This window comes from Peromyscus maniculatus, chromosome 8, assembly GCF_049852395.1.
Source record: "Peromyscus maniculatus bairdii isolate BWxNUB_F1_BW_parent chromosome 8, HU_Pman_BW_mat_3.1, whole genome shotgun sequence".
Lineage (NCBI taxonomy): Eukaryota > Metazoa > Chordata > Mammalia > Rodentia > Cricetidae > Peromyscus > Peromyscus maniculatus.
Genome location: NC_134859.1, coordinates 54,632,121 through 54,769,161, shown reverse-complemented (window position 1 = coordinate 54,769,161; position 137,041 = coordinate 54,632,121). Strand labels below are relative to the sequence as shown.

The 137,041-nt window shown below is 50.6% G+C and overlaps 9 protein-coding genes and 1 long non-coding RNA gene across 30 annotated transcripts; 3 read left to right on the top strand and 7 right to left on the bottom strand.

The window, feature by feature from the left end:
- Positions 1-34,264: 34,264 nt before the first annotated feature.
- Positions 34,265-37,938, bottom strand: LOC102907704 (asialoglycoprotein receptor 1). Its single transcript, XM_006973399.4, has 9 exons — positions 37,798-37,938; positions 37,282-37,370; positions 36,141-36,257; positions 35,935-36,030; positions 35,781-35,852; positions 35,224-35,310; positions 34,973-35,124; positions 34,789-34,895; positions 34,265-34,682 (listed from the first exon to the last, which is right to left on the bottom strand). Exons 2-9 carry the CDS (start codon positions 37,349-37,351, stop codon positions 34,526-34,528), a joined length of 858 nt encoding a protein of 285 aa, XP_006973461.1. The 5' UTR covers positions 37,352-37,370; positions 37,798-37,938; the 3' UTR covers positions 34,265-34,525.
- An 8,911-nt stretch (positions 37,939-46,849) lies between these two features.
- Dlg4 (discs large MAGUK scaffold protein 4) lies at positions 46,850-72,465 on the bottom strand. Of its 12 annotated transcripts, none has more exons than XM_015992283.3 (20): positions 72,308-72,465; positions 63,888-64,052; positions 60,503-60,556; positions 60,298-60,357; positions 59,967-60,091; positions 59,534-59,703; positions 59,283-59,419; positions 59,027-59,171; positions 52,821-53,116; positions 52,533-52,635; positions 52,271-52,385; positions 50,805-50,981; positions 50,522-50,558; positions 50,398-50,425; positions 50,216-50,263; positions 50,034-50,135; positions 49,603-49,775; positions 48,585-48,694; positions 47,996-48,087; positions 46,850-47,803 (listed from the first exon to the last, which is right to left on the bottom strand). In XM_015992283.3, exons 1-20 carry the CDS (start codon positions 72,335-72,337, stop codon positions 47,697-47,699), a joined length of 2,274 nt encoding a protein of 757 aa, XP_015847769.1. In that variant the 5' UTR covers positions 72,338-72,465; the 3' UTR covers positions 46,850-47,696. The 12 variants fall into 12 exon arrangements, 10 of the variants coding, with proteins under 10 accessions (XP_015847769.1, XP_042138227.1, XP_015847772.1 ...); XM_042282293.2 differs by having other exon boundaries at positions 60,298-60,348; XM_015992286.3 differs by having other exon boundaries at positions 63,987-64,052; positions 72,308-72,464.
- Positions 72,466-75,909: 3,444 nt separating this feature from the next.
- On the top strand, positions 75,910-81,307 carry Acadvl (acyl-CoA dehydrogenase very long chain). The gene is made up of 20 exons (XM_006973401.2): positions 75,910-76,259; positions 76,327-76,402; positions 76,662-76,724; positions 76,808-76,880; positions 76,962-77,026; positions 77,114-77,248; positions 77,844-77,988; positions 78,115-78,244; positions 78,336-78,461; positions 78,762-78,960; positions 79,165-79,269; positions 79,693-79,779; positions 79,863-79,925; positions 80,014-80,115; positions 80,189-80,286; positions 80,370-80,442; positions 80,517-80,589; positions 80,714-80,786; positions 80,883-80,958; positions 81,030-81,307. Exons 1-20 carry the CDS (start codon positions 76,198-76,200, stop codon positions 81,168-81,170), a joined length of 1,965 nt encoding a protein of 654 aa, XP_006973463.1. The 5' UTR covers positions 75,910-76,197; the 3' UTR covers positions 81,171-81,307.
- Positions 81,308-81,470: 163 nt separating this feature from the next.
- On the bottom strand, positions 81,471-91,287 carry Dvl2 (dishevelled segment polarity protein 2). Of its 3 annotated transcripts, none has more exons than XM_015992289.3 (15): positions 90,744-91,287; positions 86,516-86,585; positions 86,144-86,289; positions 85,909-86,006; positions 85,649-85,784; positions 85,449-85,539; positions 85,278-85,347; positions 85,056-85,195; positions 84,897-84,973; positions 84,169-84,236; positions 83,709-83,837; positions 83,505-83,636; positions 83,202-83,381; positions 82,588-82,806; positions 81,471-82,450 (listed from the first exon to the last, which is right to left on the bottom strand). In XM_015992289.3, the coding sequence occupies exons 1-15, from the start codon at positions 90,935-90,937 to the stop codon at positions 82,002-82,004; spliced, it is 2,199 nt and encodes a 732-aa protein (XP_015847775.1). In that variant the 5' UTR covers positions 90,938-91,287; the 3' UTR covers positions 81,471-82,001. The 3 variants fall into 3 exon arrangements, with proteins under 3 accessions (XP_015847775.1, XP_006973464.1, XP_042138230.1); XM_006973402.4 differs by having other exon boundaries at positions 85,897-86,006; positions 90,744-91,254; XM_042282296.1 differs by having other exon boundaries at positions 83,505-83,837; positions 85,897-86,006; positions 90,744-91,188.
- Positions 91,288-91,327: 40 nt separating this feature from the next.
- On the top strand, positions 91,328-92,541 carry LOC143266895 (uncharacterized). The gene is made up of 2 exons (XR_013041711.1): positions 91,328-91,463; positions 91,880-92,541. It is a non-coding gene; the product is annotated as an uncharacterized LOC143266895 (long non-coding RNA).
- Phf23 (PHD finger protein 23) lies at positions 91,750-95,923 on the bottom strand. Of its 3 annotated transcripts, none has more exons than XM_006973403.4 (5): positions 95,676-95,923; positions 94,053-94,084; positions 93,834-93,926; positions 92,613-93,444; positions 91,750-92,504 (listed from the first exon to the last, which is right to left on the bottom strand). In XM_006973403.4, the coding sequence occupies exons 1-5, from the start codon at positions 95,707-95,709 to the stop codon at positions 92,290-92,292; spliced, it is 1,206 nt and encodes a 401-aa protein (XP_006973465.1). In that variant the 5' UTR covers positions 95,710-95,923; the 3' UTR covers positions 91,750-92,289. The 3 variants fall into 3 exon arrangements, with proteins under 3 accessions (XP_006973465.1, XP_006973466.1, XP_042138231.1); XM_006973404.4 differs by having other exon boundaries at positions 92,613-93,243; positions 95,676-95,880; XM_042282297.2 differs by lacking the exon at positions 95,676-95,923 and adding an exon at positions 94,561-94,693 and having other exon boundaries at positions 92,613-93,243.
- Positions 95,924-96,786: 863 nt separating this feature from the next.
- Gabarap (GABA type A receptor-associated protein) lies at positions 96,787-100,702 on the bottom strand. Its single transcript, XM_006973405.4, has 4 exons — positions 99,461-100,702; positions 98,863-98,941; positions 98,605-98,723; positions 96,787-97,279 (listed from the first exon to the last, which is right to left on the bottom strand). The coding sequence occupies exons 1-4, from the start codon at positions 99,548-99,550 to the stop codon at positions 97,214-97,216; spliced, it is 354 nt and encodes a 117-aa protein (XP_006973467.1). The 5' UTR covers positions 99,551-100,702; the 3' UTR covers positions 96,787-97,213.
- Positions 100,688-110,472, bottom strand: Ctdnep1 (CTD nuclear envelope phosphatase 1). The gene is made up of 8 exons (XM_006973406.4): positions 110,235-110,472; positions 107,487-107,553; positions 107,274-107,392; positions 107,011-107,082; positions 102,796-102,912; positions 102,591-102,702; positions 101,914-101,998; positions 100,688-101,318 (listed from the first exon to the last, which is right to left on the bottom strand). Exons 1-8 carry the CDS (start codon positions 110,334-110,336, stop codon positions 101,258-101,260), a joined length of 735 nt encoding a protein of 244 aa, XP_006973468.1. The 5' UTR covers positions 110,337-110,472; the 3' UTR covers positions 100,688-101,257.
- Positions 110,473-111,257: 785 nt separating this feature from the next.
- On the top strand, positions 111,258-125,378 carry Elp5 (elongator acetyltransferase complex subunit 5). Of its 5 annotated transcripts, none has more exons than XM_076542732.1 (9): positions 111,277-111,656; positions 111,788-111,848; positions 111,938-112,018; positions 113,495-113,615; positions 116,106-116,326; positions 120,692-120,873; positions 123,909-124,004; positions 124,312-124,412; positions 124,982-125,378. In XM_076542732.1, the coding sequence occupies exons 4-9, from the start codon at positions 113,611-113,613 to the stop codon at positions 125,094-125,096; spliced, it is 720 nt and encodes a 239-aa protein (XP_076398847.1). In that variant the 5' UTR covers positions 111,277-111,656; positions 111,788-111,848; positions 111,938-112,018; positions 113,495-113,610; the 3' UTR covers positions 125,097-125,378. The 5 variants fall into 5 exon arrangements, 4 of the variants coding, with proteins under 4 accessions (XP_076398845.1, XP_076398847.1, XP_076398846.1 ...); XR_013041709.1 differs by lacking the exon at positions 113,495-113,615 and adding an exon at positions 122,004-122,116 and having other exon boundaries at positions 111,514-111,656; XM_076542730.1 differs by lacking the exon at positions 113,495-113,615 and having other exon boundaries at positions 111,258-111,656.
- Positions 125,379-125,757: 379 nt separating this feature from the next.
- Cldn7 (claudin 7) lies at positions 125,758-130,999 on the bottom strand. Of its 2 annotated transcripts, none has more exons than XM_076542734.1 (5): positions 130,867-130,999; positions 127,323-127,599; positions 126,375-126,539; positions 126,189-126,273; positions 125,758-126,098 (listed from the first exon to the last, which is right to left on the bottom strand). In XM_076542734.1, exons 2-5 carry the CDS (start codon positions 127,540-127,542, stop codon positions 125,936-125,938), a joined length of 633 nt encoding a protein of 210 aa, XP_076398849.1. In that variant the 5' UTR covers positions 127,543-127,599; positions 130,867-130,999; the 3' UTR covers positions 125,758-125,935. The 2 variants fall into 2 exon arrangements, with proteins under 2 accessions (XP_076398849.1, XP_006973470.1); XM_006973408.4 differs by lacking the exon at positions 130,867-130,999 and adding an exon at positions 128,615-128,704.
- Between the last annotated feature and the right edge of the window lie 6,042 nt (positions 131,000-137,041).

The window sequence follows — 137,041 nt, the reverse complement described above, 5'->3', positions numbered from 1 at the left end:
CAAGGCAGGAGAAATTGTGTCCAGAGCGGAGAGAGTTCCAGTCACAGGTCTGTCCACAGCCATGCTGTTACCAGAATCTAAAGTTCGTAGTTTGTCATTTTAGCTAAAACCCAGGAGGCAGAAATTAGTGGGAGGCGACAGATTCGTCAAGGCAGCAACAGGAAACCCCTGTGCTGGGTTCTCCAGAGCACCGGTCCCTTCTTGGGGCGGGGGAGGTGGCCGAGGTGGTGGCCGAGTTGGAGCTCCAGAATCACAGAAGAAAGAAAAAGGTGCTGGGCATGGTGGTGCTCACTTGTCATCCCATGTGGAAAGACACGACAGGCAGGTCCCTGGGCTCACTAGGTCAGTCACCTGGCCTAGTTGCCAAGTGCCAGGCCAGTGAGAGACCCAGAAGAAATGTGGACGACACCTGAAGAGTAAAACCTGACCAAGAGCACACCTCAAAAAAAGGTTTCCTGTGGCATCCACATGCACTTCATGTGCGCACACACACACACACACACACACACACACACACTCATACACTCTCTCACACATGCACACACTCTCACACACACACTTACACACACTCATACACATATGCACACACGCTATCACATACACACACACTCACATACACATGCACACACGCTCTCACACATACACACTCTCTCTCTCACAGACACACACATACACACACACACACACACACACACACACACACACACGCACACACATTCACACACACACACACCTCCTTCTCTTCTTCCAAAGTAGATCCAGACCCAGGTCCTCAACCTTCTGAGACCAGCAGCTGCATTTGTTTTCAGACAAACATTTCATTGTGCCAGGATTTGGTGACACACACCTGTAATCTCAACCACCAATAAACACAAGCAGGGGAATCAAGCGTTCATTTCAGGCCAGGCTGGGCTACATAGCAAGAACATGACTGAAAAGGAAAGGAAAGGAAAGGAAAGGAAAGGAAAGGAAAGGAAAGGAAAGGAAAGGAAAGGAAAGGAAAGGAAAGGAAAGGAAAGGAAAGGAAAGGAAAGGAAAGGAAAACATGGTTTTTCTGCAAATCAGTGCAGAGGAGCTGAGGTGAGGAGGAGGCATGGCAGAAGTCTCTCATGAATTTAGACTACCATGTGAAAGGAACGGGTCATTAAAATACTAGAGAAAGGAGGGCAGGTCAGAGAGCTCAGTGGGTAAAGTACTTGCTCTGTAAGCATGATGCCAGAGTTCAAATCCCCACACCCAGGTAAAAAGACAGGCACAGGAGCCTGTGCCTGCAACCCCAGCAATGGCAAGTGGACACAGGTAGATGCCAAGAGCATTATGGGCAGCCTAGCCAAACCGCAGGCTCCCAGCTCTAAGGTGGAAAACAAGAGAGAAGATGCCTGGTGTCCTGCTCTAGCCTCTTACATAGCCAGGTAGTCTCTCTCTCTCTCTCTCTCTCTCTCTCTCTCTCTGTGTGTGTGTGTGTGTGTGTGTGTGTGTGTGTGTGTGTGTGTGTGTGTGTGTACAGAGATTCCCCCTGCTCTACTACAGTCCCATTGTCCATCTTGGTTCCATTTCCATACTCCACAGGCCTCCTGGTCTCATCTGTCTGGCCATTTCAAGCTAAGTGAGGGCAAAGAGGAGGACTAGGAATGAAAGGTCTTGACATGATGAGACACAGCCTTTCTGTGCCCCTCTGAGGAGAGGGTCATCAGAGGCATGTGGCATGTGGTTATTGATTTTAAAGACCTGTTTGCATAGTTTCATGAACACTGTATAATACTATTTACCCTAGGTAAGTTTCTATTGTTATCATCATCAATTATCATCATCATCATCATCATCATCAGTCATCATCATTGTCAGCAATCATCATCATCATTATCATCATCATCACCATCATCAATCATCACCATAATCAATTATTGTCATCATCATTGTCATTGTCATCAATCATCATCATTGTTATCATCATCATAATCAATTATCATCATCATCATTGTCATCATCACCATCATCAATCATCACCATCATCATCAATCATCACCATAATAAATCATCATCATTGTCATTAATCATCATCATTGTCATCATCATCATAATCAATTATCATCATCATCATTGTCATCATCACCATCATCATCATCATCATCATCATCATCATCATCATCAGGGTGCTGGTACAGAATCTAAAACTCCTCTGAGGGTGGCTCTAATCACAGTGTATAACTGAGAAGACACAGATAACACCTCAGAGGATGACTAGATGATTCTGGAACACTTGGTTTTTTGCTTCTCATCAGGAGTGTGCCTCCAACAACCTGTGAGTGAGGACAGATTGAATAGGGAGCACATTAGCCTATTACCACAGCCGTGTGCTGAATGCGGTTTGCCAAGTCCTCGCCAACAAAATGTGAGCTACTGGGGCTAGAGAGATGACCCAGCAGTTAGAGCACTTGCTGCTCTTCTAGAGGACCTCAGTTTAGTTCCCAGAGCCCACACTGGGCAGTTGGCAGCTACCTGTGATTCCAGTTCCAGGAGATCCAACACCCTCTCTTGGCCTCTGTGGGCACTTTTACATATATGGTGTACATACATACATACACACAGGCACATACACACACCTTAAATAACAACAAAAAAATCTTTTTAAAAATATGTGAGCTATTATATTTAGGCCGTTACTCTATCAGGCATGGGACACTGAGCAGAGCAAAGACACAGAAGGAAACACTAATCTCACAACTGCTTCTCTCTGTAGCCTGGTGTGACATTTGAATGAGAATGGCCCATAGACTCACATATTTAAGTGCTTGGTTCCCAGTTGGCAGAACTGTTTTGGAAGGATTAAGAGGTGTGGTCTTATTGGAGGAGGTGTGTCCCTAGGGTCAGGCTTTGAGGTTTCAAAAGCCTATGTCAATCCTAATCAGTTCTCTCTCTCTCTCTCTCTCTCTCTCTCTCTCTCTCTCTCTCTCTCTCTCTCTCTCTCTCTGCCTCTGGCTCCTTCCCTTCCTTCCTCACTCCCTCTCTGCCTCAAAGTTGTTGTCTGCCTACAGCTGTGTTCCCCACCGCGTTGGTCATGGACTCACCCTCTGAAACTGTAAGTCCCCAATAAACTCTTTCTTCCATAAGTTGCCTTGGTCATGGTGTCCTATCACAGCAGCAGAAAAGTAAGACACTTGTCTTTGGAAGAGATGGTCAAGATCCTCCATCAGTGTGCAAATCCAGGAGGATCTGCTGAGAAGTTGTAAGTGTCCTCCTCAGGCAGGGCTGCCTCTCCTCTGAATGCGTGAATCCTTCACGTAACGATTCACTGTACCACTCAGCGAAGCAAAAGTAAAACAGCACAACATTCACTGTACCACTCAGCGAAGCAAAAGTAAAACAGCGCAACATACGGGCCTTTCCAACTTTCAGCCCGCTGTTTGTCAGGCCATTGAGTTTTCCAGGTTTTTATCAGCACCGTGTCTCCAGGATGAGAGAGGTAGAGTGGCTTGTCCACCAGACATGCAAACCCTGTGAGAGCAAATTGGAGAAAATAGCTGGTGTGGCTCAGCTTTGATTGTATTCGACTGTAACAGGGGAGGCACCGTGTTAGCTGAGCGTGTTACCCTGATGAAATGCCAGACCAAAGCAACTGAAGGCTCACAGTGTGAGGATGCAGTCCATCACAATGGGAATGTCTTCACAGTGGGAGGGTGCAGTCCATCACAGTGGGGATGTTTTCACAGTGTGAGGGTGCAGTCCATCACAATGGGGACATCTTCACAGTGTGAGGGTGCAGCCCATCACAATGGGGACATCTTCACAGTGTGAGGGTGCAGTCCATCACAGTGGGGATGTCTTCACAGTGGGGGGGTGCAGTCCATCACAATGGGGATATCTTCACAGTGGGAGGGTGCAGTCCATCATAATGGGGATGTCTTCACAGTGGGAGGGTGCAGTCCATCACAATGGGGACATCTTCACAGTGAGAGGGTGCAGTCCATCACAATGGGGACGTCTTCACAGTGGGGGGGGTGCAGTCCATCACAATGGGGACGTCTTCACAGTGTGAGGGTGCAGTCCATCACAATGAGAACATCTTCACAGTGTGAGGGTGCAGTCCATCACAATGGGGACATCTTCACAGTGTGAGGGTGCAGTCCATCACAATGAGGACATCTTCACAGTGTGAGGGTGCAGTCCATCACAATGGGGACATCTTCACAGTGTGAGGGTGCAGTCCATCACAATGGGGACATCTTCACAGTGTGAGGGTGCAGTCCATCACAATGAGGACATCTTCACAGTGTGAGGGTGCAGTTCATCACAATGGGGACATCTTCACAGTGTGAGGGTGCAGTCCATCACAATGGGGACATCTTCACAGTGTGAGGGTGCAGTCCATCACAATGAGGACATCTTCACAGTGTGAGGGTGCAGTTCATCACAATGGGGACATCTTCACAGTGTGAGGGTGCAGTCCATCACAATGGGGACGTCTTCACAGTGTGAGGGTGCAGTCCATCACAATGAGGACATCTTCACAGTGTGAGGGTGCAGTCCATCACAATGGGGACATCTTCACAGTGTGAGGGTGCAGTCCATCACAATGAGGACATCTTCACAGTGTGAGGGTGCAGTCCATCACAATGGGGACATCTTCACAGTGTGAGGGTGCAGTCCATCACAATGGGGACATCTTCACAGTGTGAGGGTGCAGTCCATCACAATGAGGACATCTTCACAGTGTGAGGGTGCAGTTCATCACAATGGGGACATCTTCACAGTGTGAGGGTGCAGTCCATCACAATGGGGACATCTTCACAGTGTGAGGGTGCAGTCCATCACAATGGGGACATCTTCACAGTGTGAGGGTGCAGTCCATCACAATGAGGACATCTTCACAGTGTGAGGGTGCAGTCCATCATAATGGGGACATCTTCATAGTGGGAGGGTGCAGTCCATCACAATGGGGACATCTTCACAGTGTGAGGGTGCAGTCCATCACAATGGGGACGTCGGCAGTAAGAGCACGAAGCAACTGCTCCACAGCCAGGAAACAGAACAGTGAGTGTGCTTGTCATCATGCTTCCTACTTTTTACACCACAGCCCCTGAAATGCTTCTGCCACATTCCACGTGGGTCTTCCCACCTCCATTAACTTAATCTAGACAAATCCCTCACTGATGGGCCCAGAGATTTGTTTCCAGGGTGATTGTGACTCCCATCAAATTGGCAGTCAAGATTACGAAGAGTCTCCCAAACATCATTACTATTAATTTTTTTTAGACCAGGCTGGCCTCAGTCTCATAGATATCTGCCTGCCTCTGCTTCCCAAGTGCTAGGATTAAAAGTGTGCGCACCAGCTCCCAGACATTTCAAAGCAAATTAAAAGTACTGCATGTTACCACTGGAATGGAGAGTGGAGTAATAGGTAACATTGTATCTCACTTTAAACAACCCTTGACAAAGTTTATCCAGAGACTTTATGTTATTTTGTTTCTCCCTAATTGAAGATTGAACCTAGGGCAGGTTTCTCAACCTGTGGGTCATGACCCTTTTGGGAGGGAATGACCCTTTCACAGAAATCATAAAATCACTAAAGACCACAGAATATCAGGAAACACAGACATTTACATTATAATTCACAACAGTAGCAAAATTACAGTTATGAAGTAGCAACAAAATAATGTTATGGTTGGGGGGGTCACCACCACTCGAGGAACTGTATTAAAGGGTCAGAGGATTAGGAAGGTTGAGAATCAGTGTACTAGGTCCTTGTACATACTAGTTAACACTCATGCACTGATCTATAGCCCCTGACCACCACAGCCTCGGTGGACAGGGTGAGGATTTTGTATGCACATGTCCATAAACACGCAAACACACAGAAGCCAGAGGAAGCCAAAGGAGGATGGTCCTGTGTCGGCCAGGTAGGCTGTATGTCCGTCCATAAAGTCTCGTGACCTCTCAAGGTAGGGCCACCACCTGGGGATATTTCACTTTCAAACCAGAAGCATATGGTTTCAAACCAGAGTAACAACCAGCTGCTTGTTAATTGGCACATTCCAGGGAGCAGAGAGCCGTCGGGCCAGAAGTCAGGCTGAGCTCTAACTTACCCTAAGACCCATCCCCACCTAAGACTCACTTCCTCCCACTAGACCCCGACTCCTGAACGTTCCAACTGCCTTCCAGAGCAGCCGTGCCAGCTGGGGACCAAGTGTTCATACCCTCGAGCCCGTGGGGACATTTCCCGTTCAGACCTCCACAGGCATCAAAGCCCCCAGCAGGCTGCTTCTCCCAGCCCCTTATTTGGCATGTTTGGCCACTCTGATTTCCTTTAGCCCCATGGAAGTCGATCCCCCCACTTCCTGGCAGTGTATAATAACCAGCTGTTTAGCCGGTAAAGCAATGGCCTCCAGCAGGGCCAGGGTTTCCATTGCCCTTGCAGGCCTGATGGGTTTATTTCCTGAAGTTAGTGACCTTCTTTCTTTCCAAACAGCTCCATGTGCAGCATTAGGAAAAGACACCGCGTTCAGGCACTGTCGTAAAGACATATCTGGAGCTGTATCAGTGTTTTCCTGTTTGCCTTATGGCCATAAGCCCTTAGAGAGTGCAATCATTTCAGCGGTTTGTGCAGGGTTGCTAGGCACGCGGGTTTGGGCACCTATTGCTTGCTTCGGCACTACCCCGACATGTCCGTCTCAGCAGCACCTTTCTTGAATGTGGCTGCTCCATCAGTGATCAGCTCCCAGCCCTGTCCTGTCTGTAGCAGATCTGGTGAATCCAGTTGGCTAGGACAGACAGCAGCAAGAATTTCTAAACAGTGGCATTCCCAATCAGAGGCAGGGTCCGCTGCTGGGAGCAGGATGTCTGACTTTAGGATTAAGGCAGTCTGCAAAACGATGCTTGGATTGTCCAGCAGAATGGTCTGTTGCTGTCCATCAGTCTCACCGCCATCCAACCAGCATCAGAATAAACTATTTACAAGTAAACACTCTCGTAAGATAGTACAAGTGGCTGCAACTGCTGGAAGTCAGGGTAGCCCTTCTCCAGACGCCGTCGGTGGTGTTAAGAGATAAGCTGTGGGGCTGGAGAGATGGCTCAGAGGTTAAGAGTACTGACTGCTCTTCCAGAGGTCCTGAGTTCAATTCCCAGCACCCACATGGTGGCTCACAACCATCTATAATGAGATCTGGCACCTTCTATGTACATAATAAATAAATAAATAAATAAATAAATAAATAAATAAATCTTAAAAAAAAAAAAAAAAAAAAAGATAAGCTGTGGGTTGTGAGCACTCGACGGCCATATCATGGGGACCTCCAGACCTATGCCTTGCTTTTCAAGGACCATTGGAAGGGCTTTCAAAAGCAATGTAACTCCAAGGCTGGTGTTAACAATGTCCAGTGTTCATTGGTCCTAACCTCTGGGGGGGAGAGTGGTGTCAATCACACTCAAGATGGTTCCTTCACCTCAGTTAACCAAGTTTAGAAAGTCTCTCACGGATATGCCTCAAGGTTTGTCTCAGAATCTAGATTCTGCCTAGCTGATAGTCAATATTAACCATCGGATCTTGTTCAAAAACAGTCTACCTCTAAGCTTAAGAGACTACATAAAAATGCTTTGATATACTTTTTTGTTGGCTTTTTAAAAGATTTAGCTGATGTTGAATTAGATGTATGTGTGTGGGTGCATTCCAGGTGCTCTTAGAAGCCAGAAGAGGGAATTGGTGCCCCTGGAGCTGGAGTTATAATTGTGAGCTACCTGACGTGTGGGTGCTCGGAACAAAACCCAGGTCCTCCGGAAGAGCAGTACACGCTCTTAACCACTCAACTATCTCTGCAGCCCCAGCGAACTTGTTTTTATATGAAGAAATTATCTTCTAAGGCTGGGAATATAGCTCCATGGTAAGGCACTTGCCTGAGTGTGTGAGGCCCTAGGTTAGTTCAATTTCCCAACACTGCAAAAGAAATACATAAACAAAACACTCAGAATTCTTCTTTTTTATTATTATTATTTGGTATGTATGGGAGTTCTGCCTTCATGTATGTCTGTGTACCACAATGCATGCCCACACCTAAGGAAGCCAAAAGAGGGTCTTGGATCCCCCTGGAAATGAAGCTATAGTTGTGAGCCACCATGGGGGTGCTGAGAAATTGAACCCAGGTCCTCTGGAAGAGCAGTCAGTACTCTTAACCACTGAGCCATCTCTGCAGCCATGGTTTATAATTGTGTTTTAAATATGTTTTTGATTGAAATAGAATTGTACCACTTTCCCTCCTCCCTTCCCCCTCCCTCTCGCCCTCCCTCTCGCCCTCCCGTGTGCCTCCCCCACTTTCCGGTTGATCGCCTCCTTTTCTTTATTATCGGTATAGACCTATGTGTGAAGGCACAAATACATAAATACAACCTGCTGAGCCCATTTGTCTTGGTCATGTACATATGGTGTCAAGGTTGACCCCTCTGAACTGGACAAACAATAAAAGGCTCATTCAAAGACGGGCTAATTCTCCTTCTCCCAACAGTCGTTCACTTCCTGTAGTTTGTCTAGGGGTGGGGCCCCGGGAAAATGTCCCCTTCCGTGTTAACTTGCCCATTGATTTCGTTGCTCTTGTTTATGCAGCCGCTTCTAGGAGAGACTGCCTCCCAGCAGGCCTCCCAGCATTCTGGCCCTTAAAATCTTTTGCCCCCTTTTTCACAATGGTCCTTGAAGCTGTGATGGAGATGTGCCCACTGTCCACTGGGGCTGGGCTTCCCACGATCTCTTGATCTATGCACTGTGATGGTCTCGATTTGCTATAAAGAGAAACTTCTTACTTTTTTGTTTGTTTGTTTTCGTTTTTTCAAGACAAGTTTTCTCTGTGTAGACCTGGCTGTCCTGGAATGCACTATGCAGACCAGGCTGGCCTTGAACTCTCAGAGATCGGCCTGCCTCTGCCTCCCAAATGATGGGATTTAAGGCATGCGCCACCACACCCAGCTGAAGAGAAGCTTCTTTGCTGAGGAGAGCTACAAGATAAGATGTAGGATGAAGCAAGAAGTTAAGCTGGTCCTAGCAAAGTGACCTCACCAGCCCTGGGACGCTGGCTAGGTTTCCAGTACAAGGCATGATTTCCCTCTGTTGAGTGGGTGTTAAGTCCAATTAGACAGCTGTTGGCCGCCACTGACATTGAAATGCCATTTATAGCATCTTTATGAGTGTCTTATCATGCTCGGAATTGTCATGGTTCATAGGTTTTGCAGCTGAGTGGGAAGGACCATTTAACCACTTCCCTCTCTTGGCAGGTTGCACAGTATTTTCTGGAACCATGGAAGCTAGACCACAGGAAAGAGACTTTCAGGTCAGATCCAGCTCCCATCATCTGAGTCACATGTCCTAAGCATGTGGTGTCTTCAGCAATAGGACCCCCGCCCTCAACCCCTGGGAGGCACTGATTTGTCATATTAATTGGGAAGTTTTTCCCAGGAAATGAAGTGTAGTCCTTGAACTTGAGTCAGCAAGACACCTCAACTAGATCCTGGAGGCGACCCGACTCCCACACCTGCACGTCCCCTTCATTGTCCTTGCTGAATCGTCCTCCCGCGTTTCTGGGTTTTTATCCATGTTGCTGACTTTCTCATCCGCTTGGCTGACTGTTTTGTCTCTGCTGCTGACTTTCCTCCCTGAGCCTGGATTCAATCCACCTGCTCGCAGCTTCTCGTGGGTCACTGACCATTTCCATAAGAAAACTTCTGAAATCCTCACAGAGCATCTTATCTGTTCAGTGTCTGTGGGTTCAGAAGTTGAGGAGTCATGGTCTTTGGAGGAGCCATGCATGCTGCCTGGTGTTTTTCATGTTTCATGCACTTCTGTGTTTTGAGGTCTATGTCTATTGCTTTGGGTATCTCAGCTGCATTAGGGAGGATCTTGGGCACCCAGCTCTCTGAAGGCTCAGCCCCTAGTCCATTCAATAAAAAAGGAAAGAAACTGCTGTAGCAGCAGCAAATTAGAAAAGAATTAATATCAACCACAGCTCTCTAATACGTCACAATGGTCTTAGGGCAGAAAATGGCCAATGTGCTTCCAAACTGAAAATCACTCAGGTCGACAAAGTAAGTTCCAGGATGACCCTTTCTCAACAGAGGGGGTGAGAGGAGGGAGGAAGGGAAGGAGGGAGGGAAGAAAAAGAAAATCACTCGGATAGGCGTGGGAACAGTAAGTGAATGAGATCAAGGAAAGAGACAGAAAAGTGGGTGAAAAGGGGGAGATGCAAGATTAAACAAATACAAGAAGAAGGAAAGTGGAGAGCAGAGAAGACCGTTATAGAGGAAAAGGGACAAGAGCAAAAGATTAGGAAAAAGAAATAGCAAAAAGTTCAAAAACAAAAAATGAGACAAATGTAACAAGGGGAATAAAAATATGAAAACACAAGGATAGTTTTCAATAAGGTAGGGGCTGGAGAGATGGCTCAGTGGTTAAGAGCACTGGCTGCTCCTCCAGAGGTGCAGGGTTCCACTCCCAACACCCATGTGATGGCTCACAACCATCTGTAATTCCAGTTCTGGGATCCGATGCCCTTCTCTGTGAGCACTGGGCATGCATGTGGTACATGGACATTTATGCAGGCACAACACCTACACATAAGATAAAATTAATTAATTTAATAAAATAATAAAAGTAAAGTCAAAATGCTACTTAAAGGGACAGAGGGAAACCCAGGACCGGAAGGTGGGGAAGAAACCAAGAAAAGAAAAATATTGGCCCCAAATGAGAAAAAAACATGTATAATAACACTAAAAAACTGCATGAAGAGGAATAACAAACAAAACACTCAAACTGAAAATACAGTAAAAAGTCGTGCTAGACGTGTGTGTAGGGGCAAAGAGAACACGCTGGGAAGTTGGGAGGAGATGGGATTGATGAAGTGTAACAGCAATTTCTGAGTCATCAGAAGCCGAAGAGTGCATGGGTGGGGTCATCTGACTTGTGAACGCTTGTCTTTCTGATGGTTTGTGCTGCTGTTGAGTCTACTGGATAGTGTCTGGTGTCTCCTAGGCCTCTGCTCACAGTAGTGGTGTCCTCTGTGTATCGGGTTGTATATGGGGGTCTCTGCTGGCCACACTTGGCTTCACAGTCTGTGAGCTGGGCAAATTCTCTCACCCTCACAAGATTCCCCACACCCTACCCCCGAAATGTTTCATTCGGGGACGCGATCTCCCACGTATGTTCAGTGTGAGAAGCCGCCAGGGCACTGAGATCGGTATAGCCAGAGGACTTGGCCCGCTTTCAAGCCCTCCTGAGTTCAGTTCACTCTGCTGGGGCAGGGGAGGGTGGGGACCTCAGAGTTCTTGGGCTCTACATCAGTGAAGGACCGATCGGTGGCTCCTAAATTCACTCTACCTGCTGCCCCAGCCTGAGATCTGCCAAACTCCGGTATAACCTGATGATGACTGTCCCCCCCCGACCCCCCGAGGGCAGTGCCATCTTTCTGTATGTGCTTCCCTGCCCGAGCCGGCCCCTGACTCCTGGACTCTTCGGCTTGCTGGTGGCCAGTCATATCCTGCTCTCCACAGCTGCCGCTCTGGGCCTTCCCTTACACAGGGGCTATGGCAAGCCAAACAGAAAATCCTGGACCTGTGACTGTCTCCCGAGTTCAGGCTTCCAAGGCAGCTCAGTTTTTAACAGCAGATTCCCTCTCAAAATAGCAACTAGCCACAGCTCTCCAAGTAAGTCATAGAGATGACAAACTTCAAATTTGTCCACTCCAGGGACTTGTCTGCAAGAGGGGTCACTGTCTTCCACAACCTGCATCGGACATGCAAGAGATCTGTGGAATTAACTGCCTGGCTTTCAACACACACACACACACACACACACACACACACACACACACACACACCTCTGCCAGGGCACTAACTGCACACCTGAGGCTGTGTTCGCTTATTTCTTTGGTAGCCATCTTTTCTCTGCTCTTCTCCAGCATCAGTTCACACCCCCTGTGGATTTCCAAGGCGTCTCCTATTTTTATGTCTTTGAGATAAAGTCTGCAATTTCTTATTGTTTTGTCCGTCAGGCTCACGCAGAGGCAGCCTCCCGTCTGTCGTCTGTCTGGGAAGCTTTTGTTATTGTTTCGTTGAGTAGTTCGGTTCTCCCACAACCCAGGCCGCCCTAGAGTTTATATAACGGGATGACTTTGAACTCCTGGTCCTTCTGCTTCCACCTAGTAAGTTCTGAGACTGCAGGCATGAACCATTACTCCCGGCCAGATGATAAGTTGTGGTGTGTGTGTTGCTGTGTGTGTGCGCGCGCGTGTGCGTGTGCGTGTGCGTGTGCGTGTGCGTGTGTGTGTGTGTGTGTGTGTGTGTTCCCTCTAGTTTGCCAACATTCAGGATAGCAGCGCCACCGTGTGGTATGGCTTCAGGCTCCACTTTCAGGAGCCCTGAAGCAACATTTTTCAATACTTCTTAATGCCCCTTTCCTAAACACTCAAGTGAAATATTAAACAGCTTTTTTATTATTATTCCATAATTCCACTCCTGTGGTAAGCTGTCCACTTTCCCCCACTCCTTTCCTTACTTACCTAGACCTTAACCGGTCACTCAGAGCTAATAACTGCTTGCAATGACCTAAAGGTCAAAGAGGCTTGGTCTCAGGAAATAACAGTTTTCTCGACCAGTCACAGATCTGCCGAGCTGGTGTTCCGGAGCCAGGACGACTGTGTCCCAGGTTCAGTAGCCAAGGACCTTCTCGGGTTTTATTTATACTGTTACCCCTCTCTAACAGATCTCCGCGTCCTTTCTCGCTGTAAGTGGGAGTTGGCGGGGTTGGAGGGAACAAGAGCACCTACCCAGAACGTGACTCCACCCTCTCCGGGGTGGGGTCTCCCCACCCAGAACAAAAGCCCACTCCCCAGGCGCCGCGGCCAAGCACCGAGCGGGTGGTGGAGGTCACCTGCAATGGTTCTCCCCAGTGGCCACCCCACGAGTATCTCCAGACAGCTCGCTTAACCAGCTAACTTCCTCTGTGGATCCTCCAAACCTAAGTCTGCTGAGAGCATCTCTTCACTATTAGGAGTTTAAGCCTCTTCCACGTTTTTGACACTGAGCGGAACTGGCTTTGCGGTGCGCTGATTGGCGTAAGAGGGGACAGGGAACCTCCAGCTGAGACCACGCGCTCCTATTCTTTACGGGGAGGTGGGGTCTCGTCGCTGGGGATGGAGAGATTCCCGCACCGAAATCATTCAGCGCTTCCATCCCGCTCCTTGCCTGTCCGCAAAGCCCAGTAAAGTGATTCATCTGCATCTGCAGCCGCCTGGCTGCGGGGGTCTGGGAGGCTGTGGAACCCGCTGACCCCCAGTGTCAGCCCTGACATCACAGGACTCCGGCGGCGCTTTTCAGTCCCCCATCCGCCTCCGCCTCGGGGGGGGGGGGGGGGGTCTCCTCCACCGAGGCTGCCTATGACCCCCTCCTGGCAACAGCTCTTGTTCTTGACTTTTAAAGATAAAACATGGTGCTGGGTTACAGGAAGTTAAGTTTGTTTTCTTATGGCGCCAAACGGACGTTTAATAACTTCCCTAAGTGATCTGGCAAAAGATCCTTGTTCTGGTAGAAGTTGGTCGGGCCAGTGTACAGAGATGATGACTGGAAACACTTGTCTAAATAAGCAAATAACTTCAACAAAGAAAGAAAAATCCCAGCGTTGGGGCGGTAGGGGGACTGGAGAGATTGTTCAGCAGCTAAGAGTGATACCTGTTCTTCCAGAGGACCTGGGTTCAATTCTCAGCATCCACATGGCAGCTCACAGCTGTCTGTAACTCCAGTCCTGCGGCTTCTAACACCCTCTCACAGACATACAGGCAAAACAGCAATGAACACAAAATGAATTTTTTTTTTTTTTAATCCCAGCCTGGTAGCAGTGACACACGCCTTTAATCCCAGCATTTGGGAGGCAGAGGCAGGTGGCTCTCCAGGAATTCAAGGCCAGTCAGGGGTACAGAACACCCAGGACTACACAGAGAAACTGTGTTTTGAGAAACAAACAAACAAAACACAAAAGGAAAAAGATCTAAAAAAAAAAAATAAATAAAAAAAAAAAAACCTAATTCCTCTTCCTTCTCTTCCTTTAGTTGTGTTTGTTTGTTTGTGAAAGCCAGTGTGGCCTCAGGCTGGTCCAGAATGCCTCAGGCCTTCCTCAGCCCCCAGTGCTGGAAAGACAGGCATGTGCCACAGTGACCAGCCCCGTCTTTTGGAGATGTAATGTCATGAGGATGTACCCAGGGCTAGAGCGGAGACTCAGCAGTTAGGAATACTTGGGACTGTTCTGGAAGAGCAGACTTCAGTTCCGAGGCCCCCTGTGCGGGTGGGGGATTACAGAGTTTCCAACCACCTGTGAGTCCAGCCCTAGGGAATCCTCTTCTGGCTTGGAAGGCTCTTCACTCCTGTACACACACACACACACACACACACACACACACACACACACACACACACATACACACACACTTTTTTAAAGAACTCCCTAAAGTTAAGTGGTCCAAGGGAAATATGTCATGACTGAAACAGTAACACTCATCTTAGTCATAAGATGAATGGTTTCAATGACAAGCATTTATTGCTCACAGTTCTGGAAGATGAAGAGTTCAAAATTAAAGTGCTCAGAGACCCAGTATCTGATGAGGGAGCCCTTTCTGGTTTGCAAACTTAATCTTCTTGCTGGCAGCCACAACCCATCAAATCATGGCCAGAAAGAGTGTATGTATATGTTCTTACAGTTTTTCAAAGGGCCTAATGTAGGCGGACTTTTCTTTCCCGGTCACTAGTCCCAAGTAACCACACACAGGCTTATATTAATGTAGCTGGAGAGTTTTCTCTCTGGGTCCCACCAAGCCCTGGCAGTCTGACAGCCCACTTATAAAATAAACACACAGACATTTATATTATTTAAACTGTTTGGCCTAATGGCTCAGGCTTCTAGCTATCTAGTTCTTTTTTTTTTTTTTTTTTTTTTGGTTTTTTGAGACAGGGTTTCTCTGTGTAGCTTTGCGCCTTTCCTGGAACTCACTTTGGAGACCAGGCTGGCCTCGAACTCACAGAGATCCGCCTGCCTCAGCCTCCCGAGTGCTGGGATTAAAGGCGTGCGCCACCACTGCCCAGCTGCTATCTAGTTCTTACATCTTAAATTAATCCATTTCTATAAATCTATACCTTGACACGTGGCTCGTGGCTTACCAGCATCTTTATATGCTGCCTGCTTGTCATGGCAGCGGCTGGCAGTATCACCCCCCCCACACACACCTTCCTGTTCTCTCAATTCTCCTCTCTGTTAGTCCCACCTATACTTCCTGCCTGGCCACTGGCCAATCAGTGCTTTATTTATTGACCAATCAGAGCAACACATTTGACATACAGACCATCCCACAGCATATTAATTACAAATGCTCAGCCAATAGCTCAGGCTTATTACTAGCTAACTCTTACATTTGAATTAACACATATTTCTTATCTATGCTTTGCAGTGTGGCTTGGTACCTTTTCTCAGTACAACATGCCCATCTTGCTTCTCTCTGAGTCCGCCAGAGACTCTCCAGCTCCGCCCTTCTTCCTCCCAGCATTCTCAGTTTGGCTCTCCCACCTAACTTTATCCTGTTCAGCTATTGGCCAATCAGCGTCTTTATTAAACCAATCACTGTGACATATATTCACACAGTGTAAAGGAATATTTCACACTCTAATCCCATCATGAGAGCCATACCCCCATGACCTCATCTTAATCTTATTATCTCCCAAAGACACCACCACTGATGCCATGATATTGAAGGGAGAGCATCAACATAGACTTTTGGGTGGCATCTTCAGTCTGTAGGATTCTGGGTAGTGCTAAAATCTGCCCTGGTTCATGAACAGGCCAGATTGAATGTGCTCCCTGCCCAAGTAGAGACTTGAAAATGCACTGGGGAACCATAGATGAACAGGGACATGAGTTCTGTCTCAGGAGCCCAAGGGCATTCATGGCATGACATGACTGTCCAAAGGCACTAATGAGGGACTACAGGACACTCTAAGCAAACCATCATTGATCAAAATATCTAAAATTCACAATGTATACATGTATCTCGATATTGTGAGAGCCAAAGTTACATTTTTAGTTTTAATTACTATGCCTTAAAGATCTATGAAACAAAAATGTCTCTGATCTGCAAGCTACTTGCCTAAGGACAGACAGTTCCTGAAATGCTGGAGGTTATTGTTTATGGGAGATAAAAAGTCACATGTTGTCACTCTCCTAAACAAGTTTGTTGACCCATCTGTACCAGATGTGCTTGATCACATGTGGGCAAGAGGTACCTAGGCAGGAAATATATCGGGATATATGCTTGCCCCTGATTGGACCTGATGGGAAATGCAATGGATTATGGGTTTTCCTTCTTAAGCCCCTGTAAACTGTGATTCTGGGCCATTTCCCAGGAACCTGGGTATGGTCTTGGCCAGAGCCCATCCATCCACCTGGCCAGTATTTAATTAAAGCTTGCTTCAAATTTGGCTTTAAACTGTGGTCTTATTATCAGTTGGTGGGATAAACAATATCACATAGTATCCCACAAACCTGTGCATCTTTTATGTTAATTTAAAAAGAGAAATAAATCTTTTAAGTGTTGAAGTTCCCACAGTCCAGGCATGTGGTGGTTGGTGGAAACAGAGCTGAACAGGGAATGAAGGGTAGATATCCATTCTTTTTCTCAGTAAGCCTGAGAAACTTCAGAAACAGCAAAACAGCATGCCAGGGCAGCTACAGGCCAAACAGGGCCTGTTTGCTCTAGCAAATAGAGCCACTGTCAGCCTCATTAGATGGTCCAGATCCTGGACATCTGGAGGCAGCTCTGGCCTTTTTAAACTGTAAATCTCCACGGTTCTTCCAAGCTCTGGGGCCATGAACTTCCTACTAATCTGAGTTAATAATCACTAAAACAATAACTTTGGATATATATATATATATAAAAAAACAAAACCATACACTCAATTATACTCCAAGCTGGTGAGGCCAATCATGTGGGCAACAGAAAAACAATGTCTCACTTCTCCTCCCAGATGCTATCATCAGAGCACAGGGAAAGAAACACTTCCAATGTGGTCGCTGCTGTAGTACGGATGAATAACCTTGTTCAAGTCAATCTCTTTAAGATTCAGTTTGTTCATCCATAAAATCAGAGTCATCTAGTCTACTCAATAAGGTCATGGTAAGAATTAAAGCAGTGTATGTCAAACATTGAGTACATAACAGACCTTCAGTAAATGAGTTTCCTCTTTTCTTTTCTTTTCTTTTCTTTGAGACAGGGTTTCTCTGTGTAGTTTTGGTGCCTGTCTTGGACTCACTCTGTAGACCAGGTTGGCCTCGAACTCATAGAGACCCTCCTGGCTCTGCCTCCTGAGTGCTGGGATTAAAGGTGTGCACCACCACTATCCGGCCTCCTATTTATTTATTTATTTATTTATTTATTTATTTATTTATTATTTTTTATTTTTTTATTTTTTTTTATTTATTTATTTTTTTGGTGAGCTAGAGATGAGTGGATCAGCAGTCTTTTTCCAAGGGACAGTTGTGAGCTGCCTTGTAGGTTTGTGGGTGCTGGGAATTGAACACAGGTCTACAACAGACATCACCATGTTGTACTTCAGAGTCTCAGTAAAACCCAAGCTAGGCACAAGGTGTCTTCAGTGAGACTCGTCCGTTTGATCCCTGGGTCTCCCCATACTTGCACACCCTTGGAATGGAATCATGCTTCCCTCCAGTCTAGGCCAAGAGACTGCAGGGTGGCAGTGCCAGAGTAGATTCCCTCTAGATCATGTCCTTTTCTTCCCTGGCCTTGAACCTACCACCCTGGACACCATGCCTCATCACTTCTGCCCAGTCTTGCCTGTGTGATGGCCAGCTGTCTTGGCAACCAACCCAGATGCTTCACTGTTCTGGCTCCATCGTCGGGGCTTCTCACCAACACCACAGTATCTGTGAGAGGTGGGGTCTCTGATTCCTCTGCCAAGGACCCTGTGTATACCCATTGTTTCTGGTTTATCCTTGGGTCCTCTCGGGAGCCCTAATCTCTACTATCCTGGTACTCTTCGCCACTGCTAAAATGCCTAGTCGTCTTGAGCCAGGCATGGTGGTGCATGCCTTAATCCCAGCACTTGGGAGACAGAGGCAGGTGGATCGCTGTGAGTTTGAAGCCAGCCTGGTCTACATATCAAGTTCCAGACCAGCCACAACTACATAGTGAGACTGTCTCAAAAACATAAGAACCAAACAAACAAACAAAAAAAAACTGTCCAGTCTTTTGAAATGTCTTGGTTAAGTCTGGAGTGAAGGCTTGGTGGCTAGGAGTGCTTGATCTTGCCGACGACCCAGGTTCAGTTCCCAGTACCCCACAACCACCTGAAACTCCAGTTCCTGGGGATCTGATGTCCTCTTCTGACCTCCAAGGGCACCGGGCATGCTTATGGTGCATACACATACATTCAGACAAAAATAAAACACACATAAAATAAAATAATCTAAAAAAAAATTAATGTCTTGGTTTTCTTTAGACTTTGCCTGTAAACATACATCTAAATTAATCTGAGGCCAGACTTTATAGGTGGTGGCAGCTACCTATAACTCTAGCTCTTGGTAGGTAGAGGCAGGAGGATCACATGTTCAACTACAGACTGAACCACATAGCTGAAAGGAGCATCATCAACACAAGACCCCCCAAGACCAAGTTCTCAGCACACAGGAGATTTATTTGCCCCAGAGGGACAGAGGGTGGGGAGAAAGGACAAAGACTGGAGACAGAGGAAGAGGGAGAAGGGGAAGGGGTATTTGTCCTGGAGGGACAAAGGGCTGTCTCTGGCTAGAGAGGAGACAGATGTGGCCCACAGGCAAATGGCAATTTATAAAGGGAAAAAGGGAAACCCCATGTGAGGATGAGTTGGTTTGTTTTGATTGGGCATGTTAATTAGGGTAGCCAAAAGGGGGCTTTTGATTGTGGACTTCATTCAGTACTCTGACAGTTGGACCTTGGTGGTCAGCCTCAGGAGGAGGAAGTGACCAAATAAGGGAATAGATCTTGGTGGCTGGCTTTAGGAATATAATCTATGGTTTAGCAGAGGGAATGGGGGAAGGGCAAGGCCTGCCAGGGCCATGTTTGCCATGCTCAGGCCTGCTTGAGCCCTTCAATAGCCTTAATTGTTGGAATTCCTGGCCACTCCCCAAGCTACATGACTGCGCATGCGCTGGCAAGATGCTTAGTCATCCCGGGGCCTTACGTCCTACGTAATCCATGCGCTGCGTGTTCACGTAATCTATGCCCATGTGCGGCGTAGCTACGTAAGCCCATGTGTGCATGTGGAGGCGGGGCATAAAAAGCGGGTGGTAGACCCTCCCCCCTCCCTCCTTGCAGGACCATTTCCATAGGCCTAAGCACTCCCGTCTGTTCCTTCTCTTAATAAACTCTTAGAGCGGGTTTCATTGTGCCTCATGGCTTTTCTCACACGGTAAACAGCGCTGCTTAATGAATGACATTGTGCCTCATAATAACTAACATTAGCTACAAATGAAAACGCAGGTCCAAAAAATAAACAAGAGCAAAATCACAATCTACCTTGGGAACCACGGCACATTTGAGGATTTGGTTTGAAGTTTAGTTCATTGGTGACAGGCTCTAGAGCAGTCGAGGCTAGCCCGGAACAGACAGCTGAGAATGACGCTCAACTCCTCATCTTCAGCATCTCTACTTCCGTGTGTGTGTGTGTGTGTGTGTGTGCGCGCGCGTGCGCGTGCGCGTGCGCGCGCGTTCGCAGAGGTGTGTGTCGAGGCCAAAGGCCAATGTCGGGTGTCTTCCTCTGCGGGTCTCCACCTTATTTCCTGGGGCAGGCTCTCTCACCTAACCCGGAACTCAGCAGCTCAGCAAGACTAGACTCCGGGGATCACGCGTCTCTGCCTCCCAGAGCTGGCGTAACAAGCGTGTGCAGCTACTCCTGGCTTTCTACGGGCCTGCCAGGGATGCAGACTCGGGTCCTCAGGCTCGCCTGGCAGGAGCTTTACCAACTGCTTAGGCCCTGTGTTTTGTTTTTAAGAAACTTTATATTTGAGAACAGTTTTTAGGTTTAAATCAAAATTGAGAAGATATGCGTTCCTGTATCTCCCCCACTCCACCAAGCACATAGCTTCCCCGGTGACTTGTCTCTAATGTCTCTCTAAGTGATCCTCTACTATAGAATTTATGAGGATTTGTTGTTCTTTTAATTAACTTTTTAAGTTAACACACAAAATAGTGTGTTTCACAATGACGTCTTCCTACATACGTTGTATTTGGTTCTTATCTGTTCCCTGGTCGTCTTGTCCCGGCCCACACTCCACCTGATTTGCTGTCTCCCCCATCCCAGAACTTACATTTATATCATCATCATTTGCTTTTTGTAAAGTTTTAAAAAAAATTCACAGGCTAGAGAGATGGCTCAGTGATTAAGAGCACTACTATTATTACAGAGGACCAGAGTTCAATTCCTATCACCCACATCAGGCAGCACACAATTGCCTGTAACTCCAACTCCAGGGGATATATACCTTTCTGACCTCTTATGTGCACATGCACTGGCGTGCACACGCACACACGCACGCACGCGCGCGCACATACACACACACACACACACACAGTAATAATTAAATTTAACATAAACACATATATTCACTATTTTAGTGAGTGTTTTGCCTGCATGTATGTCTGTGCACCACATCATGCCTGGTCCCTCCGAGTTCTGAAGAGTCTGAACTGGAGTCAGAGCTGTATACAGATGGTTGTGAGCTGCCATGTAGGTGCTGGCAATTGAACCTGGGTCTCTGCAAGAGCAACAAGTGCTCTTAACTGCTGAGCCCACCACAATTTGTTTTTATATATTTCTCATACTTCTCAAACCCAGAAAGTGCTGTTAATGGAGAGGTCATTTGTTCCTAAAACAAATTTATTTTTATTTCACCAGTGAGAGTATAACGCTATGTTTTTTTCAGGTCATTAAATGTTTGCAATAAAAATACAATTAACCAGTGTACCTGAGGGATTTGTTTGCTTAAGGATTTAGTGCCTCCCTTGAACAACATACTTTATTGTTCAATGGGGAAACGACCTTTAGCTGAAGGACACGGAGATTTTATTATGTTTCTAACTAGTATCCAAGAAAAACTAATCCGGTTGTTAGATCAAAGTGTTCTGTAAATTGAGTTTTAAAGAATTTTCTTTGGCTTCCAGGTGTGTGTGAGCTGTTTTCTTTCACAAGAGCAGGAAGTGTAAGCCTGCCATGAAGACAACTGGGGACAGAATAGTTGCCCTTGGCAATGAAGTCTTCCACCCTGGGCATGGCGGATGGATCTCGAAGACCAAGGACCTACAAAATCCAATCAAAGTAAAGCTGCCTGCTCCTCTGCCCTAGAAACAAAACACTGAACGCTTGTTTGAGAGGAAGGCTTTGCTTGCTCTCTAAATGATGGAATGCAGACTCCATGGTGACTGGAGGGATGGAATCCATCCAGCACAGAGCAACCTAAAAACTGCAGAGAATCGTTAGTGGGAGTGGAACTAAGTCACTTTAGGAATTTTTTTTTTTCTGAGACATAGTCTCACTGTGTAGTCCTGGCTGGCCTAGAACTGGCAATGTAGACCAGGCTAGACTCACAGGGATTCTCCTGCCTCAGCCTCCCTAATGCTAGAGTCAAAGACTCATGGCACCATACCTGACTTAAAATCATATACTTTTAAAAACAACCTTTCAAAAGTTCCTTCAAAATGGTCAGGCAGTCGGTTCGTTGCCGCCCCTCGCTCTGCATGGGAGTTGAAATGGAGAGAAAGGACCTTCTTTGTTGTGCTAGCCTTCTTGGCCAACTCTACAGTCTTGCAAAAGAGGAATCTAATTAATCTGATGGGAATTCTGAAATAAGAATCTTTTAGATGATAGGCGTGTCCCTGTAAGACTCTGGTCATAGGAGGCCAGATGCCACTTCCCTGCCGCTTCAGTTAGAGTCCTGGCGAGTACCTGGCTCCTCTGAGCTCCTTTACTATGTGGGCTAGCCCAGACTAAATCATGAGGTGTAGAGCTTCTCACCAACACTCCCAAAACTTCGAAAAGTCAAAGATCCCTTTCTCTTGCGGAATATCCTCTCTAGGCTCTCTTCTCTGGACTGTCATCCTGTCATCCTGTCCTGATGGCGTCCAGCATGAGGTTCCCAAGAGCCAGTCAAAGCACCAGGGACAGCCCCTGTTCCCATTGACAGGAGTCCCACATACAGACCAAGCTACACAAGTGTCACATGTGTGCAGAGGACCTAGGTCAGTCCCATGCAGGCTCCCTGCTTGTTGGTTCAGACTCTGTGAGTTCCCATGAACCAGGCTAGTAGTTTCTGTGGGGTTTTCTACTATGTTCCTGACCCCCCTGTTTCCTACAATCCCTCCTCCCTCTCAGCAGTCTTCCCCAAGCTCAGCTCAATATTTGGCCATGGGTCTCTGAGTCTGCCTCCATCAGTCATTGGATGAAGGCTCTCTGACTCAGGGTAGTCACCAATCCTATCACAGGGGATGGCCAGTCAGGCTGTACATCCATTGCTGCCAGGAGTCTTAGCTCGGGCCATCCTTGTAGGCTCCTGGAAGTTTCCCTTGCATCCAGCTTCTACCCAGCTCCACAAAGCCCAGTCATCTCTCTCAACACTATCCCCTCCCCCCACCCACCCACCCAACTAGATCCCTCACGTTCCCATTTGTAGCTGGAGAGCTTCTCTCCAGGTTCCCCAAGCCCCGCAGTCCCACAATCCACTTATAAAATAATCACTCAGACGCTTATATCACTTATAAACTGTATGGCCGTGGCAGGCTTCTTGCTAACTGTTCTTTTATCTTAAATTAACCCATTTTTATAAATCTATACCTTGCCACGTGGCTGGTGGCTTACCAGCGTCTTTACATGCTGCTTGTCCTGGCGGTGGCTGCAGTGTCTCCTCCTCAGCCTTCCTCTTCCCAGAATTCTCCTCTCTCCTTGTCCCACCTACTTCCTGCCTGGCCACCTACTTCCTGCCTGGTCACTGGCCATCAGTGTTTTATTTATATAGAATGATATCCACAACACCCATGCCCACCGACCCCCAGTCCAACCAGGAGATTTCTATTTCCCCTTGCCAGGGAGATCCATGAGTCCGGCCTTGGGCCTCCTTGTGACCTAGTCCCTCTGGGTCTGTGGATTGTAGCATGGTAATCCACTTAAGATAACAGCCACTTAAGAGTACTGTTGCAGAATATTTGTCCACTGTGAAGATGTGTCTTTGCCAAGGTGCCTTCTGATTGGTTTAAAAAGGAGCTGAATGGTCAACGGCTAGAGAGAGAGGAAGAGGAGGAATCTAAGCGAGGGGATTTAGCCAGCAGACTTGGTGTAAGTCGGATTGCAGTACTGAGGAAAGGTGAAAGCCATGTGGCAGAATGTAGACTAATAAAAACAGTTTAAGTTATAAGAGCTAGTTGGGGAAAAGCCTGAGCTAAGACCAAGCTTTCATAATTAATAAATAAGTCTCTGTGCTGTATTTGGGGCCTGGTGCTCCCAAGATAGTCCAACAAGAAAGCTTACTACAGAGTACATGCCATGTCTGTTTTTCTGGGTCTGGGTTACCTCACTCAGGATGATTTTTTTCCAGTTCCAACCATTTGCCTGCAAATTTTCTGATGTCATTGTTTTTAACAGCTGAGTAATACTCCTTTGTGTAAATGTACCACATTTTCTTTATCCATTCTCCAGTTGACAAGCATCTAGGTTGTTTCCAGGTTCTGGCTGTTACCAATAAAGCTGCTCTGAACTGCCTTCTTACTTCCTGTGGCTCGTCACTCTGAAGGCTGTGGAGGTCGCAGAGACACCACCCTCCCCACAAACGCATATATTGTCACTTTTTACATTCATTAACCAATCCCCCACTCCCAAACACAGGTAGTTATTCTCTCACTGACTCTTATAATGCTGGTATTTGTCCTCTTGGCCTTTGAATAAGGAGGTAACATTCTGCACCTCAGGAAGGCCCGTCCTGATGTCTCCAGTCACAAACACCCAGAGTGGGCAGGAAGAGCTATGTAGCCCACGGTAGCCCACGGTGCCCTTCCTCTCCTGAGAGTTACGGAGCTGACATCACACACACGTCCAGCTGAACCTCTCTCAGCATCTGTAGTAAATCCTCCCACTGTGGAGCTCAGCCTAGATCTCCTGTTGTCTTGCTGGGCCACATTCAGACACTCTGGCATAACCCACAGCGAGTGTCTCTGACTGTGACACTTCCCTTGGTCTGACCAAAGCCAAGTGTCTGTGTGCATGTTCTCAGCAGGTTGCCCTTGACAACACTTCTGGCCCCTTGACCGATGCCCGTTTTGAGTCATTCGATAAGACAGACAGGCCTGATGAAGAGCAGCCAGTCACCCATCTGGCGCAGGTTAATGACACTGAATTTCCTGGAGGACCCGACATCCGAGTTCATTCCTTAGTCACCACAACTCTTTGCCTGCCTGTCATGTTTCTGTCAGCACAAGCTCCCAGAAGTCCCATTGACTGTCATAGAGCTTTTTTATTCGTGTGTGTGTGTGTGTGTGTGTGTGTGTGTGTGTGTGTGTGTGTGTGCAGGTGCATGTAGAGGCCAGATGTGTCAGGTGCCCTCTGGAGCTGGAGTTACAGGCAATTGTGAACCTCTTGGCATGGTTGCTGGGGACTGAACTCCAGTCCCGTGGCCCTCTCCTCAGCTGCGTCCCATCCCCTGGCTTCTGTTTTGATTTCCCGCCCTGGGTTTATCCGACCCACGAGCCATCTCTCCAGCCCTACCGTCCTACTGTATGTAGTGTGCTCCCCAGCAGACAACTAATTTTACAGTAAAACAAGGACAGCATTTGGGCTCAAACGCATGGAATTCACCGATCTCGTGTGTGCCTTTCACCCCGAAGCCGCTTGGCAGTCACTGTTGGAACAGCCAGTCAGCTGTGCCTGGTGGGAGACAGCCCCCGCGAGAGGCCGCTGCTGCCCTATGGATGCTCTACACACTGTTGCCTACAGAGCCAGAATTTTCAGGCCCAGAAATCAAAGGATTCCCCCCTATTAAATTCAATAAACTCACCTGTGTTTGGCTTCCGTTCTAGTCCCTTTAGAAGCCATAAATCCAATGGTGGAAATGCTTATGCCAGGAAACCTAACTGGTCCAACCCAGAGGCAAGCTCACTCAAATGCCTGTGTCCGGCCAGAGAAACCGCAAGGGAGCTTGTGATTCCTGGACCTTGCCGATCTGAACAAAGGCCACGTTCAAACAGGGACCTGGACCTTCGGCCCAAATGTCTAACGTGGTCAGTCGTTGTGGGTTGGAGGTGTCTCCAGAGAGCACCTGTTTTGTGTTTCAAGAGGCGAGAAAGTTAGCTACAGCGTCCACGCAGAGGTCTGTTTCTTTGGAATCTCTTGGTGGGTGGTGGGGGTTATTCGGTGGTTATTTGATTGATTGGTTGTAGCTTTCCTTCTTCTGTTGACAAACCGTCCCGATCACAGCAAAGCTGATGGGAAGTGGGCACAAGAAGGTATGAAGAAAGTTAAAAAGGTTCTCGAAGAGATCAAAGCAAACCGAGGGGTAGTATCACTTCTGAGGAGAGTGGGAGCATGTTTCAGTGGCTGGTGATTTTTTTTTTCCAAGACAGAATTTCTCTGTGTAACAGCCCTGTCTGTCCTGGATCTCACTCTGTAGACCAGGCTGGCCTTGAACTCACAGAGATCCGCCTGCCTCTGCTTCCTCGGGGCTGGGATTATAGGTGTGCACCACCACTGCCCGGCTTGTGTTTGCTCTTTGTCTCCATCTCTCTTCAGCACTTGGGCTGGGCTGCGATGGAGTAGGGGCAGGAGTTAGGGTCCAGTTGGGTTTTCCCCAAACAGCAGCGTCTGTCCTCCATCCCAGGCACTGCCAATCTCTTCTCCCCAGCCTTCCCTCACCCAGGGACAAATGTAAGGACATCTTTGTCACGTTAACTAACGAGGCCCTGGTACGCTCTCAGCGACATGAGGAACCAGGAGAGCTTCTGCCTCCCCGTGACTCCTCAGGATCTCAAGAACTTCTGAGAACATTGTAGAGGGCTCATTATGGATGATGGTTGGACCCTCAAAGTTGGTCCCAAACCTCCGATTTGAAAAAGAAATCACAGCCCCTCAGTGCCTTGTTATTCCGGGCTGGGAGGAAAAGACAAAGCGCCTTCAGGTATGAAATATTTTGGTATCTGGGAGTCGGCTCTCTTTTCAGTTGGTGCTACATTACAGAGAGAGAGCTATTTCTACCTGTTATTATGTTCCTGTCAAAAATGGCAGCATAAGCACTATAATTGAAAATTCTGAATATAGAATGACATGTGCTCGGGAATGGGTATACAGAAGGTATTATATTCAGCAGGAAGAGCTGTAGGGAACTAACTGACATGGACACACCACTGAAGGGTCGGGATGAGCTAACCACTCAGGGGCACTACATCAGTGCCCGCGGGATGTCCACCGTGCAGGATACCCAGTCAGTGTCTGTTCTGAAGGGTGTCTCTACTGTAAAACCAATGAATTTGGGTGAGGACAGAAAGAGACCTCAGGTCCTCCAGGAAAGGGCCAGAGTGCCTCTGTACCTGTGGTTTTTTTTCAGTCTAGTTAGTAAGAATTATAACCTTCAAACTAGAATGCCTGAAAAGTATCATGCCAGGGCTTGGAGTTGAGAAAGATAATTTATTACAATTAAGTTACTGGTCAAGTGTGGTGAATGCCTGTAATCTCAGCTCTGGGGAGGTTGAGGCAGGAGGATTGTAAATTCAAAGCCTGCCTGGGCTACATAATGAAATCTTGTGATGGGGGTGGTAAATTATTACCATTATCAAGGTAAAAAATAAAAGCGACGAGGGGACCTGGAGAGATGGGTCAGGGTTTCAGCGGCTGTGCTTACAGAGGACTAAGATTTGATTCCCAGCACTCACATGGTGGCCCACAACTGTCTGTAACTCCAGTACAAGTGAATTTGATGCCCTCTTCTGGTCTCTGCAGGCACTGCTTACATGTAGTGCACAGACATACATGCAGGCAAAACACCCATATAAAAATGCATAATAAATAAATAAATCTAAAGACAGATTCAGAAAAAAACTCTATATGGTTCATGGTGTGTTTAAAAATGTATGTAGGCTTGGGAGAAAAAAGAGAAGGTATAGACAGTCATAAAAAATAAATATATAGTTTTAATGCCGGGTGGTAGTGGTGCACGTCTTTAATGCCAGCACTGGAGAGGCAGAGCCAGGTGGATCTCTGTGAGTTCAAGGCCAGCCTGGTCTACAGAGTGAGTTCCACAATAAGCTCCAAAGCTACACAGAGAAACCCTGTCTCAAAAAAAATCATATATATATATATATATATATATATATATAGTTTTAAAATAATAAAGTAAAATCCTTAAAAAGGGACTAAAGTAATATAAAAAATTATAAGCCACATAAAGATGGAAAATACACAAAAAGTCTGGATACTGCATGTTATTGTGTTGTCTTTAATTTTTTTACTGATAATGAACAAATGAGAACTACTGAGAGATATTTGATTATGAAAGCTGTTAGATTAAACCAATCTATACATTTTAAAAATATCTTGACTTCAGAATTTAAGTCAAAAGACATGTCACTTGGGGAAAGAGGTTCTGCTTTTATTTCCACAGGAAATAAGAGGTTCTGGATTCATTCTGGGTTAAGAAAAATCAGGTGTGATCCAGGAAGACCCCCTGAAAAATCTCCAATGGAAATGGATGGCCCAGATGATCCAACGTTTCAGAGTGCCTCTGTTGCAGTTTCCTCTGAGTTCTGCATCCAGAACAACTTCAAGCCTGCTGACTGAGATGATCTAGCCTCACAGAATACTCCAGTAAGGACTTGACCATAATCCTAAATTTTCTCGGCATCCCCCAAAGATTGCCAACTCCCCCAATCAACAGGAAATAGTCTAGAGAACTATACCCACATTCCCAAAACTAAATTATGAATGTTTGTCATCACTTAGGGTGATTGGTTACAAGTTGTTATGGATAATAGTCAAGAAAAAAGCTGAACAAATAAGATTAGATTCAGGGATCTCATTCCAAAAAGAGGGGATATAGAAATGATAGAATAAAAAGGTAGATTGTCGAATCTACTTTTTTTTTAAAGATTTATTTATTTATTTATTATGTATACAGCATATATGACTGCAGGCCAGAAGAGGGCACCAGATCTCATTACAGGTGGTTGTGAGCCACCATGTGGTTGCTGGGAATTGAACTCAGGACCTCTGGAAGAGCAGTCAGTGCTCTTAACCTCTGAGCCATCTCTCCAGCCCGTCGAATCTACTTTTAACCAAAGAAGCAACTACTAGTTTTAAATATTCTACATTGATATGGTTTTTTTTTGTGTATTGATACAAATTTAAGGTTACTTTGGTTACAACATGCTGTACATGTTTCTACTCTTGTTCAAGGTATTGTACCTATACAGCTCATTTAACAATGTAATGTAAATTTCTAGTCCTTGAAAGTTATTATTATAAACTATTTAGAACAATAAAGGTTAGTAATTAGTCACCTATTACAATCAACCTTGTAGTCATGTTAGGTATGTTTTCAAGGTCAAGCAGAGATATATTTTAGATAGGCAGGTTGTCTTCAAACACTTCAGATATCTATAGAATATGGCATTTAATTTGTTTTAATATCATAAGGTTCTTTTTTTATGACAGTGAGACACGTCTGCTCCTGGCAGCACCAATCTACTTCAGAGAAGATGTTGGGCATAAAAGAAACTACATATGGAGTTTGTTTTCTTTATGGCAAAAGCTAGCCACTAGGCAAGAAAGTGCCCTTACCTTGACTGATGACAGTATGCTGTTCAAATTGGACAAACAGGACAGAAAAGAAAGTGAGTGAAAAACTTTGCCAAGGCAAGGTGGGACAGTCCTTCAAAAATCCTGCTTCACAGATGAGTCTGACAGATATTCTAGGCCTGTAGACTGAAGATGGATGCCCCAGCATTGCAGAGGAATCTTGGGTGACTGTCCAGGCAGCCAGCTGTTTCTATCATTTCTTACTTTTGGAAGTTGTTTGCTCTACATTTCCTGTTTACTGAGTCTCTGATGAAGTAGAAGACTAGATAATTGTAGTTATAGTTTTCCTTTTTAACGAATTCAGAAAAGACACTCACAAAAGAGGTGTTTACTTTAGTATATAAGGTTGAGAGACATAAAAAGATAGTTTTGGGTTGGTAATGCAAATTAAGATAGAAAGTAAATTAGGTACAACACTTTGGACTCACCAAAATAAGATAGATAAATAAGTATTTTCTCTAATTTTGCCAAATGCAAATGGATTAGATAGTGTTACTATAATTCTTATTTAATAACTGTTTTGTTATATATAATCTTACTATGTTAAAGCTAAAACTTTCCTTTTTAATTAGACAAAAAGAGAAAAATGCTGTGGAAAAATCCTCTTGTACACTATAAAGATTTGTCATGCAAATTGGTTTAATAAAACACTGATTGGCCAGTAGCCAGGCAGGAAGTATAGGTGGGGTGAGCAAACTAAGAATGCTGGGAAGAGGAAGGGCAGAGTCAAGAATTGCCAGTCAGACACAGAGAAAGCAAGATGAGAATGTCATACTGAGAAAAGGTACCAAGCTATGTGGCTAAACAGAGATAAGAATTATGGGTTAATTTAAGTGTAAGAGCTAGTTAGTAATAAGCCCGAGCTACCAGCTAAGCATTTATAAGTAATATTAAACCTTGGAGTCAATTGCAGCTGCTGGGTATATGGGAGTTGCTGGTGGGACAGAAACTTCCACCTACATAAATCCTTAAAGAAAAAATGATGAGATCAGTGTATTGGATCAAATGTCTCATAGCAGTTTGCCCTGTCTCTGGGTCTCTGATGTGAAGCTCTTGGTTATCCACTGGATTTGTCTGGGGCCCTAGGTGTGATCAATACTTAACTCTTATTTGTTCTCCCTCACCTCCAACCCCTACACATTGCAGCACCTACATATTTCTTGCCCTTCTTCCCACAGTTGCCGTGGCAACCAAGACAAGACCCTTGGCTCCGGTTTATTACTACACTATCAGGTGACCCAACCAGACCCTTCTTAGTCATTTGTGAGGATGGAGCAAGAGAGAGAGAGAGAGAGAGAGAGAGAGAGAGAGAGAGAGAGAGAGAGAGGGAAACAGGAGAGATGATAGCTAACTATAGAGCTATATAGAGTTAGGGGTGGTATGAGGATGTCACATGAAGAGCAAAGAAGCTAAGCCTCCACAGACAGGAGGAGGCAGACGACCTGCAAGGGCAGAGTGAATACATGGAGAGCCAGCCGGAAACCAGCAGAGCACCAGGCCCTGTTTGGACAGAAGGCCAGCCTGCACCCTTGCCCGGAGGACCCACAGTGATCCACCATCTTCTCCCTTCTTCGCTCAGGCTGCTCGTCCCTGGATTCTTTTCGTCCCTGGCTCCAGCTCTGAAGCGTGTCCGGCATCCTTGACTCATCTCCTGTTCCTGTACCCATGCCAAGTGCATTTTAATTGCACCACTTGACAATAGATTTTAAGTTCTGGGATGATAAGTTTCCTTAGCTGTTCTTTTTTAAACTTTCCTGCCATCTACTTCAAACCTGTTTATTCTTCCAGATAAATTTAGACTTATTTTGTCAATTTTTTTATAAAAAGACAAAAGCACGGCTCATGGATTTTGATTGGAATTATCTTGACTTCATCAACTAAACAGGGAAGAGTGACCTCCCCAAGAATCAGCTGCTATATCCAAGTACATTTATGATCTCTGAAAAGCTTTGGTGGATTTGGGGATATTTTGCACATTTCTTGAGGTCACTCTTCCCTGTCTTATGTTTGAGTTGCTGTTAAGCATGTCTGTCCTTCTTACCAGGGTTTTAGTATGTGGACCATAGCAGACGTCTCTGGTGCCTCCCCTTCCTACTGGAGTTTTGGTATGTGGACCATAAGTCTCTGGTGCCTCCCCTCACGTCCACTTGACCCACTGATTTCTGGACACTCCCAGGTAAGTTGAGCAGCTTGTTGTACTGACGATTTCCCACTGAAAGCTTGAATTACACATTCTGCTCCAGAACTTTCTCTGGGGCCATTTGGAGCCAGCTCAGCCAGCGTAAGTACGATGCAAAGCTACCTGGAGTTAATGGCTGTGGAGAGCAGGGACTGATGGGTAAACCCTCCAGTCATTCCCCTCTTAGGTCAGCAGTGCTGTATGCTCAGGAGGCGCTCAAGGATCGCCTCCAGTGCCCAACACTGGCTGCAACTGGATAATGCCCTCCCATTTCGCTCTCCTCCTTCCCAGCTCACAGGCTTCTCCAGCTCCTAAGAAACCACTCCCTCAACTCCTTCCCTCGGGCTCCACTCTCCGGATTCTGACTCTTCATGTTTCCCTCTTGCCCTGCCTGCATCCAGTGGCCATGCCGAGGTGGCTCAGCCTGACTTAGAGAAGGAAGCTCTATGGTGCTCCAGGTAAGGCAGAGTCCTAGACCAAGGGACCACAGACAGATACAACAGACAAAATATGGCTCTTTTGTACCCCAGAGAACCAGAGGTGGGGGATCAAAACCAGGATGAACATGATTTCCTCTCCTTGACGCTCCTGCCCGCGTGCTGGCAACCCGTGCACACTCACACGTTCCCTGCTGTGTAACCCGCAGCTATCGATGCCGCGGCCCGCGTACTTCGTCCTCCCGTGTCTTACCATTTTAAACGCACCCAGGGCCTGCGGCACACACGCCCAGCTCTATAGCCCGCCCCCTCCGTTTGCCCCACCCCAAATCTAAGCCAATGTCAATTTCACACCCCAAACCACAGTTGGTTTCAGGTAATGAAGAGAATGAAGACGGGTGTCTGGGAAGAGTTAGCGCGATCAGTGGAGGTTTTCTGGTGAGGCTGCTTTGGGCAGCAGAGTGAGTATCAGGGTCGTTAGTGTCAGCTACAGAAATGCACCTAACTCAAGGGGGATTGACCTGATTTTTCACCATTTCTACAAATGGTGGAAACAGCACGCATGTGGCAGATCTGTACTGTGGATTTTTGAATTGAAATATTTTCCTGGACAAGCAATATGCTGTATGATCCCTGTTCTAGTTGGCTTCTCTATTGCTGTGATAAAATACTGACGAAAAGCAACTTGAAGAACGAAGGGTTTGTTTGGCTTACGGTCCTCCTTTGTAATGCCAGACAGCGACAGAGTCAGCGCACACAGTCAGCCACACTATCAGGAGAGACAACCCGTGTTCCACGTATCGCTTGTGTATAGTAAATTCTGATGATCAGGAGATTGGGTGCATTATAAATGCATGTGCCAGCCGAGGGATGCCAGCTCAGTGAGGTGCATGCCACCGACGCATTAGGAGCTGAGTTTGATCCCAGCACCCATGAAAAAAATAATAATAACCCAAGCATAGCATTGCTTGATAATAATCCCAGCAGTGGGAAGGCAGAGACTGGGGGATCTCTGGGACTTGGCTGGCCAGCCAGTCTAGATAGATCTGTGAGCTCCAGGTTCAGGAGAGACCCTACCTCAAAAATAATAAGGTAGAGAGTGGTTGAGAAGGACACTCAACATCAGCCTATGGTCTCCACGCATAACAACATATGTGCACACAAGCAAAATGCTCTTACGGTTCGCAATGAGTTTATCAGATGAGGTCATCCCATGATAAATCATGAAGCCTCTGCATATTTCCATCATGGAATTTCCCACTTGCTGATGTTTAGGGGTTCTCTTTTCTTTTCTGTTTTTATGGTTGTGTAGATGGACTTATACTGTATGGTTATTTTTCAGTTTGCATGTTACACATACATTCTTAAAAATTATTTCTTAAAATTTATTTTGCCGGGCAGTGGTGGAGCACGCCTTTAATCCCAGCACTCGGGAGGCAGAGGCAGGTGGATCTCTGTGAGCTGAAGACCAGCCTGGGCTACAGAACAAGTTCTAGGATAGCCAGGGCTACACAGAGAAACCCTGTCTCAAAAAAACAAAACAAAAAATATTTGTTTTATTTTTAACATGTGAAAGTGTGTATATCTGTGTGAGTGTATGTAATGTGGGGGGGGGGGTGCCTTCAGAGACCAGAGGTGTCAGATCCCCTGGAGCTGGTGTTACAGGCTGTTATGGTTGCCCGGAATCCAATTTGGGACCTCCAGAAGAGCAATATACTTTCTTAACTGATTAGCCTTCTCTATAACCCTTTTAAATATCTTAAACATGATTCACATACAGCAACTATTACTTCAAATTTGTGTCATATACTCAAGACAATTTCCTTATCGAAAGGTCTGACTGGGCAACGTCTCTAGCACAGGCCCTCACGCAGCTACATCAGAGAGGCAGGGGGAGGGGGTGGTAGCCTTCTGGCTGCTTGTGAACATGGGAAAGAATTCCCTCAAACAGAAGTGACAGATGTTTACTACAGTCTCTTTTCACACTTCTCTGTTGAGCTTTTCTCTTGTGATTTTGTAGTTCTTTATAGTCTGGATATTAATTACTCGTTATAAGTGTTGCAACTATTTCATCCAAGTCTGTTGCCTGTTTCTAATTTTAGTTGTCAGATTTGCCAATCTTTTCTGTAGAGGAAAAATATTACTTTTCTACAATGCATTTGTAAAAAGAACACATATCTATTACTTCATTTACATAGACATGTATATGTACACTTATGTATATATACATATATGTGTATATACATACATATATGTGTGTATATATATATATATCATTTCTTATATTTTGGTGCTATTTATGGGCAAACATTTTGCCCAGTTTTGTTAATAATCCCGTGTCTATGAGGTGTCTGTACTGATCTGCCCTCACTCCGTCCTTGGTTGTTGAATATGCTAATACTAATGCTCTGTCCTCCTGTGTTTGTGACCCTGAGTTGTGTATTCACCACACTTGTTCAATCTACGATGTTGTGATGAACACAACAGGTCAGTGTATTTCATTCCAGGTCTCTGGCACACAATGCTGGGGGGTCTGTGGCTCTCTACGGGTCCTGCCAGAATCATTCTATTTCCCAACTGAGACTCAAGGACAGAAAAACTTCCTCAAGTTGCCATACCTGGACATAGCAAAGCCACGCTGCTAACCAGGCAGCGGTCCAAAGCCACCCTGTTTCTCCAGCACCACTGCTGGCCCGAGGCCTTCCCAAAGCTAGCCACCCCACTCCTGGTTCCTAATCCCAGTGACCAGACAGCTCAGAGACAGTTAAGTTTACTTCTCTTCTTTTTACTCTAAAAAAAAAAAAGTGGACAGTAGTAAGCTGCATGGTGCACAAAGCGTCCTAGCGTTCCAATAACCCCACCTCATCAGGCATCATGTCATGTTCCTCAAACACCGTTCTTTACCCTGCCCTTAAAATCCTAGACGAAAATTCCCGAGGAGATGGAGACCCCTCGGTAGGATCTCCCAATTCCAAACCTCAGCAGCTCGAGGCACTAAAGAAATAAATTAAGGGGAGGGAGGCTCCTAAGGGGTCTTGTCCAGCTCTGTCTCGCAGACCCAGCGGTAGGGTCTCCTGCAGACATCATCATTCCAGGGGCCATCAACGGTGATGTGGGCACAGTCCTCGCCTCCTCCAAGCCCATGCCCAAACCAGTTATCTGGCTGCTCTGGTTTCCAGTTCCTACAGACAAAAGACTCTCGGTCACATTCCCGGAAGATCTCTAGCCGTGGGAACACCGGCTGGGAAAGCTGGGTGCCCCCCCCCCCCCCGCAAGGCATACACTCACTTGAAGCTTGCCTCGTAGTTGGTCCCATCCACCCATCTCCAGGGCCCGTTATGGTCAGTCAGGCCAATCCAAGTGTTTGTAGGTCCCATGTGGCGCTGGACAAATCCCTGAGGAAAGAAACAGAGCTGGTGACCTCTTCCTTCCGCCGTCCAGCGTCCCAGAAGAACGCACCGCAGGGTCTCACCTGCTCGTCCCAGGAGGTCACCACCACCAGGTGGGCATTCTCCAGCTGGCAGTACTTGTCAGCCTCAATCCAGGACCTCGAAGAGCTGGAGAACCAGTAGCAGCTGCCCTCAAACTCCACCCAGTTGATGGGGCAACAGGTCCTTTCCGAGCCTGAGGTGGGGGGGTGAAGGGCTGAGATGCTACCGAGGGTGGGGGTGTCAAGAAAGTGGGGCTGGTGGCCCCGCCCCTCGCCGCCGCCCCGCCCCTCACCGTTGCCCTGAAGGGCAGCCATCTGACAGCTCAGACTTCGCAGGTCAGACACCAACTGCTTCACGTGCAGCAGCAAGCTGGAGTGATCTGGGGTGGCAGAGGACAGAAGGGACAGAGGGAAAGGGACATTGGGGAGCAACCGGTCATCACAGACCCTCTGGCCAAGACTTTGACCTGGGCTGAGAAACCGACCCCTCCCCCACGCCCGACCCCTCCCCTTACCCTCAGTTCTCCCCCCCCTCCCTCCTCCCCCTCCTCATCCTGACCTCGCCCTCCCTCTCTCTCACCCCTCACCTCTCCCCCCTCCTCATCCTGACCTCACCCCTCCTCTCCCCCACTCCTCACCTCTCCCCCCTCCTCATCCTGACCTCCCCCTCCCTCTCTCTCACCCCTCATCTCTCCCCCTTCCTCATCCTGACCTCCCCCTCCCTCTCTCTCACCCCTCACCTCTTTCCCTCCTCATCCTGACCTCCCCCTCCCTCTCTCTCACCCCTCACCTCTCCCCCCCCTCATCCTGACCTCCCCCTCCCTCTCCCCCACCCCTCACCCCCACGCACCTTCACTCAGATCCTTCTGCTGTTTCTCCAGCTGTGACTCCAGCAGCTTCATCTTTCTTCCCACACTACCCCCTAGAGAAGACACTCGTTCAGTGTCCGGACAGTAGTACCACCCCTCGGCCCCGCCCCAGGCCCCAGACCTGGGCCCCCTCACCCTGGGTGCTCAGGGCCTTGACCTGGTCCTCAGTGCTCACAGTGAAGTTGCTGAGATTCTGCCTTAGAGACAGCAGATCGCCCCGCAGTTGGGAGTCTAGGCGAGAGAGGATGTGGGTGTGAAAAAATAAGTTGTCTGCGTCCACGCACCACCGCGTCCATCGCTCCCTCACACACACCCGAAGCTGCCCAGCCCTGGCCACCCACTTTGGGATGCGATCACACAGACAACCACCAGCAACAGGAGGCTGAGGCCCACGGACACCAGGAGGAGGCGGGATTCAGAGCAGAGGCGACGCCAGAGCGACGGGGTGGGAGGCGGCCCTGCAAGAGAAGGAGTCAGGAGTTCACGACCCGGGCCGACCCCGTGTCGATCCCGGGGTCCTAGGAAGAGCGCAGGCTGAGCTCTCCAATAAACTAAGAGAAACCATATACATTAAGAAATGTGGGCCGTGGGCAACCCTGTGGGGCCGGAAGCAGCCTAAGATGGGGAAGAAAGGGGGTCATCTCAGAAGTGCAAAACTTTGACCTGCCCTAGCATTGCGGGGCCCTGAACCTCTGCTGCCACCTCGTGGCATGATACTGTCATTACAGACACTACACAGTCTGCGCCTCGGCACCTGGGGCGTCCCGGCTCCACCCAAGTGCGGGGAAAGGTGGGTTTCTTCCTCTCCACGTGAACCCTGTGCATCTTTGGCTGCAGGGAGAGAAGGCGGATCTCTCTCGGTTGGCGAGAAAATAACACTCAGTCCTGTCAGTTGGAGTGTGGCGCCCTCTCCCTTTCTTCCTCCCCAGTACTCCTTCCTCCTCGCACACTGGCCACCCCGGACACCCCAAGAGCTCTGACCTTGTTCTGCCTACCCAACAGTCCATGTTCAGAGGACAAAGTGAGGAGCTGATGGGTTTGTTTTAGATGCAGGATGTTTCCTCTTCCATCAGAGCAGAGACTCTCAACGCTCTCTCCCAGGGTCCTCAACCTACCCCTGGGATCAAGCTGATCCTGGTCACCCCCCACCACTGCCACATACACACTGTCAAAACTGAAGAGAACAAGGGACCTAACTTCAGAAGAGACTGACAACAAATTCATTCCCCAGCCTTCCGCAGGCCCAGAGTCTCGGATCCACCCTCTGTCTGGGGTTTTGAGAAGTGAGTGATACTTTGAGGAAGCTGGGGTGACTGTCACTAAGAAGGACTCCGACACTGTGCCCCGTACCCACCTCCCCAGCAAGCGTGACTCGGCCTCTGTTGTCTGAGTGTTTGGGACAGAACTAGGAGTCACCAGGGCAAACAGGAGCTGAGTTGAGGGACAGAGCCATGGATCCTTCCAGCGAGGAGCACCCCTCACCTCTCCGGAGTTGATGATGGTCATTCTCCTCATTGTCCAGGTGCTGGAAGTCTTGATAATCCTTTGTCATGATAGCGCTGGGGCTGGGCCTAGGGGAGCCAAGTTTAGAGCCGGGGTTGGGGCGAACAGGCCCAGAAGTCCAGTCGATCCCTTCTACATCCGACTGGGTGACCTCAGAAGAACAGCACCTTCCTTCTCCCTCCCTCTGCTCCCAAGCCTGGCATCCAAAGATCTATCCCCTGGCTGGGCATGGTGGTGTATGCTCTTAATCCCAGCACTCAAGAAGCATACGCCAGTGGATCTCTGAGTTCAAGGCCAGCTTGGTCTACATAGTTAGTTCCGGGCCAGCCAAGACTACATCCTAAGAAAAATCTATGCTCTCCCATTTACACACACACACACACACACACACATTCACACACACTTGTGCACGCCCACGCGTCTGTGAACTCGCGTGTGCAGGACCCCTCCACCCACTCTCACTTGCCTGTCATTTTCTCGCCCTGCTTTACTTACTGAAGGTCCCTCAACACCACAAAGAGCCCAGGCTAAGGAGGGGGCTGAAGACTGAAGAATCAGGTGGACCGCCCTGGACAATGCGAGGGGAAGGGACAGGGTCCATCCAAGGGCCCTGCGTGTCTGGCTGGCTGTGTGTCTGAGCACGCTGAACCTGGCATCACCAATGCCAGGACTTTGGACCTTAAACAGAGGTGGAAATAGATTTGGAACTAGGGAGGTGTTTGGGCAGAAGGAGGGCATGGGTGACCTCTATGCTATTTCTCAGAGAAGGGGAGTCTACACACACACACACACACACACACACACACACACACACACACACACACGTTCACTTTATGCCCCACTTCAATACTCTTTACATTTTTGTGGAGGGAGACAGTCCTAAAAAAGCCAGGGTGCCTCTGCTGTTCCCTCTCAGGGCCCTCCCCCTTTCAGTGCTGAATTTCCCAGAATTGTCCGTATCTCCAAATATCCCTGACCAGGATCAGAGGTACCAACTGATCCCTGACTCTTGCCCAATCCTGCCCTGCGACCTTGGCATTATAGTTGCAAGCTGTAGCTTCTTAGGGGCTCAGCTCCAGGCTCCCCAGCCCTAGCCTGACCCGCTCACTCCCCTGTGGTCCTCCAAGCAGCATGGAGGGGCCATGAGGAGCAGTTCTTCTCTGGGATTGGAGCCCAGAAATCCATGATTCTGCCACAGGACTTTAACCTTTCTCGTCCCCAGAGAACAACCCATTCTGCAGGCAAGAAAGCTGAGGCCCTGAAAGGCAAGAGCTTGCCTTCCTGCCGTACTGCACCGAAGAGCGCAAACTAAAACATGAGCAGCCCTGTACGCTGCCTCCAGCACTTTACCCAGAACAGGGTTTCCAGCTGGTCCACACACTAGGTCCCCAGGTCCCCAGAGATGCTTAAACATGGCCCCTCACAGTCCTGAGGGCTTCAGAGAGGCCTGCCAGAACTCGGCCTCTAGCTTGGAAAGTGAGCAACATTAAAAATATCCACAGGCCCCATGTTAGAGAGACTGGACTCCGACTGCGGCCGTCTAGATCCTAGGAGCTATTCAGGAAGGCATCGCTTACATAAATGCAACTGCTCTGTGTGTCCTTGTTTGTCTGTGTCCTAAAAATCCTCATGTTTACATGGACTAGGCTTGCTGCCAGTGATTTTGGTGAAAATTGGGCCATTAATTTAACACTCTCTGATTTTGCCACTTATGATCTAGTTTATTCTGGCAAACAAGCAGACACGGATCCAGTCTGAATAGTAGTTACACTCACAGAGGTAGCAACCGGCAGGGAGCAACGTGGGCTGTAGAGGTGAGGGAGAGGGGTGTAGGGGTGAGGATGCACCTAGTGTCTTGGTCTCTGGATGTGGTGACACACCTTAGCATTGGCTTGTAAAACTGCAAATGCTGTAAACTTGGGATTTTTGCATCTTTCTATTTGCAGGTTGTGCTGGAAGAAGGCATTTTGAAATCTGTACCCTAGAGCCATGTCCTAAGAGAGTAGTATTGGACTAGTGTTGAGTGTGTGTGTGTGTGTGTGTGTGTGTGTGTGTGTGCGCGCGCACGCGTGTGTAGCTTTTCATCCCTTTCCAATAGATTTCTATTTAGATAAATACATTTTATAATGTATGTATAATAGACCTGTACATTGGATATGTGTATTAGTTGCATATTATAAAATAATTACCCCTCAACTTAGCAACTTTAACAATAAACACAGGTAGTCTCACTGCAAAGACCAAAGTGCAGCTTAGCCCATTGGTCCTGGCTCAGGATCTCTCCTGAGGATATACTGAGACCTCAGTCAGTGGTCGTGTTCTCTGGAAGACTGGGCTATCAGGACCTCTCCTGAGGATAGACCGAGACCTCGTCAATGGTCATGCTCTCTGGAAGACTGGGCTAGGGCTGGGAAGTCAACTGACAGCGTGACTCACTCAGATGACAGGCAAATTCTGCTAACTGCTGCTTACAGCCCCGGGCTCCTCACCCGTGGGCCTCTCCACAAGGCTACTTGAACGTCCTCCTGACGTAACTGCTGGCCTAGCCTCACAGCAACAGCCCACCATTTCCACACAGTCCTACCAATCTCTTGGGGGCAGCTCTCCTCATTGTGGAAAAGAACTAACAGTGTAAGTCCCAGGGGCCGAGAATTCCTGGGACCGTCTTGAAGGAGTGAACACATACCAGGAGGACACATGCTCAGAGATGCCCTACTGATATCACTGTATGATCAAGACATTTAAAGATGGTGTGGCTACACTACAGGGCCATGAAGAGTTGTAGCTCCACAGGAGACATCCCTTGGTGGTAGACAGCTTCCCTGGCATGCCCGAAGCCTTGGATTCAGTCCCCGGGACTACAGAAAAAGGAAGGGGGTAGGTTCTGGCGAGACAATGGTGAAGCCAGATATCTGAAGTACGCAACAGCCTGCCTCGGAGTAGAACTTGGGTCAGAGGGACTAAGTGGCCCAAAGGCCATGGGACCAGTCAGGAGTGTGCCTCTGAAGGGGATGTCTTGTCCTGGGACTCTTCCTCCCCATCTCCGCTCCCTGGCTGGCCATTCCGTAAGCAGCTGTCTCTACCACACCCCCACCCTGCCGTGACGTTCTGCCTCACCACAGGCCCCAAGGGATGGAGCCAGGGGAGAGTGGACTGAGCCCTCTGACACCCTAAGACAAAACAAGCCCTTCCTCCCCTAGGCTGTGTTCTCAGGGATCATCTGCCAACAGCAGCAACAGCAACAAACATGGACGGAATCCCGGAGCAGGGCAGAGCAGAGAATGCGGCAGACCAGGGAGGCCAGCTGGGAGCTGGAGGTGACCAAGAAGAGAGAGAGAGGTGAGTCTCCTTTGGGGAAAATCAGAAAGAAGGAAGTGTTTTCCAGGTCGGGAGAGGCCTGAAGAGCTCCGAAGCTGAGAAGGAACTGGCCAAGGTGAGTGTATGAATGCTAAGAATGAGCAAGAGGTACCGAGGGATGGAGCCCCCCTCCCCGTCCCCCCCCAACCCGCCTGCAAGGAGTTATGAGAGAAGCCTGAAGCCTGTTATCAGACAATTCTGGGCTCATCTGGAAGGGGGATCAATGCCCATCTCAAGGGTTTGTCCAAGTCAGAATGCTGAGTCAGCAGCTCCACGTAGGCCCACACTGAGTGCTGGGCGCTGGCTCTTCCTCGCTCCCACTAGCAGCCCAGGATGAGTTGGGTTGTGTCTTGGTTACTTTTCTTTCTGTAAAGAGACACCACGACCAAGGCAACGTATTAAAAAAAACAAAAGCATTTAATTGGGGGCTGGCTTACAGTTTCAGAGGGGTGACCACCATGACCATGACACCATGACAGGGAACTGGGCGGCAGACAGGCATGGCGCTGGGGCAGGAGCTGAGAGCTCACCTCTGGTCCACACAAACAGGAAGCAGAGAGAGCAAGACCGGCGGGCTCTTTAGACCTCAAAGCCCGCCCCTGGTGACACACCTCCCCTAACAAGGTCACACCCCTTAACTCTTCCAAAACAGTTCCACCAACTAGGGACGAAGAAGTCAAATATATGAGGGCTGAGACAGAGCCGGAGAGATTATGTGATGGGTGCGGGGGATAAAGCTGAGGGAAGAGAGGGACAGCCAGGGTGAGGAGATGGGCCCCTGCACCAAGTGTATGATTGGAACAGACACCTCCTGGGGGCCTCAGTACCCCAACACTCCAGTTGACAGGGCCCTCCTTAGGAAACAAAGAAAGCATAGTCCACCCAAGTCCAGCAAGGTCCCTCTCCATCCTGCCTTGCACCTCCCCAATTTCACTCTTTCCAACCCAGGTACACCCCAAGTTTGTAGCCTTAGAGCAATTGGGGCTCTGTGGCCCCAGTGTTTCTGTCTTTCCTTTCATGGGGTGACAATTTTTTTTTTTTGTTTGTTTGTTTTTTTGTTTTTCGAGACAGGGTTTCTCTGTGTAGCTTTGCGCCTTTCCTGGGACTCACTTGGTAGCCCAGGCTGGCCTCGAACTCACAGAGATCCGCCTGGCTTTGCCTCCCGAGTGCTGGGATTAAAGGCGTGCGCCACCACCGCCCGGCTATGGGGTGACAATTTAAGAAAAAGTTTTTGAAATATCAAATGCTATGGTTTGTATGTGATTTTCAGGTTTCTCGAATAACTGAAGGGACCCAGAACCAATCACATTCATTGTGACTACCGTGATCCGCATCCAGGGCTCAGGGCGTTTACAAGCTCTGCTCCACGTCATTCCTCTTAAGGACCCCATAGGTAGGCAGGTACTGTTGCCGCTTTACAGACAGGGAGACAGACTGAGAGGTTGAGCTGACACCAAAGTAGCCTCTCGTATCAAGGGGGCGTCTACCTCCAGGCTTTCTACCGCCCCGACTGCATGTTCTCTCCGGCACCTGGAGTCCTCTTGCCCAGACAGAATCCCGCCACTGTGATAGCATCTCTTCTGTTTGTTTTGCTTCTCAACATTTATTTATTTTTGTGTGGGTGTGTGCATGTGGAGGTCAGAGGACAACCATGTCCTCTGACCTTTCCTCCCACCATGTGGGTCCCACGGAAGGATTTGAACTCGAGTCGTCAGCCTTGACAACAAGCACCTTTTCCCACTAGCCACCTCCCCAGGCCCTCTGACAGAAAGCATGCAAAGGCCTATGAGCCAGATCCTGCTGACTTCTCTGCCCCCTGCTACAGATCCTGCTGACTTCTCTGGCCCCTGCCACACCCCAGTGCCCTCCTCCGTCCTCCAATCTTCCAAACTTAACCCCATTGCTGCTGCTCTCCTTGACACACTCCTCCGCTGTCTTTACCATCATTTATGACTCAACACAGTGTTGCTCCAAGGGAGGCGCACACCTGAACTAGCCTGAGACAGGTGTTTGTACTTCTGAACACAGTTTCTCTATGTAGCCTTCTCTGTCCTGGAACCCACTCTGTAGACCAGGCTGGCTTCGAACTCAGAGATCTACCAGGCATGTTGCCACCAACCGCCCACCTAAACAGATGCCCAACAGTCACTGTACTTACTTAATAGCACTCATCACTTTAACTTATCTGCATCTGTTCTCTCTCTCTCTTTTTTTTTTTTCCATCCCCACTGATAGATCCCAAGTTCCCTGAAACCAGGGACGTTGCCGTCTCTGTATTTAGAACATAAACTGGAACCAAAAAAGCTCCAATGAGGATTTGATGAAAGACACAAAGAGGGTGAGGAAAGGGAAGCCAGGATTTGCCAAGTCAATTTGGGAGTCCAGGGCTCTTCTCTGCCTTCTGGAGCTGGGGAGATGGCTCAGTGGTTAAGAGGACTGGCTGATCTTCCAGAGGTCCTGGGTTTGATTCACAGCACCCACATGGCGGCTCACAGCCATGTGTAATTCCAGCTCTGGGGCCTGACACCGTCTCCTGGCCTCCGAGGGCACCTGGCGGACACATAACGCACAGACACACACACAGACAAAACACTCACACATATACAATTTTTATTTTTAAATGTATTTTACTGAGTGTATGAATGGTTTGCCTGCATGCGTGTACACCACGTGTATGCCGGTTGGATCTCCTGGATGTAGGATTACAGATGTGTGTGAGCCTCCGTGTGGGTGCTGGGAATTGAACCCGGGTCCTCTGCAAAAGCGATCAGTGCTCCCAACCTCTGAACCATCTCTCCAGCCCCACACATCCAGATATTGAATTTAAACATTTTCAATGTGGTGCCAAGAATGATGGTGCGCGCCTTCAATTGCAGCACTCAGGAGGCAGAAGCGGAAGCAGCAGCAGAGGTGTACTGGGAGGAGATTAATAAGGCCAGAAGGGCCGGGCGGCGATGGTGCACACCTTCAATCCCAGCACTCGGGAGGCAGAAAGAGGTGGATCTCTGAGTTCAAGACCAGCCTGGTCTACATAATGGGTTCCAGGAAAACCAGAGAGCTACAGAATAGAAAGACCCTATCTCATAAGTATGTTTTTAATTTGCCTCAAGGGGCCAGAGGGGCTGAGGACGTAGTTCAGTAGTACAGTGTTTGCCCCGCCTGTGGCTCTGGGCTTGAACCCCAATGCAAAGTGGAGGGACAGCAGGAAAGCATTCTCTGTAGACTTAGAATAAGACACTCCACACAGCTAACCACACTCCCTCAGATGTGTGGGAGGAAGAGGAAACAGTCTTAACTGTTTAACACATCTAGTGAACTGCTAGATGTGTGTATGTCAGGTACACAGATCACTCACATCATTCCAAAATAATGCAAGACAGGCAAGATGGTGGATGCCTCTAATCCCAACACTTGGAGGGTGGAGGCAGAAGAATCAGGAGTTCAAGGTCATCCTTGCCTGCATAGTTTGAGGCCAGGTTGGGAACCTGAGACCCTGCCTCTCAAAATAATAAAACAAAACAATAATAGCCAGTGAGGTGGCAGGTAAAGATACTTGCCATCAAGCCTGAAAACCTGAGTTCCATCCTTGGAATTCACATGGCAGGAAGAAAACCTTCTCCTCCAGGTTGGCCTCTGACCTCCAAGCACCCTGGGGTATGCACGCATGTGCTAGCGCGGTACACGCATGTGCACGCACACACATAATAAATGAAAGAAGCAATTGGAAAGGGGGAAAAAAAAAAACTAAGGGCTGTAGAGAGGGATCAGAAGTCAAGAGTACTCACTGCTCTTCCAGAGGACCCGAGTTTGGTTCCCAGCACCTACACTGGGCAGCTCACAACCACCTGTAACTCCAGTACCAGGGGACCACCCAACACTCTCTTCCGGCCTCCTGGAGCATCCACATGAATGTGGCATACACTCTCATAGACACACACACACACACACACACACACACACACACACACACACACAATTTATTTTTAATTAAAAGCAGTGATAAGAATGTAGCATTTGGCCGGGCAGTGGTGGCACACACCTTTAATCCCAGCACTCGGGAGGCAGAGCCAGGTGGATCTTTGTGAGTTCAAGGCCAGCCTGGTCTCCAAAGAGAGTTCCAGGAAAGACGCAAAGCTACACAAAGAAACCCTGTCTCAAAAAAACAAAACCAAAAAAAAAAAAAAAAAAGAATGTAGCATTTGAGCCTGGTGTGGAGGTGCACACTCGTAATCCCAGCACTCAGAAGGCTGTAGCAGGATGACAAGTTTGAAGTCAGCCTGAGGGATTTAATAAAGAACAAAACTGGATAATCCACCCTTCTAGGTAACCGCTCCTCAACTCCTGGGACGCAGCCCGACTGCCTTAACACACCCTCCTCGGCTCCTTGATAACTCCTATTGGCCCATGCTGGAAAATAAAGGCAGCCTCACCCTGCCTCATCCTGCACAGAACCCCTGCTAAGAGAATGATCTGAAAACTACCCTCTAAAGCAGTGTCTTTCTACCCAACAGGATGTCAGAACCAAGGGGAGTTTTCCAGACATGTAGACCCCTGGGTCCTCCACCCTCAGACTTGGAAGGATGAGTCTTGTGAGGCAGGATCTGCACGAATAATACACTGGGCAATCTGGAGTCACAGGTTTATGCAACAGTACTCTAGAGATCTGACTTGATTGTTGGAGGACATGTCTTCCCCAGAATCACTTCTCCTAGGCTAGCCTTTTGTTGTTGTTTTGTTTTGTCTCATTTTCCTGAGACAAGGTTTCTCTATATAATAGTCCTGGCTGTCCTGGAACCTGCTCTGTAGACCAGGCTGGCCTTGAACTCACAGAGATCCTCCTGCCTCTGCCTCCCGAGTGCTGGAATTAAAGGTGTGCACCACCATCATCTGGCTTTTTTGTTTTTTGAGACAGGGTTTCTCTGTGTATCCCTGGCTGTCCTGGAACTCACTCTGTAGACCAGGCTGGCCTCAAACTCATAGAGATCCTCCTGCCTCTGCCTCTGCCTCCCAAGTGCTGTGAATGAAGGTATGCGCCACCACTGCCTGGCTTCTTAGGTTGGTCTTTTGCATCCATTTCTCATCTTTGCTCAGGAATGGCTCCAGAAACTTCCCTTTTGCAATTGTCAAGGATCTAACAACTCTCAGGGAGCCCCCACCTCAGCCTTCTCCTCAGGGGTCTCTGACAATCAGACATGGGGATGGCCCCACAGTGGTGGCATCAGGCAGCCTATCGGTCAAGTGCTGGGGTTCTACGCCCAGCTGCATTTCTCCAGCCCTTAGGGTCACATTTCTGTTTTTCTGCCCACAGTATTTGCAAAGGTACCGCAAATCTTTTCCTGTAGAGATGGAGCATAAAGAAATCCAACGGATAACTATTCCTATAGCTTCCCTCACCAGCAAACTCCTGTAAAGATTCTGTCCACAACCCCATGAACATAACGAAGAAAGGTCCCTCTCTGCAGCCCCGGCTTTGATGGGCCAACCTGGAGCAGAAACTGCTTTCTGGTTTTGTTGCATTTTGTTTCACCTTTTAAGGAAGCCTCATTCTGCAGCTCAGGCTGTGTAGCCTAGGCTAACCCTGAACGCCCAATTCTCCGGCTTCAGCTTCCCAAGTGCTGGGATTACAGATGTAAAGCTCCATAATTGGATTTTTGATCTTTTTATGGGCTAGCGATACACTGGGTGACCTGATGCGGGGCAACAGCAGCATACCTCGCTTCCAGGCCATCCCCGGGCCTGTTGGGTACTTGAGAACACACAGGCTTTGCTCGGCTATGGGCCAACACTCTGAGACCTTCAAGATGGATGAAGCTGTGTCCTAAATTCAGCAAGTGAGGTATATTAAATTTCTACATTCTGTACACCATCTTGTACACAGGTCATTTTCTGCCTACTGTAAGTCAAGGAGCTTCTGGATTTTTCTTTAGGAATAAACGACAACAGGGAGGAGGCCCGCTAGGGGGATGGACAGGGCTAGACCGAGTTTGCTGGTGACTAGAACAGCCCCAGGGATTCCCAGGTCCTCGTCACCGTCTCTGCCGCCCTGGCCTGACAGCTCCTTCCCAGGACCCTTTCGGGCACCCTATTCTCTGTGAGGTGAGGAGGGATCCGAAGTTCTCACTCACCCGTCCCAGGCACCCACCTGTGTCTCCACCTCCCTCCCTCGCCCCAAAGAAGCAGGCCACACACTGGGTTTCAAGTATGTGTCTCTTCCCTTCACTCTCTCAAAAGAAAAATAAATAAATAGATCGCAGAAGGCGGCAGAGCATTTCCTGTCTTCCCCTGGCTCCCGGACACCCAACCCCTGACCCCTGACCCCCCCTCCCCCCTCCCACTTCCCCACTCCCTAGACCCATCCCTCCCCTTTCCCCCCCCAAAAAAAATGAAAAAGGAAAAGAAAAAAAAAATCCCAGAAAAAAAAAAAAAGCCACAGTTAGGCCTTCCACTCATGCAAACCGGCGAAGAAAAAAGGTGGGGGGCGTGTGGAAGACAGGGACCCCACCGTAGAGTCCCCCACTTCTCCCCCCAAAAACCACCTTTGAGAAGAAAAAAATGGAGAAAATAAATGAGAACTCAAATGACATGGGGAGTTACGATGGGGCAGGCTGACCCCAGCCCCTGCCTCAGGAGCGCGCGGAAGCCTGTGGCCCTGAATCCCTACAGCGGGTGCTCCTTGAGAGGGGCCCTGACTTCTGGAATGTATGTGGGAGAAAATGGGGAGGGCAGAGGCCCCCAGTGGGTCTGTGTGTGCATGGGGGCGGGCAGGGGTGGGGGTCCTAAGGAGCAAAGGCTCGGAACCAGGAGCCCAGCCCCCCCCCATCAGGCCCCAGGTTCCTGGGGTCCAGGAGCCCTGTTCTGGGGTACAGGGATACATGCAGAGGAGCGTCCCCCCTCCAGTGGGCTGGATCCAGTTAGAAAGGAAATAAATAAGAAGGGTGGGAAGGGGAGCTGGGGTTGGAAGGGCTCGGGCTATTCAGTCCAGACCAAGGGCCCAGGTGACGGAGGCAGGGTGAGTCCAGGCCAAGCCAGGGCGGGAGTCAGAGTCTCTCTCGGGCTGGGACCCAGATGTAGGGGCCTGAGAGGTCTTCGATGACACGCTTCACTTTGTGGTAGATCTCCTCAAAGCTGTCGCCCTCCACGATGGCTGTGAGTCGACGGAGCAGGGCGTGAGGCCAAGGTCCCAAGGTCACGTGACCAAGGCGCCCAGAGCGGCCAGGAGCCGGGGTCCCCGCGCCCACTGATGGGACACCGCCCCACACCAACCCCGTCGGGCAGCTCCATCAGACCTCAGCCGACTCCCTGTCCTCGTGGCTCACGGGGAACTGCGACCTCTCACCTGAGAAGCACTCTGTGAATTCCTGCTCCAGTTTAGTGGCCCTGTCAAAGGCTTTCCTGGCTTGTTCCTCTGTGATCCGCTTATTGATCTCTCTGTCAAGGGGGAGAGAGAGGTAGATCTGAGGGGTGGGCCCCTCTGCATTTCTACCTCCTCCATCCTCGCATGCTAAGTTGCATCTTTTCTCCTTGTTGGAACCCACAGCCAACAACAGAATTTCTGACATCCTCTGGGCCTGCAGATGAGCTCACGGCAACCCACCCGACCCAGGACCTCTCTGGAACTCATCGCTCCAGTCTTGAGCCCCACAGACGGGATCCGGACTCCAACTTCCAACTGCCTCTGAGGTTCTGATGTGCCCCGGCCTGGGTACGCCCCTGGGGGGCGCTACTGAGAACTGGAGCCCTGCCTAGCCCGAGGCAGGAGAGGCCTGCCATTGCGTCCAGCCCGGGCTCTCCACTCTCAACTGAGCTCTCTGAGGACGGGGGAACTGTTGTCCGAGGTTCGGAGAGGACAGATCAAGGCAGGAGCCTTGAGAGGCCATGATCACAAGCGCAGGGAGCAGAGGGGGAGCCCCCAGGACCGTACTCACAGCACATTCTCCAGGGAGCGGGGACGGATGAAGATGGCGATGGGGTGCAGGTGGGCCGCCTGCAGCCGCCGCACGGCATTGGCCGAGACATCGAGGATGCAGTGCTTCCCCTGGGGGCAGGCAGGGTAGGCGGAGGGGGACCAGCAGGTAGCAGGAAAGGACAGACAGAGGTGCCAGGAAGAAACACAGAATATAGAAAGGTTGGGGGGCAGGAGGTTGGCCAAAGGGGACGGGACGGATGTCGAAGGACGTGCAGGCAAGAAAACAGAAAGGTGTGGACAGGGCGACCAGTAGAGGGGAGGGGAGGGAAGATGGAGTGCCAGGTACAGGAGGGCAGGGAAGGGGCAGAACAAAGTGCAGGAGGCACAGGACCCAAAGGACGAAGGCCGAGCAAGGACGTGGCGGGCGGGAGAGGTGGGATGCGGGGAGGACCAGGGCAGGTAGGGCAAGACAGGAAAGGGAAAAGGAAAACGGAATTAGGATAGAGGGAGGAGGGAGAGGAGGACAGACAGAGGACGGACAGATGGAAGGAATGGGAGAGCCAGATGGGAGGGAGGGAGGCAGATGGAGAAAAGAGCCACCGAGGGAGGGCGGGCAGGGTGGGGAGCAGTGGGGGGGGAGGGGGGAGAGGAGGGGGGGGGAGAGGGCGGGTAGTAAGGACCCCCCCCATTAGAGGAGAGGAAGAGGAGCAGAGGGGAGTCAGGGAGAAAGGAGGGAACGAGGTGGGGAAGGCCAAGCCACCAGAGGCAAAGCCCCAGGAAGAGAGGAGAAATGGGGCAAGGAGTGACGGGCAGATGGCAGTGGAGGGCACGGGGTCAGAAGCAAGGGGAGCGGGCCGCGGAAGAGGAGGAGGAGGAGGTGGGGGGGAGCGGGCCGCGGAAGAGGAGGAGGAGGAGGAGCGGAGCGCAGACCCAGCAGGGAAAGAGACAGAGAGAAAGAGAGTTAGAGAGAGCTGGAGGGAGGCAATGGGGCGGGCAGAGGGCGGGAGGAAGAGGATGCGGTGCCCACCAGCTCTTACCTGCTCTGCCACCTCCCGCACAGACTGGACACTGGTCCCGTAGAGGTGGCTGTTGTACTGGCCGGCCTCGATGAACTTGTGCGCCTGAATGTCCTTTTCCATTTTCTCCCGGGAGGACACAAAGTGGTAATCCCGGCCATCTATCTCGTATTCCCGCTTGGGACGTGTTGTATCTGCCAAGAAGTCATCCCATCCCACAAAGATCTAACCACCATCCCTTAATACTAGCCTACATCAACCCCCCCCTCCCCACCCCAGGACCCAGCTGGTCCTTGGTAGGATGACTGAGACTCAGGTGTCACATAAGTGGGCAGGCAGCACCCCTCCCCCACGGCGATCTGTGTCCCCCTGTACTCCAGTGTCACGGCCCTGACAAAGTAGGACGCCCCAGGTCCCCCAACTCCAACTCTATCCAAGGCCCCCGTACTCACGAGGGACACAGGATCCAAACTTGTCGGGGAACTCGGAGAGAAGATCATCATTGGCACGGTCTTTGGTGGGCCCAAGGATAATGATGGGGCGAGCGTAGTGCACTGAGGAGAAAGAGCCGGAAGGGCTTAGGCAGCAAGCAGAGCGGGCGGGCGGGGCAGCTGAGGCTGGGGCGAGGGCTCACCTTCCATCTGCGTCACCGTCTCATAGCTCAGAACCGAGTCTTCTCGACCTGGGAGGAGACAGGGCATCTGCAGGAGGCTCCAAGGCAGGGGACTTGGAGACCACCTTGCCTGCCTTCCCGAGAACGTCAAGGGCAACGCCACGCTCCACTCATCCCGCAGCTTTCCAATTAGTCCTACCTACCCTGCGATCCAGAGCTGGAGCCCCAGTCCTAGAAGAAAAACCAACCTTATGGTAAGTTCAGGATTTAGCTCAGAGGCCACCCCCACGGCGTCCCCCCCACACTCATCATCCACCCTCCACCTACCTTGGCCTTTAACCTCGACCACTCTCGTCGCTCAACCCTGTGGGGTACATGGAGGGAGGGCAGGGAATTGCGGGGAAATGCTCAGTGAGGCCCCGCCCTCTGGACCAGGTGGGAAGCCCGTTACCCAGCCACACCTGGGCCCTGTGCCCCTCAGTGAGAAGTCCCTGCCCAAGGGTTGATGGGAGGAGCCATGGTCCCCCAGCAGGATCTAGCACACCCCCAAGAATCCTCTACTGAATGTCACTGCCTCTATCGGAAGGAAGGCTGCCCCCAGGAGCCTCACCGCCGTTTGCTGGGAATGAAGCCAATGTCATCGGTCTCACTGTCAGAGTGGACGCGACGCGCCTGCCACCACTCTTCATCGCTGGCGTCAATTACATGAAGCACATCCCCAAAGCGGAAGCTCAGGGCCTGACTCAAGAAGCCGCAGTCCTTGGTCTTGTCGTAATCAAACAGGGCCCTAGAGCACAAGGGACTGTGGGTCAGGGCCTGGCCGGGAACTCCAGGAAGGATGCGGCAGCCACCTTGAGAAGCAGCCCGATTCCGGGCAAGGGATCCTTTCCAGGGCATGGACCGCTGGTGGCACACACAGAGAAACCCCCAAACCGCCTAGGGACTAAAAGCTCTGTCGAGTTTCCGAAAGAGCCACGATGCAGAGAAAACAGGGGGACTGGGGAGAAGACGCAGCCCCCAGGGTCGTGCAGCGTCCGCTGGCACTGAGAATCACACATCCTCGGGGACCTACTAGACTCCAACAGGCGGGGGAGTGGGGAGCAGGGATGCGGGCCTCCGAGAAGGAACACAGCATCCAGGAGAAACACAGCAAGCCCAGCCCAGGACGTGTCGAATGGGACATGCCCATGGGACAGCCCAAAAGCAGCAGCCAGAATTGGTCTAGGCCTCCGAGACGGCATCAAGCCAGGCCAGACAGACTTCAGAGACACCTGGATAGCAGAGCGGCAGACAAGGCCGGCCAGATGGACAAAGAAAGAGGACGTAGAGGGGGGGGGGGGGAGCCTCAGTGCCCTGTGAGGGACAGAAGAGGAACCACGAAGACGGAGCCTGAGAAGGGGACAAATGCTATGAGCAGTCGGGGAGGAAGCTGGGGTGTGTCTGCAGCGGGGCTTTCAGTGTAAGCCTAACATGCATGAGGCTCTGGACTCAATCCCCAGCGTAGGAAAAAAAGATGGAAGGAAGGAAAAGAAAGACAGGAGGCAGGCAGAGAGCTGCGGTCCTTCCCACCAAGGCTTCCCACAGGGATGCCAAGCTGAAAGAGGACTCAAAATATCCCAGAGCTGGGCACCGTGACAAGTGCCTGTAATCTAAGGCAGGAAGATTACTAAAGCATAGGAGTTCAAATTCAGCCGAGGGAGGGAGGGAGGGAGGGAGGGAGGGAGGGAGGGAGGGAGGGAGGGAAGGTGCTAGAGATGCCTGCTGGGTCAGACATTGACCTTAGGTCCCACCCTAATAGCTGTTGGGGAAATGCATGGGTGACCAGGGGCTAGAACGCAATTAAGACACTTGGGGCAGAGGCTGCTTTTCAACCCAGATAATATATTCTAGAAGATTCTAGAAGATCAGGCTGTGTGGCCAAGCCCATGAACTGCGGGCTAAGTGTCAGGTCTGAGTGTGGGGAGAAAGGAGGAGGCAGGCAGGATTTAGGGGAGGAGCTGTGTGGGGAATGGACACACATTGGGGCGGGGGGATAATACATGGCGTCCTCAAACGTCACGCCCAGGAGCGTCTCACCTGATATAGAAACCCCTCTTGGGGTTGCTCCGCAGGGATGCAGTCCCTGAGCCCAGGCTACTATTCATTAGCTGTTCCCGAAGATCATGGATCTTGGCCTCGAATCGGCTATACTCTGAGAAAGGACAAGAAGGTTCTGGAACTCTAATACCACACACACACATCCATCCTCACCCCACCCCCGCTGAGACCCTCCATCAGCTAAAGGGACAGTTCTGAGGATTAGTTTAGCCAACGAGACAGGGAAGCTTAGGCCTGGTACCTTCTGGTTTATACTGAGCAATGATCGTGACCGTCTGACCCGCGTTCTTCAGGGCAATGGCAGCCTGCTCATGGCTGGCATTGCGGAGGTCAACACCATTGACCTAGACGGGGGGGAGAGACTGTCACCTGGGACAGGAAGACAGTAATTCTTGGGTCCGAGTGGGTCAGGGAATGGTCCAGGAGGACCAGGCTGCCCCCCCCCCCCCCCCCCCGCCGCCATACCCTCCCCAGGAGCATGGCGCCCTCTTCAGGGGGGAGTGCAGAGGCCCGCACAGGCCTTTCTCACCGATAAGATCTGGTCCCCCTTCCGCAGCTCCCCACTGAGGTCAGCAGGGCCCCCAGCGAGGATGAAGGAGATGAAGATGCCTTCACCGTCCTCGCCGCCCACGATGTTGAAGCCCAAGCCTGTGGAGCCCCGGTGGATCACAATCCGTCTTGGTTCCCGGGGAATGTCTTCCTCCCCCAGCAGGTCCTTGGCCACAGGGGAGTAGCGCCGAGGGGAAGTGGGGGTCATGGCTGTGGGGTAGTCGGTGCCCAAGTAGCTGCTATGACTGATCTCATTATCCAGGTGCTGAGAATACGCTGAGGGAAGGCAGAAAAGGATGAGATGGAAATCCAGACAATAGTGCCCACCCACCCATCCTCTCCAGGGCAGCCCAGGGCCAGGCTTGGCCAAAGAGGAGTTATTCTACCAGAAAAGTGTATTGGTGATCAGCAGCATCAGGGGTCGGGAATTTACAGATGCCATCAGAGGGCGCTGGTCTGAAGGTCGTATGTCTGTAGTAAGCTGGGAACGGTGGCGCCCAAGGGGAATACTAGTACTGTGTTTTTCAGACTGCCTTTTGGTTAAAGCGTCTATCAGGTCTCTCAATCCATAAAATTTCTCTCCCTCATGGCTAGTCATTTATTTTTTTTTTAAACTGGATCATTTGTCTGAAGTATTTTCCCGCATTCTACGAGGGGTAGTCCTGCTTATATCCCTGTGGTCTTGCTTAACCGTGTGTCCGTCCCTGTCTCCTCTCCTTTTTTTGTTTCTCTAGGCTTGTCCTAGAGGCTTGAGCAGACTCAAATTCAGTGTGAAAATATTCTCACAGGGTACCACCAGCCTTGAGCTTCCCACGGCATCACCACAGGATGCAGTGGACTCTGCTGGATGTGGTGCCACAGACTTTAAATCCCAGTGCTGGGAAAGCAGTGGATGTTCAGTGAGTTCCAGGCCAACCAGAGCTATGTAGTGAGACCCTGTCTCAATAAAAAAAATAAAATAAAAAAAAATAAGGTTGGCTTTCCTAGAGTTGGCAGGTTCTGGTGTCGTCAGCTGATCGGCTCATTACAATACGCTCCATCAGCCTTCCGCCTAAGTTCTTGTTGCAGGTGTTGATGATGGAGTCTAAGTCTGATATTCGCAGGGACTGCAAAATGTTAGTATTCTACAATCATTAGTAAGATTTTCCTAGAGGACTGTCCTACCTGCTGAGTGTCGTGTTCAAGCCCGCTGTCCCACTCAAGAGGACTGCTGAAGGCCAGCATGGGTCACTTGGTGACTCTGAAGTCAGCTTGGGCTATCTAATGAGATCCTATCTCGAACAATAGCAACAAGAAAACATGCACACCCATGCACACCCACACACAAGAACTGCTTGCTGCATGGCAGCCTTGTGCTTGCTCCATGGTAAGGCTGATACAGAAGAGAGGGGATGGACGACTGATTACCTCCCTTACAGGTTTTCAGGAAGAAAGGTATGCGTCTAGGTAAGGTAGCATCCTCCCAAGGTAACAAGAGAAAATGATTTTGTAGTGAAGATGGAACCCCAGACCTTGCTCATCCTACATAATCTCTGCCTGACAGCTTCCCAGTCCCAACCCATCTGATCACAACGTGATTAGGGCTTTATTCTCCAGTCAGGATCTCACTGCGCTGCTCCTGCCTGGCTGAGCTCAGCTGACCCTCCTACTTCAGTCTCCTAAGTAGCTGGGACTACAAACATCCACCACCATGCCTGGCTCCCAGTTTTTTCTTAGGTGTTATTATGACCTCGTGTGTTTTGCATACTAAATGCATTCTGAAGGGCCAGGAAAGGCCTCTCCAATATGGCTCATGTGTATGCTGTGACTCTAATAGTCTTGGGTCCCTTTTTGGGGGCCCTCTAGTATGACAAATGTTAAAGTTCATCTTATACATTTGTAATTTCTTTTTTTTTCTTTTTTCACACACACAGGAGAGAGAACTCATGTGCACGCACAAGGATGGAGGCCGGGGGTTGACTTTGGGTGTCTCCCTCTAAAGCATTCTCCATCTTAATTTCTATTCGTTTGTTTGTTTGTTTGTTTCAGTATAGGATTTCACTATATAGCTCTGGCTGTCCTGCAACTCATTATGTAGAGCAGGCTATCCTTACACTCGGAGATCCCCTGGCATTTGCCCCTAGTGCTGGGATTGAAGATGTGTGCCACCATGCCTAGCTCCACTTCACTTACTTAGAGCTCACAGATTCAGCTAGGCTAACTCAGCAGTGAGCTCCAGGAATCCACCTGTCTCCGCACCACCCCTCAGAGCCAGAGTGATGGACGTGCACCCCAGCACCCAGCTTTCTACGTGAGTGTTAGGGACGCAAACTCTGACCTCGTGGTTGTGAAGCATTCTACCACCTCAGTCATCTCCCCAGCCCTGCTTTGGGTTAAAAAAACAAAACAAAAAAACAAACAAACAAAAAAAAAAAAAAACCGGTCTCATGTAGCCCAGGCTGGCCTCAAACCCACTGTGCGGTCTTGAACTTCTGACCCCTCACCTCCATCTCCTGAGGACTAGGACCATGAACCATAATGCCCAGTTTTATCCAGTACTGGGGATAAAACCCAAGGGCTTCGTGTACACCAGGCAAACACTCCACCAGCTAAACTACATCCTCGGTCATTTTTGGAGACTGGTTCTATGTAGCCCAGGCTTTCCTTAAGTTCTCAGTCCCCCTACATTGACTCTCAAACACTAGGATTACAAGTATATACTGACCTCCTGCCTCTTGCCCAAGACTGGAAACCATCCTTTCTCCAAGGAGTCCAAGTTATTTTTAGTAGGTTATAGGGTTCAGAGACAGTCCTAGAAAGCTAGATATGATTGTACACACTTATAATGCCAGCCCTAGGAGCAGAGCAGGAGGACAGTCTTGGCTACGCAGTGAGACCTTGTCTCAAAAAGAAAAAGGAAAAACAGTACCATAATATTTGAATATGGTATGTCTCATATTTGATAAAGGAAAATAATATCCCATTCTTTCCCCAAATAATGTCTTGTTATTCTCCCACACAGTTTTCCAGTTGAACTTTAGATGCTACATAAATTCCAGGGACAGATAACATTGAAATTCTGATTAGGATTCCATATAAAATGTGTAATTTGAAGAAGGTTGAGATCTTTCATACTAAGATTTTTTTCTATACAGGCTCAGTGGATAAAGATTCCTGCCAACGTCAATTTGGTCCCCAGGACCCACACAATAGAAGGAGACCAGACTCCCACACACAGTCCTGTGGCCTCTACTATGATGTATAAGCCTGTGAACACACACCTACACATGTTAAACACACACACACAATAAATAAATAAATAAATAAATAAATAAATAAATAAATAATAAATGTAAGAAAAAAACTTTAAAAATTTTTTCCACCGGGAGATGGTGGCACACGCCTTTAATCCCAGAACTCGGGAGGCAGAGGCAGGCGGATCTCTGTGAGTTCAAGGCCAGCCAGGTCTACAGAATGAGTTCCAGGACAGCCAGTACTGTTATATTGAGAAACCTTGTCTGGAAAGAAAAAGGCAGGGGGTGGGGGAGGGGTGTTTAGAATGTGGCCATGGCCATAGCACTGCACGCCTTTAATCTCAGCACTCAGGAGGCAGAGGCAGGTGGACTTCATGAGGTCCAGGCCAGCCAGGGCTACACAATTAAGATGGTCTCAAAACAAGAAAAAAATAATAACGTGGCCACCCCAAGTGTAGTGCCTCACCCCTGTAACCCCGGCACTCCTTAGCTGAGGCCACAGTAGTAGTTCAAGACCAGGAGGTACAGTAACAAAAAGTTGTAGCATGGCTGGGGCAGGATACAGCTGTTACAGACATCTGCTCAGCGTGTTCAAGGACCAAGATTAAATCCCCAGTACCACAAAGGAAAAAAAAGAAAACCAAAGAAGAACGAGGAGAGGAAGGGGAAAGAAAGGAAGAGAAAGGAAGGGAAGGATGTTTGGCTGGACACAGCAGCAAAGGCCTGGAACCCCAGCACAACCGTGTCCAAGACAGGTCATGGGATGGGCGAGACAGCTGAAAGGTGCTTGCAACCAGGCCTGATGGCCTGAGTTTAAACCCCACAACTCACACGGCAGGAGGAGAGAGCAGGCTTTCCTGAGTTGTCCTTTGTCCTGCACACACACACCGTGCAATGTCCGCACACACACAAACACACACACACAAATAAACAAACCGATGTTTCCCTCTAATTTTTAAAAAGACCTAGTATAATGGGGCCAGGCATGATGGTTCACATCTTTAATCCCAGCACTTGAGAGGCAGAGGCAGGCGGATCTCTGAGTTCAAAGCCGGCCTGGTCTACAGAGTGAGTTCAGGACAGCCAGGGCTACACAGAGAAACCCTGACTTGAAACAACAACAACAACAACAAAAAAAAAAGATACCTATAAATAAAAATTCTAAAGCCAAGCATGATGACATACACCTGTAATCCCAGCATTCAGGAGGCTGAGACAAGTGAATTAGCACAAGTTCAAAGCCAGCCTGGACTACATAAGGAATAGCTAGGTAACACAGGAAGAGCCCATCTTTAAAAAAAAAAAAAAAAAGGAAGGAAACAGCTCTGTGAGGAGTTCTTTCTTACTTTTACCTAATCAATCGATATTCACTCTACGAAGGTGGGTGGGGGCCAAAATTATACAGGGCTGAGGCCCAGGGTGTGATTCAGTGGTGGCGCACTTGCTCAGCATGCATGAGACCCTGGTTCCATCCCTGTCGCCTCTTCAAGAAAAAGCAAGTAATCCTTTTAACTACTGGAAATTCCGGGAACCGTTTCCGGTTGGTAAGCAGCAGTGGCAGCATGGAGGAAGTGCTGGAGAGATGGGGAGTGTCGGCAGTGAGAGGCATCCTTGCCCAACTCCTGGCGTGACAGGCACACTGCTGGGGTTTCCTAACGTGAACCATCTGCTGCTGGTTGCTAGGAACGACTCTCTGTGTCTTAGGATCTCTACTCTGGGTTTACTAAAGGGTTTTGTCTGAAGACAGATGCTGAGCATCATCAGTGGACTCTCACATCTGTACTTGGTCTTCTTACTTCCTTCCTCTGTCTGATAGGGTCTCATCTCCTATGTAGCCCAGGCTGCCCTGGGATTTCCAATCCTCCTGCCTCTGGCTCCAGAATTCTGGGATTACAGGGGTTGACCATCATTCCCTTCCTCACTTTTAATATATCAAACCGTGTGAAGAGGTTCCCTAACATTAACCCAACTATGGTTTTCTGAAATAAACCTTATTCTGTGACAGTGTTATCCTCTTGATGTGCAGCTGCTATGTGTGGAGACCTACTGTGTGCACACCTACTGGGGTGTTCTGAACTTACACCTCTCTATCCGGTGTACAGCTGCCCACTACACTCCTTCTCCCATGGCATCTCTGTGACCGTGTGAACTGCTCTTATAAAATGAAAGGGTAAAGATTGTATCCTTTTCCTCCCCTACCCTATTTTCTTTTCTTTTTTTCTTTTTTTCTTTTTTTTTTTTTTTTTTTTTTGGTTTTTCAAGACAGGGTTTCTCTGTGTAGCTTTGGTGCCTTTCCTGGAACTCACTCTGTAGACCAGGCTGGCCTCGAACTCACAGAGATCCACCTGGCTCTGCCTCCCAAGTGCTAGGATTAAAGGCGTGCGCCACCACCGCCCCAGCCCCTACCCTATTTTCTCACAAGTCTCAAGTAGCCCAGGCTGACCTCAGACTTGCTATGTAGCCCACGATAGCCTTGAACTCCTGACCCTCCTACCTCAATCTCCCAAGTACTGGAAAAGCAGGCATGTCCCACCACGCCCAGTTCTTTCCCTACGTTTGTGTGGGGGTGCGGGTGGGGGAAAGTCCAGACAGGGTTTTTGTGTGTCGTTCTGTCTGGCTGTCCTGGAACTTGTTCCATAGATCAGACTGGCCTCTTAACTCAGAGACCCGCCTGCCTCTGCCTCCCGAGTCCTGAAATTATTTTTAAAGAATGTGAGAATTATCTGTTACTTCAGGATTTGATCAGAACCACAAAACCAAGTGGGCTTCGTGTCCCTTGGGTTGTTTTTGAGTGCTTCACCGTGACTGAGTTCGGGCTCCTCTCCAACCACCACCGGGGTCAGAGGTTGGGGCCACTGCACGTTAGTAGGGCTACGGGGCTGTCATGGGCTTGCATGTCTTAGGAATTACTAGGATGGGCCGTGAGGAGTTCTGAGGTTTGGAGGGTTCTCACAGGTTGTGATGTCTGGGGGCGCATAGCTGTCACTCAGGTAGGCATTGCTGGGCTTGGCCACCTTTAGGTAGACAACGTCATACGTGTTCTTCAGGGCCGCCACCGCGTCTTCGTGCATGACGTCCTCTAGCCCCACACTGTTGACCTGGGGTCAAGGGAAGCAAAGCTCAGACAGAGCCAGACATGGTCAGGCAGGGAGGACCCCAGGCCTGCCACGAGACCTGAGTCTCAAGAGAAACATGATTCAGGCCCTCACCGCCAGGATCTTGTCTCCAATCTGCAACCTGCCATCCTTGTGGGCCGCACCTCCTTCGATGATCTTCGTTACGTAGATGCTGTTATCTCCAGGGATGTGCTGGTTCCCTACGCCCCCTGCGATGCTGAAGCCAAGTCCTGGATGGCAAGGAGGAGGGAAGAGGCTGCCCATGGGCCTGGGGAGCAAGCCTTGGAGGGCAGGGAGAAGCAGGATGGCTGGGATGGGACTGGAGCTAAAACGGTCACTACTACCTTTAGGCCCTTTGATAAGCTTGATCTCCATGACCTTCTCAGCTGGGGGTTTCCGGCGCATGACATAGAGGCGAACGATGGAACCTGCTTCTTTGAGGGCCTCTACCGCAGCTGAATGGGTCACCTCCCGAACATCCACTTCATTTACAAACAGGATGCTGTCGTTGACCCTGGGAACAACAATATGGGTCTGAGCCAGGAACTTCCAGCCCTCCCTTTCCAGAGTATTAGCCTTTTTTGTTTGTTTGTTTGTTTGTTTGTTTGTTTGAGACAAGGTTTCTCTGTGTAACAGCCCTGGCTGTCCTGGAACTCCCTCTGTAGACCAGGCTGGCCTCAAACCACCTGCCTCTGCCTCCCAAGTGCTGGGATTAAAGGTGTGTGCCACCACTGCCTGGCAAGTACTAGCTTCCTAAGCCTTGTCTTCTTTTCCCACCTGAGGCGGCCATCCTGGGCTGCAGCCCCACCAGGAATGATCTTGGTGATGAAAATGGATGGGTCGTCACCGATGTGTGGGTTGTCGGTACCACCTGCGATGCTGAAGCCCAGACCTGAGTTACCCTGGTAAGGAGAAGGACAAGAGGGTGGTCAGCTCCCTTTACTGCCCCATTCATTCTGTTAAGGGAAGCGGGGAGGGGACAGGATTGGAAAGGCGCAGCTAGAACACACGGGGACATAGTTAAGTGTCTGGACACCTAGGGAACACAGGCACAAAAAGCACCACCAGCCCGAGCCCAGGGACTTTGGATGGAGGAGCTGGCTCTTACCCTTTCCAATGTGATCTCCTCGTATTCCATCTCCCCCTCTGTCCCGTTCACCTGCAACTCCAGCACGGGACAGAAACACAAAAACAGTGAGACAGACATTCCGGCCAGAGAACGTGCCCCTCCTTCCCCGCATAGGGAGGGGCTCCTTCCTTCCTCTCTCCTACCCTTCTGCTAGGGCCCCAGCCCCAAAATCTAAACAACTCACATATCCTGGCGCTTCTAGGGTGTCCGTGTTGACAATCACAGGGGGAGAATTGGCCTGGGAGAGGAGACAGAAGACAAAAAGCTACCTAAGCCTAGACTCCAGAGGAAGTCCATAACCAAAGGTGGGTCCTACCAATCTGGATCCCCTTTCAGCTGCGTAGCCAAGCCAACTCCACCACCTTTAGAGCAACTCCAGGACCCTGCCTGTCTATATCACACAAACATGCATGCACTCACGCACACACACACACTCACACGTACACACGCATGCACCCCAGGCCCCTGGATGTATAAAGAGGAGTATGAGAAGAGGGAAGAGAGAGACAGCCAGACGGAGAAGGGGAGCAGCAGATGGTACAGAGTGGGGAAAGGGGGAGCATGCTGGGGGGGGGATGCTTCTCACCGGATGTAACGCTACAGGGTGCTACATGCATTCCGTGCTACGCATTACACCCCAGGGTTCAGGGCCACTAGGCCCTGCTCTCCTCTTTGGGGCCCCCTTCCTGTCTCTTTACCCTCAAAATCACCCAGATATCTTGATAACCCTCCCCCAAATTTGTCCCTCACCTTGGCACACATTTGCTCTAAATCTTGCGCCATGAGAATCCGGGGTTTCCCCAGCTTCTGGTCCCTCCCTCTCTCTCATCCACCCGCCATCCAATCCACCCCTTCCTCCAGGGACCAGGTTGCCTAGCAACAGTATCTAAGACCAGCCAAGACCTGGGGAGACCCACCTCCAGGAGGCCTGGTAGTCAGGACAACGGGTGGAGGCGTGGCCTAGGGTACGACAGACTCCCTAGAGCAAAAGACTCTCCAGCTCTGGACCCGCCCACCGCTAGCCCGGCCAAGAGGCCAGAATGATTCTATTCGTGGGCGTGGGCGCAGTGCATCCTGAATAACCTGCCTTCCTTTCTCCTTTGAGCCCCTCACCCTACGCAGTGCAAATAACGTCAGGAAGGAGGAATGATAAAAGGCATCCAGAACATAGCCTGTTCCTCTACTGCCTCCGCTCCTCCCCGCCCCCACTTCATTAAGGAAAGGGTTAAAGCGAGGCGTGCCCTGGTCCCTGACGTCAGTGGCCTCAACGCAGCCGGGTCTCTAGCTAAACTGCAGGGCGGGGACAGCTTTAGACTTGTCCTAGGGGCTTCCCCAATTGCCAGGGCAACCGAAGCCACGTCTCTATGGCAATGAGGTGAGGCTGCCAAGAGACTCCTTCCGGTGGTCCCCAACCTATTTCCTCCTTAGACAAATACTTGAAACCGACCAAGTACGAGGAGTCCCAGTGCCCTTCCTAAGTTCTCCCTCTCCTATAAAGGTCCCTCTTCTCCCTTACTGCTATTTCTCAAGCCCAGAAACTCCCAACCATTTCAGGCCCCTCAATAGATTTCATACCCATGAATCGACTGTCATCTCCACCGCCACCACCCCGCCCCCAAGCAAACGCTGTTGTCTAGCCAACAGTCACTGGCTGCTGAAGTCATCCACAATTTCATCCTCCGTGGCACACATCCTCAGACCCACCCTTATACTACAACCTCTCCCCACACCCAGTCCCTCCCTATTCTTTATCTCTACCCTAATCCCACACCCTCCCTAGATCCTTGTCCCCAGCCTTCAGTGTTCCAAAATCTTCCAACCCCAGTCACCATTCTCCACCCACCTCCATGTCCCTATACCAGACTTCAGCTCTATCCCTTACCTCTCCTACCCTCGCCTGCCACCTCTCTGAGGAGAGAGAGAGAGAGGTGGGGGGGAGCACTTCATTATTCCCCTTTACCTCATCTTCAATCCCTTCAGGTTCTATCCCCAAATCACAGCCCTCCATTTCTCAGCCCCCTCGCCAGCTCCTCTGGATACTGGGGCATCTCCAGCCCCTGAGCTGAATGAAGCCCTGTCCTGAGACTTCCCACCTTCACTTCCGGCCTCTTCTAGAACTCTCCTCCCAGCCACCCCCTGAGCTCTGGTGCCACCACACCTTTGTACAACTACTGCCCTCCAGCTCCTGTTCCTCCCTACCCAAGACAGAAGGGCCCCGTCCCACAAAAGGCATCCGGAGTCTTCTCTGACCCCTTGGAGGCACAGAGCTGCGCACACTCTGCACTGTCCCCACGCCCAGTGCCTCATGCTCCTTCCTCTCAAGCAGCTGACTGAGTAACCCCATTCCTGTCTTACCCCTGTGCCTTAAGACCCTTGCCCTTCCTACGTTTCGCCACCCCCCCCCCCTTTGCCACTTTTAGCCTCAGAGACTGCTGCAGCCACGTTCCTGCCTCACCCCTGGCTCACCAACCTCCTCCCATCTTCTCAGTAAAATGTCAGCAACCGGGGTCCCCCTTCCTAAAGCATCCCACACTTGTGGCCCCTCGGTGTTCTCCTCTATCTTACAGCGTGTGTCCCTAGAAGAGGAGATTGAGAGAAAGGGGGCTGGGAAATGGGAGTTCTCGGAAATAAGGCCTCTCAGGCCTGGAGGGGAAAAAAAAAATACTGAAAGCTTACTGTGAGCCCCAAGGAGGAGGAGGGTAGGGGAACAGGTGGCCATATGTAATGAGGACCGGGGATGGCTGAGGAAGGTATGGTGGAGGAGAGAGCAAGAGGAGGAAAAGAGACAGAGACGATCAGGGAAGAGCGAAATGGAAAGAAATGGGGAGCTAGAGGACCGACTGCTCAAACCAGGAGAGGATTGATCAGGCCACAGAGGCCTGAGCTGGGGATCAGCGAGAGGGGGAAGGAGATGCATGCGTGGGAGGAAGAGAGAGACAGCATCAAGAACCAGCCAGCCAGCCAGCGGGGGGGGGGGGGGGGGGGGGGACGACGGGGGGGACGGGAGGGGAGCAGAGGCTGGGGCACAGGAAGAGGCAGAAAGGACCAAGACTTGAAGTCTCAGTCCAGCCAGATGGAAAGAGCTGGAGACTCAGGAACAGGCAGAGCCAGGCCCAGAGGCAGAGCTGGGGGAGGAGTGGGAAAGGGTCGGGAGCAAATCAGGCCACCAGGCACTTGGAACAGTGCTCTGGACACAGAAAGCTGAAGCGGAGGCTGGGCATGTGAAAGAATGAAGGGCCCCGGCATGGGGGGCACTTCTGGGGGGTCCTCCATCCATCTCAACACACCAAACACACGAAAAGGCACATGCATCCTGGCTTTAGGCTCTGTACCCACTCCCACCTGCCTGGCCTATTTCTCTTCTGTGAGACCAAAAACGTTTCCAGCATCGTGCCCCACCCCAATCAAGAAGCACACACCCCCACCCCAGCCCTAGGAGCCCAAGACCCAGATGCCAGACCATCCCCAATCTTTTCCCCCATAGCTCTTGCCCTACCGGCCCTTGGGGATTGCTGCAGCTCCGAGGTTCCGAGGGCCGCACTGGGGAGGGGGCCGCCAGGGTCTCCTACCTTGAGGGGGGAGAGGTGGGCGTGGCCCACGACCCCATGGACGGCCTCGAGGTGGGACAAGTTCCTCTCCGCCACGTGCACCAGCTCGGGGGCGTTTACCTGGTTGGGGAGGTGGGCCGGGCTGTGCTCCAGAGGGGGCGTGTCTTCATCTTGGTAGCGGTATTTCTGGGGATGGGGACCGAGGCAGCCGTCACTGGGCCAGCCCAGCGCCTCAGGCTTCAGGCGCCCGCCCCGACCGCCTCCTTTTCCCCCAGCAGTGCAGTGCGGAAGGCCCTGGGGCCTGACCAGCTCCTCCCCCCCCCTCCCTCTCCTCCAGCCCATTGGCTCCCCTTTCTCCACCCTCCCGACAGCCCCCTCTCCAGCCAAGGCCTCAGCACCTCTCATCTCTACCCAAGCCCAGGCGCCATCCTCCAACTTCCTACTCCTCATAGCCTATGGCTCTGGCAGTCTACCCCATAGACCCCCACCATCATCTTCAAACCTTCCCCAAGCAAGGCTTCCTCTTCTCCATCCTTTTAAGAGTTCTAGCACCTGACCCTTGTACCCTCATTTATTCCCAAGTTCTTTGCTTCCATAACCATCTCCCACTCCCACACTCCATTTAACGCCCCTGCTCCACACCCTACCCTTATCACCCCAGCCTCCCCATTACAACTGGCTCTCCAGCACCTTGTGTACCTGAAACAGGAACCCAAGTCAGGTACTTGAGCTAGAAAGGACTGGCCATCAGGAGCCCCTAAGCAGGACAATGCTAAACCTGCCCCTCTTCCTTCATTGGCCTCGCTCACTCCGAATTACTCAGCAAAGGCGCCCCAGAAGCCAGCCAGCTAATCCGGATATACTAGACAGAGACGGAATGGGGGAGGAAGCCAGGGAAACAGAGGCAGGAAGGCTCAGGTTTGGGGGGAGGGGAACAGGAATGGGTGCCAGGCCCCCGGACTGGAGAAGAGGACACAATGTTAAAACTGAATTTCTGGTCTCCCCCTGACTTTTGAAGGTAAACGGCTCAACATGACTCCCTGCCCAATTACCCAGCTGCCAGGACAAGAGCCTCCTAGCCAGCTTAATAGCAACATCAGTAAATGAGATTAACTGGGGGCCAGAGAGAGGAAACATGCAGAGAGGCACTAGTGAAGGGCCCGAAGTCCACGGGGCTCCTTCCACATCCACCTCTACTGTGCTCTTCTAGGCGCCTCCCCTCCAGAGTTGGACACCCCTCACACACACACACACACACACACACACACACACACACACACACACACACAAGCAGAACTGTCAAAACTCTAGAGTCAGGGAAGAAGAGAGTACCAGATGCAGGTCTGGGACTGGAGAAAACAAAATACAGCCGCTACTAACTACACGTGGGCAGAATTTCCCTCCCAGGGTCTGAGAAACTGAGTGTCAACATTTCAGGAGCAACAGTTACAAGATCAAGTAGAAGGACGCTTATCAAGGGCAGTCAATGCCTGATGCTAGAGTGTGATTCGGAAAAGTGTGAAGGTGATGGGTCAAGTTGACTGTAGTTAAGGGTGCAGTAGGAGAATTGTGGGGGGGGGGGCAGTGGTCCTGTCAACAAAACACTCTCATACCAGGACACAAAGTCAACTAGAGTTAAGCAGCATCCTGAGCTGGGCATGATGGCGCACGCCTTTAGTCCCAGAAGCAAGCAGATCTCTGTGAGTTTGAGGCCAGCCTGGTCTATATAGAAAGTTTCAGATCAGCTAGGGTTACACAGTGAGACACTGTCTCAATAAATAAATAAATACGCTCTACATGTTTGGAGAGTCGTAAAGGCAGAAAATGGGGCTCACCAAGTGTGGGTCACAGATTTAGACCATGGGCAAAGAAAAAGTATAGAGAAGAAAATCTGCCATGGTAGTATATGCTTAAATCTCTGTACTCTGGAAGTGGAGGCAAAAGACTTAGGAGTTCAAGGTCATCCATGGCTACATGGTGAGTTCAAGACCAGCCTGAACCCTATTTTACACCCCACCTCCCAAAAAAGGCAGAGAGGAAGGAAAGGAAGGAGAATACCGGCAGCACAGCCCTCCTTACAGGCTGAACTGTCTTGGATTAGCAGCTCTGAATGAGCAGGTCAACCAACAGCCTGATCACTGCACAAGCTGGGGGACAGTCCCTACAACAGGAAATGCCCAACAGAAATTGCCCTGAATTCCCTGCAAGAGAAATTAGGCAGGACAGAAACCTGCACCTCCCAAGTTTTGGAGGCTGGGGAGAACTTGAGCCCAATATCCCTTCATGGTCACCCCACTTAACAGGAAATTTTTAAATCAGAGGAACTGCCAGGTGCACCAAAGAAAATGGAGACATGAAGGGAGACAATCCATCATTTATTCTAGATAAGAAACAAGGGTCATTTTTATCATAGTGAGTCCCCATATCTCCCTGTTCCAGCCTTATGATGGGGAGGGACTTGCGTCTGACACTAAAGGAAAGGCTTTGGAGACTGGCAGACGATGTTAGGGAAATGGGGACCACAGAATGAACAGGCAAAGTTCTCAAATGTAACTGGAAGTTAGGGCCTATGTTCAGTCCCTGGAAATTTCACAGTGAGAAGGGGCTCTGAAGGGGTAGGTATGGCAGGGAAGCAATTCTGACGCTGCAGACCTGGGCGTGGGGAGGTCGACCCCTCTCAGTCCTGGATCACAGGCCAGCTAGATCCAAACAGGAAGGAGGACAGATCTCCTATAACCCACGGGGATGCAGGGTCCTGACGGGCTATTGGGGCAAGTCTGCACCCCCAGAATGTCCCTGTTGTACCTTCCCCCTACCTTCAAAGCCCCAGCTACACAGAATGACCTGGAACCGGGGCTTGCACCCCAAAAATAGAGAGGTGTGGGTTAAAGTGGATAATAAGAAGTGCAGCCCACTGCGCCTGTTTTCAAGAAGTTGCAACCCAGAGACCCCATGCCAAGCAGAAGGAACAGCGACAGCACTTGAAGCTCGCATCCTGAGATGGGGGGGGGGTGTCTGGGAAGAGGGAAGCGGGCCGGATCCCGTACCGCGGCACGTACCACGCAGAGACACATGGAGGCGAATCTGTTCCGAGTCGACATGGAGAAGGGGAGGGGGACTAAGGGGAGGGTATAGGTGGGATAGCAAGGGTGCTGGGTTGGGGAAGGGGGAGGGGCAGAGGGGGCGGGGGCTGCGGCGGCCGCGGCGACGGGAGGCTGCGGCCAGAGAAGGGGGGGGCCGCGCCTGCGCAGTACGGGAGAGCGTCATGATGGGAGAGAAGGGTGAGGGGAGACCCTCTTGGCTACCAACTTCCCTGATTCCAGCCATTTCCCTGCGGACTTCAACTTCCCCAGTATACTCCCATTTCGACCCCTCTACAAATACCCACACTTGTAAACTTTAGCAATTTATCTCTTTGGTTCTCAGGGACCCCTTATTTCACCTAATTCTCCACCACTCCCAAAACACTGGGCTTCTAACTATTACAATACCCCAACGGGTATCTCATCAGTACTGTACTTCCAGACTACAGGGGAGGCAACAGCATTTGCCCCATCACTTCTGAGGACTCCTAGAGATCTCAGGCCCCCACCCTAAGCCTCTTACTGCAAACATCCCATCCGATTTCAAACCATCTACTCCGACAGAGTTCCTGCAACTCATCCAGCCCCATCCCGTAACTAGATGACGCTGTTCTCAATAGTTAAGAACCAGAGATCTTCGATGTGCCTTCATATTTACAAACCCTTTAAGTCATTCGTTTCTAAAGTCCTATCTGCCCCCCAGTCCACCACTAGCGACCTTAACATTAATATGTTGCCCTTGGCTAACACAAACATCCACATAAGGTCTCTTCAGATTTGTTTGGAGTTGCCTTGTCCAAATCATTAAACCGAATGATATGATGGACTAAGATACCAACCCCCAAACCTCACTTGGAGTATTATTTAATCTTTCTTAAAGCAAACCTTCCAAATTCAAATGCAGTCTCTTCAAATCATTCCCAGACTCTTGCTTTATATTAAGAAATATTTTATCTTTTATTTAAATTTTTTATTTTTATTGCACTTGTGTGTGTGTGTGTGTGTGTGTGTGTGTGTGTGTGTGTGTGTGTTAGCACATACCTGCCTGTGCTGCGGAATGCATGAGGAGGTCAAAGAACAATTTTAGGGAGTTGGTTCTCTCCTTCCACCAAGTGAGTTACAAGGATCCAACTCAGGTCATCAGGCTTGACAGCAAGTGTCTTTACCTTGAGCCATCCTGACAGCTCATGTATAGATATATATTTTTTGAGGGAGAATAGAATCTCATGTAATGCAGACCGGGCCCAAAATCTTTATGTAGCTGAGGGTGACCTTGAACTCCTGATCCTTCTGCCTCTACTTCCCAACTTCCTCCACCTGCCAAGTTCTGAGATTACGGGCATGTACCACCATATCTAACTATTCTTTTCTTTATCCCTCAAATTCATAAATTTTCTGGCTGTCCCCACACCACTGCAACATCCTCTCCATGATTCTGAGCTACATTTTTGTTGGAAGATTTGCTCCCAAATATATTTCTTTTTTTTTGGGAGGTTGGGAAGTCAAGACAGGGTTTTTTTATGTAGCCCTAGCTATCCTGGAACTCGCTCTGTAGACCAGGCTGGGCTAGAACTCACAGAGATTTACCTGCCTCTGCCTCCCATGTGCTGGCATTAAAGGCGTGCGCCGCCGCCGCCGCCGCCGCCGCCGCCGCCACCACCACCACCACCACCCAGCTCCAAATATATCTTCTCTACTACACCCAAGGGGGGAGAAGCATCAGGCTAGACACAGTGATGCATGTCTTTAACCTCAGCACTGGGGAGGCAGAGGCAGGCAGATCTCTGTAAGTTCCAGGCCAGCCTGGCCTACATAGTGAAACCCTATCTCAAAATAATTTCACTAATGATCTGGACCTCAAATTTTTCAGAATTCCCTAAATTGCACCCATGTCACTTCAGTCTTCCATCCTTCCCAAATTCCTGGACTTGCAAACCTCTCTCCCAAATATCCTTCCCGTGAATGTCCACCTGTCTAGTAAGGGTTCTCCCCAAATCAGCTGTTTACAGAAATATAAAATTCCCACCAAAGGCAAAAGGCGTTAATGACCTCTAAAGATCTCACCCCTGCATTTATCGGTATCTATTAAGTAAGCCCCTGAAGATGAACCCCCCCCCAATGTCCTAGTTTCATATCTGGATAAAATGCATGGGTCCTCAGAAATAACCAGTGCGAAACAGGCTTATACTCAAAATTCCTTCCTAGCCTGCAAAACACATAGGCCCTTCTTCTCCACCAGTAGGCGATATGGACTACTAAGACCCTTTCCCATCCCCCATTTCCTTTTTCCCTCCATTTTCCGTTTCCCCGTTGCCTGGCAACGCAGCAATCAAGGACTTTGCCGTCGCCTAGCAACTGTCTCCCTGGAACATAGAGCTGAGGTAGGAGGGGTACTCTGATGAAATGTGAACAGGCCTCCATCTTAGGAAAATTGAGACGTCATATCTCCAACCCACGGATTCTCCTTTCCAAAGACCCCCGCATCCCGCAATTACTTGGACTACCGCCACACGAACCCCGTCTCCTTTCGGTACAGGAACCACACCCCGCCCCTCCCGGGTCAGCCCCGCCCTCATTTTGGTCTGGCAACCTGGCCCCTCCCCTTTCTGAGGGTTTCTGCCCGCCTCCTCCGAGAGAGTAAGCCGACTCCGCCCACCTGGCTCTATGAAACCACGCCTCCCTCCGCTTCCCGCCCATTCGCTCCCCCGGCCTCGCCCACACTATCCTTCCACCACGCCCCTGCCGACCAATGAATGAAGCTGTTGGCCACATTGCCCCGCCCCCAGCATCTTAGTTTCGCCCAATAAGGACCACCCAGAGGGCTTAACCACTTCGCCTCCGGGGCCCAGGCCAAATGCCCCCTCTCTTTTCCCTACTTTTCCCCCAGCCCCCATTTGTTCTGCTCCGCCCTCCGCCACCCTCGCCCTGCCCTCAAGTCCGCCACGCAACTTCAGTCGTCGCTGGTTACCATGGCAACTGCGGCAGCAGCGCGGGGAGAAGGGGGAGGGACGGGGGCGGAGTGGGAGAAAGCTGCTCTGAGATAGAGATACTGGCAGAGATCTAGGTACCGAATAAGACTCAGTGATAGCTGTAAAGCAGAGTTTTCACAGAGCACAGAGCTGAGCACATATTAAGTATTCAATAAATGTTCCTTAAATTACTGCAGCAGGTTATAAATATAGGCACCGAAAGATGAGAGGGCCATCAAACAGACCAGGCGAGATCAGAGTCTACAAAGGCTGAGCACTCCCAAACCCACCCCCCAACATTTTCGGAGGGCAGAAGCTATGTGCCCCCTGCTGGTTTTTCCTGGGCTCCCCGCCACTGCCCTGGATAGAGAGGAACCACAACTCCCAACAGTCCTAAGGACAGCCACACTCTACCACGGAGGGATCTTGTACCTCAAGGCCTTATGGGAGTTGGAGTCCCTCCACCCTGAAGGCTGACAAGTTTTCTGGCCAATGAATGTGGCAAACCTAGGTCTCCAAACCTCAGTAAAACCCGAATGCATGATCCTCTCTGCTAGCCTCCTACCTTCAGGGGTGCTCAATCATGTGCCCCACTGAACACACAGGCGTGTGGAGCAGAGAAATGAATAAATGCATCCACCCAGAATAGTTACCAGTGCAGGCAAACCCCTCACCCTTACTGGCATTCATGTGCTCACGTGTTAGAAGCAGAACCCACACATTCCAATGGGTTTCCTACATACATCTGGACACAGGTGAGAACAGCTAGGGGCCAAGGCCAAGGATCAGGCCTAAGGACAAGAGACAGAAAGAGCACAGGCAGACACTCAAAGAGGGCCAGGAGAACTAAGGCACAAAAATCTACTGAAAACTACAGGGGATGAGAAAACCAGCAACCTGGAAGAAAGCCCAAAGCCCACAGCACAGGAGAAAAACAAGCAGCCCTGTAGATGGGGCCGGGGATTCAAGACCTAAAGTCCTCAGCCCCCCATCTCCAATCATGTCCACACGTGCACAATGCATGTGTATACACATGTGTGAGTTTGTGGCAAGGAACATGTGTGTCCTCAGCTCCCTCCCATAAGAAGCTGCAGTTCCCACTAAATATAACCCCCTCCCCAGCCTGTGACTCACCCGGACCCCGCCTCCCCCGGCCCCCACTTCCTGTCCCACCCCCCAACCCCCAGCTGCCTGCCACCCGCCCAAGCCTCCCTCCACACACCAGGCATCCAGCTTGCCAGTCTCAGAGTCTGGGAGCAAGCGATCGACCTAAACATCCTACCAGGAGCTTGCCTGGGCTCTTCCCCCCAGAGCTCCCATTCTGTCCAGGCTCTGACCACAGGGACCCTGGGCCCTTGTGGAGATCCTGGCTCTGGTGGCCCTGGCTCCTCCTACACCTTTTTATCCCAGTAACCTCTTCACCCCGCAAGTCTTCAGAGACCCTTATACCGAGGTGTCCTCCCGAGAGCCAGGGTAACAGTCCCTCCATCTGCTCTTCTGTTTTCTTGACCAGGACTAGATGAAATGTGGGCGATGGGGATACTGGGCACCTGCCTGGGCTACCCCCAAATTTTGCATCACCCACATGGTCCCCCCCTCCTCATCTACCTTCTCTCTACCCTGAACCTCTCACCCTTCTTTGGAGATGGCAACCTCAGCTGTTGCAACCTTCTAGCTCCATGGGAATACCCCAGATCCTAACCTCACCTGGTCCATTCTCTCAGGTAATTCTGTATCAGGCCTCAGATCTCTGACAACTCCATTAAACCATATAATCAAACCCTAAATTAACAATTCTCTCAAATCAGAAGCATCCCAAACATATCTATCATGAGATGTCCTGTGTCCTGAAGGGCCACCCTTATCTGCCAGCTGACACCCCCAGACAAATCAAACACTCACAACCAGTAACCTTTACCCTTATGCCAAGAGACCCCCCCCAAATTGGTCAGCACCTAGAAACCAGCTTTTTGACCAGGAAAAAAGAGAAACCCCCCGCAACACACACACACACACACACACACACACAGCCCACCTTCCCACATATATGAGCAGAACTCCCATGTGAGCCAGGCAGGTTTCTCCCTAAATAAATTGCCCTCAAAACAGTGCTGGGGAACACCAAAGCCTACCAAGACACCCCAAACACCAAATTCTCCATTTCTCTACAGGTACAAAATGATCACTCCAGGAGGCACCTGTGGCCAAATCCACCGTTTTTCTCAGATGTGAACCCCAAAACTAAATTGTGACCCCTCTAATACATCTTATTTCAGAGGCTCCACTCCAGTCCAGTGTCCGCAGCCCTAGATAAGGCCTACCTAACCCCTCTCCACAAATTCCTTACCTGCTCCTCTCCCCACTGGCACCCCCCCCCCATCATGCTTACCTTGGTTGTCACTATACAGAGACAGTCCATGTTGGGGGGCCTGGCCGCGGCGGCGAGTAGGGGGCTCTGACTTCATTGGAGTTTTGTTCCTCCCCTCGGTGGGTTCTCACCCCTCCCCCCTCCGCACCCCACTTTTGCAGGGGGGGCCAGGATGGGGGGAGGGGTGAGAGGGGAAAGAGAAGGTTGGAGAAGAGAAGGATAGGGGAGCGTGGAAGGGAGGGGGGACCCTAAAAGGGGCTCCCAGGTGGAAGGGAGGGGGCTTGAGGAGCACACCCCGATTCTCAGGAGGGGCAGGGACACCGGGGGCTGGCAGCCCCGGAGTTCTGGGGCTGGGGCATGAGCTGGGGTGGGGGAGGGGAACTGGATTTCGGGAAGCCCCGGGATATGCAGGGGTCTTGCCGAACGGCCAGGGGCTAGGGGCCGTGGCGGGGGAGTGGGGTGGGGGGGGTTGGAGATGGCAGCGGCCGATGAAGCCGCGGAGCCGAGGAGGGAAGGGGAGAGAGGAGGAGAGAGGAAGCAGGGGGAGGGAGGGAGGGAGCTAGGAGCCAGAATGGGGGGGGTGCCTTAGCAGTGTTAACTCCTTCACTGCTGGCAGGAACCCGGATAATGGGAAAGGAGATAGGCGCGGGAGCAGAGAGGCCCTATAGCAATCACGGAGACCTAGTCAGCCTCGGTTACGACAGCAAAGGCAAGGAGGATGGAGTTCATTTCGTAGAAGGACAAAGCCCACAGCTGGGATGGGAGCATCCCTGGTTGTCTAAGTGTGGGAGGGAGGCCACAGCATGGGGCAGGGTCTGAGGGAGGGGCTGGCAGCAGGGAATCCTGGGGACCAGTTCTCCTCCAGGATTCACAGGAAGTCTGAAAAGTAATTAATTATGGCCTGGGCTCTCTGCTGCTGAAATTGGGGCAATCCAAGAAAGGGGAGAGGGAGAACGGGGTACAGGGCTGGCTGACCACAGAAAGAGCACTCAGTGGCCCAACCCCTCAGTCAGTACTCAGGACTCTGCTGCCAAGGCCCCCAAGTCTCAATTCAATACTAGCAAGGAATCAGTGTGGCCCTCCAGTCCTGCCAGTTTAGTCAGGAAGCCAGGCACCCACCTTCAGCACCTTACCTGACCCTCTGAGATGGAAGCCTCATAATAGTCCAGGATGTCTGTCACAGGAACATAACCAAGTCACCCTCCCACTTCCCAGGCCTCTCTGGCCACCCCTGCTACCCATGGCTTCTGTTTGGAGAGACGCTCCTCTGGCTAGGCTGATGGAGGGCACAGTGGTATGAGTCTACAAAGACTATGGCTTGGACCAGATGCTCTGCAGGCTCCCACCCAGTCTAGAACCGGTAACACTTGACCTCACAGGCCCGGGACAGCCCTTTCCACCGTGGCCCCTCAGAACCCTGGAATTACTCACCCAGCAAGGCCTGGAAAAGGTCACTGTGCAGCACTGTAAGAAGAGGAGGTGCCCACCGCAAGAGTGGGGGTGCCAAGAGCCAGAGAGCTGACCGGGGAGCTGGTGAGAAGTGACGACGAGGGAGTGAGGCCAAGTCACTTACAGTTAGTCGTCTAAGGTTCCCCGGCCTTCGTCCTTCCACGCTAGACCCCCGTGGAAAGAGTCAGGAACAAAAAGAGCACCCGGGGGCCCCCATCACAGATCCAGATCTCCCCTCCAAAGACCCGTTTTCACCTCTCGGTCTCTGGGACATCTCTCTCTTCTCTTGCTTTAATCTCCCTAATCCGACAAGATTGGAGTTGAGCTGCCGTCTCCCGACGCAGCTGTGGCTAATAAAGCAGGCAAGCAGATCGTGGGTTTTCTTCCACAGGTCCCCAGGTACCACTGGACTCCACATAGTGTGCCTCCCCAAAAGCCAGGTATAATTTAGCTACTTCCCCGAAAGACGAGAAAAACAGTTTCCTCTAAGGCAGTCCCAGCAATTCAAAAGAATTAAGTTGAGCCCAGCTCTTTCTCTTCCCAGACCTGACGCCGGCAGTGACAAGTATGGAAAGAGGGGTGACATGGATCACCGGGCACAGGAACTTGCTGCCAAGCCTGACATCAGGAACCCACATAAAGGTGGAAAGAGAACTGATTATTGAAAGCTGTCTTCTGACAAGTGCTTGAAAGAGTACGCACACACATCAACAGACTTTTAAATGAGGCTTGAGAGAGAAGGTTCAGCAATTATGAGCATTTATTGCTCTTGCAGAGGACCTGAGTTCAGTTTTCAGCGCCCACATACATGGTGGCACACAACTATCTGTAACTCCAGTTGCAGGGGATCCAATGCCCTCTTCTGACCTCTGCCAGCATCAGGCAGGCATCTCATGTGTATATATACATCTTGGCAAAACATTCATATACATAAAATTAAAAAATAATACAATAAACCTTTAAAAAATATAAAGAAATGCGCTGAGCAGTGGTGGCGCACACCTTTAATACCAGCACTTGGGAGGCAGAAGCAGGTGGATCTCTGTGAGTTCGAGACCAGCCTGGTCTACAGAGCAAGATCCAGGACAGTCAGGACTTCACAGAAAAATCCCTGTCTTGAAGGAAGGAAGGAAGGAAGGAAGGAAGGAAGGAAGGAAGGAAGGAAGGAAGGAAGGAAGGAAGGAAGGAAGGAAGGAAGGAAGGAAGGAAGGAATAGCTGCAGGTACATCGTTCTTCTAGAGGACCTGACCTATGTTCCCAGCACCCTCATCAGGAAACTCATAACTGCCTGTAACTCCAGCTCCGGAGGACCCATCTGGCCTGGACAGACACTGCACTCAATGCAGGAAAATATATACAAACACACAGAGACACAGAATTAAAATAAAATCCTTTAAAAAAAAAAACTATAAATTTCTTATTTGGGTAACTGTTGCTTTGCTTGCTGACCTTGACCTTGATATCCTCCCCATGCTAATTCCCAGCCAGGTTCCACCCTCCTGAATGCTTAAGGGAAGTTCCTTGTCTGTGTATCCTGCATATGGGCGTTAACAGCTTAGATGCAAGATTGTAAAACATCGGTAGTGAACTTCTGCCCTCCGGGGTTCTCCCATTGTGCTGTAAGCCTGTATTTAAGAACTCCTTCCTCCTTCAATAAACAGCATTTGGCATCAGATAGATAGATAGATAGATAGATAGATAGATAGATAGATAGATAGATAGATGGATGATAGATAAACCAGGATCTCTGAGGCCTGGCGGTGGTGGCACATGCCTTTAATTCCAGCACTCAGGAGGCAGAGGCAGGCGGATATCTGTGAGTTCAATGCTAGCCTGGGCTACAGAGCGAGTTCCAGGACAGGCTCTAAAGCTACACAGAGAAATCCTGTCTCGAACCCCCTCAACCAAAAAAATTTTTTTCACGATGATCCTCCTGATTCGGTCTCTCCCAGTCCATTGAAAGAGACCAGAGGCTCCTACTATGTGCTTTTAGATGTTTTGAGCTGGTGAAACCTCCTAGGTCTCAGAATTTGCTTAGAGCACACCCCAGCTTGACTCTGCCACCCCATTCCCCTCTTCATTTGCTGGAGACATTTTCCAAATATCCCATGCCTCTGCATTTGACATTTACCTTACCGTCCTTTTTCCCACCTCTCCCTTCTAACTCGATCCAGTCTACCTCCATCCCTCTAGCTGGACTAGACTTTAGTTCGGACCTGCTGCACTAAAGAGTTTGGGAAAGAAAACGGATCGCTTGAAGATTGATTACTCTAGGTCAGTCAGAATATAGGGAGCGGGTGCACGCCGGAACTTCAGCTCCCACCATGCATCCGGGTCCGATCGACCACGCCCCCACCGCGCAGAGCATTGTGGAGCATGAGTCAGGGCCCAGACACACAACCCTTAGGCAGGCGGGGACGTAAGGAGAGGTCAGCGGTCAAGGCTTCCGCGGCGGCTTAGAGATGCAGTCGGCTCGGATGACCCCGAGTGTGGGGCGGCAGCTGCTGCGGCTGGGGTCCCGAAGGTCTGTATGTGGCAGGGGGGCAGTGGGTCTGGAAACCAGGGCAGGACTGAACCCCGACTCCTTACAGCTCACGATCTACTGTGCTCCTGGGACAAAACCGGCCCACCTCTGCCCCGCGACTTTATGCTAGTGAGGCCGCTCAGGTACGTGACAGCGGCGTGGGAATGGGAGTTGTGGGCTACCGCTAGCCTGCGACCAACAGGGGTCTCTCTTCCTCCCGGTCACCCGGTGACAGCCCTGGCACCGAAACTAGGGGAAAGGGCAAGCCAGGGTGCCCTAGTGAGAAAGTAGGGGAAAAAGACACTGATGCACAGTTGCCAGAGCCAGCGCTTCCCGGGGTTCTCCCTGGCACACCCTAAGACCCATCGCGAGCCTATTTAATTGCTCGTCCCCTTTCCCCAGGCGGTTCTGGACAAGCCAGACACCCTCTCCGATGTGTCTACCAGAGAGAAACCAGCCAAGGCGGTAAGTGACCCGGAAATTGGATTGACCCTTCTAGCCAGTAGACGCACCCAACCAGCGCCCTGAAACTTCTCTTCCCTGCCCAGGAATCTAAGTCCTTTGCCGTGGGGATATTCAAAGGCCAGCTCACCACGGATCAGGTGTTCCCATACCCATCTGGTAAGCAAGGGGGTAGTGAGTGGCAGTGTGGGCGGGGCAGCCTCCCCACCTGACTGGCCTGTTCTCCTTCCCATCCTGCAGTGCTTAGTCAGGACCAGACACAATTTCTCAAAGAGCTGGTGGGGCCAGTGTCCCGGTTCTTTGAGGTACGTGGCTGGGGTACAGCACCTCTTGGGGTAGCAAATGTTAAGCTTAAAGGAGCCTCTGAATATGAGGTCCTATTCCTTGCCCAGGAAGTGAATGATCCTGCCAAGAATGACTCCTTAGAGCAGGTGGAGGAGAAGACCATGCAGGGCCTCAAGGAACTGGGGGCATTTGGTCTGCAAGTACCCAGTGAGCTGGGCGGTTTGGGCCTCTGCAATACCCAGGTAAGAGGATTCCCCTGGTTAACTTGCTAATACCCACATTGCTCCAGCTTCCTCATCACTGGGGCCAAGCAGCCAGGGACACTGTCTGCCTGCTCTATTTCTCACCTGTGTCTGCATCTTCCCCTGAAAACATGAGCCATGTGCAGCCCACTAGGACCAAGGACCTAAGCCCGAAACCCAAGTCTTTAGGGACCTGCGGCCACAGGGTTGTAAGCAATATTCACGTCAGGACCAGGGAGAGCTGGGCATGGCAGTGCATGCCTTTAATCCCAGCACATCCGGGGGTAGAGGCAAGCAGACCTCAAGAGTCTGAGGCCAGACTGGTCTACTTATCATGGTCCAGGCTAGCCAGGGCTACACGGTGAGACTGTCACAAAAAACAAAGGTCTAGGACCTTTGATGTCCCTGCTTGTTTTCTTAAGGAAGCGTTCCAGGGCCTCGTGCGTGCTTAGACAAGCACTCTACCACTGAGCTACATCACCAGTCCTCCCAGGCCTTTTTATGATCCCTCTTTCCTTTCACATGCTCACAGGAGAGATGGCCCACTCTCTCTCAGGGCAGCCCGTTACATCCCCAGATGCCTTCTTCCCCCTAGTACGCTCGCCTGGCAGAGATCGTGGGCATGCACGACCTTGGTGTTAGTGTCACCCTGGGAGCTCATCAGAGCATCGGCTTCAAAGGCATCCTGCTCTATGGAACAAAGGCCCAGAAAGAAAAATACCTCCCCAAAGTGGCATCTGGTAAGGCAACCTTAAGGGACCTAGGGGTAAGGAGTGTGCAATTGTTACAAGGATCTGCTTGGGAGTAGTATGGGAGGGGCACAACTTTGATGGCCATCCCAGGTAAAGCGGTTCTCTCCCCAACAGGGCAGGCTGTGGCGGCTTTCTGCCTGACAGAGCCCTCGAGTGGGTCGGATGCAGCCTCCATCCGATGCTCAGCTGTACCCAGCCCCTGCGGAAAATATTATACTCTCAATGGAACCAAGATTTGGATCAGGCAATCTTCCATTTCTCTTCTTCCCTTAGCTCAATCTCCCGACCTCACTGCTATGAACCACACCACTTACCAATGCCTCATTCTTCCACAGTAATGGGGGCATCGCAGATATTTTCACTGTCTTTGCCAAGACACCAATTAAAGATGCAGCCACGGGGGCCGTGAAAGAGAAGATCACAGCTTTTGTAGTGGAAAGGAGCTTTGGAGGTGTTACCCAGTGAGTGAGCATGGAGAAGACAAGGTAGAATCAAGGAAGGGGGAGGCACTGGGCTCTCAAAACCAGATGTTACAGGTCACACCGGGGCATGCACAAGAGACAGAGGAAGTGGGCAGTTTGTTTCCTTGGGAGAACTCGGGTAACAGGACAGAGCCGGACCTCCGCAGCCCTAGGGCACACGTGCAGTGCCCGTACCCTCTCTAAGTCTGGGGAGTTCCTCCCTGATCATAAGGACCAGAAAGGCCATTTTCCTCCCCGGCATCCTATTCACACCTCCTCTTTCCTGCCCTGCCTTTTCAGTGGGCTCCCTGAAAAGAAGATGGGTATCAAAGCATCTAACACAGCAGAAGTGTATTTTGATGGCGTTCAGGTGCCGTCAGAGAACGTGCTAGGAGAGGTGGGAAGCGGCTTCAAGGTTGCCGTCAACATCCTCAACAATGGGAGATTTGGGATGTCTGCAACCCTAGCGGGCACCATGAAAGCCATTATTGCCAAGGCGGTGAGTCCTGCCCCAGTCCCTAGCTAGCCTGAAGAAATCACTCTGCACGTGCCCCAACTACCCTGAGGGGACCCTCTCCATCAGAGCAACACACACGCGCGCACGCGCACACGCACGCACACTTCCAGATCTTCTGGGTCAGGTCTCCAGTCCCCACCCCGGTGGAGACTGCAGAATCACCAGCGGGATATATGTGCCTTTCAGGTTGATCATGCTACTAACCGTACCCAGTTTGGGGACAAAATTCATAATTTTGGGATGATTCAGGAAAAGCTGGCTCGGATGGCAATTCTGCAGTATGTGACTGAGGTAAGGGCTTCCTGTGCCTCTCCCCCTGGAGCCCTAAGGCTTTCTTCACAGTTGGGTCAGACTACAACCCCCAGCAGCACCTGGGGCAGTGGGTCTCCAGCTTTACACCAATGCCCTAGGGGATGCGAGGAGGCATAGTCAGTTCAGCTTCTGAAGGAGTGATGTTCTGAGTGCTCCCCAGCTACACCAAATACTGATTCTAACCCCCTCCCTCCTTCAAGTCTGAGGCCTGGGAGCCTGGCTTACCAAATCAGAGGAACACATACTGGACTTGTCTGACCTGGCCAGGGAGTAAGATAAAGTGAATGCAAGGGCTGTGGGGAGTAGAGCAGAGCCGGTCTTGCAGACTGGAGTGTGAACCACCACCCTGTCTCACACAGCTTCTTCCTGTTTTCTTTCCACGTCCCAACTATGCCCCCTCAGTCCATGGCTTACATGCTGAGTGCCAACATGGACCAGGGATTCACAGACTTCCAGATAGAGGCCGCCATCAGCAAAATCTTTGGCTCGGTGAGGACCCAGGCATGACGGAAGGGCAGAGTTCAGTTCCGGAACTCAGCTCCCCAACCAAACTCCTCTGGGTCTGTCCTTAGGAAGCAGCCTGGAGAGTGACAGATGAGTGCATCCAAATAATGGGGGGCATGGGCTTCATGAAGGTATGGAGTGTCCCTCAGCATGGGCGGGCATCCTACGGCGTGGACAGGCACCTTGCAACAGAAGTTTATGTGTCTTCCCCTGCTCTAGGAACCCGGAGTAGAACGTGTGCTCCGAGATATTCGAATCTTCCGGATCTTTGAAGGGACAAATGACATTCTTCGACTGTTTGTGGCTCTGCAGGGCTGTATGGTAAGAGGAAGGAGGGGGGGGGGGAACTGTGAAGGACACCGAGTCCTGACTGTTGGACCCTCCTCCCCCACAGGACAAAGGAAAGGAACTCACTGGGCTTGGCAATGCCCTGAAGAATCCTCTTGCGAACGTGGGCCTCCTGATAGGAGAAGCAGGCAAGCAGCTGAGGCGGTAAGCCAGGGACAGACAGGTCAGGGAAAGACAAGGTGGTGTGCAGCAGCTACCCAGCCACTCACTCCTGCGCTGTTTTCCAGGCGGACAGGGATGGGCAGTGGTTTGAGTCTCTCGGGAGTTGTTCACCCAGAGTTAAGTCGCAGCGGTGAACTGGTGAGTAGTCCTTAGGACAGAGCCTGTAGCAAGGGCTGCCCGCTTCTTCTGCGCCGTGACTCTTGTCTCTTCAGATGGTACAGGCTCTGGAGCAGTTTGCCACTGTGGTGGAGGCCAAGCTGATAAAGCACAAGAAAGGGATTGTCAGTGAGTGAGCGCTGCAACCCCCCTACCTCCTGCCACACACACCCCCTCCCGCCCCCCCCTCAGAGTAACACCCCCCTTCCCCGCCTCCCTCAGACTAACACCCCCGCCCTCATCTACCTGACAGATGAACAGTTCCTGCTCCACCGGCTGGCAGATGGAGCCATTGACCTCTATGCCATGGTGGTGGTTCTCTCCAGGTAAGAAGGCAGAGTGGGACGCTTGGGAGGTTCGAACCAGAGTAGCCGGGCCAGCGCCACAGCTCACAATCATCTTAACCTCCTGCTGCCTTACAGAGCCTCAAGATCCCTGAGTGAGGGCCACCCCGAAGCACAGCATGAGAAAATGCTCTGTGATAGTTGGTGTATTGAGGTGAGCCTTGGAGCTCCCCAGGACAGGGGATGATGGAGACACAGGCCGACCCTCTCCTTCCCTCTCCCCAGGCTGCAGCACGCATCCGAGAAAACATGGTTAACCTGCAATCCAACCCTCACCAGCCTCAGCTCTTCCGTAACTTCAAAAGCATCTCCAAGGCCATGGTGGAGAGTGGGGGCGTGGTCACCAGGAACCCCCTTGGAATCTGAGTACTCCCAGTCAGGCCCAACATTGTTACGTGCCTTCTCTTATGCCAAAACCCAGGTCCCTTTTATGGGGCCCCGGTTTCTCCTGTTGTCCTCTGGAGCACTTACTGCCTTACGAACAATAAACTTTCTAACAACCACCCTCTGCTGGGCCTCTCCGCCGTCCTCTCCACAGCTTCCTGCTTCCCTCCCGACTTTCTGACAGGCCACCCTCTGCTCTGTCCCTCACTGTCCCTCTGTGTCTCCCTCATCCCTCTTCTCCACTGCCTGCCTCCCAAAGAAAGGAGCCAGAGGCTTGGGGGATTGGCCTCTATTGCTTTATTTAGTGTTTTATACAAGTGACTAAAATAAATAGAGGAACAAAGGCGGCTACACAGTCCCCAAGTACACACCAGCTTCCGTGGACTGCTGTCTAGGGTACCCAGTGCCCCCCTCCTCTTCCCAGGGTACCAGTAACCACCACCCCCCTCCAAGTGACAACTAACTAGGCAATTGGAGGTGGTGGTCATATTCTGGGGTTAGAAGGGACCCAGGATATTTTATATGAAGGGATTCTTCATATAAAAGAGAAAAAGTCTATTACAAAAATACTCCCCAAAATATAAGAAAGTCTATTTTAATCCCCAAAAAGGCTTATAAAAAATAAAGCTAAAAATAACCAAAGGTCCCCGACTACCCCGGAGGAAGGGGGGACCAGGCACTGCTGGAGAGACTCACAGTGGCGACAACCGTGTGGTGGGTACCGAGCACCAGGATGACCCCGGCACTATGAGGAGCACCGAGCTGAAACTTGACAGGCCCAGGGCACGGACCAATGTGGCCTCAAGGTGGGCCCTACATAACATCTACAAAAAATTCACTGGGGTTGCCCATGGCCATGTGGAAGCTCTGACGGCTAGCCGTCAGCTCTGGGGGCACAGAGCCCAGGTCTCTGACTGGAGGAGCACCAGGGGGCTGCACTGCAGCGGAGACAGGGGGTGGGGGGGGAGGCATCATGACTACCATCATGGGGTTATAGGGGAGAGCCATGCCTGGGGGCGGGCCATAGGGATGGAGCCCTGGGAGAGCTCGGAGATTAGGAGTACCGCCTGTCGAGCCCCTGGACGGAGGGGGGCCCCCATCACCAGTCCCACCAGGTTCCCCACCCCGCCGAAGGCTGCCTCCTCGGCTGGAAAGCTCGGACTCACTGCCACTGCCAGACTTGGACTCAGGGGCCCGTTCCTCAGGCCTCCCTGTGCGCCCGGCCCCCCCATCACTTCTTGTGGACCCACTGCTCCGGCTCCCTGTTGGGGGGAGGGGGACGGGGTAAGTGAAGCTCAGCCCAGAGGCCTCGGACCCCCAGCCCCTGCTCTTGCCTCTCCGCCCCAGTCCCTCCACTATGGCCTCTGCCCTGGAGGTACGGGGTGTGCGGGGGACTCACCTTCACTGTGCTGGCTGCTGGCACTGCCTCCACCGTAAGTGTACGATGAAAGCTCGTGGTAGGGCGGCGGCTGTGGGCTGTAGGGGTGTGGGGCTGGGTACTGGTAGGAGAAGGCGGGCAGCAGGGGCCAGGGGGCGGCCCCGGGGAGGGGGGCCAGGGTGTCCTGGTCGGAGGCCCCGCTGGAGCCGTCGTTGTCGTTCAGGGACAGGCTGACCAGGTCTGCAGGACAGGGAGAGATGTCCCTGCCGTAAGGGCCAGGACTCCTGGGGACAGGGGAACCAGGAACCATTTCCCCAGGGCCACCCACGAAGGGATCATGAAGGCCTGGAACAGAGAACTCTGCCACTGGGGCAGACAACCAGGGCCGCCGTCACCCGTCCAGCATGCTCTTGCGGGACACATGAGTCTCTCCCTCGGACTACAGCTCTGCAACTGGTACCAGCTTACTCAGCAGCACACGGCACGCATCAGCCCCCATGGCTGGCCCCCGCGAGGCCAAGTGTGGGACCTGACTACCCTGGTGGCCCTGGCTGCAGTTTCTGGGCCAGGTCTAGGGCTGGACAGCAGAACAAGATAGGACAACCTGTTCTCCCACACCAGGGCAGGTGACTTACAACTTTCACAGCCACCACTGAGGTCCCCGAAGACGTAATAGCACTGCTCAGAAAAGGTAATCTTGTTGACAGTGTGGCGGATGAGTCCTGCCTTCAACAGCCCGCTGGCGTACTTGCGGGCCTCCCGGCGCTCGGGAAAACCTTCTACGTGATGGTACAGCCAGTCTACCACGTCGGAGCCTGAGAGCAACCGCGGCAGGAAAGTCAGACTCTCCTCCAAACTCCTACCCTCGGCCTTGCGCTGCCCCAGCCTTGGTCTCCTCCTCCCCTTCCCACGCCACCTTGCCCAGGGCCTGGCAATACCTAGAAAGGCATTTGGGATGGTGATCTTCAGCCACATGCGGTCCCGGACTTCTAGCCCAGACTCCGGGGCTGCCATGGCCTTGGTCACAGAGGCCATGTCCATGTGGATGGAGAGACCCCGGCTTTCACAGCCTGACAGAGGAGACAACCGAGAACTGAAGAAAGGTCCACTCAAAGGGAGGTGGGGAGGGGCTCGAGACTCACCATCAGGCAGGGAGGAGCCGGATGTAATAGTGCTCATGGATGAAGAGCCTGGGTACGCGGGGAAGGTGCCAGTCAGCGCAGCAGAATGCGACACCCAGGCAGCAGGGTCGATTGGCTGGATGGGCTCATCTGGTACAAAAATACAATAATCACCAAGATCACCACTGCTCAACCCTAGGAAACTAGCCCTGTCTGCTCCAGGATTAAAAATCCTGTTCCGCCCTCCCCTGACCTTCTTGAACCCATTCCCTACAACCAGAAGCCCAGCCTCATCTTCTGGCTCGTCCAATCTCTGTTGCTCTTGTTTGTTTGAGGCAGGGTTTCACTCTAGCCCAGGCTGGCCTCAAACTCCGGGAGAGCCTCCTGTCTTAGCCTCCCAGGTGCCAAGATTGCAAGCTTAAGTCACCGTGCCCAAGCTCCCCCGGTCTCTTAACTCAGACCCGGCCCGAGCATCACTCACTTCGGGGGAGGGTGAAGTAGGCCTGGGGAGAAGGATCCCAACACTTGGCCACGGTCAGCACGATGGGGCTGTGGAGAGAAGGCCAGTCAAGCAAGCAGGGGTCCTCGGGAGGACCAAGGCCCGCTGCAGGGAGGATCAAGGACATGAAGACGGGGAAGAAGGAGCACATGCCTACCCAGGCTCGAGAAAGCGAGAGTGGAGGGTTTCACAATGTGGGTGACTCACCAACACGGCTAAGTTCAAAACCCACTGCTGAGGGAAACAAGGAATGCACGCTGCACAATTCACAGGAAGCGTGAAACAGCCAACACTGAACCGTCCTGGTCCAGGGTTCAGGCACGGGTGGAAAATCCATCAAGGTTTTCTTGACCAGAGAAGTCAAGAGTAATTACCACCAGTGGGGGGGGGGGGGGGGAGTGGGAAGGGGCGCACAGCGGGGGGCACTCTGAGGCCTTCACCACCCTGGTTTCATGATTTAGGCTGGAGTGACATGTACAGCCACTTAGATTGGTTATTTTGTTTTGTTTTGGAGACCTGGCTGGCCTGCAACTCACTAAGTAGGCCAGACTGGCTTCACAATCCCAGAGGCACCTGGCTCTGCCTCCCTAGTGCTATGACTGAAGGTGTGCGCCACCATGCCCGGCTCACTTCTCTTTCTTAAATTGCAAAACGAAGACAAAAGGACTAAAAACCAGAGGCCTGAGGACCAGCACCCAGCAGAGGCTCACCCTGGCTTGTGCACGATGTCTCTCAGCACCCGTACAGCATCATCGTTGCTCATGTTCTCAAAGTTCATATCGTTCACCTGGAAGGGAGGCGGCGTGGTCAGAGGCAGTGTGAGAGCTTGAGAGCCGCTGCCCACGCCAGCAGCCAGCCTGTCAGCCCACCTGCAACAGCATGTCGCCAGGCTCGATGCGTCCGTCAGCAGCCACGGCACCCCCCTTCATGATGGAGCCGATGTAGATGCCTCCGTCACCCCGCTCGTTACTCTGGCCCACAATGGAGATGCCCAGGAAGTTGTACTTCTCTGTGGAGAGTCCGCATGAGGGACTAGGCCCCAGAAGCCCCGGAGACCCTCTCCTCCCGTCTCTCGTAAGGACCTTCCATACCCATGTTGAGTGTGACCGTGATGATGTTGAGGGACATCGTGGAATCGGTGACACTGCTGAAGGAGGAGGTCTGTGGCGGGGAGACAGGAAGGGGGGGCCCGCTCTTCAACAACACGGAGACAAGCCCCAGCCTCTGGGTCACTAGGGCCCACTTCACCCAAAGAACCTCACCCTCTCCATGCGCGGCGGCCGCTGCTTCCTCCGCCTTCGGTGGCGCTTGAGGAGGCGGGAGGCGCTGCTCTGCTCGGTGGAGCTGCTGAACCTGACAGCAATGAGAAGCGGGGCGTTGGAGGTACAAGTGGTCAGGAGGCAAGCGCAACAAGACTGACTGGGGGGGGGGGGAGCCCTGGGGAGAGATGCGGGCACCATACCTACTCATGGCGTCCTCCTCATCCGAATCGCCCAGGCTGGTACTCTCCAGCTCACTGGTCATGAGGGTGGAGGAACTCTCATACCCAGCCAGGTGGCGCTCCAGCCTTGAGGGACCACTGGGCCTGTGGCCACCAGCTGTGTATAAAGAGAACCTCAGGAGCCAGGCCTCCCGTTCTTCTGCTCTTCATGCTGAGGCTTGCCTCCCTCCCGCTCCCGGTCCACCCTGCCTCCAGGGCCTGCCCCTCACCGCCATGCTCACTGCTGTCTCTCCTTCGAGGTCGCTCTCGTCGTAGTGATACAACAGACTCGGTTTCTGTCTCGGGCTCTAGATTCTCATGGCTGCTGGACACATTAGGGCTGCACAGGTAGAGAGTTTCCCACCAATGTCAGTAGGTCAGAGCACCAACCAAATCCTCGGGCTCCCCTCCCCAAGGGCTGGCACTGGGTTCCCTCTTCACTCCCCTCCCCTGGATTCAAGACTGTACAGGACTCACTGGAAGGACGGAGGCCTTGAGTCCCCAATGCCACTGGTCCTTTCCGGTGGCAAGGGCGGTAATGGTGGAGGTGGAGGGACCAGTTCTGTCCGAGACTCGTGGGCTGGGGGAGCCATCTCAGGCTGGGGGTTATCTGACGACACCAGCTGAAAGAGTGCAAGGACACATGGACCCACTGGGCAGTGGCTTACGAGAAAAGACCAAGGAAAGGAGCAGAAAGAGAACAGGGTCTCAGAGCCTGGGAGAACAGCCCAGAGAAAGGCAACCCGCATGGGAGACTGCAGAAAGAGAGAGCTAAGGAATGCCCACTGTTCCCGCCAGGGCCGCCAATGGGCGGGGAGAGGCTGGAAGCACTGGGTAATGACGCCTTACCCAGGAGACAACTCTTCCATTGAAGCACGGCAGGCGGGCATTGTCATCTGAGATCTCCTCCTTCACCACACTGTGGAGAGAGCAGAGCGGTCAGAAGAGGGAGGTGACGGTGCACACCTTCAGTTCTAACACGTGCAGGCAGAGGCCGGAGGAGCGCTGTGAACTTGAAGCCAGACACGGTTACGTAGAGAGATGCTGTCTCCAAATAATAATAATAATAATAATAATAATAATAATAATAATAATAGAAGAGGAGGAGGAAGAAGCAGCAGCAGCAGCAGCTCTCAGGAGGCAGAGGCAGGCAGACCTGAGTTCAAGGCCAGCCTGGTCTACAGAGTGAGTTCTAGGACAGCCATGGCTACACAGAGAAACCCTGTCTTGAAAATCCAGAGAGAGGGGCTGGGGAGATGGCTCAGAGGTTAAGAGCACTGACTGCTCTTTCAGAGGATCTGGGTTCAATTCCCAGCACCCACATGGCAGCTCACAACTGTCAAGGGGACCCAACACCCTCACACAGACATACACACACAGGCAAAACACCAATGCACATCAAATAATATAAATTATATATATATAAAAAAGGAAGACACGCCGGGCGGTGGTGGCGCACGCCTTTAATCCCAGCACTCGGGAGACAGAGCCAGGAGGATCTCTGTGAGTTCGAGGCCAGCCTGGTCTACCAAGTGAGTTCCAGGAAAGGCGCAAAGCTACACAAAGAAACCCTGTCTCGAAAAACCAAAAAAAAAAAAAAAAAAAAAGGAAGACACAGAGACCCCAAATCTTATTCAAAGTCTCTTCCAATCTCCATCCGATCCAAGCATCAAGCATGCTGACTCACTGCTGCCCTGGCTAGTCCTCTTTATTTTTTTTAATGTACATAGGTGTGTATGACTGTCACACGTGTGAACATGGGAGGGTGCTTACAGAGGACAGAAGAGGGCATTAGACCCTCCGGAGCTGGAGTTACTGGTAGTGGTGAGCTACCATTTTGGTGCTGGGAACTGAACTCAGGTCCTCTGAAAGAGGATCAAGCACTCATAAGCTCCAAGCCATCTCTCCATCACTCCATACCCAATCCTCTGCCTTTTTTTTTTAGGGGGAGGGTGTTTCATTTTGTATTCCTGGATGGCCTAGAATTCACTATGTAGGCCAGATGGGCCTGGAACTCACAGAGATCTGCCTGCCTCTGCCTCCTGGGACCAAAGGCATGTCACCACGCCCACACGCATCACCATGGCACCTGGCTCTTCTGTTTTTACCATGAAACTATTTACTTTCACATGTGAAAACAACTCCAGTCTCCCTCCTCATTTCACCCTCTCCCACCCGGGGGATACAATGCCACTCCAAAGGATTCTTCCCAGCTGATCCAAACCTGGAACCCCACTCGGGACAGTTCTCCAACTGCTCCAACAGCTTTAGGAGTCTTGCTAACCTTTCCCTGGTCTACACATCTGTCCCACAAAAGGCTCTGGTCCTCGTGTGGTTCTCTGCTGTTCTACCACCTTTTAGTTCTCCCTAACTCACATCCAGAGATGTGTGGCCTTGGCTGGATAAAAACACCCTTAAATGCAACGACAATACTCCACACTAGGAAAGCTCCCACGGAGAGGGGAAGCTAGGCTTCCGGCTGCAATCTGCTCAGCCTGAGAAATTCTGAAGCCCAGCCTTGGTGGCCAGCCTCCCACAGGTTCCTGCAGCAGACTAGACTTGTTCCTTCTCAATACCCACAAGAAATCATTAGCACCTATCCTGTTCCACATGTGTCCTGGGTGTGCAGCACCAGCCTTGACAATAGTAAGCATTAGCGGACACGCAGTGAACAAATATGAGCCGTGAGGCTCTCTTTCACACACATAAACCCCAGTATGAGAACTTCTTGTCCGGGGCTGGAGAGTTGGCTCCGTGGTTAAAGCACTTACCTCAGAAGACCCAGGTCTAGTTCCCAGCACCCACACAATGGCTCACAACCATCCATAACCAGTTCCAGGATCTGATGGTCTCTTCAAACGTTCACAGGCACCCGGCACCCACATGATACACATACATACATGCATGTGGGCAAAACACTCACATACACAAAAATAAGCACAAAAAAAAAATCTAAAAAATAAAAATAATAAAACTTCTTGGCTGATTAACTATGCTCTGGGGGCCTTGGGTGTATGTCTCATTTTGAGGGAAAATGCCTCATATACTTGCTGTCAAGACGACATAGCCCAGTCACCACTGGTCTGCTCAGCGTATACAAGTCTTCCCAACATAACCCAACCTCAGCATGGCCCAGTCTCCTCCAAAGCAGGCAATTTTGTATCACTATAATCTAGTCTATGAACTAGTTAGCCTCAATACTAAATGAAAATTACCAGCCACCAAGAATTTACCATGTGCTGTGCACCTAAATTAAGCATTTTACACTATGATTATCATCATGCCACAGATGAAGAAATCAAAGCACAAAAGCTAAATAAATTGCCTAAAATTATAATGCAAAAAGAACCTTGATTTAAATCCAAGACAACCCCCTGGATAGTATCACTTTGCCCGTGTCAAACACTCTTTGGCGAGAGTCGTTTGTTCAGTTCTAGCTGATGGGGAATGTGCTCCAACCACAGGGATTCTTCACAGCTAAGGAGGCGCTCCCAGATCCGGGCCGGAGAGAACCTTCGGCTCCCCAGTACCTTGCACTCCTTGCTTGTACTGACTCAGGCGATCAGAACCGAATGCACTCTACCTTCAAACCCTGAGCTTGAGGACACACAGAAGGCTCAGTCCCCATAGCTACAAAACAAAAGGCTGCCTTACTCTGCCTCACTCAGAGTCCCAGTCCAGCCCAGGATCACCCAGAATGTTCCAAATTACCCTAGAACAACCCAATCTATTCTAGCATAGCCCCCTTGTCTCCCCACAAGCAGCTGTCCGCACCAGTACTGACTGCAATACCCCAGAACAGCTGTACTGGCACCACCAGCCTGTGTCGTGTGTCCCCGTCCCCCGTGGTCCGTCCGTTTCCCCCCCCCACCCCCCACCCCCACCCCCCGGTCTTGTGACACAGTGGACCCAGGTCTGGGCCAGCTAGAATGCCACACGTCTCTAGTCCCAGCACTCAGGATGCAGATGTAGAGGCAAGACTGCTACAAGCTCCAGGTGAGCCTGTTGTACACTGTGCGCCCTAGGTAGCTTTAGTACAGAATGAAATCCTGGCTCAGCAGTAAAGAGCCCTGGCTGCTCTTCCAAAGGACTGGAGTGCAATTCCCAGCACCTACGTAGAGGCTAAGATATATAACTCCAGTTCCAAGAGATCCCATGCCATCTTCTGGTTTCTGTGGACATTGCATGCTTCTTGTGCACAAATATGCTAGCATACAAAACACCAATACACATAAAATCTCTTCAAAATGAAGACAAACAAACCTCCAATTTCCCCTCAGGGGAAAAAAAAAAAAAAGAAAACATGAAGAACTCAGTGGGGTCCAGAATGGTGTGAACTCTGCCAGAAAAAACCTATTTCAAAACAACCTAAGATCTAAGTACCAAGAGAGACCTCTCTGCATCATTACAGATTACACTGTCCCAAAATAATGATACTATGGGACCTAATTAATGAGCCAGGGTAGCCTAAATTGACTAACTATAGCCCAGTCTACATACTGACACTGCATGCCCAGCATATTGGCTCACACCTGTTAATTCCAGCTCTCTAAAGGCTGAAGCAGGAACTCCATGAGTTCGGAGCCAGCCTGGGATACAAAGAGTAAGGCCCTGTCTCAAAACAAAAGAACAAATCAAAACACGCAAACAAACAAACAAACAAAAAAAACCTACAGAATTTCTATATAATTCTCATGCAGCCATCTGAGAACATACCCAGACTACCAAAAGATCGATGAATCTAATCTCAGCACAGCCTAGAATATTCTCAAGCATCGCCTCTTAGCCTTTTGGCTAAAATCAAGAGGAGAGGAGAGCCGAACAAACCAGAGCGCCCCATTATTCCAACCTAATCTTCTTGCCTCTGGTTTCCTCAAGTCCAGGCCGTTCTCCTAAAGCTCTCTGTGTCCAACGATAACCTTGTCCGTCTTGGGATGGGCGATCTACCCTAGCACAGTACAATATGCTATGTTCCACTACAGGCCAGAAAAATTCCAAGGCAGACCGGTGCCCCTCGACATCGCTCAATCCATCCTAGCACACCCATCGTCCTTCCCAGTCTAGGCCTCGCGCTTACCCAAAATCCTGATCCATAGACTTGAAAAAGTACTTAGCGCCGGCGGGCCGCTGCAAAACGCTCTTGAAATCGCCGAGGGTGATGCGCTCCGCCGGGACAGGAATCTTCACCAGGTAGGGAGTCTCTTCCTCATCCAGATGGTAAATCACCTTCGTCTCGCCGACACCACCGCCCCCCGCGCCGCTGCCCGCCATGGTCTCGCTCGCGCGCTCCCGGGCTCCGCCGCCCACCCAACGGGACCAAGCGCCCCCGCCGCGCCTGCGCACACCCGCAAACTGACGTGCTGGCGCCGACAGGGCAGGGCCAGTGCGGGAGACGCGCCCGAGGCGGCCGGCGTGGAGCAGCCGGGTGAGAGCTTAGGGCCGTCGAGCTGGACCCACAGCCCTGGACCCCGCAGCCGAGGGCCACCTCCACCACCAACGTCTCGAACACTACCAAGGGCCCCGCCCACCTCTCCCCATGCCACGTGACACAAGCCCGCCCACTTTGCGCAGCAGACGGCCCCTCACGTGACCTCTTTGTGTCACGTGACCCCGAGCTCCTCCCAGACACCCACGTGACCGCTGCCTTGAGCAACGGTCTTCAGTCCTGAGTGACCCCGCCCCCGAGCGTGGACCCCGCCCCACACGAAGTCCTACGGCCAAGCCGGCTTGGGCTCAGAATGCTAGCAAGCGGCTCCGCTGCGCTTTAACCCCAAGCCCAGAGCTCCACGCACCTCAGGTGCAACTATGGGGGGCGAGGGGGGCATTGTTAAAACAGGAATTGCAAACCAACTTAGGTCCGGAAGGTGGCTTCTGGTTTGAGAAAGCTGGGAGGTAGTCCTTTCATGATTTGACTTTGGGCGAGGGTGATGGAGAGGGAGGCTTCAGACAGGGTCCCATCTAGTCCTAGCCCCTCCATTTTCTGTCGCCATCTCCCAAGTTCTGGGATTACAGCCCCAATTCAACTCCAGCAAGCCATCTGCCTCGTTTCCCACAGACCCCCTCCCCAATCAGGACAAGGAGGGTTGTAAAACACAAGAGCCCACTCTGCTTTATTTACAACACTGGCTGGCTGTGCAGGCGGCCAGCCAGTTATTATTAAAAACAAGGCTAGTGACGACTGACACCTTTTGCTCTCCTCCCCCACTCCACCAGGTATGGTACTCCCTCCGCCTTTGAGCAAGCGCCAGGCTCAAACATGGGAGTTCAAAATTAAAAATACAACTGGTGTAGAAGAAAGTAAACGGGAGTGACAGAGAAGGAAACATGAGGGAGTGCTGTATTTACACTACATTTTATAGACAACTATCCCATTACATCCCAGTTTGAGCCCTGGCCCTGAACGTGAAGGGGGGCAGGTCCACCGGACAGAGATTTGTCTATAGATCCAGCCTCCCTGACCCAGCTGTAAGGGGTCCAATTCAAGTCCACGGAGCAGGAAGGACAGAGGAGAAGACGCTCATTTCCAAACAAGTCTCCCTTGGGAAATCCGGCCTGGAAGAGGCTGAAGACTCTGAGTCTCAGTTCCCAAGTAACGTCAGAAGTTCCAGCCTCTACGAGTGACGTCAGGGTTCTCCCGATTTGGGAAGACCCCCTAACCGCCGGGCCTCTGGCCGAAGTTCCTTGCATTTCTGGCAATAAAAGAAGTCAGGAACATTGGTCTTCTTAATCTTAGCACAGGAGAGGTGGATCCACGTCCCACACAGGCTGCACTCAATCATGGGCCGCCCGGCAAAGGGCTTTCTACAGTAACATGTGATCAGATCCCATGAGTCATCACCTGGAAAAACAAAGTCTGTTTAGTCTTCAACTCTAAAGCTTGCCTCCTGAGAACCCCCAAACCCACCCTCCCGGCTCTCCCCACCCTGGGCAGCCCTGAGCCGCTCACCTGATTCCACCATGATGTCCTCGTCCATGACCCGCATCTCGCCTTCACTGGAGCTGGCGTCCCCATCTTGGCTTGTCTCTGTGCTGCCCACCTCCTTGCCCTCACTGTCAGTAGGGGGTGCACCGTCGGGGTGCACGGAAACGGGGGGCCTGGGGGCTTCAGGGGGTGTTGGGAGCACAGGGACTTCACCCCCCACCACTGCTGTCATCTCCTCTTCATCCTCCTCCTCCTCCTCCTCTTCCTCCTCCTCTTCAGAGTCTGTATCACTGGGAGGTGCCCTAGGAGGGCCAGGAGGGGGGAGTCTATCCCCACGATCTGCCTTTTTCAACTTCCGCTTCTTGCTCTTCTTGATCCGAGACCGTTTTTCCCCATCCCCAGGAGCCGGCCGAGGCCTCCGAAGCACCCCAAAGCCGGCCCCGCCTCCTGGTCCCAACTTTCTGTTCTTTCGGTCCTTCTTTCGAGGCTGAGAAAGGTGCCCCTGGGAAAGCGGTACTGAGGTGAGAGCAGCCGGGGAGCGGGAGGTGGGCGTCAGGGCCGTGGGAGACAGTGGAGAGGCCACTTTGGGCCCATCCAGATCAAACAGAGAGTCCTTCAGCTTCATCTTCTCCAGCAGGGTGGCACTGTCAGGGGCCTGCAGACGAGAAAAAGTGGACCTTGGGGGTCCTGGCTGGGTAGGACCTGCTTGAGCTGCCCTTCTCTTTGATGACTTTGCTTTCTTAACAAAAGTCTGGATAGTTCGAAGGTCCGAGGGGGCTGAGTCCCAGCCATCACTGTCTGCTGCACTCTCCCCTCGCAATGGAGAGCTAGAGCCAGAAGCTGGCCAGTCGCTTTCCTTAAAAGGAGGAAGAGACTAGGATCAGCAGGAATCTAGGGACAGCTCAGCCCTGACACATGTCCAGCATAAAAACCAGGAACTAGACACGTCCCTACCCAGATCTGCCATGTCCTCACCCTGCCCTTACCCAGCCCTCCTGCCTGCTCCTTTAACAGTTCCTGTATCTCGTCTGTTAGCATCCTTATCTCTTTACAGTTCACCTGAAAACTTTCCACCAACGGCAACTCAAGACCCCTAAAAAAAAGGCCCGACCAACACTCCCAATCTGTGTCCACACCAGCTTTCCCACCACAGCCCTAAAAGCTTCCAAATCTTACATATTATAGTAGGATCTTCCTATGAAGTAATTCACCCTGATTCAAGTCAGCTATGTTTCTGTTTCCTACCTCTTTGCTGGGAGGAATGTAACCCGCATAGGCCAAGACAAAACTGCAGAATTTGTTGAAATCCTCAATTGTTCTCCGCCGCTTCTCCGGTGGCTAAAAGGAAAGGAAGGAAACGCGGGTCAGGTGGAAGCCAGGCACGGACGTTAAAAGAGGCATTCCCAACCACCCGGCCCCCCAATTGTCAGGCCGCGGACTCGGCCAAGGCACGGGACGGCTCACCTGAGTCTCTGCCTTCAGAGTCGGAGGTGGATCTGCGAAATCAATAAAAGCTGAGTCAAGGCGAGGAAGGACGAGTCCGGAAAACGCTGCCTCTGAACCCCGGAGGTCTCGCCCTCGGCCCAGCCGCCCCGAGGCGGCCCGGCCCCGCCAGCCAGCCCCCCAGCTGGGCCGGAGCCGCCCCTGCTCCCCCTTCCGCCCCGAGGGGCGGAGCCCGGGCGCGGCGCCCGCCCCGGCCTCGCTATAGCGCTCCCCTCCCCCCCCACCCGAGGCCCAGCGCCCCGCCCCCTCCCCGCTCTCCAGTCAACTCGGCTCTCTGGGCGCCCCACCCCGCCATACCGCTCCCTCCCGGGGCGAGCCCCGGCCACCGCCCGCCCCCGTCCTTCACACGCGCCCGGAGCCCGGAGTTCCGCGCCGGCCGCGCTCCACTGCCCGGGGCCCTGCACGCCGGCCGCCCGCCCTCCAGCCCGCCCGCCGGGCCGCCCCCGGGCTCCGGGATGACCACGCTGACCTGCTCCCCGCCCTCCGGCCGCTTCTCCTCCAACACGAGGCCGGGCGCGCCCCTGTCCCCGACCCGAACCACACACGGGCGGGCACACACTCCCAACATGACTTCGCGTCCGGGACGGGCGGCGAGCGGCAGCCCGGACACAGCCCCACCTGCCCCCCCACGGCCGCCGCCGCCGCCGCCGCCGCGCTCCCCACAATTTCGCTGTCCCTCCGCCCCCATCCGGGGCTTTGGCCCCTCCCCGTCTCGAGCTCTCCGGGCTCCCCGCCGGGCCCCCGGGCCCAGTTCCGAGCTTCCCCGGCCGCCCCCCTTCCCGCCCCCGTACTCAGCGAGTCCCGAGGCTACGGACCCCTCCACTCCAGCCCCGGGTCCCCATCCAGACTCTCCACGGCAGCCCCCCGGCCGCCGCCGCCGCCGCTGCCCCCCAATACGCTCCAACAACTCGCAAGCTCCGGCCCTGGCCGGCCGGCCGACCAACCCCCCCCTCCCGCCGCGCAAGTTGCCGGTCTTAACCCCCCACACCTCGCCCCGCCGCCCCTACAAGTACCGGGCTAGCCCCGCTCCCCGGCCCTCCGGCCCCACAGCCGGCCCTCCGGATCGGGCTCTCCCGGAGACAATACCCCGACTCTCGGCGCTCCCCACAACTACCTGCCCACCCCTCTAACAATCACCAAGCCATCTCTGGCGGCAACTCCTGGGCGCTCCAGCGCCACCGTCACCAACTCCCCCACCTCGGCCAACTCCCGGGCCCCTCACTCAGTCCCCGTCGAGCTCTCCCAACTACTCTCCAGCCATCCGATCGCCCCCAGCCTCTCGGCCGCGGGGCGCCGGGCAGTCCGCGGCCTGTTCAGCCCCTAGCCCCCGAGGCTGGGTTGCCAGCGCCCAGCCCCGGACACCCCGGCACGGCCGTCCACACCGCGCCCGATGTCCAACTCTCCCGACCCAGGCTCCCGCTCCTCTTTCTCCAAGGTATCTCAACTCGCCGCTCGCCCAGCTCCAGAGCCAGGCCCCCGACCCCTTTTCCCGCACTCCCCCGCTGGGTGCCGGGGCTCGACCTCCAACTTTGCCAATTAAATCCTCACCCGCTCCCCGCCCTCGGTGCCTACGGAGCGGCTTACCTTCGGGACTGGGCTCCGCCATGGCTTCCAGCATCGCCCCCTCCCCTCCACCCGGTCCGCCGACCCCCTCCTCGAAGCCGGGATTCCCGGTGCTGCCTTGGGCGCTCCGTGTTCCGACTGCCTCGCTTCGCCGAAGTGTCCGCCTTGGCGCGGTTGAGACTCCAGTCCGCTACCGCCACCTCCCTCTACCACTGCCTCCCGCACTCCCGGACCGGGCCCCCTCCCCCCGCACCGCCGGCCGCCTGCTCCCTCCTCCTCCTCCTCCTCCTCTCTCCTCCCTCCCTTCTCCCCCGCCCCGCCGGCTCCGCCGCGCAGTGCACCAAGGGATTTGTAGTTTGTGCAGGGGCAGCGGAAAGGGGATTGCAAGATCCTCCGGAACTTCAGTTCCCAGTAAGCCACGGGTTGGCGCAGGCGCAATAGACAGCCTCCCCCACCCCACCAGGGGAGTGGTGGAGAGATCGGGAGCCGCAGGGGTAGAGCGGAAGAGTGCGCACTGAATCCCGGGAAGTGTAGGCTGGGCGGGACCAAGACAGTAGACGAAGAAGGGATTAGAACTCTCGGCCACCGTACCGCCTCGTTTTGTACCTTTTTATCCCTCGGGGAACCGCCCCACTTCCGGCCAGGAGGAGACATGGATGCTGGGAAATGAAGTTCTCCCACTGATAATGGCCCCCTTCTCCCAGTATTTGCCCTCTCTCAAATTCCACTTTACAGGATCCCACACACTGGCACAAACTCTGCAAGTGACAGCCAGTTAAAGACAGTTCTTTTACCACCTCCCAAACATGAACTTCTCTCCTTTGATACAAAGTAACAAATTTGGATATGCTTACCTAAAAGTTGTACTTTCAAACTTGCTCCACAGCAACCCACAGTAAAAACTACCACCCCTTTGTTTCCATCGAAACCCAGTATGTACACATATAAAATCAAAGTTGCATGAGATAATGGTCACATTATTCCGCTCATTTAAAAAATACCTTTTTCCAAAGAGGGAAACAGCAACATCACCAAAGTGTTCGTTTCTCTGACCTATGCCCGTTCCCTCCTTCCCACCACAGACGTTCACGACACTTGAGACAGACAGGTGGAATGACACAGGGCAATTCAATTCAGCTCGGTGGTTTCTTCTTTATTGGTGTGCCTCCTACCTCCCCCCGACAATGTCAATCCCTTCCATCTACCCCCCCAAAAAGAAGGTAGTGAAAGGAAGGGATTGTTGGGGTTCTGAGCCTGCTGGGCAGTTAGAAAGGGAATAGAAACCAAAACAATCAACGGATGTGACAGAGATTGACAATCAAGAAGTCTAAAGCAGAGTGGGCATGGAGGGCAGACAAGGGGGCAGAAAGGAGGTGTACAGAGACTGTGTCCACCATCCCCCCTCTTGCTGAGAGGGACTGGAGAAACAGTCTCAAACATGTAAGTGCAGGTCCTGAAGAAGGGAGATGGTGTTTTCGCCTGAAGGAGGAAGTGGATGTCAAGGAAGGAGCGCCACCTCTCTCTGCAGAATGGAACCCCCCACCTCAGGGACAGCAGCTTCACAGACCGTAGACGCTTTCATCACTGTAGGCAATGTATAGAAAGAAGTCTTCTTCGTGGTGTTCCTAGAATGAAACCAAAAAGGGTTTAATGGCAACTTGGATTTATTTACCTGAACTATTTACCACCAAGACATTCCTCAAGACGCATTCTTTTAAGCATGGCCTGGTGATTCCAGCTCCTGGAAAGGACTGAAAGTTAGAGGCCACCAAGGCAACTTAAGAACCTGATTCAAAATACACTTGAAGATATAGATCATCTGTAAGGTACCTACCCTAACACTAAAGGAATAAAGAAGAGGCATTCATTATTATTTTCTCTCTCTCCTTTAAGAAAGGCTGACCTGAAACTTATTATGTAGCCAAGGTGATTTCCAACTCAAGATACTACTGCCTCAGCCCTTAGTGTTTATTTGCTTGTTTTCATTTATTTTATTTTTGGTGTGTGTTTGGGTTCCCTGGGGTTTTTGCTTTTGAGATAGGGTGTCACTATGTAACTCCAGCTGGCCTCAAACTCCCTATGTAGACCACACTGGTTTCAAACTTACAGAGATCTGCCTGCCTCTACTTCCAGAGTGCTAAGACTGAAGGAGTGTTCGGTGGTTTTATGTTGTTTTGAGACAGGATCTCGATATGTATCTCTGACTGACCAAGACAGCTTCTGAGACCCACCAGCCTCTGCCCCGAGTGAGAGGATTAAAAATGTGTGCAGAAGCAACTATGATTGGATTGAGACAGCCTTCTGCCTCCTGACTTAAAGGATTAAAAGTGTGCACCACTATGCATCTATTGTTCAAGGTGGGAACTTCAACCAGATGTGGCAAAACACACCTTAAATTCCAGCACTCTGGAGGCAGAGGCAGGCAAATATCTGAGTTCAAGGCCAGCCTAGTCTACAGAGTGAGCTTCAGGGCAGTCAGGGCTACACAGAGGAACCTTGTCTCAAATTGTTCTGGCATCCTGGATGAGGGCAAGAGACTTGGGTAGTAGAATCCCAATCAAAACAGCTACTCCGAGCTGGGCGGTGGGTGGTGGCACACACTTTTGATCCCAGCGCTTGGGAGGCAGAGGCAGGCTGTGAGTTCAAGGCCAGTCTGGTCTACAGAACGAAGTTCCAGGACAGCCAGGGCTACACAGAGAAACTCTGTCTCGAAAATAACAATAACAACAATAAAAAAAAAAAAAAATAAATAAATAAAAAACCAGCTACTCCCAACTAGTGCTCTTTTCTCTCCTCCCACTGCTGTTAAAATCCCAACCACCCAGGGCCACAGTGACATTTGAAAGCCAGTATACAGACAGCTAGTACAGGGACCGCTGACCTTCGCTTCCTTCTATTCAAGCTGGCCGGGACTCCTCTCCAGCACTCCCGGTACCCCAAGGCACTATACCTGGTACAGCTGACCCATTGTGGCACTGGTGGGTGGGATGACGTTGTTGACAAAGAAAAACAAGGCATCCTCAGCACGGAGATGAATTCGCTTCCGGATCAAGAAGTAGAATTGACCAACTGCCAAAAAACAGGAGATGCAAGAAAGTCACAGAGGTCATCAGGGCTTACAGAAAACAGCTGCCAGGTGAAGCCTCCTCCCACAGAGATGGCATTCCCACCCACAGAAGGAAACCTGCATCGGGCGGCTCGTTCCCACCTGTAAGATCAGAAGGCACCAGGTATTTCTTTTTGTCCAAATCTCCTATCCGAGCTTTGGGGGCTTTTTCCACTATCACCTGATGAAAAGAAGATAAGAATGAGAAGACGCCAAAAATACAGCCACATCGATGAAGAAGTCAAGGTATTCCCTGTCCTGAACCCCCTTTATTTATATACGTGGTGCACGCAGCATTGAGTCCAGAGATCCGGCCTCACTGGCTTACCTAAATATTTAAGTATTGATCACAGAACGGCACATCACAATAACTATTTTCATCAGAGAATCGGGATGACTTGTTTGGGTCAAACTCTACCTTAAATCTAAGGAGCTAAGAGGATGGCCATGGAAGTCCTGGTTGTCAAGCTCCCCAAGGCCTCCATTCTGACAAACGCCAAGGTCTCTCCCTCTCTCTCCTGTCCAGCTCTCAGTCCCAGCTCTACTTCCACGAGCTTCTCATCCCCGGTACCGGAGACAACAGTTTCCGATTCCTAGCCCCACGACAGCCTGGAGGCTGACCTCGGCTTTCCCAGACTCAAGCCTAGCTTGTGGCGACAGCGTCAGCACCCTGAGCCTCGGCCCTGGATACAGTCCTTACCGGAACCCGGTCTGGGTATTTCTTTCGGATTTTCTCGCCCTCAGAGCGGCGCTTCTCGAACGGATGCTCCTCTTTGTACACGAACTTCATTCTCCCGAGAACCGGGCTGGACCGAGCTGGGCTGAGGAAACCCAGGGGGGGGGCCGGGACAGGGGGCGGCGGCGGAGGTGGCGGCGGCTTCGATGAACAGACTCAGCGGAGCGATCCACCAATTTGCGCCACTTCCCTATTCACCAACCCCGCCCCCGGCCGTCCGGGGCGGCCCCGCCTGCTTAAGTACGCTACTAGCTCAGCTTGCTCACGCCGTTGGCGTAGCGCCACCCGCGGCCCGGCCCTCTCACGCCTTCAGCGTAACCGCTTTGGAATCAATTTGTGGGTTACGCAGATGACATCGCAGCGAAGGTTACAGTCGTTTCAAAGCAACTGAAAACCCTTTCTCGGGTAGCCTCGCAGCACGAAGTTGAGGACGAAATGGGGAAGCAAGTGGCCGTCATGAGATTTGGGTCTCCAGTTCTTTTCGTAAATTACGTAGGGGAAAGCAAACAATTACAAGTCAAGGTATTCACGAAACGGGTTGCTACGCTGAAGGCGGCCGTTGACACCAAAACAAAATAGTACCCAAGACGTGGATACGGACCCCACAATCAAAGGGCAGAAAGGAAAGAGTTTTGCAGACAGGTACAGACGCCCAGGGATCGGGGTGGAGTGGACCAATAGGAACTAAAGTCCAAAAGATAGGGACTACGCCAATGCGGAGGAACACATTTTGAGATGGTGCACACAAATCATGTGATCTCAGAAAAGGCGGAGCATCACGTGGCGGGTACCAGAAAGTAGGTCCGGCTCTGGAGAGGCGGCGTCAGGGAGGCGGGAGTGTTCCGCCCCAAGCTTACCGCAGGAGTGCCAATAGCCCGTAGGCAGCGCCCTCTTAGCCTGTCCACGTCACCCTCCCAGACCAAGCCCTGCCTTTCTCCAGCTGTCTTTGCTCTTTGGAGGATCCAGGCTTCTCATCTTCGGCCTTCCAGATCCTACTCCGAAGGTGCTCTTCCACTGTTCCTCAGAGACCCCATCCTATCCCTGGGGCTTTTCCTGCCAAACTACATGATCTCGATCCTGAATCCCACTTCCCCACATCTCCAACAGCATGTGCCCCCTGATTCAGGGGCAGGGCGGATGTGAACAAGTTCCCTCTGCTTTCAAAAACATCAGAGAAGGACCTATGGCAACTTTGGTTTCAAAGTTATAATGCATGGTTTAAAAGAGGAAGGAAGAAAAGAGAAAGTTGATTACAGGTATCAGGGAGTTTGGGGGAAGAAAAAATGAGGAAAAGTAAGGGAAGGACAAGTTTGAGGAAGATCCGGTGGCCCAAAATCCCAGGCTCCCACCCACAGCCCAGCCCTTGGAGCAGGAGTGAAGAATTAGATCGGTTTTGTACAAGAGTTTTTAAAAAATCAAATCACAACAAAGTTGACTTGGCTTCTGTTGAGCCTCTGGGATGACCACGTCTGTCACTCAGGCCACTCCTGCCTTCTCCACCAGACAGTTCAGCTCTCCAAGGCCTCCCCTGTCCAGGCCGGCATTTCCATGGAGTGTGAACTCGAAGAGTGAGGCTGCTTCCGTCTGGCCCATGTGTCCATCCAAACTCCATTAGTGGAGTGCAGGGCTCCGAGGGCAGAGAGGGTGGGAGGGCAGACCCTGCCCAGGCAGTCCTCACATTGGACAGGGCAACAGACAGCATCCCAAGAGTTCTCCCTCCCTTTCCCCCCCACCCCGACTCAGGTGGAGGGGGGGCAGCCGTCACCAGAGCCTGTGTTGGTGAAGGTTTCGGCTCAGCACGGAACGGACATCAGCAGTGAACCTGGAAGACAGGATCTTGCATTGGTGGAGTACCTTAACAGTTGACATCGTCACCGTGGAGCCTCCCTGGAGTTGGGGACTCAAACCACTCTCCAACAGTGAGACAGGCTCAACTGGAGGAGAGAAGCCGAAGGATTACAAACAGCGAGCTCTGGAGCTGGTTAAAAAGACCTGGCCTCAAGTCCTGAAGGACTTTTTTTTTCTAATTATTTTGAGTCTCCCCCCCTAGCTCTTTTGTTTGGTCACTCAAGTGTTGCTAGATATGGTGGTACGCCTGTAACCCCAGCTAGCACCCGGGAGGCTAAGCCAGGAAACTAAGTTCCGGGCCAGCACAGGCTACAGAGAAAGAATCTGTCTCAAAAAAAAAAAACTTTTAAAAAGAAGAAAAAATGCCAGGCAGTGGTGGCGAACGCCTTTAATCCCAGCACACAGGAGACAGAGGCAGACGGATCTCTGTGAGTTCGAGGCCAGCCTGATCTACAGAGTGAGCTCCAGGACAGGCACCAAAACTACACAGAGAAACTCTGTCCCGAGGGGGGAAGAAAAAAAAACAAGGAAAAAAAGATCAGGAAGTACCTACAGGTGACTTCCCTTACCTGAGGGCGTCCAGCATTGGGAGGAGGTTGAGAAGCGCTGTGTCACTGGGGTCACTGAACCAGGATTTGATAGGGATGGCATTGTCTAGGGTGGGTAAAATTACAGTTGAGAGGAGGTGAAGAATTCAAGAAAGCCTGTGAATTTGTCCCTAATATTATTACTTAAAAACCCATATACCTCACCCACCAAAAGTCACCAACCAGGTAAAACACTTACTTCTCTCTGAATGTCAAACTGAATTATGAATAGACTTCACAACAGTATGAGGCTAGAGTGCTGGTCAGACTGCCACTGTGCTTCACTTGAAGTGAATGTGACAGGGAAGTCCATTGATAAAACAGACATAGTGTGGGTACCTCATTTGATGAGAAACAACTTCCAGTCAGACTTGTAGTACAGTAGCGATTCAACTCTAGGACTAGGACCCAGGTCTCCTGCCTCCTAGCACCTTGCAGTCCACCCCCCCAGGAGTCAAGGAGTCAGGGGTAGAGCTAAACAGCATAGTGCTTGCCTAGGATTTAGTGGGAGGCCCAGCTCCATCCCCAGAACCACTAAAACAAAGTCAGCTCAGGCCAGTCTGGTTCTATAAGGAGACCCTGTCTCAGAAATGAAAACAAAACTAAAAGTCCTCAGAACCACTTCCTGGTCCTGCCAGACTCACCACCTCTGCCCGTACCTGGGTGGCTCCTATAAGCCCCGGGGGAGTTATCCAGGATCACAATGCTGGAGAGGTCACTGTGGACCACAGAGAGGTCTTTGATGTAGCTGCCCAACTCCAAAGTGCAGTGCTGAAAAGCAAAGGGCAATGGAGCACACCCCCATCCCCATGGCCACCTCCCGCCCAGGACCCAGGCCTCTCCAACCTGCCTCTGGCTCCTTACCTGTCTATAGTACCTCCTCTTAAGAATGCTTCTGCTATTGTCCAGTTTATCGGCCACAGCAGAGCCATAGATTTCCATGCTTGCCGTAAACACCACGAGCTCATACCACTGGCTTACCTGAAGTAGAGTGGAGAGAAATGGAGATGTTATACCAAGTAATCATTCATTTAGACATAATGGTTCTTTTTAAGACTAGTCCTTTTGACCTTCAAGTAACATCAAATGTCTGTGAAATGCAAAATATTTGGACCCTCTGCCAATCTTCAAACTCAGTCTGAGGCAGCCACCACCCCCAAGATTCAAAGAGATAAACCGGAAGTGCAGGATGCCTGTGAAGAAGAGAGTTCTCTCACTGTAACAAAAGACCCCGCTCCTCAAAGCCATCCCTCGCCTCCCGTAGATCTCCTTCACAGAACTGCCCTTGCCCACCGTCCTAGTTTGCTACTCTGCTGCTCTAATTAAACCCTGACCAAAACCAACCTGGGAAAGAAAGGATTTATTTCATCTAATAACTCCGAGATCACACTCCATCACTGAGGAAGGTCAAGGCGGGAACCAAAGCAGAGACCACAGAGGAACGCTGCTTACAGGCTTGTTTTCAATGGCTTACTCAGTGTGGTTTTTTGTTTGTTTGTTTGTTTGGTTGGTTGGTTTTTTTCAAGATAGAGTTTCTCTGTGTAGCTTTGCGCCTTTCCTGGAACTCGCTCTGTAGACCAGGCTGGCCTCGAACTCACAGAGATCCACCTAGCTCTGTCTCCCGAGTGCTGGGATTAAAGGCGTGCGCCACCACCGCCCGGCTCAGTGTGTTTTACCCAACTTGGCACAGCCTGCCCTGGGGCAGCACTGCCCTCAGTGGACTGACAACTACCAAGCTGCCCACTTCTCCAACCACAAAGACAGCATCTTAGGTTCTTAGCCTTGCAGATGTGAGACAACTCATTACTATCTTAACGTAAACTGAATTAATAAATTCTTTTAATACATATTCATCCTATCAGTTCTGTTCCTCTAGAGAACCCTATTACAAATTTGCAGCAGAAAATAGGATCCTGCTTTGACAGAGCTGACCATGTTGATCTGGGGGAGGACTGTGGAAGCATATGAAACTTTTGAGTTGGGAAAAAAGCCACTGAATGCTTACTGCTTAATGGGCTGTTCTGGGCGGAGCTTAGAAGATAATGCTGAGGGGCTGGAGAGATGGCTCAGTGGTTAAGAGCACTTGACTGATCCTCCAGGGGTCCAGAGTTCAATTCCCAGCAACCACATAGTGGCTCACAACCATTTGTAACGGGATCAGATTCCTTCTTCTGGTATATACATAAAATACGTGAATAAACAAATCTTAAAAGAAAAAAAAAAAGACAATGCCGAGAACTATGCAAAGGATGGAAGCCTGGCCTGTAAAGTTTCAGAGGGAAACACTACCCGGCCATTTATGTACGATTCTGCTATTCTGGATTAAGAATCACAATCTATGGACACAGCACCCACATCAGACAGTTCACAACTAACTGCCTATAACTCCAGTTCTAGGTGCTCCAACACCAGGCCTCCATGGGCACCAGGCATTCATGTGGTATACAGACATACATACAGGCACTCACATATATACATAAAACAAAAATAAAACAACTCTTTTTAAAAGAAGAATCTATGGGCTGGGCAGTGGTGGCGCACACCTTTGATCCCAGCACTCAGGAGGCAGAGCCAGGCGGATCTCTGTGAGGCCAGCCTGGTCTACGGAGTGAGTTCCAGGACAGGCTTCAAAACTACACAGAGAATCTATGAACCAAAGCCAGGCATGGTGGCACACACCCATCTTTAATCCTAGCACTGAGGAGGCAGAGGCAGAGAGTCAGTGGCAGGTGGACCTCTGTGAGTTTGAGCCCAGCCTGGTCTATAGAATGAGTTCCAGGACAGAGAACACAGAAAGACCCTGGCTCACACAACAGCAGTCTGTGGAAGAGAAACCTGTGCTTCAATGGAACAATGGATGCTGGTTAGCTAGGGATGGAGAATCAACTGTGATGAAGAGACCAGCATCACTGAGGTGAAATCTCAAGTATTTCCTCAGGGTTGGTACACAGAAGTTATGGTCTAGAAGTTATAAGTCATGGTCTAATTAAGGCTACATCTAAAACTGGCAGCCAAACTTGGTATACATTTCAAAGTCCCACACCGTACTACTGGTTTGGGTGGCATGAAGGCTACAGAATTAAAGGGATCATGGAGAAAAGTTGAGGCTTAGCACTGTGAAAGGCCAGGAGAGGCTATTGGTGAAGGTACAGCCTTAGTCACTGGAAACTCAGGACTGAAAGGTCATGAATGAGGCTAAGGCTTGGTACCATGGGAGTCAGTTCCTGAAAAGAGGCTAGGAGGCAACTGGTCAGAGTGCAACCTCAGCTGCCGCAGAGACCCTGGCATATTGTACATGCCAGGACCGTGGGATGACCACGGAAGGCAGTGGCAGATGTGCAGCAGAGCTGGCCTGTGCCTAGGAGACCAGCCGTGTGTGTTACCAATGGCAGAACTGAAGAAGTGAAGCTGCCCAAGTTCCCTGGAACCCTGGAGACCCAAGTGAGTCCCAAATGTCAGACACTGAGCTGAAGACTTGATTTACACCACTAGATTTTGGTTTTGCTATGATTTGATTGCAACTGCCCTGGTTCTTCCCTCATTAGTAATAAGAAAGTAACTTGTGCCAGGCAATGGTGGCACATGCCTTTAATCTGAGCAGGGCGGGGTGGAGGTGTTGGTTACAGGCAGGCACATCTCTGTGAGTTAGAGGCCAGCCTGCTCTACAGAGAGCCTGTCTGGACAGCGGAGTGGGGGTGGGGGGGTTAGTAACTTGTTTTCGATTTTACAGAAAGCCACAGTTAATATAGTTAACAGACTCTGAATATTTTAAAGAGACTTTGAACTATTTTTTTTTCAGAGAGCCAAATGGATGGAACAGCAATTTGTATCAAATTATGGCTATCTACATCCATAGGTGTAAATATAGCAGCCCTCAGAGAATTTTTTTTTCTTTTCTCCTCTTCTCTCCTCTTCTCTTCTCCTCCCCTCCCCTCCCCTCCCCTCCTCTTCTTCTTCTTCTTCTTCTCTCTCTCTCTCTCTCTCTCTCTCTCTCTCTCTCTCTCTCTCTCTCTCTCTCTCTTTTTTTCCTGAGACAGGGTTTCTCTGTGTAACAGCTCTAGCTGTCCTGGAACTTGCTTTGTAGACCAGGCTGGCCTGGAAACTCACAGAGATCCGCCAGCCTCTGCCTCCTGAGTTCTGGGATTATGGGTATCCTCCACCACCATCTGGCTGAGACTTTGAACTTTTAAGTGGTTGAATTTTTTAAAGACTAGGGACTTTTAAAGTTATATTTTATATTATGAAATAAGTATGAGACTCGGGAATAAAGTTATAGTTTTTAAATTTTATTTATTTGCATATAAGTATCTGTCCCTGCATATGGTTATAGCTTCTGATTTTTTTCTATTTTTTCAAATTATGCTGATGTGGGTACGTGTACACATCAGGTCCTCTGAAGGAGTAACAAATACTATCCATTACTGTCTATCTCTCCCGCCCAAGACTACGCTCTTTAAAGTGACACGTTGTTTTGTCAAGTGACAAGGGGTGGACTATGACGTCTGGTTTTAATGTCAACTTGCCAGGTTCTAACCGTTAGAACCACCAACTAGGGTGCTCAATTAAAGAACTTTCCTGACTGCTTTAAGTGACACAGGCAGACCCACCTTGAGAGTTGGTAGAACCTTCAGGTAGCAGCCCAGGTAAGAAAGCATGACAGAAGAAGATTATTTGCCTCTTGCTCGTCTGACCCTCCCTCCTGCCACTGTGCTGATTTACCTTGCTGCTACGCTGCTTCCTCCACTACTGTTACAGCCTGGAAGCATCTATCATCGACTAAGGACCAGCAGCTCTTCAGGAACCTGCCAAGTTTTCAGCACCAGATTGGAACTGTTGAGATACCAGCCTCAAGAACTGAGCATCTACCAGGTTCTTAGCCTCTTGGATATGAGACAGCTCACTACTGTTTTATTGTCAGATGAATAATATATATCTAGATTTACATTCTGTAGGTTCTGTTCCTCTAGAGAACCCTGACCACTATGCCAACTTCTCACCCTTTCCTCCAGTTCCCCTAAGGACTCAGAACCCAGAACCATTCCCTCCCCAGGGAGCTCCCATTAGCTCACACACACTCACCACTTCTAAGAAGAAATCCACATGGGGTCTCTTATGTACAAAAAACCGGACAGGATGTTTGTCTATGACCACCTGCGGAGGAACAGGGAAAGATGAGCAGGTCCTCAGCGCCACCGCAGACCTGGCCCCCATGCCACCACCTGCTTTGCTCCTTCTGGCTGATCCTGTGCCAGGTCTTACCAAGCCCTGACCTTAAAACTGGGAAGGAGAGTTTATGTCTGGACATAAGCAGGAGGTGTAAGTATTTCCCCATCTCCACACACCTTGAGGATGAAATCAGGAGGTGTTCCAGGCCTCACTGTAGGCCTCAGGACCCCGTCATGGTGAGAGTGAATGAGTGTTTCATCCAGATCCAGCACCAGGATCTTCTTCTTCACCTGGGCTGAACCACAATGGGAAGGAATTACACCAATGACCTGGAGCCCAAAGCTGGAGCCTACTTCACCTTCAGGTAGTCTCCCATCCAGCATACTCACCTAGTCGATTCCGGGACAAAGGAGATAAGGGGAGGATATCATATCGAACAGTTTGATACTGAATTACCTAAGAATAACAAGGGAAAAAATTAGAACACCTTATAAGAAAATCTTTCCCGACAATATTAATAGCAAATACTAAACATTTACCATATAAGATTCAGGACCTAGAGCTGGAGAGGTGGCTCAGAGGTTAAGAGCACTGACTGCTCTTCCAGAGGTCCTGAGTTCAATTCCCAGCACCCACATGGTGGCTCACAACCATCTATAATGAGATCTGGTGCCCTCTTCTGGCCTGCAGACACACATGCAGGCAGAACACTGTATACATAATAAATAAATCTTAAAAAAAAAAAAAAAAAGATTCAGGACCTAATGTATAATCCTAATAGTAATAAAGGTGAAGTTCAATGGTAGAGCACTTGTCTAACATGCAAGAGACTCTAGGTTCAATGCCCAGCACCATAAAACAAAAGTCAAGTAATACTGTAATTGTCCTTGTTTAACAACAAACGGTGAGATAGGTAACAAAGACTAAAGATCCTCATGCCTAGAGCTGCACAGCGGTCTTATCTCCCTAATTAAAATGGAAACTCCATGAGAACATGAATCTCCTCTCAATCATGCCTATTTTTTCAGTGCCTCAAAAACTGCAGCAAGGATAATGAGTTAACAGCAGACTGTGTCCTCTTAACACGATATCCTGCCCCCTGAACAAAGAAACACGCAGGTTCCCCACCTCCACCTCAGGGGCTCTCCGTGGCCATTCCCATCACCTCTCATTGGGAACCAAGAACCCCAGACTTGTGGGCCGAGACTAGGAATCAGGAAAGGAAGTCCTTGGGTCACTGAGGGCAACAGCAGATGAGGGAATCCAGGGGTTGTCAGGTCAGCTAAGTTCCTCTGGCTAGGGGCCATGAGGACTATTTTAACCAGCCACCTGTCCACTTGTGTTTCTACTAGCCAAGTCACAAGTGGTAGTGAATCTCTGCAGAGCCCCTTTACCCTGCTACCCAGGCAATGAGAGGCAGTGTCAAGTCCTGCTTGCCAACCTGACAGGCTAGAGAGAAGGCCAAAGCGGAGTGAGGACTGGGAGGGAAAGGGGAAAGGAAGGGGACAAGAACATCACTCAAGCTTCCAGCTCTGCTTCTCCAAGGCTTCTCTAGAAGCTGTTTCCTAACCCCCAGGGCTTCTACGTAGAGTCTGGCAAGTCCCTCTGTTCTTTTCTTCTACCATACAAATGCTCTCCAGTCCATTCCTAGGCCCTAAGCCACACATTCCCACTTGAAAACCAAAAGGCCCTCTCTTCTTTAATCCCAGGGCATCTGCCCTTCTTTTCTCCCTGAGCCTGTGATGAGGGCTGAACCAGCTCGGGTGTCCTGACTGCTATCTCGGGTTGCACAAGCTGGGCATGTGGGGAATGCTCCAAGGACCTGCCAGAACGGGCGGGCGTGGGGGGAGAAAGCAGACTGGAAGGAGGGCGGGACAAAAGGCTGGGGGTCACTGATGTACAGAGGAGAGCAATTTAGGAAGTAACTCATCCTCCAATACATGGACTGGAGCACTACTCCCTACACTCAAAACAAGAAAGAAAGAAATGAGCTGTTAGAAGAGGGAGGATTCTCAGGACAAGGTCAGAAAGAAAGGATAAGCAGCAGAAATCAACACATAATATCACAGGAGTTAGGCCCATACTCTGTCAGCCTTGCACACCCCCAATCTTTCATGAATCCCACTGCTCTTAGACTAGGTGTGCTTACCACCACCACCACCACCACCCAGAATAATCTTCACCTAAACCAGGAAGTGGAAGAAATCAGCCAAGTCTACTACAAGCCCCAAAGTCTTTCTGAGAATTCTCTTTGACCTAGGCTGCCAAAGATTACAGCCAGTTCACTCATTTTCCCCCAGAACCTGACTTGAGGAGATTTGCTCAAAGGGGTGATGAAAACCTAAGGGCACGTGGATCAAGTGATGTTAGCTGAAATAAATTTTACCTTGGAGAAAAGCTTGAGGGAGAGACCCCAGAGATGCTTGGGCTCATCCAAACAGTCTCCACACTCCAGTTATCCCTTCATAATTGCCAGAGTCTCCTGGAGAAACATGCCCACCTTCCGATGCAAGCCCTCCAGCTAACAGCTAGATCTTCTAACGAGACACCCAACTTAATGTGCTGCCTCCTACAACTAAAACTGCCTATTATAAAAGCATCTTTTTCAGTCCTAGGGTCTCAACAAACCCATTTACACACGCCATAGGTTTCCAGAGCCTTTTTGGAGGAGTTCCTTCACAACCAAGGCTCCCCCCCCCCCCCCCCAGGCTCCCATCCCTGCTACATATGCCCTCCTACACAGTCACCACTGACAAAGGAGCCTGGCTCTTTCTACAGCAGGGTCTTTCCAGAGCCCGCATCAACAGTTCTGGCTACCAACAAACAGGTGTTCCCCGCCTCTTGCTTTCTTTAGCAACAACTCCAGCTTTCTTAAGGAAAGCACCATTCCAGCCCCCAAGAGCTGCCAAACAAATCCTATCCCACCTAGGCAGATTAAAAAAGAAACCAAAAGCACTACAGACCTTGGTTCTTTTATAAGGGTCTAGACCCTGCTTAAAGGTGCCCTACTTCTCCAGCGGGTAAAGCTCTGACCAAGACTCCGTTCCTAGGCCCCAAACAGAGGCCCAACACTACCCAAAATTTCATGAGCCCCGCGGACAGAGATCCCCACCACTGCCAGCACCCACACAACTCACCGTGCGGATCTGCCTCCGCAAAAGGTAAATAAAGAAGCTCCAGAGCTTGGCGGCGAAGGCCACGAACGTGCGCAGCCCCAGCAGACACTGCGTCCGCATCATCCCGATGACCCCGGCACCGCCGGCCCCGGGGCCCCCGCGGCCCAGCTCCGCCAGCCCCCCGGGGGCAGCCCCCCGCCGCCGGGAGGGGGAACGGGGGCCCCGAGCGGCAGGAGAGGCTGCAGAGATGGGCACGGAGTGGGTGGCTCAGAAAGCCACCCCCAGCGAAGGGGAAGCCCCGCGGAACCGGGAGCTGGGGGCCTGGCGTGGGCCGCCCGCAGGGGCCCACATGAGCGGGAAGTGGCAGCGACGGCTTCGCGTGGGCTGCAGGGCCGAAGCAGGTCGGGCTAGGACGGGGTCCTCCGAGACCAGGAGGGAAGGGGATGGAGAATTGGGGGAGGGGGCGGTGGGGGAGGGGGCTAGGGAGGAGGGAGGGAGGGAGGAGGGAGGGGAAGGGAGGGGGGAAGCGAAGGGTGGCCCTCTGCGCAGGCGCGCTGGGGGTCTGCCCCGGGAAGGGGGCGGGCGGGCGGGGGCAGCGGCGCGCGCCGGGCCACGACGACTCTTGGGGACTCTTGGGGCCTCGGGGCGCAGGAACGGGGAGGGAGGGGGAGGGGGAGCCAGCCGGAGGGCGCGGCGCGCTGGGCCGGGGTGGCCTCCCCCTCCCCGAGGCCAGGGTCTCCTAGCCGCTAAGGAGCGGGGCTGCAGCTGCTGCCGCCGGGCTTCCCACTCTGACGGGCGCCATTTTACCGCCCAGAGGGCCCCCTCCTCCTCCTCTCTCCCCTCCTCCTCTTCCCCTCTGACAGTACTTCCGGCAGTGACGCGTATTCACTTCCCCGGGACGGATGGCCCCTCCGCTCGTTCTAATGAAGGAGGGGAAGAGTGAGGGAAGGAAAGCTCAGCGAGTCCAGACCCGGGGGAGTGCCGCGCTGCGCACGCGCGCGGGGTTACGGCTGGGCGGGGCCCGGAGCCGGGCGCCACGGGGGTGGGCGGGGCCGGTGACGTCACGGGCCCCCGGGTTCGGGCCGTCCTGGGGTCGCGGGGCTCGCGCGACCCCTCTCTCCCCGGGGCCCGGACAACTGTCCCAACGGCCCTCCTCACCCCGGCCGCGGTGCAAGAGCTGACCGGGGATGTCGTCTCCACGACTGTGTGCAGAGACTCGGCAGCGGCGTCCCCTCCGAGTGAGCCCCGCGGAGAACACGGAGCATAAGAGGAAAAAAGAGAAAAAACCCTCGTTCCAGGCTTTGCGGGCCTTTAATGGGGGGGGGGGGGATGAGGAGGGAGGAGCAATCGTAAGTGCCCCGCCTCCTCGGCCGTGACGGCATCAGAAAGCGTCCGAGATGCTGGACTCGCTGTTGGCCCTCGGTGGCTTGGTGCTTCTTCGAGGTGAGGAGGAGAGGGAGGCCCGTGGGGGGAGCCTCGGGCCTGGCTGCAGGGGCGGAAGGCTTGAGGCTGCCTGGCTAGGGGTGGGAGACCTAAGGGCTCTGTCGGATTTGCACCTGCTTGGCTCCCTGCAGATTCCGTGGAGTGGGAGGGGCGTAGTCTCCTGAAGGCTCTAATCAAGAAATCTGCCCTTCGGTGAGTTATCCTGCCGCTTCCCTTGGTCCTTCCGGGGAAGGGAACCGGTGCCCCCATTCTTCAACGTATCCCCATCGTCTTTGCTTTAGTGGGGAGCAAATCCACGTTCTGGGCTGTGAAGTGAGTGAAGAAGAGTTTCGCGAAGGTTTTGGCTCTGATATCAACAGCCGGTAAGTAGAAATTAGAACGGGTTTCTTTCGGACCTCAGTTGATAAGGAGCGTCTACTCAGCGAAAGCACAGACTCTCGGATTGTGTGGAAATGGGATCATATAACTTCATATAACTTGGAACAGTAGAAATTATAAACAAGACTATCTGAAGTTCTAGAGACTTGAGCCAAAGCTGGCCTACTTGACTGGAGACAAAGGGATGGAGAGGAACACCATGAGGCTATGGCTCACTGAGCAAAAGAGAGCAGGAGACTCATATTTCCTGGAGTAGACTATAAAGATATTTTCCTGAACATAAGCATTCTGCCTTCAATGTTGCAGGTTAATAAATAGTCAAGAAACTGCAGTTTCTCTTAGAGTGTTGCCGTCATCTCTCATAAATATCCTGCAGTTGCTCTGTTCTGGGTCTTATAAGGCTCAGGACTATAGACAGTAGACTTGAGTTGAAAACACAAGAAAAAGGTAAAAGAGCATACTAACTCCAAAGTGTAATAGGGTAAATTAACCTTTGGACAAAACTTTTTCCTTTTTATTTTCTTAATCCTCAGAAAAGGACATTTAGCTATTTTTTTTTAAATTGTGAACTCACAATAGCCTCCAGCTCTTATCAATCCTGTCTCAACCTCTGGTGTGCTATGATTATGTTACAAACCACATTGAATTTATAAAATATCTCAATAAAACAATGTGGTGTAAGGCACTGTGGTAGTACACACCTGTAATCCCTGCACTCAGAAGGCAAATACAGGGAGATCTTTGTGTGATCCTAGCCAGCCTAGTCTGTGTAGTGTGTTCCGGGCCAGTTAGGTCTACATGGTGTGTAGCTGAAATGTTTCTCCGGCCAGTGGGGACACACACCTCACACCCCACACCCCCGCCTTTGTGGTCCCACAGCCACTTATAAAATAATAATTTAGAGGCTTAATATTACTTACAAATTTACAGAGCCATGGCGTTACCGGTCTGCTGGCCTCTTGCTCTGCCACCCCAGCGGCTGTCTCTCTCTGTCCTCTCCTTCCTTCTCTAGGATTTCCTGCCTGCCTCTAAGCTGCCTTGCCATAGGCCAATGCAGCTTTATTTATCAACCAATCAGAGCAACACATATTCACATCGTACAGAAAGACATTCCACAGCAATAGTGAGACCCTGTTTCTAAATAAATAGTAAATGTAAAGCAAATAAAATGACTCCAAAATTTTAAATGAGTGTATCCTCAGACTGCTTTCATGGCTGTATGCTAAAAAGACAAAATGACTTTAATTTTTTTTTGGATTTTTTTTTTTTTATCTTATGTATATGAGTGTTTTGTCTACATGTATATGTATATGTACCATGGGCATACTTTAGCGCCTGCAGAAATCAGAAGAGGGTGTTGAATCCTCTGGAACTGGAGTTTTACATGATTTGAGCCATCGTCAAATCAGGACCCTCTGCAAAAGCAACCAGTGCTCTTAACTATTGAACCATCTCTCCAGCCCCTCAGGACAAAATGATTTTCAAATGACCAACATGTCTACAAAGAGAATGATGCAGTATGAAGACAGAAGTACCAAGTCTTTCATCCCATTTTCATTATGTGTAGAATGAAGTGATGAGGTAGTGTTTTTAGCATAAATGATCTTCAGATTTCTAATGGGACAGTTAATGGCTAGTTTTTGGTTTTTCAAGACAAGGTTTTTCTTTGTAGCCCTGGCTGTCCTGAAACTCACTCTGTAGACCAGGCTGGCCCCAAAGTCACAGAGATCCACCTGCCTCTGCCTCCTGAGTGCTGGTATCAAAAGCATGTGCCACCACACTTGGCAAATTTTTTTTAATTTTAAAAAAATTAATTTTTAGATTTCTGTAAATCCCCATCTAGCGCCTACTTAGGGCGGCTCACAGCCACCAGTATTTCCAGCTCAAGGGTATCTGGTGTCCTCTTCTGGCTTTCTTGGGTACCTATACTTACTTGCACATAATCACATACTCATGTATATACATAATTAAAAGATAAGCTTTTTAAAAATTATAAATTTACAGGGCTGGAGAGATGGCTCAGCGGTTAAGAGCACTGGCTGTTCTTCTAGATGACCTGGCTTCAATTCCCAGCATATATATGTTAACTCACAACTGTAGCTCCAGTTTCAGGGAACCCAACACCATTACACAGACATACATGCAGGCAAAACACCAATGCATATAAAATAAAAATAAATAAATTACAGATTTACTTTAGGGACTAGAGACTGCTCAGGTGGTATGGGAGTGCTTCCTGGCATGCTCAAAGCCTTGGGTTTGAGCCCTAGCACTATATAAACCTGGGGCAGGGGGGTACATCTGTCATCCCAGCACTTGGAAGGTTCAGACAGGCCGGTCAGCAGTTTGAGGTCATTCTTGACCACATAGCACTTTTGAACCCCAAAACTAGCAATGGCAGCAGTCAAAGGAGTGGGTAGATCTTTAGGAACATGAGATTCCCTGAAGCTGGAGCTCTAGTTGGGAGCTGATGGGAACTGTGGAAATGAGGATTGGTGACAACTAGGACAATCCAGAAAGGGTCCCAGAAGTTGAGAGAAATGGAAGTAAAAAGGTGACAGTGTGTCTGGGCACTAGAGGACCTACAGGATGGTAGAGTAGATAAACCCTGCCCTTTGGGTTATTCTGAATGGTGCATAATTCAGTCATAGAATCCAGGCTTGCATCAGCACTAACTGCAGGGTACTAAGGGACTTGCCCTAAAGGCAAAGGGACACCAGAGTAACATATGACAAGGCATGAGAGGTCAGGTAGATAAAGAGGTACCTGACTGTAAAAAGGTCTTCCAGAGCACAATGGAAGTTTAGATGTTATGCCAAGAACCGTTGGGAGGAGAGTTTAGTCACACCATGCCTCTTCGAAACACTAGTCCATTGGTTACCATGGAGGGGATGTAACAACACAAGGCAGCCTGGAAGTGGAGACTAGTTAGGAAGGTTAGTGCAGTATCCAGGTTCACTCACGAGGTCAGTCTGTACTGAGCACCAAAAACCAAGAGCTATGCTCAGACACTCGCGATAGAACAGTGGATAAGACTAGCTTGTTTCCTGCTCTAGTAAATCGTAGAAAACAATGGTAAGAAGTGACAGGGCTCTTCTGTGTGGCAGGATCCCGGTGGGGCGGGGAGGGGTTGTTTTTGTTGCTAAGATTTGGTTTGGTTTTTTGAGGCAGAGTCCCATTACATATCCTTGGCTGGCCTGAAACTTGCTATATATACCAGGCAGACCTTGAGCTCACAGAGAGCCATCTATCTTGGCCTCCTGAGTGCTGGGGTTGAAAGCGTAAGTCACCACTGTCCCGCCAAGATTTCTTTTTTTTTTTTTTTTTTTTTTTTTTTGGTTTTGGTTTTGGTTTTGGATTTTCAAGACAGGGTTTCTCTGTGTAGCTTTGCGCCTTTCCTGGAACTCACTTGGTAGCCCAGGCTGGCCTCGAACTCACAGAGATCTGCCTGCCTCTGCCTCCCGAGTGCTGGGATTAAAGGCATGCGCCACCACTGCCCAGCCAAGATTTCTTTTTTAATTGTGTGTGTGCAGATATGTGCACAAGTGTAAGTGCCCATGGAAGGGAGAAAAAGACATGAGATTCCCCTGAAAGTCCAGTAATAGGCAGTTGTGAGCCGACTAGGGACTCAACTCCAGTCCTCTTCAAGAACAATATACACACTCTTAATTACTAGGCCAACTCTCTAACCCCCAGAAGAGGAGTTGAGAACAGATGTCAAAAAGGACTTTAAAGGGCCAAAATCAACCTTAGAACTTAGGTTATGAGACACCAAAGTCTGCCGTCAGTTACTAAATCCTTTCAGTAATTAGCTTTCACTAATATTTAAGGTATTGGTGAGAATTGGGGGGCGGGGGGGGGGGGAGTCCAAAAATCAGGAAGAGGCAGGTGGGGTGGCACACGCCTGTAATCCCAGCACTCAGGAGACAGAGGCAGGTGAGTTGGAGGCCAGTCTGGTCTACAGAGTGAGTTCCAGGATATCCAGGGCTGTTACACAGAGAAACCCTGTCTAAAAAAATAAATCAGGAAGAAGTTCAAGGTTATAACATGTCTTCTCTTCTCCCTTTCTAGCCTGGTTTACCATGACCTCTTTAAAGACCCTCTTAACTGGTCAAAACCTGGCGAAGCTGTCCCTGAAGGACCTCTGGGGACCTTAAGGGCCATGTGCAGAAGGACGGATCCTGGCCCTGTCACCATTGCTCTGGATTCTCTGAGCTGGCTGTTGCTTCACCTTCCCTGTGTCACACTCTGTCAAACCCTGCATGCTCTGAGCCAGCCACGTGTCTCCCCAGGTGAGCTTCCTCCTTTTGTTAGGTGCCCTCATAGAGTTCCCGCAAAGAACATCACCCCTTCCTTCCCACTCCAACAAGAGGTACTAGGGATCTCCAGTCCCATATTCTGCCATCTCCTGAATGTTTTAGGGAGAATTGGGAGATGGAGTGTTGATTGTTGGAGATTTGTTGTTTTAAGACTGTGTTGTGTCTAGCTTGACATCATGGGGCACACCTTTAATCCCAGCCCTCAGGAGGCAGAGGCAGGCAGATCTCTGAGTTTGAGGACAGCCTGGTCTACATAGTGAGTTCTAGGATAGCCAGAGCTACATGGTGAGACCCTGTCTCAAAAAACAAAAACAAGGGGCCGGGCAGTGGTGGCCCATGCCTTCTAATCCAGCACTCGGAAAGCAGAGATGGGCAGATCTCTGTGAGTTCGAGGCCAGTCTGGTATATATAGCAAGTTCCAGGACAGCCAGGGCTACACAAACCCTGTCTTGAAAAACAAAAGAGGGACTGGAGAGATGGCTCAGCGGTTAAGAGCACTGGCTGCTCTTCCAGAGGTCCTGAGTTCAATTCCCAGCAACCACATGGTGGCTCACAACCATCAATAGTGAGATCTGGTGCCCTCTTCTGACACACAGGCATACTGTATACATAATAAATAAATAAATAAATAAATCTTTAGGCCGGGCGGTGGTGGCGCACGCCTTTAATCCCAGCACTCGGGAGGCAGAGCCAGGCGGATCGCTGTGAGTTCGAGGCCAGCCTGGGCTACCAAGTGAGCTCCAGGAAAGGCGCAAAACTACGCAGAGAAACCCTGTCTCGAAAAACCAAAAAAAAAAAAAAAAAAAAAAAAAGAAAAACAAAAGAAAAAAAAACAACTTGTATCTTTGTGAGTATGCATACCCATGTCTGATTATATGCAGAGTGTGTATTCAGGTTCATGTACCTCTGCAAATGAAGGCCAGAAGAGGGAATTGGTTGCCTTCTCTGTTACTCTTTGTTTCTTTGAAGAAGAGTCTGTCCCTGAACCTGGGACAACTTGAATGTTGTCAGCTAGGCTGGAAGCTAGCAATCCCCAGCTGTCCCCCTTGGAGCTGGGGTTCCAGCGCGTACCAGGACACTGGGCTTATTACATGGGTGCTGGGGTCCAGATCTGGTCCTAGGATTGGGAAGTAAGACCCCTTAAATGCTGAGCCAGCTCTCCAGCCCTGGTGCTAGAACTGTACCACCACACCCAGGTTAAGAGAAGTACAAGGGTTTTGTTTTCATTTTCTTAAGTGATTTTGTCTGTGTGTGCAGCACATTGTGCGTGCCTGGTGCCTGCAGAGGCCAAAAATAGGGCACTGGATGCCATGTAAGGCACCAAGGGGTTGCTGGGGTTGGAGCTCAGGTCCTCTGAAGAGCAGCCAGTGCTCTTCCCTGCAGAGCATCTCTCCAGCCCGGACGTTGTTCTGCTTTGTGCTGTTCATGTACCGGTTGTTCTGTGGGTTGTTCCGTCTCTAGGTCTCCACTTTTTTTTTTTTTTAGATTTATTTATTTATTTTGTATACAGCATGTATGCCTGCAAGCCAGATGAGGGCACCAGATCTCATTACAGGTGGTTGTGAGCCACCATGTGTTGCTGGGAATTGAACTCAGGACCTCTGGAAGAGCAGTCAGTGCTCTTAACCTCTGAGCCATCTCTCCAGCCCCCATCCACTTTTTTTTAATGTAAGGTCTCATATATTCCTTATGGCCAGAAGAATCAAAGCTGGCCTCACCTGGTATGTAGCCAAGGACGACCTCAAACAACTTTTTTTCCTGAGAATTTTGTGTTGTCACAAATTACATCTTTATACATTATGTGCTCTTTTCTACATTAAGTCCCAGTGTACTGAGACGCTTTCTTTTGTTTGTTTGTTTGGTTTTGGTTTTTTGTTGTTACTGTTTTTGAGTTTTAGTTTTGATTTTTTGAGACAGGGTTCCTCTGTATATCCATGGCTATCCTGGAATTCTCTCTATAGACGAGGCTAGCCTTGAACTTACAGAACTCTGCCTACCTCTGCCTCCCCAGCTCTGGGATTAAAGGTGTGCGCCACAAACACCCAGCAAGTTTCTTTTTTTTTAATTATTTGAATAATTTTTTAAAATATGTAATTACATCATATTTCCCTTCATGTGCACCTCAAATTCATTGCTTCTTTTTCTTTAATTATTGTTACATAGATATATATTCCTAATTATATAACTACAACCTGTTCAGTTCATATAATGTTACTTGTACGTGTATGATTTCAAGGCTGACCACTTGGTATTCTGTAACAAATTGGGGGGCTTTTCCCTTGGGAAGATTGTCTCTCACTCTCAGGATTCCTTGGTTGCCTGTAGTTGTTTGTCTGGAGGCCCTGTGAGATTTTCCCCCTTCCATGTTAACACGTCAGTTGGTGTCTCCTTTGCTTGGGTCTTGTTTAGGCAGCTGTGTTAATGCGACTTAATGGGTAAAGCTGGCCCATGTGACACCCTCTCTGACATTGCTAGAAGATGAAATCTCATAGAGAGGACTGGAGAGATGGCTCAGTGGTTAGGAGTAGTGGCTGCTCTTCCAGAGGCCCTGAGTTCAGTTCCCAGCACCCACATGGTGGCTCACAACCATTGGTAATGGGATGGGGTGCCCTCTTTTGGTGTGCATGAAGACAGAGCACCCATAGACATAAAATACAGGAGTAAATAAATCTTTAAAAAGAAAAGAAATCGCCAGGTGGTAGTTTCTTTTGGGGCACTTGGGAGACAGAGGCAGGCAGATCTTTTGCCTGGTCTACAGAATGAGATCCAGGAAAGGCGCAAAGCTACACAGAGAAACCCTGTCTCAAAAAATAAAAATAAAAGAAAGGAAGAAAGAAAGAAAAGAAATCTAGTGTGAACTTCCTTTTCCTCTGGCTCTTACAATCTTTCTGTCCCTCTTCCAACATGATCCCCGAGCCTCGGGTTCAGGAGTTGTGTTATAGATCAGTCAGTTGGAGGCAGCCACCACACAGTCACTTGTTCTCTGCATTTTGGTCAGTTATGGTTTGCTGTAATGGTCTCAGTGCAGCTAGATCCTGGTGACGGATGTACAGGATCTGTCTGGGCGAAGAGGTGGGATTGACCTTGAGCTACTGATCTCCTGCCATTGCCTCCTGAGGCTAAGTGTAGGCCTGTACCACCATGCACAGTGAGTGTATAAGCTGCTGCTTGTATACCAGGCAGGCATGCTTAATAACTGAGCTACATCTCCAGCTCCTCATTCACTTATTTTACAAATATAAATGCATAGGGCAATGTCAAGTACAGTTTTTTTGTTTGTTTGTTTTGTTTTGTTTGTTTTTTTTTTTTTTTGGTTTTTCGAGACAGGGTTTCTCTGTGTAGCTTTGCGCCTTTCCTGGAACTCACTTTGGAGACCAGGCTGGCCTCGAACTCATAGAGCAAGTACAGTTTTAAATAATGGAAAAATCAAGACTGACCTTACAACTGGGCCATTGCCTTATAGAGGCTTATTCTCATAAAAGACACGAAGAAGTAAACCTGGCTGGAAGTGAAGCTCTTTACCCTCTTCTGGCCTCTGGACACCCACACACATCAATCAAAACAACCCATTTTTTAAAAATTAGACCTGGCTGTGGAAAGACACACACTTTGAATCCTAGCAGGGGTAGGTTGATCTCTTATGAGTTCAAGACCATCCTGGTCTATATATCAAGATCCATGCCAGCCAAGGCTATCTAGTGAGACCTTATCTGAAAAATAAATAAATAAATGAGTAAATAAATAATAAAATGTGCCAAATTGGGCCAGCCAGCATGACAGCTGAGTGGATAGAGATGCTTGCCACCAAATCTGAGAACCTTTAGTCAACGCTTGAGTCCCACATGTTGGAAGAAGAAAAGATTTCCAAAAGTTAGCCTGTGATCTCCACAAGCATGCCATGGCACATGCACACCATGGAACATATACATGTATACATAAACACCCATAAATGTAAAAAGTAAAATGTGCCAAAGTGTTTGGCGGAGTGTGTCACACTGTTAATGTTCCCAGAGAGAAAGGAAGACACTACCTGATAACCACAGCATACAAGCAGTTCAGTAATTGATGAGGCTGCAAAGTTTCTAGACATGCTAAAAGTATTCATGTCGTGCTGAAAGATAGAAGTCAGTGGTCCCTTGATCAGATCTGAATTGGATAATTAATTGTGGGCTAGTAAAGGCACAGAGCAGTATGGTGGGATGGTACGATTGGCCGAGGCAGGTCTATTTATGATAGGATGTGGCCCTCTCCTTTCCTTAGCTTCACTGTTTACTCCAAGGCCTTCAGCTAAATGCTACCTTGTGTCTTTCATGATCTACATTTCTTGTCCCTCTCCAGGTGCTGACTCCCCGATAGAGCAGGTCCGTGTGCTGGGTCTGCTACATGAAGAGCTGCATGGTCCCGGCCCCATGGGAGCGCTGAGCACCCTTGCTCACACAGAGGTGACTCTGAGTGGTAAAATGGGCCAGACTTCAGCCTCCATCCTCTGTCGAAGGCCCCAACAACGTGCAACTTACCAGGTCAGGAAAGACAACAGAGAAGACTGGATTAGGATCAGAGAAGGGCCAATGTTTCAGCCAGAGTTTCTATTGCTGTGATGAAACACCATGACCAAAAGCAAGTTGGGGGAGAAAGGGTTTTTTTGGCTCACACTTCCATGTTGTAGTCCATCACTGAAGGAAGTCAAGCAAGGAACTCAAAACAGGGCAGAGAACCTGGAGGCAGGAGCTGATGCAGAGACCATGGAGGGGTGCTGCTGACTGGCTTACTCCTCATGACTTGTTCAGTCTGCTTTCAACACCCAGGACCACCAGCCCACGAGGGACCCCACCTACACAAGGGATCCCCACCCACAGTGAGCTGGGCCCTCTCGCATCAATCAGTAATTAAGAAAATACCCTACAGCTGGATCAGACAGAGGAATTTTCTCAATGGAAGTTTTTTTTGTTTTGTTTTGTTTTTTGCTTATAAACTGTATGGCCATGGCAGGCTTCTTATCTAGTTCTTTTATCTTAAATCAACCCATTTCTATTAATCTATAAGTTGCCACATGGCTCGTGGCTTACCAGTATCTTACATGTTGGTACTCATGGCAGCGGCTGCCTCCTTTCACTTCCCAGCATTCTCTTCTCTTGCTTGTCCCACCTATACTTCCTGCCTGGCTACTGGCCAATCAGCATTTTATTTATACACAGCAATATCCACAGCACTTCCCCTTTTCTTTTTTTTCAAAAAGGAAGGTTTTAACTTTCACATAGTAAAATTACATATAACAAAACAATTATCAAGCAAGAATTACAGTTACAATATCTAGTCTATTTATAATAACTAGTCTATTTGTACTTGGCAGAATTAAAGAAGATATCCTATTCTATATTTGTGAGTCTAAGGTTTCATATCTAACTTATCTTTTATCATAACTAAGGAAAATTATAACTATCTAGTCTTCAACTACATCAAAGACCCCAGAAGGATATGCTATTACCTGAGAAATGGGAGAAGGATGCAAGCAACTTTTGGGAGTCTTGCAGGGTAGACAGAGACAGCTGGCAGCCTGGACAGTCACCTAATGTTCCTTTGTAAAGTTGGGGCATCTGTCTTCAGCCCACAGGCCTAGAGTCTCTCAGTCATTTCTCTCTGTGTCCTGTAGAATGTCTGGCAATTTCCTCTGCGAAGCAGGAACCTGAAGGACCATTTCGCCAAGCAAAGTTCAGTGGTCACCTTCCTATGGGTCCTGCATGTCCAGTTGATCAAGCAGTCCAGGCAAGAACAGTTTCTTGCCCAAATGGCTGTTTTTGCCAAGAAGAAGATAAACTCCATATAGAGTGTCTTCGATGCCCATCCTCCTCTCTAAAGTAAATTGGTGCTGCCAGGAGCAGACATGTCTCACTGTCCAGAAAGTCTAAATTTTTAAAAATATTTTAAATGCCATATTCTGTAGGTCTTTGAAGCGTTTGAAGATTACCTGTCTATATGAAATATATCTGTGTATACCTAGAAAACTTAACTAACATGTTACAAGTTTGACTATCATAGAAGATCTGTATTTAATTATCCATTACAATCTAAATGAGTTACATAAACATAATATCTCAAAGGAGAATAGAAATATATATTCAGTATAACAAAATTAACTTTAAATTTGTATCAATGAACTAAAATCTGTACCAGTGTAAAACATTTTAAACAAGTTGCTCTTTAAAAGTAGGTTCATTGATCTCTTCTTTTATCCTATCATATCTATACTATCCCCTTTTTTTTTCTTGAGCTTCTCTCAAGTTGACATAAAACTAGCCAGGACAGGGGGCATGATGGGAAGAGCAATACAAACTGATGTTCACTTACAAGGTAGAGGAAGGAGAAGCAGGAGTTCCAGCGTACCTAGTAAGCTCAAGGACAGCCTGGTCTATGTGATACCTGAGACTGTCTCAGGAGAAGCAAGGAAAGCTGATTACTCACTTAATTAATTAATGACTAATTACTTGTGTGTTGTTAATTTGTTTGGGGCAGGGTCTCACTGTGTAGCCCTGACTAGCCTAGAACTGACTTTTTTAAGACTTTGAACCTACAGAGATCCACCTGCCTCTGTCTCCCAAGTTCTAAGGTTAAAGACATGTACCACCAGGGCTGGAGAGACAGTTAAAAGCACTGACTGCTCTTCCAGAGGTCCTGAGTTCAATTCCCAGCAACCACATGGTGGCTCACAACCATCTGTAATGAGATCTAGTGCCCTCTTCTGGCCCACAGGGATGCATGCAGGCAGAATACTGTATCACAAGAAATAATCTTTTTTTTTTTTTTTTTTTTTTTTTTTTTGGAGCTGAGGATCGAACCCAGGGCCTTGCGCTTAGCACTCTACCACTGAGCTAAATCCCCAACCCAATAAATAAATCTTAAAGAGAAAAAAAAGACATGAAGCACCATGCCAGCCAGCATCCTGTTTATACTTTGTGGTGCTTGGAGGATTGAACCTAGATCCTTAAACGTGCTCAGCACACACACAGTCATTGAGCTGCATTCCCCTGTGTTTTCCGTCATTTTTCTTGTTCAGTTCTCAGATACCCTGTGAAGTAAGTGTTTTGTGTTGTTGTTTTTTTGTTTGTTTGTTTTTGTTTTTGTTTACAGCTGAGGATTGAACCCAGGGCCTTTCGCTTGCTAAGCAAGCGCTCTACCATTGAGCTAAATCCCCAACCCCAAAGTAATTGTTTTATCTTTGTTTTTCAGACTGGAAAATAAAATCCAGAGATGTTAAAATTTAAGTCACTTGCCTAAGTTATTACACCAAGTGAAATACCCAGGATTTGAACTCAGGGTTGCTCAACTCAAGAGCCCATAAACTAGCCAGCCATGGGCGGCACACACCTTTAATCCCAGCACTTGGGAGGCAGAAGCAGCCACACCTGAGTTTGAGCCTCACCTGATCTACATAGTGAGTTCCAAGACAACCAGGGCTAGAGAGATCCTATCTCCAAAAAATTAAAGACCCCGTTAACTTAACCAATTAAGGATGCTATCTTACAGCAAATAAATGAGGGAATATGTTTTTCTTCCCTAGACTTGGTGGTTCTCCATTCTTCCTGACTTCAGCCTGGATCTCCGGGAGCGGCTTCCCCTCCATTCTGAGCTACACCCAGATCCTCACACAACCCAGGTATCCAAAAGTAGCCAGAACAAGGGTGTGAGCCTAGAGTCTGGCAAGGGGAAAAGTAAGGCTGAGATAGCCAGGCAGTGGCAGTGCACACTTCTGACACCCTCACAGGCAAAACACCAATGAACATAAAGTAAAAATTATAAAGAAAAGAAAAGCCAGACGGTAGAGACAGGCAGATCCAGGACAGCCAGGGCTGCACAAAGAAACTCTGTCTCAGAAGGGAAAAAAAAAAAAAAAAACTAGAGATGTTGGGGGTCTGGGGTGGAAAAGTAGAACTGATCAGCAACAGCACTTGTTGTACCTACAGGTGGATCCCACGACTCATTTGACCTTTAACCTTCACTTATCCAAGAAAGAAAGAGAAGCCAGAGACAGCCTCACTCTGCCTTTCCAGTTCAGCTCTGAAAAGTAAGGCTGGGCTGGGATCTCAGCATCTGGGTCACAGAAAGGTGGGGTGATGACAGGTTATTGATTAACCTCAAGATTTTATAGGGGCTGAAGTCCACCTCCAGAGACAAGTCTAGGGAGTGGTTCCCTACCCACCTATACAGGATTCCCACAATGATAGAGGACCTTTCTGTGCTTCTCTCCAGTAGAGCTAGGGGCCCCCACCTGAGCCGGACCAGACGGGAGACAGCCCTTCCCAGGCCCCAGTCCCCAGTCCCAAAGCTAACATGGGTGTGGCAAGCGCTGATTGACAGGGCTCAGGAGCTGCTCCTGCTCTGTGCCTGGTGTGGGTGGATGGAGAGCAGGGCTGAGGAATCCTTGCCTTCCGGCTGCTCAGGACTTGGGGCACAAGACAGTTCCCATCGCAGGGCCGAGTGGTACTTGAGCTCTCGAGAGCCTTGGAACTTAGACCGAGAAAGTGACAGAGACATGGGATGGGTCACCTAAGTGAGTATCACTGTCGCCTAGAAGGAACTCTCCAGACCTGACTCATCACCCACCCTCATCATCATCACACCTTCCCTCCTCAGACAGCAAGCTCTGCTCCGCCCTGGACCGGGCCAGACAACTAGCCACATCTTCTATGAACCAGATGCTTTTGATGACGTGGACCCAGAAGACCCAGATGATGACCTAGACGTTTGACTAGACAAATGGGAGAGGAAGACTGTGGCTCAGAACCATCCTGTTGTTCACAGAGGCCTTACCTGCTCCCTCCCTCCCTCCCTCCCTCCCTCCCTCCCTCCCTCCCTCCCTCTGTTGCTCTGTCCGTGGAGGGCCTGTCTGTCCTGTGAGCCATTGAGGAACATATAATTGGGGCAAAGAAGTGTGGTGAGAGCGTAGTGTATGCAAGAGAACAAGAAACCCCCTCCTCCCCTGCCCGTTTCTAATAAAGTAGATACATGTATTCGTATATAAATTGAAAAAGCTCCTTGGTAACCACTTAGAGAGTAGATGTGGGGGGCGGGGCTGGTGATACAGCTCAGCAGGCAAAGGTACTTGCCACAAGCCTGACGCCCTGAGTTCAACCCCTGGAGCCCACAGAAAGGTGGAAGGAAAGACCCCACTCCACAAAGCTGCCCTCTGACCTACTCACATAAACCCATAGAGCCTTTGGCCACACAGGGTAAAGAGTTTAGGAGAATAGGTAATACCCTGAGCCCACAGTCAAGGCATTAGGCCTAACAATGGGACCTGAAGGCCGAGGGGCCCTGCTGGGCGCTCTACTCAGTTCTCCTGCCACTGCAGTGCGAACTCCTGACAGGCAAGGACCTGGGTGTGGAGAAAGGAGCCTTGGAAAGACACCTGATTTCCAAAACTTAATTTTTATTACTGTACAAAAGCACACCCCATGTTTTGTCTTCTCCCAAGCCCTCCCCTCCCCAAGATGCACCCCCCCCCCAACCGTACATGGTGTTCAGGGATGGAGTGACCAGGAGGCCTTTGTCCCTCCCACACCTTGCACGCAGGCTGAGCACCCCAGCTCACACATACTCCTTGGCAGAATTTGATTTAGGGTAGGAGCGGGGTGCCCGGTATACAGCATTATTTTCACTGCCAGGACAGGAGCAAGAGAGCAGGGCACCTCCCAGGAGGGCCAGAGCAGACCCTGCCCAGCCGATAAAGATGGCAGGACCAAACTCGTACCTGTGGAGAGAAAGGGATGGAGTCAAAACTTGGGTCTGATGTCGTCCTCCCCGTCCCAAGTCTACGGATTTGTCTCCCTAGAAGACTTACTTCGCATTCGTGGGTGTATAGGGGTTATAAAACTCTGTGATAATGTCGTGTGCAATCCAGGAGCATGCTACCAAGGCAGCAAGACCTAGAAAGAGAAAGATTCTGGTGTTGGGTGTCCAAACCAAGACCTGGGCAATGATCTGGATGGAAGAGAGCCCTCGGTCCCACCTTGGCCCTGTGGCTCACCTGCCACGATGAAAACGATGCCTCCAGTCATGGCTATACGGGCCTTCTTCACTTTGTCATCTCCCCCACAGTTTGTACACTTCATGCCCATTGTGGCGACCAACAAGGCTATGAAGCCCAACACTATGGACACCACCATTAGGGCTCGAGTGGCCTGCAAGGCCGCTGCAGAGGAAGGAGAAGGTCAATGCGGAAATGGCAGCCTTAGGATGGCGCCAGCCTAGGTGCTGCGCGCCGCGCCGACTAACCCCTGGACCGCCGTGTGCCAGTTGGGCTCCACCGCCGGCCTGGGGCCCCCTCGGTCCAACACAGACCTTGGGCAGACAGTTCCCGCCCCCACCCCGCCACCGCGGCCATCCAGCTCCCCGCCCCGCCCCGCGCTCCAGAACCCGCCCGGGGCGCCGAGGTTTCGATGAAACCGCGCCAGGTAGGGGGAAGGGAGCAAGGGGGCGAAAGGGAAGTGCAGGTGGCGGCCAGGGCCCTCGTTTGAGCCACACCGACGGGCGCGTGTCTTAGCTCTGCCCCCGCTATCGAGGCCACCGGGGTTGTGGCTTCAACTAATCGGCCGATAAGATTAGAAGCCACAAGTACGGTCCCACGTCTAACGAGGGCACGATTCTGCGGCCCTAGGCACCTGCGTCCCGGTCCCCCTTTGTCCCGGAGGAAGAAGCAGAAGACAGAGACCACGGACTGCCCAGGGCCGGGGGTGCGGGTGCCTTTTCCCAGGACTCCCCCCTTCAAGCCGGGCAGAGGGGTGTGGGCCCACGTGCCACTGCCAGATCCCAGGCCCTCTTTCTTTCTCCCGGTCCCACCGACTGGGCTCAAGGTGTCCACTTCCTCCTCCCTGGCAACCCCGGGCTCCAGGCCGTGCGGCCTCAGCCCAGCCCCACACCCAACCCCGCCACCTTGACTCCGGGCACGTCCGCTCCGTCGGTCCCACGGCCTTACCCGGCAGAGCGAGCACCGAGTCGTAGGATTTGCAGCTTGACAAGCCGGTGCTCTGCGTGGAGCACTCCATCCAGAGCCCCTTGTACATGGCCTGGGCTGTGACGATGCTGCCCACGTACGAGCTCATCCTCCACTGCGGGATGGCAGTGCTCACTATCAGGCCCACCCAGCCAAGCAGGGCCATCGAAAAGCCCAGCAGTTGCAGGCCCGCATTGGCCATTTCCGTCTCAGAAAAGATGGGACGCGCCGGGAGGGCGACCCGACAGTAAAACAAAATCTGGGAAGCAACACAAAAAAACAAAAAAACTGGATGGAGATTTAAGCCACCTAGAGATAGGAAAAAGTTTGTTTTTTTTTGAGCCGGTTAACTGCAAATCTTGTTAACCGAGGTAAACACAAATCGTCCCCTCCGGTGAAGCGACTCTCTCCCAGCACAGGGAACCGGCTTCGCCCGAAGGACTGGTTCCAGACAAAAGAGGCCCCCGAAGGCCAGGCGGTTCCCTCCGGCGTGCTCAGAGCCTACCCAGAGAAGCGGAGGGGCCGTTCGGGCGTGGCCCCCAGGAGGAGTGCGGCCCCGGGCCCCGGGCTGCGGTGCACGGCGGAGAGCTGGGCCGGGAGGCGGCAGGTGCGGGCGAGCAGGTGCGGCGCACCTGAGTATATGTAGGGCGTCGGGGACGCGCCCCCGCAGGCAACGGGAGCGCGGGAGCCGGGGCGGGACCAGAGGGGCAATCGAGGGTGACCTGACGTCACCGAAGGGACACTCACCTGAACCGGAAGTCTGGGCCCCCACCCCCTCCTTGTCCAGGTGAAGAGGAAGAAACCTGAGCGCCAGTGTCACGCCCCTTCATTGGCCTGGCCCTAACTGCTGATGGGAAGTAGGCGAAGGCTTCGCACAAGTCCCTGGGGTCGCAGTCCCCTGCAGACTCCGGGTGGCCCCTTCTCTCTTCTCCATACAGGTGCGCCCCGGTGGCTGCGGAGCCCGTCCCCATAGACGCCCCTGGAAAGGCCCCTTGCCACCCTTTCCCTGCGGGTTTCGGCGCGCACTGTTTTTCTAGCCCGACTTTCACCTCCACTCCCAGCTCCTTTTTCTTCAGTCTCCTGCCATGGCCGGCCCCGTCTTCAGGGGTCCGAACCCAGGACGGTAAAAATCACCCGGGCTGCAACCTTCAAGGAATTTCTGCTGCAGAGATGTGCTCTAGCGACCCTCTGGGTCACTGCCCAAGCCCTCCACCTAGTTACGGCTCTCTAACCGCCCACCTGCCATACCAGCCGGAGGTAACAGGATGTAATACCTGAGCCTGTCAGTGTCTCCTCCAACATCAAGGCTCCTTCTGCCTGAAGGGAGAAACTCCGAGAGCCTTTGCAAGGGCGCGGAGTCGGGCAAGGCCTAGGGCAGAGTCTCCGCCACGCCCAACATTCCCCTCCCGGAGTCATTTCAAACCTGCCCTCCACTCTCCTCAACTGCTTCCCCAACCACCCATTTCCCTCCTCATTCTGAGCTTCCAGGGACCTATCTGTGTGCCCCTCCACGCCCCCTCCCACCCACTCTAGCATCTGACTCCCCGAGGTGGTCTTCGGCTCGCCCCTTAAGAGCCCTATCTCAACCTTACATTCCTTCCTGCTTTCCCAAACTTTGACCCCATCCCTCCTCCCAAGGCGACTTCCAAGTTTCTCATTCCTCCCCTTTGTATTGTTACCTCCTCCCTGACTCTCAGTCCACGGGTCCACCCTCCAGATCCCGTAGTCCAGTGACACGATGTGCCTGTCACCCCTCCCCGACCCTCTTTACCTCTTTCTCCCAGGCTGCCTCTCCTGAGACCCCCTTCACCCTCTCCGACCGTCACCCATCTTTCTTATTCTTGCTATTATTTAGTTATCTGGGGCGAGGGTAGGGTGGGGGTGGGGGTTCGAGACAGAGTCTCACTGTGTAGCCCTCCCTGGCTGTCCTGGAACTCACTCTGTAGACCAGGCTGGCCTTGAACTCACAGAGATCCGCCAGCCTCTGCCTCTCGAGTGCTAAAGGCTTGCCCCCGCACTGGCCGGCTTTCTTGTTATTTTTTAGTCAGTCCCTTAACCTCTCCCACATCCTTCCCCTTACACGTTTCTCTGTCAATCCTCCCTTCATTTATCCAATAAACATATTTAAAGGCCCTTCTTGTTCAGCTAATTAGCCTGCCTTTGTATAGCATGCAGACCTTTGTGAACGCATTTGTGTCTATTTTTGACCTTTTGATTCTGGTTTTGTGGGGGGGTTTAGTTTGGTTTTGGATGGTTGGTTGGTTAATTTTGAGACAGGATCTCACTATGTAGACTAGGCTAGCCTGGACCTTACAAGAAAGCCTCCTGGCTCTGGCTCTGGAATGCTTCGATTAGGGAGGTGAATCCTATGCACAGCCGAGATTTTTTTTTTAAAGGTTGTTTTCCTGATTGGATGTGGTTGGTGCGTGCTCTTGGAAGACTGAGGGAGATGAACAGACAGTTTAAAGCCAGCCTTCCCGGAGAGCAGTGGCTACCAGCTCTGGAAGTCCATGTTTCTCCTTACCCCTTGTTTGTATATCCAGCAATCATTATCACAGCCACTGGCCCAGCTGCTATCTATTAATTACCTGAAGACTACACCTGCCCCCAGACCACTCTCCCTGATTCTGCTCTTTCCTAAATTCACTCCCCAGAGTACTCTTCCTGTATACTTAAACCTTGCCATTGTTTTCAAAAGGCCACTCAGTGGGGGGCTTAAGAGATAGCTGAGGAATTAAGAGAGTACTGTTCTTGCAGAGTACCAGAGTTCAGTCTCCAGCATCCACATGGTGACTCACAATCCTCTGTTACTCCAGCTCTAGGTGATCCATTGCCTCCTCCTCCTCCTTTTTTTTTTTTTTTTTTTTTGTTGTTGTTGTTGTTGTTGTTGTTATTGTTGTTTCTTTTCAACAGAGACAGGGTTTCTCTGCATAGCCCTGGCTGTCCTGGAACTTGCTCTGTAAACCAGGCTGTCCTCAAACTCAGAGATCCACCTGCCTCTGCCTGCTGAGTCCTGGGATTAAAGGCGTGTGCCACCACTCCCAGAATCATCATCATCAACATCATCATCATCATTACTATTATTTTACTTTTTCAGCTTTTTGAGACAAGGTCGTTGTAGCCCCAGCTGTCCTGACCAAGTAGACCTGGCTGGCTTTGAACTCATAAGAATCCTCCTGCCTCTGTCAACTGAGTACTGGGATTAAAGGAGCTGGAGTTTACAGGTAGTGGTGGCACACGCCTTTAGTCCTAGCACTCTGGGAGGCAGAGGCAGGTGGATCTCTGAGTTATAAATTCTAGGCCAGCCTGGTCTACAGAGTGAGTTTCAGGTCAGTCAGGGCTACACAGAGAAACCCTGTCTCCAAAAAAAAAAAAAAAAGAAGGAGGAGCAGTGTGTCACCATGCCAAGTTCCAATGCCTCTTCTGACCTCCTCCGGCTCCCACATACACTCAGATGCATACACATAAAAATAACAAAATACATATTAGAAATAAAAATCAGTCAGTGGCAGGTTTTCTTTCTCACCGTTGTCGTGGGTTGAACCCAAGAGCCTCACGCAAGTGTTCTTGCCACTGAGCTACACCCAAGTGGCACTCCCGACTGCCGGCACATCTACCTTCTCCCTCAGCTGTATTGACCTTCTCTCTGTCCCCAAGACATATTGTGCATGTCCCTCCCCACTGCAGCAGCCTTCTGGTCTCTATGCTTGAGTGCCCTCGTCCACTTACCCCGCCCACCTTCCTCTGCCCAGCTAACATTCATCCTTCAGCATTTGGTTCAGCTCTCTTCTAGGAAGCCTGGCCTGACTACCCCACCCACGCTGAGTCAGGTCATCTGCCCAGGGCTCTCCTGGTTACCTGTACTTTCCTTTCAAGACTCTTATCATAGTCTGAAACTACTTTTGTGTGTTTATGGATTGAGTATCAAGTTCCCTGCTGCGCTGTAAAGTATAGACGTGTCTAGATTTGTCTTACCAATGAGTGAATTCTGAAAACAATTGTCATCCACTGCCCCTTCTGTGGATTCTGAGTGCCCATAAATGTACTGGGCACTGTAATTAACCCTGGGGATATACTGGTAGACAAGACAGATAAGGACACTGTGCTCATCTGGTTTTTTTTCTACCAGAAATAAAGGAGGAAGCAGGGCAATAAAGCCATAAACTGCTGCTTGTTTTGAAGGCAATGAAACAAGGTAATGTATAAGGTTGGGTCCAATCTCCAGTGAGATCGGGGAGACTTTCTGAGCAACTGACTGTTAATGAGTCAGTCATGAGGGAATCATATAAGTAAGGAGAGCAAGAGCAAAGGCCCAGTGTTGATCACCTCTTTGGAATTCAGTCATCGATTTGAAGCAGGATTGTGTTTGTTTTGTTTTCTTTTGTTTACTTTCTTTTGAGACATAGTCATGTTTCGTGGGTCAGGGCAGGCTAAACTTCATGACTCTCCTGCTTCCAAGTGCTAGAGTTACAGGTATGAACCACCATGCCTGGTTTTTTTTGGTGTTTTTGAGACAGGATCTTACCATGGCTGGCTGGCCAGGAACTCGTTATGTGGAGTAAGATGGCCCCAAATTTACCACAACACTCTCGCCATTTGCCTTTCTGGTGCTGGGATTACAGGCTCAAGCCATCAGCAAAAAGGGATTTCCTTGTTACCAATGTTGATACTAGGAGCTAGGAAGTCTTTGCTGTTGTGGGTGGTATCGTATATTTAACTGCATCCTGAGATCTAATGATGTTAGTGGGATTAGATGTCACCAGACCCCTCTGCCACACCTCAGGATGTGGTGGCTCACACCTTTATTGTTTCATCTTGGGAGGCAGAGGTGCCAACTGTGGCACACTCCAGCTATCCATCCGAGTTCTTGTGTTCTTTTAGTCAGTGGTTTCCTTCAGGTATACCAGAGGGAGGGGGGTGAAAAGCACAGTGATACTCACTGGTGACAGAGTTTGTTAGCTGGATAGAGGAAGGTGAGTGGGACAAATGGATTGGAATACCCAAGAGAACAGAGAGGCGCTTTGGTAGTACAGAGCGTGCATAGCATGTTTTAGAGACAGAAAGTCAAAGAACAAAACAAACTAACTAAAAACTTTAGAAAAACTAATAGAAGGGCTGGGGATGTAGCCAAGGAGGATCTCTGTGAATTCAGGGCCAGCCTGGGCTACATTGCAAATTCCAGACCAGCCAGGACTATATAATCTCAATAAATAAATAAATAAATATTTAAATAAATAAATAAAGTCACCAGGTGGTGGCGGTGCACGCCTTTAATCCCAGCACTTGGGAGGCAGAGGCAGGCAGATGTCTGTGAGTCTGAGGCCAGCCTGTTATACAGAGCAAGTTCCAGGACAGCCAGGGCTGCACAGAGAAACCCTATCTCTGAAAAAAAAAAAACAAAAAAAAAAACAAAAAACTACTGCTCTAGTGTTACCAGTGAACATCACTGTGGATTTTTTTCCCTCTCTCTCTAGTAAACAGTTAAATGCAAGAACCCAGAATTCAAATGGATGGGTGGCGGGAATGAACCACAGTTGGAGGTTCTGTCAAAGGCAGGAGGGACTGGAGAATGGCTTTGTGCTCTCCCAGGGGATCCAGGTTTGAATCCAGCATTCACGTGGTGGCTCACGACTGTCAATAATTCCAGTTCCAGGGGATCTGAAGCCTTCTTTTGGCTCCTGAGGCCACTGAATGCACGTGCCGCACAGACATACATGCAGCCAAAACATCCGTGCACATTAAAAAATAAATAAAATAAAAAGCCAGGGGTGGTGGTACATGCTTTTGATCTATCTTTGCACTCAGGAAGATGGACCTCTGTAATTTCAAGGCTAGCAAGGGCTACATAGTAGGACTCTGTCTTTAAAAATAGAAATCTTGCTGGGTGGTGGTGGTGCACCCCTTTGGTTCCACACTCAAGAGGCAGAGGCAGGTGGATCTCTATTAGTTGAAGGCCAGCCTGGTCTACAGAGCAAGTTCCAGGACAGCCAGGTCTACAAAGAGAAACCATATCTCAGGGGAAAAAAAAAAAGGAAGGAAGGAAGGGAGGGAGGGAGGGAGGAAGGAAGGAAGGAAGGAAGGAAGGAAGGAAGGAAGGAAGGAAGGAAGGAAGGAAGGAAGGAAGGAAGAAAACCCAGAAGAGGTGCTGGATCTGTAGTCCAGTTGGTAGACGCTTGCCTAGCATGTGTGATGACCTTGATTCAGTCTCATATAAACCAGGTGTGATGTCACACACCTGTAATCCAGCACTGAGGTAGTTGAAGTAAGAGAATCGGCCTGAGTTTGAGGCCAGTCTGGGCTACATTGCAAAACCCTGACTCAAAAACAGAAAAAGAAGGGGTCAATGCCATGATATAATGGGTAGAAGCCCTTGCCACACAAGCCTGATGACCTGAGTTAGAGGCACGTGAAGGTAGCAGGGCCGGGGATAACCTCCTCCATAATGTTGCCCTCTGACATCCACAGGCACATTGTGCCATGCCTGTGCACACCTGTGTGCGTATGGGCTCCAGTGTGTGTGTGTGTGGGTGTGTGAGTGTGTGTGTGTACATGCGAGTGCACATGCAGATGCAGGCACATAAACACAAACTAATAATAAAGCTTAATAAATAGAAAAGAAACTAAATAAAATTGATAGACCATTAGAACCAGCAGGTGTATTCAGCAAGGTTGCGATACAAGATCAACCTACCAAACCCAAAAATAAATCACTAAGACTTTATTGAAAACTTTCAGATTTTATTTATTTTATGTGTGTAAGCATTTTGTCTCCATGTATACACCACATATACCACGTGCTTGTGTCATGCCCAAGGAGGTCTGAAGAGGGCATCAGATCCTCTGGAGCTGGAGTTTCCAATGTCTGGGAGCCGCCGTGTGGGTGTCCGGAACCAAACCCAGGTCCTCAGCAAGAACAGCCAGTGCTCTTAACTGCTGAGCCATCTCTCCAGCCCCGAATCACTAATATTTTAATATATCAACAGTAACCAACTAGAAAACAGGACAACAGTATAAAAGAAAAAAAAATTTTTTTCTGGTTTTTTGTTGTTGTTGTTGTTGTTGTTCTATTTTTAGATAGGGTCTTATTTAGGCCAGGCTGCTAAAGTTTTGTTGGTTCATTTGTTGTTTTGTTTGTTTGGTTTTTTTGAGACAGGGTTTCTCTGTGTAACATCACTGGCTATCCTAGAACTCTCTTTGTAGACCAGGCTGGCCTCGAACTTGCAGAGATCCACCTGCCTCTGGCACCGGAGTTCGAGGAAAGCAAGCACTCTTAACTGAGTCACTGATCTAGCCCTATGGTTTTTGGGGCAGGGTCTTTTTTTTTTTTTTTTTTTTGTCTTTTTTTTTTTTTTTTTTTTTTTTTTTGAGACAGGGTTTCTCTGTGTAGCTTTGCACCTTTCCCGGAACTTACTTGGTAGCCCAGGCTGGCCTCGAACTCACAGAGATCCACCTATCTCTGCCTCCCGAGTGCTGGGATTAAAGGTGTGCGCCGCCGCCACCACTGCCCGGCCGGGGCAGGGTCTTACTAGTCTATTCAGACAAGCCTGGAACTCATAGCCTCCCAAATGTGGAATTATAGGCACGTACCACCACACCCATCAAAACTGACCTCTAACTCATTATGTAGCCAAAAATGGCCTTGAATTCCGTATCCTTCCGTCTCTATTGTTAACTGCTGAGATTTCATGAATGGGCCACCACACACAGCTTTATGTGGTACTGGGAATCAAACCCAGGGCTTCAAAAATGATGGACAATAACTCTACCAACTGAAGTAATACCTAGCCCTCTTGGAGTGTGTGTGTGTGTGTGTGTGTGTGTGTGTGTGTGTGTGTGTGTGTGTACCCTCAGGAGAGCTGGTTAATTTATGGGCTTTGTTTGTTTGTTTGTTTTTCCCAACTTGACCTAAACCAGAGTTATCTGGAAAGAGTGAATCTTAACTGAGGGTTGCCTGCATCAGACTGTCCATTGGCAGGTCTCTGGGGGCATTTTCTGGATGAGTAACTGGTGTAGGAGGGCACAGCCCACTGTGAGCAGGACCACACCTGGCAGCTGGCCCTGGGTGCTATAAGAAAACAAGCTGAGCAAGCCAGGGGGCAAGGCAGCTAACAGCATTTCTCCAGGGCCTCTCTTCCAGCCCCTGTCCCGGTGTCTCTCGGTGATGGACTGTGAAGCCAAACGAGCCTCTCCTCCTTCAAGGTGCTGTAGTCGGGATTAGCACAGCATCAGAGGAAGAAAATGCTAGAACGGTTAGAGTTTGGGTTGGGTTTTGGTGTTTTGTTAGGGTTTTTGTTTGTTTGTTTGCTTGCTTGCTTGCTTGCTTGAGACAGCTTCTCAAACTGTAACTCAGGCTAGCCTAGAACTATGTAAGCCAGGCTAGCCTCAAACTCTCAGTGATCCTCCTGCCTCAGCTTCCCAAGTGTTTGGATTACAGCCATGAGCCGTCATGCAAGTTCCAAGTCAGTCTCCGGGAAATAGTGAACCAAAGACCAGCCTGAGCCACAAAGCAAGACCCTGTTTTAAGAAAAACAAGGCCTGGAGAGATGGTTCAGCAGTTAAGAGCACTGGCTGCTCTTCCAGAGGTCCTGAGTTCAATTCCCAGCAGCTACATGGTGGCTCACAACCATCTGTAATGAGATCCGGTGCCCTCTTCTGGTGTGTAGGCATATAGAATGCTGTATACATGATAAATAGATAAATCTTTAAAGAAAGAAAAGAAAAGAAAAAGAAAAAAGAAAAACAAAGGTGTGGACATAGCTCACGGGTAGAGCGCGTACTAGTATGTGCAAGGCCTTGGGTCTGAGCCCCAGCACCTTCTCCCCACAAAAGGGTGTTTATGCTGTTACTAACGAGTGTTACTAACAAGAGAAAACTGTAGGGAGATACCACCTTCCCTAGGTGCTTTTGGGGATTTTTGTTGTTGTTGTTGTTTTTGATTTTTTTGAGACAGGGTTTCGCTGTGTAGCCCTGGCTGTTCTGGAACTCACTCTGTAGACCAGGCTGGCCTCAGACTCACAGAGATCCAGCTGCCTATGCTGGAATTAAAGGCGTGTACCACCCCACCCCCACCTCCAGCTAGGGATTTTTTTTTTTTTTTTAAGATCTCACTAGGTATCTCTGAGTGCCTAAAAATAGCTTTGTAGCCCAGGCTGGCCTCAAACTCAGAGATCCACCAGCCTCTGCCTCCCAAGCACTGGGATTAAAGGTGTGCGCCACCAGGCCTGGCTTATACTGTGGCTCTAAATATTAGAAATATGAGGGCTGGAGAGATGGCTCAGTGGTTAAGAACATGTATTGTTCTTGCAGGGGACCCGAGTTCAATTCCCACATCAGGCAGCTTACAACTGCTTGTAACTCCAGCTTCAGGGGATGGCCCTAATCTTAGATACATGCACATATACGGACAAACATACATGTACACATAAATAAATAATAATAATAAAATATTATGAAAAAAGAAATATGAACAATTTCTCATTTATTTGATTAAATTTTTATGAAGTCCTTTTTGACTAAAGCCTGTAAAAGTCTGACCACATGACAGCCGTAAGGATGTGAAGAAACAAACTCACACCGTGCTGTAGGGATGGGGAGTGGTCCAGCCGCTTTGCAAACAGCTGGGAATTTTCCTAGGGTTGCACATGTGTCTATCACAAACTCAGCTTTTCTCTGAAGAAATGAAAGCATATGTCCATCCAAAT

Excerpts from the sequence above, each read along its gene's own strand:
- Gabarap (XM_006973405.4), bottom strand. The coding sequence starts at position 99,550 with ATGAAGTTCGTGTACAAAGAGGAGCATCCGTTCGAGAAGCGCCGCTCT. Across the intron at positions 98,724-98,862 it reads GGTGCCTTCTGATCTTACAG|TTGGTCAATTCTACTTCTTG; the intron begins GTGGGAACGAGC and ends GTTTTTTGGCAG. Across the intron at positions 97,280-98,604 it reads CAATGGGTCAGCTGTACCAG|GAACACCACGAAGAAGACTT; the intron begins GTATAGTGCCTT and ends GTTTCATTCTAG.
- Cldn7 (XM_076542734.1), bottom strand. The coding sequence starts at position 127,542 with ATGGCCAATGCGGGCCTGCAACTGCTGGGCTTTTCGATGGCCCTGCTT. Across the intron at positions 126,274-126,374 it reads CATCGTTTTCATCGTGGCAG|GTCTTGCTGCCTTGGTAGCA; the intron begins GTGAGCCACAGG and ends TTCTCTTTCTAG. Across the intron at positions 126,099-126,188 it reads TATACACCCACGAATGCGAA|GTACGAGTTTGGTCCTGCCA; the intron begins GTAAGTCTTCTA and ends TTCTCTCCACAG.
- Acadvl (XM_006973401.2), top strand. The coding sequence starts at position 76,198 with ATGCAGTCGGCTCGGATGACCCCGAGTGTGGGGCGGCAGCTGCTGCGG. Across the intron at positions 77,249-77,843 it reads TGGGCCTCTGCAATACCCAG|TACGCTCGCCTGGCAGAGAT; the intron begins GTAAGAGGATTC and ends TCTTCCCCCTAG. Across the intron at positions 77,989-78,114 it reads CCTCCCCAAAGTGGCATCTG|GGCAGGCTGTGGCGGCTTTC; the intron begins GTAAGGCAACCT and ends TCTCCCCAACAG.
- LOC102907704 (XM_006973399.4), bottom strand. The coding sequence starts at position 37,351 with ATGACAAAGGATTATCAAGACTTCCAGCACCTGGACAATGAGGAGAAT. Across the intron at positions 36,031-36,140 it reads CTGTGTGATCGCATCCCAAA|ACTCCCAACTGCGGGGCGAT; the intron begins GTGGGTGGCCAG and ends TCTCTCGCCTAG. Across the intron at positions 34,896-34,972 it reads TGACCTCCTGGGACGAGCAG|GGATTTGTCCAGCGCCACAT; the intron begins GTGAGACCCTGC and ends TTCTTTCCTCAG.
- Phf23 (XM_006973403.4), bottom strand. The coding sequence starts at position 95,709 with ATGCTGGAAGCCATGGCGGAGCCCAGTCCCGAAG. Across the intron at positions 93,927-94,052 it reads CTCTGAAGGCAGAGACTCAG|CCACCGGAGAAGCGGCGGAG; the intron begins GTGAGCCGTCCC and ends CTTTCCTTTTAG. Across the intron at positions 93,445-93,833 it reads ACATTCCTCCCAGCAAAGAG|GAAAGCGACTGGCCAGCTTC; the intron begins GTAGGAAACAGA and ends CCTCCTTTTAAG.
- Elp5 (XM_076542730.1), top strand. The coding sequence starts at position 111,611 with ATGCTGGACTCGCTGTTGGCCCTCGGTGGCTTGGTGCTTCTTCGAG. Across the intron at positions 111,657-111,787 it reads TGGCTTGGTGCTTCTTCGAG|ATTCCGTGGAGTGGGAGGGG; the intron begins GTGAGGAGGAGA and ends GGCTCCCTGCAG. Across the intron at positions 124,413-124,981 it reads TTCCAGTTCAGCTCTGAAAA|ACAGCAAGCTCTGCTCCGCC; the intron begins GTAAGGCTGGGC and ends TTCCCTCCTCAG.
- Dlg4 (XM_015992281.3), bottom strand. The coding sequence starts at position 66,967 with ATGTCGACTCGGAACAGATTCGCCTCCATGTGTCTCTGCGTG. Across the intron at positions 60,557-63,887 it reads CCCACCTCTCCCCCCTCAAG|GCCAATTCTCCCCCTGTGAT; the intron begins GTAGGAGACCCT and ends CTCCTCTCCCAG. Across the intron at positions 50,982-52,270 it reads AAGAGGGGTTTCTATATCAG|GGCCCTGTTTGATTACGACA; the intron begins GTGAGACGCTCC and ends CTTGTGCTCTAG.
- Dvl2 (XM_042282296.1), bottom strand. The coding sequence starts at position 90,937 with ATGGCGGGCAGCGGCGCGGGGGGCGGTGGTGTCGGCGAGACGAAGGTG. Across the intron at positions 86,290-86,515 it reads ATGGAAGAGTTGTCTCCTGG|CTGGTGTCGTCAGATAACCC; the intron begins GTAAGGCGTCAT and ends GCACTCTTTCAG. Across the intron at positions 84,974-85,055 it reads CTGGCGACATGCTGTTGCAG|GTGAACGATATGAACTTTGA; the intron begins GTGGGCTGACAG and ends CCTCCCTTCCAG.
- Ctdnep1 (XM_006973406.4), bottom strand. The coding sequence starts at position 110,336 with ATGATGCGGACGCAGTGTCTGCTGGGGCTGCGCACGTTCGTGGCCTTC. Across the intron at positions 107,083-107,273 it reads CTCCTGATTTCATCCTCAAG|GTGGTCATAGACAAACATCC; the intron begins GTGTGTGGAGAT and ends GTTCCTCCGCAG. Across the intron at positions 101,319-101,913 it reads CCAATGCTGGACGCCCTCAG|GTTCACTGCTGATGTCCGTT; the intron begins GTAAGGGAAGTC and ends CCTGTCTTCCAG.